We start from the raw sequence: 144,179 nt of genomic DNA on the forward strand, positions 1-144,179 counted from the left end.
TGGGGTAAAGTTCCCTGAAGTCTCGGTCAGGAGGGCTGACGGTTGCAACATTCGGTGAGTTAAAGTTTTTTGCCGGTGACAAACGCTGTTTTTCGGCCAGAAATGTGACGAAGAGTCGGTAGGACAGGCGGGAGAACAGACGCTTCTCCACGTATATCTGCGGTATTTGTTTTCCTCATACAAGTTGCCAAAGGCAGTTACTATGTTACTTTTGTTCGGTCCTGTAACGTTGCTTTGTGGGACATTTCTCTGTATTTAGTTGAGTGAAGGACCTGTGTAGTTATCAGACTGTCAGACCGACAAACCCTCGCTCCGCCCCTCCGGATTATCCGTTTACACTGGGACGGCTCACCAATAATGCGGCCCTGATACTATCTCCAGAGGCGAATCAGTGCCGGAGCGAAATTTCCCCCCTCTCCGCATCTGAAACTTTCACACAGAGGAGGGTGTGGAGAATTCGCGCAGGATCCCCGCATGCATACGGCAGTGTGAATGGGGATACTAACAGCAGGACAATAGCAGTCCTTCCTCTTTGATGATCTTGAAAGTTTGTGACAAGAAAAACTGAAAAAGTAGTTGACCTCAATGACTGACCTATCATCCACCTCAAGATGAGACATTAGGGGAATGGAGATGGTGAGTAAAGAAACAATGACCAGTAGCACCATATAGCTTTCATAGCCTGATATCAAGCTTTCCAGCAGCAGCAGTGTGTGGCAGCTTTTTAACTGGAAGAGGTTATGAGTGAGGAGGGAGCCATATTTAAATGGACTGACTTATGGTGAGCTGTGACTGGTGTGAGATTGACTGGTAACCATAATTCAATCGGCAGGTTGTCAATGGATTACAGCTGGGGCGTATGACTTCCATTTCCTGCATGAACTAATGCTAAGCTTCATTTTAATTTAAAGTCATTACTAGGGCCGGGACTTTAACACATTAATTACGATTAATTAATTACACAAAAAAAAACGCGTTAAAAAAATTAACGCATTTTAATCGCACTAATTTTTGCACCGCGGAACGTTTCTCACTGGATGAGTTTCAGGGGTACCGATTATACTGGAGCACCAACAAACGTTCATGCATAGCGTTCATGCAGTGTTGGGCACTAGTTTAACCAGAGACGTTCTACTATTGGTTTAACTACATTTCTCAGTAGCGTGGTGGTAGCGTCGCTACTTTCTGAATGAAATAGCTTTTCAGTAGCTTCGCTCTTTTATTGACCAAGTAGTGCGGTAGCGTCCACACAAGCTACATTTTTATGAACACCTCTGAAGTTCAGCGCAGCGGAGCTGTCTGTCACGGTCTGAAATGAAAGGATAAGTCGGTGATGCCACCGCCACACATGGCCGTGTATGTGGAGCCGACAGAAGCACTTCCGTATGACGGTGACACCACGGACTAATCCTTGCCTACAACGTGTCTGCTGCACAGACAGGTTAGCTTGAGTGAGTTCGTTACTTGATGGAAAGATGGCAGAGGGTAAGGAGGACGGAGACGATTGGATCCCGAGGGATGCAAAAGACAAACTTGAATAATAAACAAATACAGTAACGTTACATATAGGAGGTAAGAGATGGGGAAATAAGAGAATAGAGAAACATATGAAAAGTTTACATTACTCTGAATTATTACTTTTGTAATTTTTTAACCAGCACAGGGTACAGCAAAAATGCATTTTCTACAAAACCAAAGTATGGTGATTAGTCAAAATGATTAGCTTAAAATGTATGTAGATATAGCTACTACTACAGAGTGGGCTTAATAAAAATACCACTTTTGAAACTGCCAGTTATATGAGACACTGGTTGGTGGATAGAGCACTTTATTAATCTCAAAGGGAAATTAAAGTGTTACAGCCACTTGACATAAATCAAAATCCAAAAACAATGAGGTAGGTAAAAAAAACAAATACAATTAAAGGCTGAATTATATACAATAACTAAATAGACTAACTCAAATATCAAATATAAATTATAAAGCTGAAACTAGAAGACTAGAGTACCTTAACGAAAACTACAACTATAATATACTATTTGCTGTTTAATTATGTTAATATGCTACAGTGTAGGACACTGTCCATTAGTGTAAGTCAGGTGGATATTGCTGTGGTAGCAAGGTGAATGTCTGTCCATGGATGTTAGAATTAAGTGTGCATTGATAGTTGAATAATAAAATATACAAAATAGTAAAAGCACAAATTATTGTTTAATAAACAATTGAACATAACATTTTTGCCTGCTTATCTGCCTGATTTATAATTTTATTGATCACTGAGATAGCTTTGACTTGGAATGAAGTTGTTCCAATATAAAAAAAAAATAGCTTTGATGTAGTTAAGCTACTTTTGCCATTTTGCTGTAGCTTAGCTTGCTACATTTCTCTGGGGAGTAGCTTTGGTGTAGTGAAGCTTAATTTAATGTAGAGTAACTTGTTGCTTAGCTCACTACTTTTTTCGAGTAGCTTGCCCAACACTGCGTTCATGACTTCAGACAACAACAATGAACGAAGAAGCAGATGAGACCGCTCTAGTTGGCCCCGTGGATGGGAAATTTTGTTTTAAAAAGCGGACGGATGGCAGCGTAGATAAGAGCACGGTTGTGTGCAAATTATGCAAGAAGGAGTTTGCGTATCACCGCAGCATATCAAGCCTCAGATATCACCTAAATGCCAAGCAACTATTTATTATGTTGTTGTTGCAACTGGGACTATGTTGAACTTTTTATTGTTTTGGCCAAGGTTATTTACAGAGAGTTGGACTGAAATTGATTTGTTTAGATCAACTGTTGGTAAAGTCTGTTATGGCCTCTGAAGATAGATGTTTTCTAATAGTCAGGGTTTCCAATGTTCTGAATGTACTTGAAAGTATTGTGTTTTACTTAAAAAACAAAGTGTTATAGTTTACAGAAGGTCTACCTACCTATAGGCTACCTGAATCTCTGAAATGTATTCCTAAATAAGCTATTACTACACTTTATGGCAAAAATTGCACTGGTCTGTTGGTCTTGAAAAAAAAAAAACCCAAACAATGTTTTGTTGCTTAAGCTTCTGTATTCAGTCATTATTCAATGGTATACTAAAATCCATGTGAAAAAAATTGCTTCTCACTGTTCTCAGGTCAAATATTTATATGCGATTAAAATGCGATTAATTTCGATTAATTAATTACAAAGCCTCTGATTAATTCGATTAATTTTTTTAATCAAGTCCCGGCCCTAGTCATTACATAATGTTGCAGGCCCTAGTTACCTTGACAAGTACTCTTAAGAAGTTAAAATAGGTTCATAACAGCAATACCAGAGCTAGGGTAACTAGACCACCTACTTCAAATACCATTGTGTGGTTTAGCTGAGGGGTTGCAGCTGAGTAGAACATACAGGAGTGCTCACACATTATGATATGATACGTGATGTTATTTTATTGATATCAACACTACATATATTTGTGTTATAATTATATATAATATAAACAGACCTGTAACCTAGCAGCATGTTTATGAAATCTAGTTTTTCAATGGTGAGTTGACCAAACAAATATTCATACTTTGATGGAGTTTTTTTTTATTTTAATTAAATAAAAATGAACCACAGCAGGAAGCTGAACTGTCTGAATGTGAGGCATCCAGAGCTTGATATCGCACATGAATATATAGCAACCGATTAAATCTGAAGTCCAGATTGATACGAACAACGTAAAAATACAACAAAATAATTTTACAATAGTGTACAGTTTGGATATTACCATGCTTCAACAGGACTGCAGCCCAGAGAAAGACAGGCAGACAGACAGATAACATAGAGTTAGATACTTTATATCCGTGCTACAGTCTCTTTTTCCTTTAGGGGGGCAATGTGATCACAGGCTTCAGTCATTCATTTATTAAAGCACATTTTGCATGTCTGAGGACTGTATCCTCCAGGTGAACTCCCTCTGACAGCTGAAACCTTTTCCCTCCAAATTTGTTAAGGAATTGAGCTGTATTATCTAATCTGCTCAGCTGCTCCACATGTAGTCATTTTAATGTTTCTGTTAGTTTGTGGTCTATATGTATATGGTCCATATTTTTTAATGAATTGGCTGAACATAAAAGCATTACGCTTCAAAGATCATAGAATATCTAGTAATGTTGGAACAACACTTCAAAGTAATGATAATTCAACATATTTAGAAATGTTGACATACTACTACATACTGTACATACTGGCATCAATTCAAATTGACTTGGAGCAGTTTACCACCAGATGGTGCCAAAGCACTTGCATAATGGGAATACTCATTCACACAGTCATTTCCTCAGGACAGACTTCATATAAACTAGTGCAGTGCCAGTTCGAAATGTACATGGTCAGAACTGGCCAATTGATTGATTGATTGATGTGTTTTCAGGGAATGCTCATCCAAATGACTTCTCAATCATAGGATTAATATTAAACTCATATTTGATGTGTTCATATACAAGCATCTTTGTTAGAGGATGAACCCCACCCTCACTCCACATGGATCTTAGTACAATGAAGTCTGGGCTGCTTGTTTTTTTTATTTGTTGAGTGGGAGTAACAACTAATTGATCAGTTATTCTTAAGATAATTTTTGCTGTATTCCAATATTTTATTCAGTCATCTATTTATTTAATCACCGGAGTAATATACTAGTAAAATGATCAGACACATGTATTTTTGCATCAGTGTGCAGGCAGGGAAAATAACTGAAACGATGAACAGATCTGTACTGTTAGGCCGAGACATTTTCTAAAACATACATGGCATTAAAGTACGCATAAATTATAAAACTGCCAAATCACCCCACTAGATAATAGAGATCTAATGTTACATTATTACAACAGCAGCTGTGCAGAACACATTTGTAATATGATGGAGACGATGATTAAACATTTAGAAAATTCATTTGAAGTGCCTTCTACTATTCAGCATATTGATGATCCTGATATATATATAACACTTAGGTGAGGATGAAACAAAAATTGGACGGAAATGTCTTGCTGTCTCTGCCGTCTTAAACAAAGCGCTCTAAGATGTTTCGCTTTGAGTGTTCATGCACAGTAGCTGGCACTGCTGTGATCAGCCACTTCCAGACTGCAGAGCTTAGAGAACCACATTGTTGGTTCTCTGTCTAAAATACTCCAACACTTTACATGATCTTGGATAAGATTGTTTAGCTGCAGTATGTTCTCCAGGAAATCTCTGATTGACCAGAGGCAGTGACATCCCAGATGGATACAAGTGTTGGTCCACTTGATGATAATGACTCTGTGTCACCAGGAAACACACTCCCTCTACAGACTGTTATCAAGAAAATGCAGCCATGGACGTTGGAAGCCTAAATAAAACTTTTGACACTTATCACTGCAATCTCCTAAGTGCAGAAACAAGTTGACCAATTTTTGTTTGACTAATACAAATGGATGGGATTTTCTTTCATGACAAAAACTTAAGGATATATGGATGCAAAACGAGTGCAAAGTGAGGTTGGCCAATGCTAGTTGTTACACTTTCTGGATCATGACTTGGAATTTACCTGTGGAAATAGAAAGAGAAGAAAGCATTTGTTGGTCCAACTTTTATTAAAAAATCAAACCAAACTCATATTTTTCTCTTCCTAAATGTGTTTTTAATGATTGTTCAACCCCACGTTGTCTTTCTTAATACAGCAGTCAACTAGTACATCACTAACTTCAGTCAAAATAATGACCACAATGCTAAACCACTAGTCTGCATGGAGATGCCTGTTTCCAGAAATGACTGTGTAGGTGTGGATTAGGCCTTAATATCAGCACAGGTTTCTTGGAACACTGAACGAGGTGATACAACATAAGTACCAGGTATAATCCACACCTATTGACAATGACATACCAAACAACACCAATTTGTCAATGATGTGGTTGAAAGTATTACAATTTGTTTGTCATTCCAAGATCATGATTAAACTCAGAGAAGGACTGGATACAGATGAGTGATGTGTGTCTTACATGCTGGCATGGTGGACACCTCAGCAGTCACAATACTCTTCACTCCCAGGTTGGTCAGAGCTCCTCTCACCAGACCACATGTGAAGGTCAAATACTGCAGAGAGAAAGTCATTTGTGTCAAATGATGAGTAAAGATATCTTAACACAGTCCACAGGATCAAGCCAGACAGAAGCAGCTAACATCTATGTAAATCCTGATTAATGTGTGTTCGTTCTGCTAACAGAATCACCTGGACACCACCAAGACGGGATAAACTGCAGGGAGCACAAAATACAGCAGCCGGTGGTATCAGTGAATCAGATGAAGTGTAACTCCCTCTGAACCTGTTATTTCATGTTGAAGATGAAGAGACAGGTTGACTTCATCCTCTTTAAACCTTCCAGAAACATGTACTTTACACTGACTGTCGTCTACATTACACCAAATGCTACAGGATAGTGTGCAGTTTTACAGAAAGCTCCACAGATGAGCTGTGATGAAGTCTGTCTTCTTTTAGTATTTAGTATCCTTACTATAAACTGAACATGCTCACTGTGAAGCTGAATGGTGATAGAAAAAAAATACAATCTCCACACTTTATAGTCCCTTTGTGTTGACTTTAGTTTGAAGAAATCACTCTAGTTTTAAGTATAACCTTTGTCTAGACAATTTTAATAACCCATTGGAAATATTGGTCAGGAAATGATGAACCTGCTGATATCCTGCTTATTCATTTGGACTACATTGGACAAAGCTTCTGTCATACACATTAAACTTAATTAAACCTGTTAAACAAACAACTACACATCAAGAACAAGCTGCAGTCTGTGTATACTGTGTACTGTGTCTGCTCAGAGGCACAGGAACCATTTAAACTTGCAGAAAGAGTTTATATATTTATTCATTATTTGCCACTGTATTCAGTGATATTCTGATTGTGAAAGCATTATTTAATAACCCAGAATGTGATTATAGTGTCCTATGAATACTGTAAACTATTTTGAAATGACACTCATGAATGATTAGCCTCATGTGTTTATAATAGATCATGAATAGGAAAATGTTGCTAATAAATAAAGGAAGCTGTTTATGGTCCTTTGTTTACCTACAGTCAGGCTGACACATCTGAACTTAATGTTAAATCAAATCAAATCTAAAAACTGAGGGTGATTCACATGAGTTTAATCTGTTATCTGTTTCCACTCCACATGAGTGATGTCGTAATGTGTCAGATCAGTCACAGCGCCTGATCAATATCAGTTATTGAGAGCCTTCTCAATAACTGATATCCAATAAGGTGGCATCACGGCTACTCTCATGTCTTCGATCCTCACACCTTGGAGCACAAAGAAAACCTTCTGGAAGGCATGCAAGATGGCGGACAAGAACAACTTCTGGTTCAAGCAAGAAATGAGGAGTGAGGAAACGACAAATAAGGTAAATGGGATGTACCCCATGATATTTTTCTGAAATGTTTATTGTCACAAGAAAAAAACACTGCAACCCTAGTTATATCATTTGGATTTCAACAGTCATGGTCAAAAGTTTGCATACATTTGTACACAAAATGTATGTCAGTCTCAAGTCCAGCCATTTTCTATAGCTCTCATTTTTCTGTGATGGAATGAGTGGAACACATGAGTTGTCACAAAATAATAGTGGTGTCAACAATAATCGATTCGGCGATGCATCGCAATGCGGGGCATGCACGATTCAGCATCGATGCGGCAACGTGCCATAATCGATTATGTCACTGTTTATTTTCTGGCCTTGAGTGGACAATAAAGTTGTGAAGTTTCAATTACTTCCAGGGGCATTTCCGGAGCAACGTTGCAATGACATGCGCAGCCTGTAGCTACATGCTAAGCGGCAGCACTAGCTAGCATAACAACAACATCAGGGCCTCATTATTGGTGAGCCGTCCCAGTGTGAACGGATAATCTGGAGGCGTGGAGCGTGGGCATGTCTGTCGTGCAGTCTGATAACTGCACAGGTCCTTCACTCAACCAAATACAGAGAAATGTCCCACAAAGCAACGTTACAGGACTGAACAAAAGTAATGTAGTAACTGTAACTGTCTTTGGCAACTTCTATTAGGAAAACAAAATCCCACAGCTGTACGTGGAGAGGCGTCCGTCCTCCCGACTCTTCCTCACATTTCTGCTCAAAAAACAGCGTCTGTCACCGGCAAAAAACTTTAACTCACCGAGTGTTTGTGATGAAAATAAATCATCGCGACCGTCAGCCCTCCGGACCGAGACTTCAGGGAACTTTCCCCAGAAAACAGCCTCCGTCCCCGCGAGTGACAGAGTCAGACAGCGTCCTGTTTACTGATGGTGATTATGTATAATTATGTAATTTAGCGCGAAAAACTTAACTCTGTCACTTAACAGGATGTTTGGTGGGTCAGGATCTCAATCACTACACATTATACAGCATCCATATAATTATAAACTGTCCACGGGTTTGGATTAACAGAGGAACACCTGGGGAAACAGGAGAGTGATAATACACACATAGCAGCCAATAAAATCTGTTGTTCAATACCTGACTGCTTGTATTGCCTCATGACTGATGAAAAGTTTGCCTTGTTGTGTGCAGTAGAATTTTGATACATCGTAGAATCGAATTGAATCGAATCGTTACCTGGTGAATCGTAATCGAATTGAATTGTGAGGGCAGTGCCAATGCACACCCCTACAAAATAAGCATGGCACAGTTGTGTCACTACCATGATCAGAAAACACAAACTATCACCTGCTGCTGAGAGAAAACTGTTCAGGAGTTGGAGTTAGGGTTAGGGTTAGGGTTAGGGTTACCAACCCCAAAAGCAGGTCTGCAGTGAATTAGAAGCTGGAAGACAGCTGTCAGTGTCCACAGTCAAGTGTGTTTTACATCAACATGAGCTGAGAGGCTGCCGTACAAGAAAGAAGCTCTTGATCCAGACCCAACACCTTAAAGCTCGACTGAAGTTTACTGCTGATCACATGGACAAAGAAAAAACCTTGTGGAGGAAAACTCTGTGGTCAGAGGAAACAAACACTGAGTTGTCTGACCACAATGAGCAGCAGTATGTTTGGAGGAGAGGAGGTGAGGCCTTTAACTCCAAGAACACTAAAGCTACTGTCAGGCGTGGTGATGGTAGTATCACCATATCTGAATTAGTAGCCCTTTTCACACAGAGTCGCCGCATTGTCTGTGCAGCGTTGGTTCGCCAATTCTCCGCCAATGGTGATTCACACAGAGCGAAGCATCTCCACCTTAAAGATGAACCGCTGTGTAATTCACACAGAAAGCCGGCGCTGAGGCTCCTAAAGAGGCGTGATGGGACATGTCATGATGATGACATCTATGTGTGTTCAAGGTGTTTCCCTGGTGTCCTCCTGTTAATCTGAACATGAACATGTTGACTGTTTATAATCAGTGTTGTGGTTGAGATCCTGACCCACCAAACATCCTGGAAAGTAACAAAGTTACATTTTGCACTCTAAATTACAAAAACAGGTCTGTCAGCTGTCTGACTCTATCACTCGCAGGGAGGGAGGCTGGTTTCTGGGGGAAAGTTCACTGAATTCTCGGTCTGAAAGAATGACCCATGGGGCCAGACGCTGTTTTCCGGGCAGAAATGTGACTAAGAGTTGGTAGGACAAACAGGAAGACAGACACTTTAGCCACGTACAACTGCAGTATTTTTTTCCTCATATAAGTTGCCAAAGACAGTTACAGTTACTACATTACTGTTGTTCAGTCCTGTAACGTTGCTTTGTGGGACATTTCTCTTTATCTTGTTGAGTGAGGGACCTGTGTAGTTACAAGACTGTCAGACCGACACACCCTCAATACGTGCAGCCGGCGCCGGCTTTCTGTGTGAATTACACACCGGTTTGTCTTTAAGGTGGAGATGCTCGGCTCTGTGTGAAGAACCAACGGCAGAGAATTTGTGAACTGTCGATGTGGCGTTAATACGTCTCTGTGTGAAAAGGGCTACTGGTTCGGTTCACCAATGCTGCGCCTCTAATTCTACCTCCAGAGGTGGATCAGCGCTGGAGTGAAATTTCACCCCTTGCCGCCTCTGAGACATTCACACAGAGGCGGAGAATTTGCGCAGGATCCCCACATCCAAAAGGCAGTGTGAATGGGGCTACTGAGTGGAAGTCTGGGGTACATTAAAAAGAACACTATGCATACTTCAAAAGAGAGCAAACAGGATAGTACATAACAGAGGTGGGGGACTCGAGTCACATGACTTGACTCGAGTCGGACTCGAGTCGCAAATTTGAGGACTTAAGACTTACTTGACTAACACTGATGAAAGACTCGACTTGACTTTGACTTGGCATTCATAACTTGAGACTTGGCTTAGACTTGACACAGATGACTTGAAAGTCTTGGCTTTTCTTTCTTTTCTTTTTGCGCCACTGTATGACGTGTGCTTGCAAGCCTGGCAGTTGGCGGGCCTGCCAGAGTGGCAGACAGGATCAGAGGAGAGGCAGCATGGAGCGAGCTCCGAAAATCGTCAAATTCGGATTTAAAGATTATTTCATAGAAGAAAAGAGGAGGATGGCAGTATGCAGCTCTAAGATATTTGACACCACAACAACCACATCAAATGTCACCTGTCACTTCAGGACCCACAAAGAGAGTGACTGTGTGTCTTTAGCTAACTTTAGCTAACACTATGATGTTATAGGTGATATTTAACTATGTTAGGCTTGGCTTCAAACTGATTATGCAAAGTGAGAACACATATCGTTAATGTAAAAGACATGGGTGTGGGCTGAATGTGGGCACGTTACTAACGTTACGTTAGCCAAGCTAACAGAGCTTAAGTTAGCTGTGTGCTAATGGCTAAACGCAGGGTATTCCCTGGCTATCTATGGCCAAGGCGGGCTGCCTGAGTGATTTTGGCCGATGTCTTGGTTAAACCTTAAGTGCGTTTACATGCACAGCTTAGTCAGATTACAGCCATAGTTCGACTATGCTACTCAACCAGACAAATGCAATTATCTGAGTATACATGCCGGTAAGAAAATCGGATTACTGGCCCGGAGCATGTCATACCCCGGTACGCTAGGTGGCGCTGTACCCATTTCAACTAGTGTAACAGAGACACCTCCGGCTGACCTCTTTACGTCACCAGCTGCCTCGGCATTCAAGAAAGATGGCGTACGAAGAGCGAGACGAAGCTACATCTTTGTACACTTCGTATATGGTGTACATGATAATTACACAAACCAGATGCACAATGGCACTCTTTCTTGCGGTGATTTCGGAGGAAAGACGCCGCCGCCGCCGTCCGTCTACTTCCGGCTCACGGCCCCGGGGAAAATATCTCGCGCCTGCGCAGAACGCAAAATCCGATCCGATCTGATGGAACGTATACATGCAGGAGTAGTGCGACTATCAATCGAATAATCTGGGTGCTTTAATTCGACTATGAGAAATCCGATCTGGTCCGATTTTAGTCAGACTAAGGTGTATAACATGCATGTTAAAGATCCGTTCATAGTCAGACTAACCAAGTAATTCAGTTTTCTTGAGTGTCATGTAAACGCACTGCTTGTGTGTGTTTCAGATATATCGTCTTCAATGCACACAAAGCCATTATTTTAAAGGTAGGCGCGCAATATACACACACAAAACCCAAAACGTAACCGTTCATTCCGGCCCTGATACACCTCTGGAGGTAGTATCAGGGCCGCATTAGTGTGAAAGGATAAGCTGGCAGCGCGGAGCGGGGGCGTGTCGATCAGGCGGTCAGTTAACTACATGGGTCCTTCACTCAACTTAATACAGAGAAATGTCCCACAAAGCAACTACATGTACAGACAAAATTAACGTAGTAACTGTTATTTTCTTTGGCAACTTATATGGCAACATGGAGAAGCGTCTGTCCTCCCGACTCTTCCTCACATTTCTGCCCGAAAAACAGCGTCTGTCACCGGCAAAAAACTTTAACTCACCGAGTGTTTGTAATGAAAATAAATCACCGCGAAGGTCAGCCCTCCTGACCGAGACTTCAGTGAAATTTCTCTCAGAAAACAGCCTCCATCCCCGCGAGTGAGGGAGTCAGATTGACAGGGGGGACACCGGGGAAACACCTTGAAAACGACCCGACATCATCATCTTGACCCCTCTTTAGGAGCCGCAGCGCTGGCTTTCTGTGTGAATTCACAGTGGTTTATCTTTAAGGCGGAGATGCTTTGCTCTGTGTGAATCACCATCGGCGGAGAATTGGCGAACCACCGCTCGTGTCTCTTCTACTGTTTCTCACGGAGCTCTGCCCCGTTTGAAAGGAGAAGGGGGCCTGTATGTGGTCTACGCCTCCGAGGTGTAGAATGTGTTTTATAGAAGACAAACACACATTTCAAGACGGAACAGACATGTCCTGTGATTTTCAGCCTCTTTTTATAGAGGGGGAGGGGGAACAATACCTAAGAGTAATATTCTCAGCTGTCAGGATCTGCAGTATGTTGCAGTTCCAGGGTTGATATTTATCCAATCTGGTTCTTGTATTCATGGGTTTTTAAAAAATTCTAAAATTGATCAAGTATGCAATTACATCATATTATTGACTAACCACGCTCTTCTGTTTACTGTGTCTACAGATATGAAGAATACATTCATATGAAAGGGACATCTGATCCCAGCTAGCCTCCCATCTCCCAATACATCAAATCAACAAAAGTACAGTTATACGACTGCAACCAACCCCAGCAAAAAGCCATTAAACATCCCATCCTGTCAGACCACATTATGAATTGCAACATGCCACTGTCCATCATTGAAAATCAAAGTTTTCAGCATACCGCAAAAATCAGAGGAGTGATTCAATTCCACTCCCTAACTATTTGGACATTTGTGATGGACAGAGCTGCCTTTAGTTTTGGGCACTGAACCAGCGCACCCTCCCCTCTTTGTTTGAGGTGGCAGTAAGGGCTATGGTAATCCCTGCATCCAGTGCACCTGTTGAACATGTGTTCAGCCATGGCGGGGTTATAATGCGACCCAATTAAGTGACAAAGTACTGTCATTTGATTTTTTGCAAATGCAATGCAATGTAAGTTGTCTGTTTCTAGGCAGCAGGATTGCTACCAGTAATTTTTCTCCATGATTTCTAAAGACAATGATCTAATTAAGCAGTCTTGTCCATATAGATGTATAAAGTGTTTGGTGTTACAGAAAAGTTAGAGATATTTCCATAGAGATTCAAAGACTGAGCACAAAAATTATGTTGTTCCCATGCCATGTGTGGCAAATTATCTTCTACAGCTTGTGTAGATTTACTCTACCTATTGTTAATAGGTTGCAGATTCCAGTCACTCTTTCCACTAAGTGACAGTAATGCAGAGAATTCAGTGTTTTTCAAATGGTATGTTTTTTAATAGTAAGCCATGTTTGAGGAATGCCTTTTAGTGATATACAAAAACTATTTTACTTGAAAAGTTTGACTACATTTTTCAGGCATTGATTTGAGTCATGTTTACACTTTAGGTTATATATTCTTTATTTAACTTTTTTACTTCATACACCATTAAGTGGCATTTAGCTTTGATGCAATACTTTTTGTGCACAAAAACAGTTGATTATGAAAATAACAGATGTAGTGGAGTTGATGATGAAAATAAAATTCAACCTTTTCATGACCACTATGTCTACTTAATGATTTAAATGAGGAAACTGGTAGATCAGAATTTTGTGAGACGTAACTTCTTGTGATGTGCTTGACCTTAGCCATGACTCGACTTGACTTGTTTGAGTAATAGCAATGACTGGACTTGAACCCCTTGACTTGACCTATAATAAATTCATTAATGAACCGAACTTTGTGTTTTGTGTTCCACTTATTTCATCACAGAAAAAGGAGAGTTGTAGAAATCATTGGAACTAAAAACTGCCATTTTATACATTTTCTTTACAATTGTAGGTAAACTCTTGCCCACGACTGAAATAAAGTCTGGAGCCGTGTTTAGCTCCTGCTGGCCGGGGATCAGCTGCCTCATAAAACAGACAGTCTTATAAAACAGATCACTACAGAGTCATCCATCTATTAAAATCAAGACAGGGCACCTTTGGGGCTTGGTCCAGATACTGTTTCCCAGCTGACAGCTGACCCAGTAATCGGAACTTGTTGTCCTGGAGAACATAGATGCCCTGAAACACATGACAATAGCAATGAAAGACATCAACACAGCTCACAGCAGTAAGACTGCTGACAGGAGACAATGCAGGAATAAAAACAAAAATAATATTTACAAACCATAGAAACAAAGTGTTTTATTGCCTTTAAAACAAAATCAAAATTTCAGTTTGTCTGGGCTGAGCCTGTAGAGCACTGCAGGCTCACAGTGCATCCTGATGACATGTTATGTTAATTGGAGCCTGCTGTGTGAATGACAGTCAGTCACTGACAGAGAGCTCAGTGTTACCTGGTGATTGGTTCGAAGGTTGTCAATTTGCTTTTTGAACACACATGTCCAGAAGTCTTTACAGATGAACTTCATGATGTCCAGCTCGTCTTTGAACCGTATTGTGTCCTTTGTCAGTCTAGAGGGAGGAAATACCTGTTCAACACTCATAAGCTTGTCACAGCTGGTCACTATGATTTTATACAAAAGTTCGTCAAACATGAGGAAACAGTGCACCTGCTGAGGACTATTTTCAGGGCTGGACTGATCAACATTTGGTACTCTCGTGAGTATTTTGGCAGTGAGAGGGTTTATGTGGAATTGAGCCAAAATTAACTACAGTGTATAGCATGGTTCGAATTACGGGGGAGCTAAGGGGAGCTCGGCTCCCCTGAAAAGGACCTGAGCTCCCCTGAAAGCCCACTTTGAGACATTTAGGGGGAGCTCTAAAGCACCAAGGCGTTAGGACTAGAGATGCACCGATCAGGATTTTTGGGGCCGATCACTGATCACCGATCACCGAAAGCAGTATCTGCCGATCCCGATATTGCCGATCACAGCGTCAAATCCATAAATTTTTCTATATTGTTGTCTTGTGTAACTTTCATATATTTAATTAATGATTCTTCTTACACAACATTGACATTGTATTATTAAGTATAAAAATTAGGAGATGAGAAAGTATCATGAATTGACCACCGTTTTATTGCAGGCTGAGGCAATGTGCAATATTTCACACTCTAGAGACTCTCAGAGACAACTTGGACTCAGCTTACATAGAGTAACTGTAGCTTACTAGTGGGAATGCACGCAGTCAAGGTGGGAATTTTGTCATTTTAGGGGCAAGTCCATTTGGCCTTCACTTTTTTTTCAGGGGCACCAAGGCCACATGACAGGGCACAAAGGCCACTGAGTAAAATGTGTTGATTTACCTTTCAGACTGATACCATAACATCCTAATTTATAATAAGACATGGATTGTGTATTAAAACATTTTTTTTATACCAAAATCAAGTTAAAGTTACATTAGAAAGTAGTTTTTGTTAAGTAGGGTTAGGGTGAGGTGGGTTTTGTGACACCTCACTGAATATTAGTGTTATTGAATATTTCTCCCAATAGAAATTCCCCCAAATTATGGCAAAGCACATTTTTTCCAAACAAAAAAATTTAGAATAACCAGCAGGAGACCACTGATGTGTGGAGTGATTTTGGTGGCACTACACTCTGAATAATACTGAAGTTATTGAATTTTTTGTAGTTTCTCTTTTCGGTGTTGCACTTTGTAGACGGTCCCTGCGCCCTCGTCTCACAGCTGGCTGACCATACAGACCAGAGTTAATGTCCAGACGCTCGTTTTGATTAATATACGGTTGTAGCTCGTTGTCTTCCTCACTACGGTAGAAAAGAGCTTTGTTTGTGTTTTAACAAGGTTTCACTTATGAGTTATTGATCCGGGAAGTTCGAATCTGTGAATATATTTCCAACTTTACCGGACTAAATCCTACCACATAAGTCAGTTACGTATCATATCAAACCGGCTGCGCTCGCTCGCTGTGCTGTAAGTTTCGTTCTTGTGTTTTGAGACGCTGCTGCTGTTTGAGAGGCTTTCACGTGAGATCATCGTGATGATGAGACTCCACCTGCGCGAACCGCGGACTCACTGAAGTTACTGTGAGTGACTACTGTGCACTCAGGTGGCTGTAATTCAGGGCAAGCTCGCTACGCTGACCGGGCCAGGGGCACAGAGGCCACTGTGGCCGTACGATGAGTTTTTTTTTCACGGGGCATCAAGGCCAAAGTGCGGGGCAACGGCGGCCATGAAATTCCCTCCCGGCATGCAGTTAATGCAGCCGTCTTTATACTTAAACGTCATCTGATCGGCCTGATGTGATCTATTTTGAGAACTCCGATCAAAACCGATAGGGGCATTATCGGCCGATTGCGATCGGTTGCCGATCGATCGGTGCATCTCTAGTTAGGACGTGAAGATAAAAGCCGTTAAAGTCCGGCGGGGAGGATCGGAGCCTCCGCCACTCCTAAGCTGTTGATCCTCGGTGTGACTGCTGCTGCCGTCACCACCGCCACGGCCGGGCTCGGCTGCGCTCTGACCGACCAGGAGCCTGCTATATAAACCTTACAACAGCGATTAATTACCATAGTGTAGAGTTATGATTAGCTGTGCTTTATATGTGACTTTCACCCAGCTGGAAGAAAAAAAGATGAAATGAGATGGCTGGTCCGCTGGGGCTTTACAGGTGATCTACTGAGGAAAGTAGCAGCACGCGCCCAACAGTTGCCTTCCTGCCTTCTGTAACTTGATAGTCTACTCAAAAATAAACGTATAGGCTGAGCAAATTTATGGGGGTTTCTGTAATATCCAAAGATTTTGCATAAATAGCTACCTTTTTCTAAAATACTGCTTGTTCTGTGGTGTTGGCATGTCAGATCTGATCACTGCAGGCATCAGATTTGCCTGCAGTGAAAGCGATAATTGACTCGCGTCTATTATCGCTTTCAGTGTGTTTGAGCCTGTTTTCTTTGCGTGGTTGTAAACAGAACTTTCAGCCCTAATTCCATTTCTCCACCCATTGTACCAATCCACAGAGAGAAAGGAAACAACAGTTCTGATCTCAGTTTTGAGTGAGAAATTGTGCTTCTGCGTGTCCTGTTCGTGTTTTCCAAATACAATTGTTAAAGCTGCACTCATCCCTTTTTGATATCACTAATGGAAATGATAATAATACACGCACAAGAAGTCTCTTTATTTCTAAAGTTTCTTAAGTTTGCTATACGATGTTTGAGAGATGTTCAGCTTTATTGTTTTGCCACATGTGATTCTTGAAGGAGTGTGTATGAGAAGCATAACAACTTTGACTGTGCCCCTGCTGATTTTGTGATTTTGTATTTATTTTTTTTGCTCTGATTAATAAATGTGTTCTTTGATTTTGAAGCAGTAGCTTTATAGTGTTGTTATTTAGCCTCTCTGAAATGCTATTAACAGTATTAACTGTCTGTAGTAGTAACAGTAGAATGTTTTTCGCAGTTACCCTGCAATTGATTGCGTTGCCGTGCATTTCGTATGTGCGTGTGACATGTTTAGTAGCGGTGCACACTGGAAACTAGGGCTCCCCGAAAACCACTGTGTAATTCGAACCCTGGTGTATAGGTAGTAGTGTATAGGTAAGTGTCCAATGCCCAGATCCAGTTGCCTCCGTGAAGTCCATTAATTCCTGATTATGGACACCTCAAAGGGCATTATCCCGCTTATACCATGGTCATTTGCCAAAGGAAAAAAAACATAAAGACAATTTGCATATACTTTTGTGTGTTTTGCGATCAAAATGTAATGTTTTCACAAACAGTAACTCCATTTCCCTGGCAACACCTGAGAGTTTGACTCTGAAACAGTCACAACAATCCAGGATGATTCATATGAAATGGAAACGTTAACTCATCCAGTAAACAGGACGGACCTTAGATATGACTTAGCAACGGGAGATAAACTAGTCTGCTCAGCTCAGTGAACAATTCATCTCAGCTACTAGTCAGATAGATAGCTAATGTGAAAGATACATACCACAAAAATAAATTAATGACCAATTTTGGTAATTTTAGAAAGTTGTGTGAATCAAATGTTCTTTGTAGCACAGCCTCTTAACTTCTTCTGAGGGATTCTGATTAATGGCTGGTGACTTTTCTGGGCCCTTCGGGAGCTTGTTTGATGCAGCCATTAGACTCAGGCACATACTACAGTGTAAAGTCTAAAGATGTAGTGGGGAGTAAAGGCACATAAAGTCGGTTTACCAAGCTTTTTAAAATCAAACAGGGTTACTAACCTTTTCACGAGTTATCTATTACGTTATCTGTTATGGACAGTTCAGCCAGCAGACACTTAGGTTTCTCACCCTTATATACTACAGTGTAAGTTTCTTGTTGCAGTCTGTGTGTTACAAGCACCACCCTGTGGTGTTCAGAGGAAGATGCACTGAGGGACACAACTTTGTGTGGTAAATAGGTTATTGAGATTTTTCTTTTTTAATCATTAGTTTTTTAATTAATTTTTTTCCAAGCGTTAAGGTGTCTGCAGTCAGCTGATGCCGATGCTGCTCATTTTGGTATAGGCGCATTCATTTAGAACAGGCCGTTTGACTGGAACTATTTGAGAAGCTCTGAAGGTGTCCATATCAAAAGTTAATTCACACCTTTCAGCCAAACAGAATCAAGTATTCACCCAGACCATGGTGTGATGATAATGAAGGAACATGTCAGCTAATGCAACAATGTGGCTCACTGATGTGTTTTTGGACAACAGTGGAGCTCGCTGGCACAGGAAGAAGATGCATCAGGCTGTCGCAGCAGAACAAAACAAGTCAAAATTATAGCCTCATCTTTGTAGACTATTACAAATAATACTGTTAGAAATAAGGTCTTATTCTGACATTACTTATGTTGCAATGTGCCTTTCAATGTACCTGTCTAATTGAAAAACTAGAGGAGATTCACAAGGAAAATATTGACATTAGATCAAATAAAGAATCTCTGGTTCTGCTCACCTTTCAAATGTCTATGAAGGTCCAAGGCATTACTAGGCTAGTTCAGGCATATCAAGACAGCAGCTGGCTAAACTCTGAGCAGTGGATGTGATTCATGCGTTTTACAGACAGACTCCAGGCTGAGTTTTACATGTTAGCCGCAGTTAGCTTGTTACCTCTCTATTAGCCCTTGGCCGACTCTGAAACCCATGTTCTCCAGCTTGGTGATATTTCTCCCATTCTCCTGAATGATGACAAACGGCAAACACAGTTAGTGGTAACAAACAGTTTAAGTTAGTGGGCTGCAGAGGAGAAAACTTGGACTGACTGTGTGTTTCTTACCGACTCTCCGTTTTCAGCTGACTTGTAAACGTACTGTACCACTTCGTTATGTAAAAACTGGAAAGAGGCTTCGTCTGCCATTCTTCTTCTCTAACAGCAGTAGCTATTTCACCACGGTCCGTCAGCACCTGGTCCACCGTGTCATTTACACCGGGACCAGCATGATCACATGATCACATAGACACACACACACACATACACACACACTGACAGCTCAAACACACAAGTACACTAACTTTATTCCACAAACACAAACCAAACCAAACGGTACTTCCTTGTCTTGTATACCGGCGAGGGGAGGGGCGCTAACGTTGAGGGCACTACTGCTTCATTACCGCCACCAGGTGGCTTGGAGATCCAACAGTAAAATTAAATTAAATTAAATTAAATTAAATTAAATTAAATTAAATCCCACAACTGGAAAGCCGAAATATTTTATATTCATAATAGAAAGAGCCTTGTTTGCAGTTCTTGATGTCCCGTCTATAGATTTACCTGGAAAATGCTTCTTGGGCCGCTGGGAATTTTTAACTGCAATACTGCGAGTGGCCGCCATCCCAGATTAGAAGCAAGGATGAGCAGCACCTGAACACCAGTTATATGGCTGTGTCCCAGTTCAGGGGCAGCATCCTTGGAGTGTGCATTTGAAGTGCAATTACGTCACAATGCCGCGCGAAGGCTGTCCCAATTCAAACTGTCCTCCAAATGCTCAACACAAATGCTGCCTGCTTTTCCCTCTTCCTGGAGGACACATCATCTATCTATAAATGCACGGAATCTCTGTCTGTGTGTGTGTGTGTGTGTGTGTGTGTGTGTGTCTGTTGGTCAAATATCTCTGCGGATCAGGATCACACTGACCCGAGACTTTCAACATGGCTGCTGCGTGGTTCAGTGGTGTGCATCTAAGCATTTGTTTGGATTGCAATGATACCGTGAATAAATTATTTCATAAATGCTTTACAAATTCTGCCGAGCATTGTCCACCGGAGCCACCACAGTCACGTGCGCACCAGAGCCAATCACTGCAGAGCTCAAGCCCACGACATACCTGAAAAACAAGCGGATTTATATCTGCAACGGCGCGAGCTGGACCGGGATTTTGCCGGCGGTTCGGTCCGTTTTGTTCTGTTCTGTTCTGTGCATCTAAACTGACTGTTGTGGATTAATGAGATTAAACGAGTCCAGACCGAGTCTGTTCGGGTCTGAGGAGATCCGGAGACGCGCGGACAACAAAGTGGAATCGGAATCTGTGGATGTTCATGTGTAGCTAGCCGCTAGCTACACGGCCCACCTCCCGAGGCGACGGACCGGACGCATCGGCATGTCCAAAACCGGACCTAGGGTAAATAATGTCCGACACGCTTTTTCGCGAACATCGCCGTCACGTTTGCTTTGTGTCTGGTGCAGGAAGAAACGGTAAAAACGGGCTTTTGTCACGAAAGTGTCCAAGCAGCAAGTTTGGTTGTTGAGGAACAGGAAGTTGTGGGAGGGACCTAGGCGGATGATTGACAGGCAACGACGGTCGGACAGCGATATTGAGAGTTGAGAGATTTGTTACATTTAGCGTGTTTGGAGTGTATAGTTAGTGTGTTATGTAGTGTTTGGTGTAGTGTGTTTAGTGTGTAGTGGAGTCGGTTTTTTGTTTAATGAGTCAGAACAATGAGAAGATGCTGAATGTGGAGCAGGCAGTCCAGCTCTTAAGGAGCACAGGCAGACCTGAGCATTGCCTGCATTTAAATGTAAATAGTTACATGTAACTTTGTAAATTTTTTTAATGTATGCACAAATTGAGCAAACAACAATTTATATTTGCATTATAAGTTAAAAAAAAAATGGTTAAACATATTTGTGGTTTTCACGGTAAGCAAATCTAACTTTCTACTCGGATTTTATGTTTTTTTTTGTGTTAATACAGTATGTCAAAATAAAAAAATAACTGTACAGTCACACATGTGAGGTTGTGCTGAAAATAATGACACCAAGTAAATAGTTTTTAAGGTGAAATATAATGGCAAAATCAAAAATAGTCAAAAACAGCCAATTATACCCTGGACGTCCCACCTTCAAACACAGCCTCATTTGGCCATCCGTGAAAAAGCTGCTTAACCTCTCACTTTTTTATAGGAATACATATTTCCTACAGGCACTGCACTAGTAGACATATAAAGAGTAGACGCCGCATCGACTGCTACTGCCTATTGGCGCTGACGAGCCGCGGGGCCGCCATCTTGGACCGGTCACCCGCTCCACTCCGTGTATCTTTTTGGCAGCTCAAAGCGCACTTAATCAATCATAACTCTGAATTCTAAAGTGATTTTCACGCGGGGCTTTTTTTGCTGCAAACGTCATACATGTAGCTATGATACAGATAACACGGTTCGGCATATTTTAATAGTCATAGTGGAATTAACAGTAATAGAATATTCAGATATATGATATATGTGATATATGATAGGTATTTTGCAAACACTATAAATATAAACACAATACAAATCATAGAGTAATCTATATCTAGATCGATATATATAGCCTATATAGCAGGGGCGTTGCCAGACACTTTTTACCGGGGCACATGCCCTGGTAAACATGCGCTGTGCCCCCCTGTAAAATTCCAGATGAAATTTCACATTGAGTCTATTTTTCATCACAGACAGTTTATGATCACAGAATGGAGTAGTTGACAGCTCCTGTGACAGGTGAAAGCAGAAGAAGATGCAGGTGGCACAGTCAAGTCAGAGTGAGGAAGTGGAGGAGAGGGACAGACGAGAGAGAGAGGGAAAAGACATGAGGGACCATCACTTCATCACACTGAGGGAACAGATTCCATAGAAACAGATATATCTGTTGAGGAGGACACTGGTCAGACGCAAGACTATTCAGATTCATAGTGCATTTGTCTGTTTGGCACTAATATAATGAGGATGTGTTTGTGTGTGTGTGTGGGAGGGGATGGGGGGCTGTGCCCCTGTAAAGCTGCAGGGTTATCAACGCCCCTGCTATATAGATATATAGATAGATCTATCTATCTATATATATATGTATATATATATACACACACACATATATATGTATACACACATATATATATATATACATATATATATCGATCTATAGATAGATATAGATTACTCTATGATTTGTATTGTGTTTATATTTATTGTGTTTGCAAAATACCTAACATACATCACATATATCATATATCTGAATATTCTATTACTGTAAATTCCACTATGACTATTAAAATACGCTACCAAATCTACCAAACATTTTAAATAGGAATAACGCCTTTAAAATTAAAATAAAACCATATGTGGCGATCAACAGTTTATATGTCAGCATTAACGTAATGTATCGGTATGTTAATGTCCCCAAACTGTTAGCTAGCTAATAATGATAATATTGATAACATTACTGTGGGATCAATAACAGGTTTACCTCTCCACGGTCCTCTCAGTCGGAGATAAACCAGAGCCGCTTCTCCTCTTCCTCCACATGGAGGAGGATTAAAAAGGAAATCAGGAATTCCTGAAGCTCAAACAGATCTGACAGTCAAACTTTACTCTTCTTGTCACTTTCACTGACCTGGGCTGCAGAAATAGTGACGTACGAGTAGGGGCGGGAACATCTGATGACGCAACCAGGATATGCTCCGAAGGCTACACTGTAAACCCAAACATTCAAAGTAATTAAATAGATTAAGTACTGTATACTCATAGTTTTAGAAAAAGTTCTACTTACTTAATTATGTCAAGTTGGTGTAACATGTTGTTCCTTTTTGAGTAATTTTGACTAATCATTTTTGATTTAATTGAACTATTTTGTATTTAAGTGAGCATAACTTAAAAACATCACTTAAGCACAACTTAACAGAATTAAGTTATTACATGCTAAGAATGATAAAGTCCTGTTATTTCTATGGTTTTAAATAGGGATGATTTAAAAATAAACTTTATTTATATAGCACATGCTAAAATACAATAAAATCTCAAAGTGCTTCTCCAAATAAAATCAGTAAAAAAAAAACAGTAACAATTCGATTGGAACAAATGGTCTACAATGCATTTGACATTAGTGGAGGACAAAATGTATTTAATTAAGCATCAGTTTAATGTATTCTATATGTTTTTTTGTTTTTACTTAAGTGTTGAGCAGCTGCAGGGATAATGTTTTATTTCGAGTTAATCTCTGATTCACCCTCCGAAGCAGAAGGCGGCGCTAATGTGCATACTACACTGATTCCTTACCGCTCTTTGAAAAAACACAGAAGAAGAAAAGTTTAAACTGCAGAGATGGTTGGCAGCTGGAAGCAACAGAAGGCAGAAAGTTCGACCTATGCGGCAGCAGTCAGGACTTACTGTATGTTTTGAAGCTGAATATTTATTCACTTTTACTTATTTAACGCCATGGATTGTAATAAACTAAGTTTACAGCAGAGGCAAAACTCTGCTGGCCACCATGGTGCTAACTAGCTAACCAATTACAACAAATGTAATGGTCAGCTGCTAGAACTAGCGAGCTAACATTAGCTAACCTAGGTTACAACCTAATCTTTCAGAGGATCCAAGCTCACAAACAGTATATTTTGATATGTGATGAATGTATTTCCCATCATTGCATCTCTCTCTTCCAGTTTCAAGAAGTTAAGACTTAAGAGTTGAGGAAGATATAACTGGAGATGTGATAAAGATAAATGATATGTCATCTGTTCTGTTCCATGTGTTAGTTTGTGATTAGTGTCTCTTTTTCATCCATTCAGGACGAGTTTGATGAGCTAGAGCTTGATGGTGTTGCCGTGGGCCTCCTTACTGTCATCAGTGACCATGATACAAGCAGTGTTGGGAAGATTACTTTGGAAATGTAGTTGGTTACAATTACAAGTTACCCTGTTGAAAATGTAATAGTAGTGTAACTATTTCAATTACTTTCTCAAAGTAATGTAACTAATTACATTTGATTACATTATGATTACTTTTCTTTATTTTGAATGAAATCTCTCAACTGCTAACCATTTTCACATTTTAAGACCTATAGTGTGATAAACCTTTCAGTTCAAAGGTTTAACCATATGAGTCTGACCTTAGGCCTGTACTGCGAAGGAGGCTCACTTCCTCACTAAATAGAGCGACAACGGGCTGATTTCAGACAAGAGGAGCAGGTTGTTTTAATGGAGAGAGTATGAGCAATACAAAAAAGCCTGATCACAGCCTGAAGCAACAGGTTTGCTGCAAATATGACAAGAGGAGGCTGATTTTAATTTCTGACAGCTCTACATTGAGCTGCTTTTAAATATGAAGCTTTAGAGGAACAACAACTGTTGTTTTAAACTGTGTTAAATATTGTTTTCATATATTTCACTGATCGCAATTATAAAATGCCAGTGTGTGTTTTATTGAAAGCGAGGCATGTAATTCGTTACTCCCGAACACTGGATACAAGTCCAGTTCACTACCACCCTGTGAGAATCTGTCATCACTGAAAGGAATTAGCCAGGTCGCCAAAAGCACTTTTATAGCTGATAATGAAAGCTAATTTCATTTGTGTATTATTTGTTATTATTTATTATTGTTTTTGATTACTCCAATTATTTTCCTGACTATCTGATTAGTTGTTTGGTCAATATCAGAAATTTGTGAAAAATATCTATTTCCTAGGGCCTTAAGTGACCAGGAACACATTTGGAAGGCTAGAATCAGAGAATTTTGAGTAATATGAGAGAGATATTAAGTTTGTTAAACTCAGTGTAATTGAGGCAATCAATTGCCTCAAAAATGTTAAGTTTTTAATCACATGTTTTTTAAGTAAACAAACTCAACATATGTGACTAATGTGTACTTAAAACAATGATAGCACAAACTAATAAACATTGAGTTTGCTTAACATAAAATGGTGTGGTTGTGTACTTATTTTTTAAAGTTCTGTGAAGTTATTCCAGTGGTTTTGAAAACTGGAAACTAAGTCATATTAACTGAAAATAATTGAGTTGCCTTAACAGAAAACTTTAAGTCATATTAACCACAAATTTTTGAGTTGAGCTAAATGAGCACTTTAACGGTTATCAAAAGGTACAAGTAGCAAGTCATCCAACCTTTTAAGTTCTGGAAAATGTTGACTTTTGAGTTCATCAACTCCAAAAAATTGAGGCAATCGATTGCCTCAGACATTTTAAGTTTGGAGTCACATGTTTTTAAGTAAACAAACTCAATATATGTGACTAATGTGTACTTAAAAACAATGACAACACACACTAATAAATATTGAGTTTGGTTAACATAAAATGGTGTGGTTGTGTACTTATTTTTTAAAGCTCCGTGAACTTATTCCAGTGGTTTTGAAAACTGGAAACTTTAAGTCATATTAACTGAAAATAATTGAGCTGAGCTAAATCAGCACTTTAATTTAACTGTTATCAAAAGGTACAAGTACAAGTCATCCAACCTTTAAGTTCTGGAGAATTTTGACTTTTGAGTTCATCAACTCAAAAAAATTGAGGCAATCGATTGCCTCAATTCTTTTGAGTTCTGGTAACTTATTCGGGTTTACAGTGTAGACCATCCCATTTAACAACAATTGACGCGGCCTGCGGGTCTCTCCGAAGGACCCATCCTTTGGGGGCGATGAAGGCTGGGTCCTTGAAGGATGCTGCCCCTGAATTGGGACACAGCTACTGTGTATGGAGGGGACCCCCCCTTTCCGGTGGGCTACAAAGGACCTTATTTTGAAAAACGTGTGTATGGTAGTGAGAGGAGAGAGACAGATGTATTCTGTGATCCCGTTGGAATTATGCCATGATGCTTGTCAATACAAAAGATACATTTTCGTCTTGGGAAAGTTGAAGTTTGTCATAAAACTAATAATATATAAGACTGTATAACATAATAACAAAGCCTACACAACAGTCATGTTAGTGACGTTGTCTCCTTGAACAGTGAACAAAACTCTTCAAAATTGTAGAGTTGGTGCTTTGATTAGCCTGCTGACGAACAGAGGAAGTATACCCTTTTACATAACTGCAGTTGGCCAGTTTTATTGAAATTTTCATATTTGTCATAACTTTTTCTGTGGTAGCGGCCATGTTTTTGTTGATGTAGCATGTTGATTGAGAAGTCCTCTCCATCCTCCTATCATCTAATGATACATCAGAATACCTGTCTGACTGAAGAGTAGAAAATACCCCTAATAAAGACAGTGTAGAAGTTATGTATTTCCTCACTGCACTTTAGTGTGAGTTTCACAGAATTTGACATGAACTGAGATGAAGCAATGTTTAAAAAATGTAAGTGTGCTTAATGCCTCTTTATCACAAACACTGATTGCAGCTTGTTAATGTGTGCCATTATTCTAATGTAAAATAGCTACAAACTGTCAAAAGGTTGAACCGCCAGAAAGGCAAAATGTTACTTTTGACCAGATTTACAGCAATGTTTGTGAACTTTGTGATATTTGCTTCTCTTGTAAAAAATATAATGTCAATGTTAAATCTAATTAAAAGATCTAAATCTAAATGTTAAATTTTAAATCGAAATGTTAAATCGAAATCAAAACTTTAGATCTAAATCTAAATTTTAATTAAAAAAAATAAATATACATGTTAAATCTAAATCTAAATGTTAAATGTTAAGTCTAAATGTCAGGGATGAAACTAAATATTTGCTAATATGCAAATTCACACTGCCTGTCACCGGAAGTACCAAAATAAAAGCTTACCGAGCGCAGTGGTGGCTCTGTGGTGGAAGCTGTTACTGTCGCTGTCGTAGCAGACGCCTTGCTGAAACTCTGTATTGACGTCAAAACAGTCCTACCAATGTTTTCAGCTAAGTCGCTGGACATGCTGGCAGGCAACGCGAGAGCAGGTGAGGAGACATGACTAACAGTGCAGCGCAATCACTCTGTCTGAATACCAGAAGCAGACCAGGGATAGCGCTCGTACGTGTCAGTGAGCTTTTATTTTGGCGCCTTCGGTTACAGGCAGTGTGAATTTTACATTTAGATTTAAATCTAACATTTTTATTTAACATTTAGATTTAACATTTAATATTCAGATTTAGATTTAACAGTTATATTCAATATTTAGATTTAGACTTAACATTTAGATGTAACATTTAACATTTAGATTTAGATTCAACATTTTGATTTAAATTTAGAATTTTGATATTGATTTAACATTTAGATTAAGATTTTTTATTTCGATTTAAACATTGACCTTGTATTTTTATAAGAGAAGTAAATATCACAAAGTTTACACAATTATTGCTGTAAATCTGGTCAAAAGTAACATTAAAAGATTCACATACGTTTTTTAAATGTGATTTGTTGCTAAATGTGGTGAACAGTTGCAACTTCGCAACTTTACAATCAGTGCCCCATATTAAAGCGCCCATGTAATATGTATCCTTTTGGCAAAACAAAACATGAGCCAAAACCAGAATCTGCAAACTTAAGTGTTATATTCGTAATTTAAATGTTAAATAATTATTTGCTAGGCACTTTAATAGACAAACCTTATTTTGAATTAACTACATGATATGGGCATTGAGGCAGTGAGGATGCCTCACAGAGGTGGTAACAGGGAACACGATTCTTCCCCAGAGAGAAGTGTATTGGATACACTCTGATACTTTGTTGTGATATTTTGCTTGTGTGAGAGACCTGTTGTGCAGATTGTGACCTATACTTAACACACCTGTGTAGATCTATTGTGAATTTACATATGCTTAAGAGGGCCGTCTTGCCCATATGTCAGTGTGGCAAAATTAAACAGCTTAATTGGATTACTGTCCCTGATTTTTCTTGTCCATTTACTACAAGATTCAGCAGCCCACACTCAACTTATCAACTTATTACATGAGTTCAGCGCATTGTGTCTTATTTGAACAATATTAAGGTCGAATATAAAAACTGTTGGATAAAATATAAATACAAATAAAGAAAAACAGTCAACATGAAATAAATGATTAAATTAAACAGAATTAAATACAGAAATGAAGAACTGAAATGCAGACTAAGACTTTTTTTTCTGACAATACAAGAATACAGAATATCACCAGACTGATACTTTAAAGACATTTTGTATAATTGTTTGTTGTGTTACTCAATTAACTACATTACTAATTCCATCAGTGTTATGTTTCAGTATAACTAATCATGTTCTAGAGTACTGCATGGTAATTATACACAGTTTCCAGAAGGAAACTAGCAGTTCATAAATGAGTCAATTCAGACTGAAGACAAAACACGCACTAATGACGTTGTCATTTATTTAGCAAAACTTCTTTGACAATTAGAAATCAGTAAGTATAAAAACTGTTATATGTACGGTATGTGTACAAAATATCTTTACGTAACAAACTTTAAAACCATGTTTAACATGTTATATGAAAATAATACAAAATACAAACTGACATTTCCAAAGATTCTTTAGTTCTTCATGCAGTTCTGGACGAAGGGAGCAGCTCAGTGCTGCTATCTGCAGGTGTTCATGAATCCTCTGGGCAGTAATGAGAGTAGGACTTGAGCCACTTCACAGGACAGTCCCTGAAAACACACACAGTTAGTGTGACACACACACACACACGCTGCACTGACTAAATATGCTCTCATTACAGCCACCCTTCCTATTTTAAATACATATGGGCAGACAATTGATTAATTAGATTCTCCTAATTCTGAATTATTTCCCTACCTCCTCCTTATCTTCCCTACATGTTAACACAAATATCTGCCCACAGACAGCACTGAAATTGAGGCTGAATCCTAAATAGAGAGTAAAGAGAAGTTTCCGTGTGTATTTGTTCTGAGTGTTGGGATTGTTTGTACCTGTGATACTTCTGTCCTTTCCTCCTCTGGTACTCTGTTTCATCCACTGTCCACACAGCTCCCTTTCCTCTGTCCACTCGCACAAAGCATTTGTGTAGGCTGAGGTTGTGCCGCACTGCATTCTGGTTGGAACAGAAACATTCTATTGTCATAGAAGCAAGGCTTCTCTGAAATATAACTAGAACTTGAACGCATCACTCAAACCATTTGGCTACAATGCTATGGCTTCTAATCGTCCTAAGTGTAGCAAAATTAAGACCACATTTCCCCTGAAACCCCACTGCTTCCTTTGAATGTATAAGTCATATGGGAGTTACTATTATTACCAGTGTTTAACAACTACATAAGCTGATGGTTAGTTGATTTGTAACACAGAACCATCTGGAAAGGGGTTGCTAGAAACCGGCACTTTCAAAAAGGTACTCTGCAGCTGATTGGACTAACCATCTGTCCATCACCGTCTATCATTGGCTAAATTCAACCAATCGGATTAGTGCTCGCCCTAAAAAAAAGCCTTCAGTACCTTTCTTTGATCTTCTTTCAATATACATATCTCAAGACACTCTTTAGTTCTGATTAGGGATGGATTTTGTTAGGATTTTATCAATACTGATGGGGGTATAACCCATGGGGGTTACTGTTACCGGATGGCATTGCAAAACCGGATCGGAGCCGTAACGCAGCAGACAGTATCCAATGGAAATTCGGGGTAAGCATCATCACCAGGGCTGGGACAACGCGTCGACGTAGTCGACGTAATCGACGACATAAATTCGTCGACATGAATAATTTGCGTCGGCGCGTCGTCCCAAACAGGAAGTGGTAGTACCTGCGGAGGCTGAGAATAGCTCCCCTCACACAGAGAAGCTGCATTAACGCCGCAGCGGCGGTTCGTCAATTCTCCGCCGTTGGTCATTCACACAGTGCGAAGCACCGGCTGGAATAAAGACGAACCGCCATGTAATTCACACAGAAAGCTGCGCTGCGGCTCCTAAAGAGACGTGACGGTACACGTCATGATGATGACGTCGGGGTGTTTCCCAGGTGTCTCCCCTGTCACTCCAAACCCACGGACCGTGTATAATGTGTAGTGATTGAGAACCCGGCCCCCTAAACATCCTGGAAGGTGAACGAGTTACGTTGTTTGCGCTAAATTACATTATTACATAATCGCCATCAGTAAACAGGTCGCTGCGTGAATCACTTGCGGGGACGGAGGCTGTTTTCTTGGGGAAAGTTCACTTAAGTCTCGGTCGGGAGGGCTGACCATCGCAGTGATTTATATCAACACAACCACTTGAGTGAGTTAAGGGTTTTTGCCGGTGACAGACGCCGTTTTTCGGGTAGAAATGTGATGAAGAGTTGGTAGGACAGGCGGGAGGACAGACACTGCTCCGCCTACAACTGCGTTTTTTTTCCCTCATATTAGTTACCAAGGACAGTTACAGTTACTACGTTACTTTTGTTTGGTAATGTAACGTTAAATTAATCGTTAGATTAGTCGACTAATCGAAAAAATAATCGCTAGATTAATCGTTTGAAAAATAATCGTTTTGGACAGCTCTAATCATCACCAAACACTTGGAGCGCGCGCATAGTATGAAGCTAAAGGAGGACGGCGTGTTTGATTGCCATAACAAAGTAAAGTTTGCAGCCTGGCTAACGCTAAAGACTGCAGCGCCGTGGCAGCAGCACCCGGTTTTGTTTCTGCGACGTCAAGTCACGGAGTTTGTTGTCAAGTTTATAGTCATTACAGTTGGGTAGATTCAAAAACCATCCATGTCAAAAGCCGATAAAAAATCATTTACAAAAAGTAAAAAAAAAAAAAAAAAGTACAGATAACGGTACGGTTTGTCCAGAATCTTAACAGTACACTGGTACCACCCAATTAGGAGCCGGTACCAAAAAGTACCGGTCCTCGGTATACATCCCTAGTTCTGATATGCTAAAGCAGCATCTAGGCTAACCTCGTGTTCGAGCAAACAGCGGCTTCTCTGGCTAGTTGTCACATCTAGGGATGTATACCGGCCAAACGGTACTGTTATCCGTACTTTTTTTTTTTAACTTTTTTATTTTATTAACCTTATTATTTTTTATTGGCTTTTGACATGGATGGTTTTTGAATGTCCACCCAACTGTACCCAGAGGAAACGAAAACTAGAAAAGAGATCTCAGTAATGTCTCATTCATTTCTCCTAGACAACTATGAGATCTATGTGAGACCAAAGTGAGACTGTGGTTGATTTCTCCTGTTTCTCAATTGTTTCTCCTGAGAAACAGGTGCAGAAAATCTAAACTTGGGCTCCCTGTAAGTTTCAAAGGAGATCTCATCAAGCTCTCAATGAAGTTTCAGAATGTCTCCCCAGTGCTGGAAAGGAGCAAGGTTTACGTCGCAGAAACGAAACCGGGTGCTGCTGCCACGGCGCTGCAGTCTTTAGCGTTAGCCGGGCTGCTAACTTTACTTTGTTATAGCAATCAAACACGCCGCCCTCCTTTAGCTTCATACTATGCGCACGCTCCAAGTGTTTGGTGATGATGCTTACCCTGAATTTCCACTGGATACTGTCAGCTGCGTTAGGGGTCTGATCCGGTTTTGCTCCGCCGTCCGGTAACGATAACCCCCACGGGTTTCATTTTGAGTCCGCCATGGCGCAGTACAGTAGACAGCTGGCGTCACGAGGCCGAGGAGTTTCTGCGATGATCACATAATCACTCGCGACCGCAGTTAAAGGTCTGTGTTATAACAACAACAACAGGAAGTGTTCCCGACGAATGTTTAGCAGAAGAACTTGTGTTTGTCTCTATTTGAGATTTGTGTGCAGGTGTCAACACGGAGTGTTTTATTTTGAAAAGTAACCGGATGTTATATTGTTATTTCTGTGCTTGATTTCCTGTCAGCTCATTGCTAAATTCAGCTGAATTGCTGCATCGTGCTAGTATTTGTTATTGTATAGCTTCTGTTCTGTTGAAGCTTTATTATTACCATGTGGTAATAAAAAGAAGGTTGAATCTTTTAACATCTTCTAAAGTCTGTATTTTTTTACACAAAATTACATGTTGTAGTATCGATAAGAGTATCGATAAGTATCGGTATCGATAAGGAGTATCGGTATCGATTCAATCCTAACGATATCCATCCCTAGTCACATCTAAAGCACGACTGGAGCTGTTGGTCGTCCCTCATAGGAAGCTGATCTCTTGCTGATTGTGTTAATGTTGTAAACATTAACACAATCATGCATGTCATAAACATGTCATAAACATGAACATTTTTACCAGCCCTCCCATCCATCACGATGATCCATCCATCCATCATAATGATCCATCCATCAACATGGTCATTTTTACCAGCCCTCCCATCCATCATGATTATCCATCCATCCATTATGATGTGGTCGCAGTGTAGCCCTAACAAACCCTGCATCCCAAACCACCTTCTCAGCCCTCATCCTTCTGTAGTGACTGATAATGACCATAAGCTGTCATTTATTTTGACATTGTTGATGCAGTCTGTCACCATATAATGTTTGATGATATGTGTTCAAGTGTGGGCTCGTTTGTTTTGCCTTAATCAATCAATAGAGAATGATGAATCAGCCGTTAGCAGGGATCAAAGAAATACATGAATTTAAGAGTTATTTCTGTAAATGGACATCCTGTACAGTTACACCTCATCTCATCTGCTCTTGTCACCATTGTTCTATTTTTAATGGATGTACCTACACTGAACAAAAACATAAACGCAACACTTTTGTTTTGCTCCCATTTTTCATGAGCTGAACTCAAAGATCTAAAACTTTTTCTATGTACACAATAGATCCATATCTCTCAAATATTGTTCACAAATCTGTCTAAATCTGTGTTAGTGAGCACTTCTTTGCCGAGATAATCCATCCCAGCTCACAGGTGTGGCATATGAAGATGCTGATTAGACAGCATGAATATTGCACAGGTGTGCCTCAGGCTGGTCACAATAAAAGGCCACTCTGAAATGTGCAGTTTTGCTTTATTGGGGGGGTCTGGGGGGGTCAAAAAACCAGTCAGTATCTGGTGTGACCACCATTTCCCTCACATCTCCTTCGCATAGAGTTGATCAGGTTGTTGATTGTGGCCTGTGGAATGTTGGTCCACTCCTCTTCAATGGCTGTGCGAAGATGCTGGATATTGGCAGGAACTGGAACATGCTGTCGTATACGTATCATATACGTGTCGTATCCAGAGCATCCCAAACATGCTCAATGGGTGACATGTCCAGTGAGTATGCTGGCCGTGCAAGAACTGGGATGTGTTCAGCTTCCAGGTTTTGTGTACAGATCCTAGCAACATGGGGCCATGCATTATCATGCTGCAACATGAGGTGATGGTCGTGGATGAATGGCCCAACAATGGGCCTCAGGATCTCGTCATGGTATCTCTGCATTCAAAATGCCATCAATAAAATGCACCTGTGTTCGTTGTCCATAACATACGCCTGCCCATACCATAACCCCAACGCCACCATGGGCCGCTTGATCCACACACTGACATCAGCAAACTGCTCACCCACACGACGCCACACACGCTGTCTGCCATCTGCCCTGAACAGTGAAAACTGGGATTCATCTGTGAAGAGAACACCTCTCCAACGTGCCAGACTCCACGGAATGTCAGCATTTGCCCGCTCGAGACGGTTACGACGACGAACTGCAGTCAGGTCAAGATCCGGTGAGGACGACGAGCATGCAGATGAGCTTCCCATAGACAGTTTCTGACAGTTTGTGCAGAAATTTTTGGGTTATGCAAACCGATTGTTGCAGCAGCTGTCCGGGTGGCTGGTCTCAGACGATCATGGAGGATCCACATGCTGGATGTCGAGGTCCTGGGCTGGTGTGGTTACATGTGGTCTGCGGTTGTGAGGCCGGTCGGATGTACTGCAAAATTGTCTGAAACACCTTTTGAGACAGCTTATGGTAGAGAAGTGAACATTCAATTCACGGGCAACAGCTCTGGTGGACATTCCAGCAGTCAGCATGTCAACTGCATGCTCCTTCAAAACTTGTGACATCTGTGGCATTGTGCTGTGTGATAAAACTGAACATTTTAGAGTGGCCTTTTATTGTGGCCAGTTCTTGCATGACCAGCATACTCACTGGACATGTCACCCATTGAGCATGTTTGGGATGCTCTGGATACGACACGTATACGATACGTATAGGACAGCGTGTTCCAGTTCCTGCCAATATCCAGCAACTTCGCTCAGCCATTGAAGAGTAGTGGAAAAACATTCCACAGGCCACAATCAACAACCTGATCAACTCTATGTGAAGGAGATGTGAGGCAAATTGTGGTCACACCAGATACTGACTGGTTTTCTGACCCCCCCAGACCCCCCAATAAAGCAAAACTGCACATTTCAGAGTGGCCTTTTATTGTGACCAGCCTAAAGCACACCTGTGAGGTGGGATGGATTATCTTGGCAAAGGAGAAGTGCTCACTAACACAGATTTAGACAGATTTGTGAATAATATTTGAGAGAAATGGATCTTTTGTGTATATAGAAAAAGTTTTAGATCTTTGAGTTCAGCTCATGAAAAATGGGAACAAAAACAAAAGTGTTGCGTTTATATTTTTGTTCAGTGTCGGTACCTCGCTGTCCACGTAGCAATATGATGACTCTACTCTTGATCCCACCTACAAAGCTCTGCTTAAACAAACTGTTTCTCTAACTGGGGTAACGGCAATCAATAACACACTTATAGTTCTTTTCTTGATGAAAATCTATGCTGACATCAGTAATGGGTTGTTGCAGCATTTGTGCACTTCTTGACTTTACTCAATGTTATTCTCTAAGTGAGGAAGACAAAAAAGTAGTACATCCAGTCCAACAGCCCTTCAGAGGTCAACAAAGTATTGGCAACTATGCTGTTGTTTGACAGTCTTTATGTTACCAAATTTTAATGTGACACACTAGAAATTTGTTATACATGCAAAGGAAATTAGATTAAAATAGTGTGAAATATCAGCTAGGATTAGCTCCAGTTTAAAAGAATTAATCGATGTAGCTAATGAAGATGGATGGATGGATGGACAGATTATCCAAATGTGAAGAGGTCCTAAGAACAAACAGTGCAGCTGCGTTTCAGTATAAATCAGAAGAGAGGGACTGGAGAAATGCGACTACACTCAGACTTGAGTGGCAAATGTTAGGACTTGAGACTTGCTTGAGAAACATTGATAAAAGACTTGGCTTTGACTTGAACCAGATGACTCGAAAGGACTTGACTTTTAGATATTGAGAAGTGATGTTTTGTTTTAGATAAAAAACCTCTGGATCATTTCTAGTGTAAACTTTGCAGCATGCTAGGGCAAGGCATAACAGCAGAGGCCACTGCAGCAGCATATAAAAATAATAATATTTCAATTAAAGCATTGTTTTGTAACTGACAGTAATAAGAAAAGAAAATCATTATGACTACATAATACAGTACAATAACTTGCTGCATTGCATAATGCATATCATTTCAGTACATATCAGGGAGAATGTCTAATGTGAGTAGTTCAAACCTTCCAGGTTGCGGTGTTGTGTCTGAAGAAGAAGAACATGGTAGTGAACCAGTTGTAAATCTCATTCAGAGTGCGCTGTTTGTCTGGAGACTCTAGAATAGACTGCAAACAGCAAGACACAGTGAGAAACATGCAGGGATAGTTAGGACAAAAACATCAGTCATTCAGTGTACTGACAAATGAACCAACATGTCCAGCTGCAGTTACAGCAGCTCTCACTCAATACTGAGTATTTCTTGTAAATTATTTGTGTGATTGCTGTAGTACAGGTTCTGCTGGTTCAGCATTGAAACTAGTGTTCTTCTCAGCAGTGGCGGTTCTAGACCCGTTTTCATAGGGGGGCCAGGTTGGGGCCGGCTTTTTTGTTAGGGGGCACATACAACCCGGAAAAAAGGATAAATCCCTCATTCAGACAAAGCAGTGTTTACAATTTCAACAATTTTGATTGGGTAGTAAACTGCTGAGACACTTTATTTCTGCCTTTCCCTTCAGAACAAAATCATTGCAAGAAATCTGTCATTGTATTATTGATGCAGACTCCCTGTCAGGGGGTCACAGGGGGGTCCAGACTCAGAGTTACGGGGGCACTGGCCCCTGTTGCCCCCCCCCCCCCTTAGAACCGCCCCTGCTTCTCAGCTTTTCCTGTAAGTTTTCAGCTTTTTTTTTTTTCCAATAATTATTTGTACTGAAATTGGGATACAGTTCTCACACACTAATATTATCTTAGCTCTTTATTATTATTCTCTTTAACTTTATTTTACGTTTGCATGCTTTTCCGTCACTAACTCCTTACATACTTACATACTTACAGCAGATACAGAACGATTCATTGATCAAAAGGTTCTGTACTTTTTAAGATATTGAGCTTTTTTCAACATATTTTGACAATGTAAATGACAGCATGACAAACATTACAGACACATAATGCACATAAGCACAGTACATGTATACTATGCCAACTGTTCATAGGTACATACCAAAATATGTCTTCATATTGTTAGCTTATTCAAAAATGAGTACAAATTGCTTCAATAAAGATATTATTTTACCTTGATTCTCGGCTTTTAGTCCAAATCGTGATTAACCTAGTCAAATTTTAGAGCTAACTAAACAAATTTTGGCAAGGTTGACCAAGCCGTGAGTCTGAATTAGGGTTGCAGTGTTATAAGATGCTGTCAGTATGATGACCATCCCTGAAAATATCATGGTTTCATGGTATACCTTTAAAGATAATGAAAATACTTTCATATTTTACTATAATTTCACACAATATAATGACCTGATGGACATGAACCTCATACAAACTTGAAATAGACATTTCATTTTATGGTAAAACACCATATCAAGTGGTCACCAACACTTTTATGGTCGAATTTGGATCAGATAATATATATAATATATGATACCTTTAAATGTTCATACAATACCACCATACACCCTGAACCCAGTGAACTTCTGCAACCCTAGTCTGATAATATATTTGAAGATGTTGCAATGTGTACTCTCTAGTGAAATCAGTCAAAGCACATCAATCATAACAAAGACTCACTTTATATTAGCCTTGAAAGAAACTCACCCATCTTATCAAGTAGGCATAGGTGTACGGGGGCCTGATGTTGTTGTGTTTGTAACATTCAATACTGGGGACCAAATCTTTACAACAAAAGTAATGATATGTCATCAGTTCATCTCTTCAAAAACATATTTTATAATTATTCATCAAAAATTGCCTTTAAATATCTGCAATACCACACTACATGTGTGTTGGTTAGAAACATTAGCGACAAATTCTGAAGCATAAAACCGGTTTTGAGAGCATGAAAAGACAGAATGGTGATAGTGATCAAATAAACAATAAATACAATTCTTAATGATGTGCCCTCACACATTCCACAACTCAGAATGTGCCAAAAAATCTATTAGAGCTATTATTAATTTTGTTCCTGCTAGACTATTTTGTAATTACTATACTTCCACAGAATCTGTGTTACCTGGCAGAAGGTGTGCAGAACCAGCAGCTCTGTAGCCATACCGAGGCAGCTCCTCCAGATTTTTAATTCTCCATTGTTGTACTCCATCTCCTTCTGTTACCGAAGGCTGTGGCAGGATTGGAGGAAGGCCGCATTGCCACTCAGAAGCTGCCTTCTATATGAAGTAGTTGGAAATGAACAGATCCTTCAAACAACACTGAGCAAATGCATGTCAAATTTTTATTCAAGCTGAAAGAAACCAAAAGTTGGAACCAACATACCAAATCAGAGTATTTGTGCTCTGACAGGTGCAGATGAAGCTGCATGGCAATGAGTTTCTGTTTTTCCAGGATAAGCTGAGAAAGAAAATGCTCATGGTTGAAATACTTCAAACTTTGCTTCAATAGAATATGATTTCACAGCAGAAGGCCAGCAGAGAATTTGTTAGCCATTAGTGAAAATCAAGTTTCTTTTTTGCATCAGCAACATATCTTTTTATCAGTTGAAACTAATGCTGCCCAGATTGTCTTCAACAGTTGGAGCTTTTTCCATACAAATGTCCTGGCTCGGCTTGACCCAGTTTCACTCAGCATGTCAGCCCAGCACGGCAGGGATTTGCATTTCAATTACATCATGGCTACCTGCTTGAAGGTGTGTCTTTAACTGTGTTGGTGTTGTGTAGTGAAGCGGCTGTTAATACGCTTCCTTCCAGACGTATTGAGAATAGTCGCAAACAAAGTTCTGCTGATTCAGTGACACATTTTATTTCTTCACAACAGAAGTCATTCTTTATTTTGTTATCTTAATTTCAAAATTCAGGAAATGTTGGGTTTTCACCACCTGAAAGTAAACATGATGAAGTAGTAAAATACAGCAAGTATCTGAATGTAAAAACAGGGACACAGGAGAGAAATCAAACTTTAAACCACAGAGTTTCAATAATTTTTAGAAGCTACACAATTACTGTTATTGCTGAACACACAAGGATTTTTTTACTTTTCTCTCAGATTTCTGCACAAACATAAGTTGTGTCTTATGAAAATCAGCGTGTTATGCTTTGACTCGGTACGGCTAAAAGTGCCACCGGAAAAGCCCCAATGACAGTTCAATGTTTTGGTAAATGTGTTTATTTGCTTTCTTTCTGAGAGTGAGATGTTCCAATGGATGTTGAGCTCATGTCTGTGTGTTCAGTACAGTTTGGATATCCTAGCTTAGCATTAAGACAGGAAGAAGGGGCAAAAAGTTAGCCTGGCTCTGTCCAAGTTAAAAAAATACTAACAAAACCTTTCAGGCTAAATATTGTTGAAGCATTCCTTTAATGTGGAAAAATATTCAGTGTCAGTTCATAATTGTCTGCATGCAACATTTCTGTGTGGCCTCTTTCCCAAAAGCGTTCTTGTTTGAGGCCCTGGTAATGACATGAAACAGCTATCTTTTCCCCGAATTACTGACATACACTAAGATGCACGTAGCTGGCCTGACTATAAAAACAAAGAATAGAGAAACATGGATTATAACACACATAGAAGTGTGACTTCATTCTCTGCTCAGGATGCCATCACTCCAGTATAACTTTAAATAGCAAATTCTTGTTTGCTGTTATGTTAATGTTCAAAATCATATATTTCACCTTTTAAGTCAGGCAAGTAAGTCCTATAATGAGACAGGATGTGCGTATCCTCAGGATGTTAAATTGCAGTTCTTTTGCTGTGGCAAAAGTTGAGCCATGCTCAACGTGGGCACCCCCTCCGTATCAGCACACCAGCCACATTCAGATGTATGAGAGGGCTGAGCTTTTAATCAGACCGAAAATCAGCCTAAACACAGGCTTCAGTGGCTCAGCCCATTTGGACTTGGCTTAGGGACTGCAGGGTGTTCAATTTAGGCCCCTCTTGAACCAGTCCACTGTCAAGGTGCCCTTGATCCCACCGACAACCACTTGGGTTGCTACATTGCATCCTGACATTTCTCCTTGCATACATCTGTCTGTGAGTGTGTAAAATGAGTTCCCACCTGAGTCTCCATGCACTGAACAATGTCTTTCTGAACTTTCCACTGAGCAATGCTTCTGTCACCATGACTGTGTTCAGAATGGAGATGCCTAAGAGACAAAATATGACAATTGATTACATCAAAGCTGCTGAACAGCACTGAGTCAGGGCCTGCCATGTTGGGGAGGAAGAAGAGGGTGGAAGTAGACAAATGAGAAATACAAGAGGGTCCATCAGTAGATCTGTCCAGACTGAAATGATTATTATAAATCAGATGTAAAATCATTATTATGTGTGTGTGTTATTACAACTTGGCTCAGAGGGTTGCAACAAGAAGGGAGAACACACAAAGGTAAACATTTTCGGAAAAGAAAGACCAAATCTAAAACAAATGTATATCAACACAACCAAGCTAAAACCCTGCTGGTTGGGAGCTACCACTTTGCAACTTTCACATTGTATATATATAGGAAGGTGAAAAAATGTCATGGCACTTCAATAATGAGTCAATTGATGTAATAACTTAGGAGTTTACTTACTTCAAGAAACTGGGGAAATCTTCAGACAGTGCATCACAGCCAGGCCAGCGGCAGAGGCCACTCACAAACAGAGCACTGGTCCTTTCAGAGAGTCTTAAGGGATAGAAATGTCTCAGGATCAGTATCAATATCTTTGTTAAGTCACTAAAAGTACTTTCAGACTTGGAATGTGGTACCAGAGAAGACATTTGGAGAAAGAGCCGAGCCAAAGGTTGAAAAATAATTTTATGTCAGAGAGCCTCTTATATCATAGCTTCCATGCATTTCACCCTCTGCAGAAAGAAATAGTGCAATTGTTGTGGAAGTTGACTGTTGAGAATTAGCAGTTGTATTCTGAAAAAGTAACTGATAAAAACTTTGCACAGACTTGTTTGGTGATTTATCAACCAAATTCATAAACTAAAAGGCCATGGCACTGGAAAATGGTGCGTTGTCTGTGACTACAGCTGAAGAATCTCCTCGTCCTCTTCTTGTATTCAGCTGCGGAGGAGCTTATCTCTCTATCTGTGTTCAACCACCACACCAATTGTAAAGCATTAGGTCATAAGTGAAACATTAAATTCTTTATATAACTAGCCCAAAATTGTCTCCACCACAGGGTGTCTTGGCTAAACTAAAGAATTTCTAGCATTGGTTGTTAAAAAAAAAAAAAAAAAAACCTAGGTAAAAATTTTCCTCATAAGCAACCTCTTGCCATGAGAATAGTAAGGAGCTTATTTAATTCAGTGTACTTAGTTGTCTGCATTAGTATGTATTTTTGTATCATCGTCATCATGTATCACAATCAGACTCCATGTGTCTTCCTACTCCATGTGTTCTCCTACATTGGACCTATTTGATGGACATATTCTTTCCTAGAACTTAGTAATTACTTTGGTTAGTACAGTGTAACTGAAGTACACTGTACTTAATCACATCACAGAGGTGGCAGAGCAGACAATTATCCTTTTTGTGATTGCCTGTGATAATTTTAGAAAGCATGAGAAAACAATGTTCTACTGTGAGGAAGAAAATACACATTTGGAGCCCTTTGACCTTCAGACCTAAATGGTGATTCATATTTGCGTAACACCAGTTAATCAACGGACATCTAGACCTGGTTTGATCACGATGTTAAATGCGTGCCCCAATACCTCCTCCCACCCCCTGCTGTTCACACTCTCCAAAGAGCAGACCCCCTCCCTTTGCATGCCTTTTGTTTACCTATTGTTAGAACCTGCCATTCCTTGTTCTTTGTTCTTACTGTATAAAATGCCACTGTTTCATTTGCTCTGGGTCCACTCACCGGCTCAGATTCGCTCCGTGCCTGTCAGTCTACCAGTTTACCGGTATTCTTTGAATAAACACATCACCACAGTAAACTACTCAAAAGGCCTTGAATGATTTGTTCAACAACTGCCAATAGGGGTGCCAGAAAACAGAAGTGCCCAAATGGATAATTTTGCATGACACTGACAATTGACCAAATTCCGAGTCTGTGACTCAACTGAGTACAGTTCTAGCCTTGGTTATTGTTGGCTGGTTGTAGTTGTTGTTGTTGGTTTACGCCGTTGCCCTGGGTATACCTGGGGCTTTGACTAGTAGTTGGAACAATCATTGCAATCCTACAAGGTTCTTATGCAATGGAAATATACTTTACATACAAACCTAAGAAACAACTTATTAATAAGAGGTAAACTAGTTCACTGCTAGTGAGATTCAAAGTCAGACACTTTGCATTGACAGACAGTAACTATAATCTGATGGTTTAATAACAAGCAATCTCATTGTCCCCAAATCAAATTGTTTTTCATTTTTTTTATTTCTAACTTAAAGGTGTGTGGAGCCACCTGATGCCAATGCCACTCGTTTTAGATACAGGCAATGGCCTGTTTAAGGCAGTGAACAGACAGTTTCAGTGTAACTACTTGATTAGCTCTGTAGGCATCTGTATATCACACATTAATTGACACCCTGCAGCCAACCAAAATTGACTATTCACCCAGACCATTGTATAACCAAAGCTCAGGAACACAGATGGAAGTTGGAATATAGATTGACTCGTATATCGAGAACAACATACAGAGACCCCTAGATACTTGAACTGCTTCATTTGGGGAAATGACAGTATGCCACTTTCCTGAGTACAGTCACTGGCACTTATCACCGCCATAGTGCCACAGAACCACCTCAGTCCTGAGGTCACCAAACTGGACACTCGTGTCTCAGATGACGCTGCCATTTTTTTTTGCATCCTTATGTAGCTCCATTCAAGATGTTTACACACAGCTTAGACATACAAAGCACAACCATGGTGGGCCCAGTGCCCACTGAGGCTGCATCCTCCAGACTTGCAGACTGAACCCTGGCAGACTTCAGTCGTATGTACTATGACATGTTCACTTTCATCACATCAAGTCTGCGAGAGTGCAAGGCTGTATGAGCCACTGACGGACAGGCCTAAAGACTACATTAATAAATGCATTTTGACTGTGTCTACAGCCTGTACTACTATATAGTGGAATTTTATTTCTAGCCTACATGATTCAAGTAGTGTTTTGATAAAGTACTTGTTTTACATATTCATAATATTTCAACAAATAATAATAAGAACAATTGATTTTGTGTTGTAACGAATTGTTGGCAATTAAGTCAGTGAAGTCCAGTGAAGTCTTTACCAGAAACAGACTCTCTGGCAGTCTGCAGAAAGTCTGCTTAATTAGAAATGACTGAATGCTTTCACAATACAAGATATCCCAGAACACAAGGTCACAAGCCTTTCTCAAGTCCACGATAGACATGTAGACTGGATGAGATGGAAAGACACTAATGACCCCTCCAGACGGTCATTTTTTCCATGACCACAATGGAATCTGCATTTGTTTAACCTTGCCAACTGAGGGAACCTTTATTACAGTATGCATATATATTATTGTTTTTAAAAGCAGCATGTTTTTAAACTATCAATTAGACAGCAAAACATCTCGCCATCTTTGATGTAGTCCTTTGCATATTTTTGTGCAAATATAAGAAAGTCACCCTTCATGAAGCCTGGTGGAGCTCTGCAATGGACTGTCTCTCCTCAAGGGGAAGAAGTAGCGATGGCTTTGCCTGGGAGAGGAGCCCATGTGTGGTGAAGAGGACTGGGGAAGATGGCCTGCATCCACCTCTTCCTTGCAAATGGAAATGGCTGCATTATTTTCTGGATGCACTAGGGGAAGAAAGCATTGATGTAGGCCTTTGATCGCTTGCAAATACATGCAACAAAATATACTGTCACAGTGGATACTCACAGAAAATAGAAATAATATCAAGCAGCAGTGCGGAAATGACTGTGTCTCCAAAGAACAGTTGCATACTTTATATTAAAAGGTTTAGCTTGTAAAATACTGCCAGAATTCAAAGGTTGCGCAACACACCAGTGTAAACTGACATGAAAAACTAGGAGAGCGTGTGAAGAATAGAATACTAAAAATGTAAACACATATAAAATGATTGTATGGTGATGTAGAGCTAAAGATACTGAAGTGTGTACCATGTTGTCGTATGGAAGCAGTTTGGGCAACTTGCCGCAGCACTGACGGCCTCTGCTGCTTCTGCCTGATGCCTTCCATGTTGCTCCAACTCTGACAAGAAAAAACACCAATGTTAACCACAGCATGGAGATCTTTTGATAAAGTCAAACATAAAATTTGCTCGTTGGGCATCATTCAATAATATTTTTTGTATTTGTATCCTTAACGTCTTTTACTGTTTTCTGTGCGAGTGTTGATTGATAACTCAAGAAGGGAGTCTGAAACATGATTCATGTCACTTACCATCTACATGAAGATAAGCCTGCATTTTTGTGGCTGTGTAATATAAGTTAGTGTAAGTAAGTAAGTAGCTAGTTCTTGAAAGCTGTAGCTACAGAGCTGATGTGGGATGTTAAGGTTGAGGATTTAAAAACCTTAGTGTCATTTAATATACATTAGATCGTATGAATTTAATGTGTACATCTAAATGTTGTTTTGGTGTGTTGGAACAGACCCTTGCTAGCATTGTTTCTTATTGTAAGTCAGTCTGTCATTCATCTTCTTAGAATCTTTCAAGACCAGTGTGTTTCTCCATTACATCAGCCAACGGGGGCTGTACTCACTTTGACTCCATGTGGAAGCCGGGAGTGGCAGGGATTTGCATTTCTGCCACAACTGGGCTACCTGCTTGAAGGTGTGTCTTAAACCACCTGTTCATCCTGATCCCTGCAGTTCTATAGAAGTGTCACTGCTGACAACGTGGCCCACTTATTCAGTTACAAACATGTTTAACTTCCTATAAATTCTTCACAATAAACCCCCCCCTATCATTTAGTCATTTAAAAGCTTTTATTATGAAGCAGCATCACCGAAAATGTGTTTTCACTAACCATAACAATACATGACACCCAGAACAGCTGAAAGCACATAGGATGAAACAGTAGATTTTTTATAGTACAAACAAACTTCAGTTAGAAGCTACAAAAGAACAGAGCTGAACACACTCTGACTTGTAGAAAACATCTTTCTCCCAGGTTTCCTGCACAAACACAAGCTGAGTATCAATTTGCAACACACACTTGTTTGAGCAGAGACAGGTTCTTGTTACGGGTTGGCCTCAGTTGCGAGATGTCACCTCAGCCCGTAGTTCTACAAACACTTAAAACTGTCTGTCACGTTTCATACAGGCTAAATAACAACAACATAAAATAAACAGTTTAAAAATCAAGGAATAAATATAATTATCAAGGCAATGAAAAAACACACTCACAAAAGCAGGGACATGCGGGTAACGTTGCTTCACACACCCTTCAAGAACAATACATTACATGGAGAAAAATACTGTAAATTTGTTAATCATTTTTAGGCTAACTTAAGTTTCTTACAGATATTTATCTTACAGGGATATAAAACAGCTGTACCTCTTTTAGGCTGTCGGTACCTTTTAGCATTACAATGCCCTGTCAGTACTAGGCACTGCTTCTCCACACGAGGAGACATGACGGCTACAGCATCTACAGCAGGTAATACACTGACTAGGGATAAGGACCTCATACAGTTCAACCACATATCAAAAGACCCCAACCATCACTTTGAATTATACAAACCAACTACTGATTTGAGAGCCTAAATTAAACTCTGTATATGATTTTTTAATTTATTTTTATATTAAAAAAGTATTAAATAGTTCTATATTCCAACAGTAGTAAAGTATTTGTCGGTAATCCATGTCTCTCCTCCCCATGCACATGCAGCAAAAGAGAAAAGAGATGTTCTGGTATACCTGCCCACTTTATTTAATCAGGACAGAGAACTCCATAAAGAGGCGGTCTTATTTGCTTGTGCATGAGCAGAGTGCATGATCCTCCTGTTTGCTGCTGTGTCTTGCCATGCTGCAGCAGTTTTATGTGTGACGTAGAGAGGAGGGAGGGGACTTACTACAAAACAGACAGGAAGGCTAAAACAGCGAGAGTGATTACAGCAACTTTAAGTAAGTTGAGAGCACAAATCAATCATTTGTGGACACAATTTATTGATGAATTACTTATTATAATATTGAACATGGATAAACAAATCCATATTTACAAATTATGATTTATTTATTATTGTATTTTTTGTGTATGATTTACCTTTTGTTATGTCAATATAAGACAACACAACCATGTTAAGTTCACTTTACTGCTCCTATTTATATGTCGCTGTAGGTGTGCAGATATGCAAAATAAGTTAGAACATGACATCAATGCTGTGGCATTATCTGAAAAGAATGCACGCACTCCAGTCAATCAGCATCCAGCTTTCAACCAAGTAGTTCAAAACATTTCCTGTACCAGACTTTCTGACTGAGAGGCTGGGTTCACAGGTGCACACACACACACACAACACACACACACACACACACACACACACACACACACACACACACACACACACACAATGATAGCTTCACCACAACAGTCTCTAGAATGAGGGGGAGATGAAGCTGCTCTACTTTTGTGCAACATGATGATATGTCACCTGCAAAAACTGGCAATTGTGCTGTCGAAGATGTCTGGATGGAGGACTGCTTCATTACATAATACTCAGCTTTATCAGCTGCACACAGCTGTCAAACACTGCAGAGATGCATCAATTATGCTCCACAATTTGAGAATGAGGCACCCTCAAATTTTTAGTCTAAAACTGTGTGGTCCTTCATAAGCAAAGGCCGTGCTCAGCTCAACTTAATGTTAGTCACATTTGATTCCAATGACATCAATAATTATGATGGAATAAAAGTACCGATGCATTCATAGAAACCTCTATAACAACTCCAATATGTACAGTATGTTGCAAACATACTGTACAAACACAACTGTGACTCAATGACTCCAAGTCCCAATGGAAACGTTGTATTCAGCTGCATGTTGCTGAAAGGAAAGCTATTTGGAATGCATTCTTTTGAAAGAAGAAGTTTTCACATCCTTTACTTCAGTAATAGTAGCAATACCACACAGTGAAATCTACATTTTCATGTTAAAGACCTGCATTTAACGTTTCACTATTAATTCATATATATATATATATATATATATATATATATATATATATATATATATATATATATATATATATATATATATATACTATTATATCAAGTATTACATATAATACTAATCAGGCCCAATCTCAACACACTCTTGATAGAGGAGTAGGGTGAAGAGTTGGGCCTACATGGCCCTCCAAACTGCAATTTTTCAGAGGCACACTTCAAACCGTGTTATGACATTTCTCTATCATTCTGATGTCTTATGGCCCTTGTCTTTATAACAAGGATATAAGAAACAAAATTAGTGGGCTGATTTCTCTGTAGCTAACTAGTCAGCCAGCTAACATTATATTTTTATCGCTGATTTGTGCATGAAAGTCCTGAAATTTGACATTTCAGTGTTGTGCTCCTCCTTCAATAGAAAGTTATCTGAAATCCAGCAGTAAAGTTGCTTAACCTACGTATTGCTCCTCTAGTATCACTGCAGACTAGCAGGGTAGGAGCACTGGTTGCTAATGTTAGCCTTTAAAGCCCCGCTAGCTAATGAAGCAGCATTCTTTTCTGTTTGATGACTTGGTTGATAACATCACATTGTGAATGTATTGTGAGAATCTATGACTTTTGGTCTCCATCAGATAAATGAAAAGTGGCACTGTGATAATACCTGGATTGTCACGGCAGCACAAGAGAAATCTCCATACTGACGGCATCAACAATAACCAGTTCAAGATGGCGCCGCGTGAGTGGCAGACTGTTACAGCAGCTCTCGCTCACTTTTGAGCTTTTTCCTCTTTTTACCTGTAATATTCTGTCGCTGCTGTGACAAACAAATCTCCCCGTCTGTGGGACATTAAAAGATTTCTGATTCTGATTCTGATTACATATGAGGGTCTTCAAAGGTTCTCCCAACTGTGTGTGATGATACGAATGCATGTGGCATTTATGTATTTAATTGTCTGTGTAACAGTTTATGTATTTACCTATGAAATGTTTGCAACTAACAATCAGTTGGATTTGAAAGAAAATTGATTCATATGTGCATAAGCTTAGGTACTGTTATGCTTTCAGACAGTCTGAGCAAATACATTGGTCTGAAATACAAGTTTAATATAACTGGACACCATTGATATGACATTAATTGAAGTAAAAAGTAACTGTGAGTTAATATTCCTCGTTCCCCGTCCAGTCAAACATGTAGTATGAAAACCAATCCTGGTCCAATATTTAGCAAACATGAGTGTGGTCTGAACTTAACAGTGAAGTAGGAGACATCTTGTGTCCAGCAGTTAAACTTGTGAAATGAAAAATATTTGCATAATCATTCAGGAATTTCTGATGAGGGAGAAGAAGCTGGTGCCATTACAAGGATTTTAATCTTGATAAAAGAAAAACAAGTTCGACACATTATTATTATTAATAGTATGAATTATCTTAATCTTTAATTTTGCACCTTTAATAAAATTCATTACATCCTGCATGAAGTTAGACATGAAATCATCCTGTGTCATGCATCTGTTAATCATTACATATCTGTTTGGTACAACTCTGTTTGGTACAAATTGAATTCAATTACTATTACTATACTATACTATACTATACTTTACTATATGCTATATACTAACCCCTAACCCTAACCCTTAGAATGGTCAAGTTAACCTAATCCTAATCCTGGAAGTTTATGTCAAATTATCCTAAAAAGCCTACTGTATCCCTGTCTAACCCAAAATAAATTCAAAAAGTCAAGTAAAGTCAAAGCTGTTGTTAAAGCAGTGCTTCATTTTGATGATGAAAAATAAACAAAATCAATGTGATACAGCAGACAGAAATGTTTGTGTTGTCTTGGCTTCAGTGGCACTTGAGGAGCTACTCAACTCAAAAATGTTGGTGCAGATTTTGCAATCATCATACATTTTCAGAAAACTGCCCAGAGTATGCATAAAGTATTCTCCAAATTGAAGTAAGAGATGAAACAGCATACAAAACTTAATACTTCAGTGTGGCGCTGCTGTCAGTGCTGCGGAGACACACTGCATGTTTGGGGCACCTGGTTATTTGTGGCAAGCTAGCACCAGATACTCTGAAATTCTTCCCATGTACGGAAAACTGTGCAGCTGAAACACACTACATACACAATTTGATACCATCGTTAGTACTAATAGTACGTTAGTATGTGATTAGGAGCACATGTGAAATTACCTATAGCTCCATTACGTCATAAGAGAGCTGTGTTGAGGGATCAGGCGTGAAATTTTCCTCTTTTTTTGCCACTTTCTCCCCATTCAATCATGAAATACTGTGTTTTGGAGTAAATATTTTCCTGAAATTTGGGAGTTTGATAAACTACTGAAACACCCAGACACTTTGTAGTTTGTTAGCTTGCTTGTTCGTTTGTTGATTTATAGCTCCCTGATGTGATTTTATCTTGAAATGGTTTGCATGAATAAAATCACGAGAATCTAGGCTTTCTAATGATGTATGGCATGACTTTATATCTGAATTGATGTGTTAGTCTAGTCACTTAGTGGTGCTAGTACTGTTGGGCAGACTTGCAGGAAGACTATGTTAGCATTGAGATAGGTAGCCTAGATCAATGTCTAATAACTTCAGCAAGATGACAAATCACTTTATCACTTTATAAACCATTTATTTCAGCACTGTAAAGGTTTATGAACTCTAGTCAAAACTTCATAACATTGATAACATTGAAATGAACATTAACTAAAGTTTTACTGTTTACTGTTTCTTACCTTTTATTAATTCTATTCTATTCTATTATAAAGAACTTCCATTTTAATCATTCTCACTGTGAGTGACAGTCCTAGTATGTAACTAGCCTCTGGATTATTTCAAATTTTCAAGACAACATATTGACTCTCATTTTTCATTCTTCATCTGGTGTCATATTTTAGGCATGCAGCCATGATGATTTATTTTGTTACAGAGCCTCAAATGAAAGCTTATGACATAACACATCAGTCTAACAAGCTAGTAATATTGATTGCCATCATGTAAATAACACTATGTAAAGTGTTAGAGTAGGCTCTTTCCTTTCAGCTATCTCACTATAACATCAGAGATCTCTTTCAGGCTGGATGAAAGCACCTATACATAAACCGCCGAGACAGTATGTTCCATGCAAATGCACTCACAGAAACAGAAACAGGAATTCAGTAGAATGTGAGAGCGCTCAAAATGTTTGTGGCTTCTCACTGTCATCTCTCTTTCTGGCTTTCCTTCTCAGCGTTAACTCCGCCAGAAGAAACCCATCAAAGTCTCTCTGTCTGTTTTGTCGAAGGTAGGAGAGCTTTAGTCACGACACTACGAACTCAAAGTGACTGATGTAATGGTTGATATTTTGTTGGTTTACTGTGAGTCACCATCTATCTATTGGTATAAATGGCTTTCAAGTATTTCCTGTTCGGATTTTGTCCTCAGCCACATTACAGTGCGGAAAGTTGCAGATGCCTCATACTGGTACTACTATCAATATGCAGGTTTATTACTCAGCCTACTCCCATATCTCAAATCACACTTCCTAATCACACTGCTACTTGAGTAAATTCAGATCAAACATCTGAAAACAAGAGTTTCCTACACATTTATTTGCTGTCAGCTCAGTGAAGAAAATTCTGAAAAACCACATTGAAGTGAGAAGAATTCAATATTAAATCTTATTTATCGTGATCAGTGTTGGACAAGTTAATTTTAAAATGTAATATATATTACTAATTACAATCATTTTAAAGTAATATATTAAGTAACAACATTACTGTCTGCATAGAGTAATATATTACTAATTACACTATTTTTAGTAAGTTCAAAATATCTTTTTAAATAAAGGAGTGTCCTTGGACATAGGGATGAGCAAGCAGACAAAGGAACAAAGTCTGATATATTATGAGATAGGAATAAATATTTTAATTGTAGGCTCAGTCATATGAAACACAACAGATCTATACCTTCTATAATGTAGCCTACAATGACATGATGAGACAGAAAACTCTTTTTCTATGTCTTCTTATTTTAGTCCACAGAACGAGGAATTCGTGGACAAATATGATTAAAGAATGTAAATTCAAGCTTGGAGGATTAGGCTTCATTATTAGGCTCATTTCAGTCACAAAGAGACTGAACAAAGAACTATCGGTATCTGTTCGGAAATACTTCATATTAAACACACGGAGCATATATTAATATGGTCATGTTGGTGTGGATGGGTTCGTAAAAACAACAATAACCGGTTCACTGCGGTCAGTAAGGTGGATTGTGAGATAACTGTAGTAATATATTACTGAAATATCATAAGTTACGTGTTATATTACTCCGTGACGGTGAAAAGAAATGTATTACTGTGACGCATTAACTCTATCACTGATTGTAGCACTACGATCTTGATGTACACAAACATGCACATTAAGATTTAGAATGGAGCTTGATCTAAATTGATTTGAATAATCTCTCTATAAAAGCAAGGAATCTGTGTGTGTGTGTGTGTGTGTGTGTGTGTGTGTGTGTGTGTGTGTGTGTGTGTTCCTCAAATATCTCTGCAGATCAGGATCAGACTGACCTGAGAGTTTCAACATGGCTGCTGCTTGGTTCAAGGGTGTGCGATGTCGGATTTGTTTGGACTGCAATGATACTGTTAATAAATTATTTCATAAATGCTTTACAAATTCCGCGAGCGTTGTCCATCGGAGCCACCACAGTCACATGCGCACCAGAGCCAATCACTGCAGAGCTCAAGCCCACGACATACCTTAAGAAACAAGCAGATTTATACCTGCAGCGGCGCGAGCTGGACCGGGATTTTGCCGGCGGTTCGGTCCTGTTCTGTTCTGTGCATCTAAACTGACTGTTGTGGATTAATGAGACTGAACTAGTCCGGACCGAGTCTTTTCGGGTCTGAGGAGATCCGGAGCGTATAGTTAGTGTGTTATGTAGTGTTTGGTGTTGTGTATTTAGTGTGTAGTGGAGTCGGTTTTTTGTTTAATGAGTCAGAACAATGAGGAGATGCTGAATGTGGAGCAGGCAGTGCAGCTCTTCATTCAGCTGGAAGGAGCTCAGGCAGACCTGAGCATTGCCTGCATTTAAATGTAAATAGTTACATATAACTTTGTAAATTTTTTAAATGTATGCACATATTTAGCAAACAACAATTTATATTTGCATTATAAGTAATAAAAAATGGTTTGTTAAACATATTTGCGGTTTTCACAGTAAAAAAATCTAACTTTTTCTACTCGGATTTTATGTTTTTTTGTGATTTTAGGTCCATTGTGTTAATACAGTATGTCAAAATAAAAAAATAACTGTACAGTCACACATGTGAGGTTGTGCTGAAAATAATGACACCAGGTAAATAGTTTTTAAGGTGAAATATAATGGCAAAATCAAAAATAGTCAAAAACAGCCAATTATACCCTGGAATATCGGATTTCACAACAAACCTAAATATCCCTGACGTCCCACCTTCAAACACAGCCTCATTTGGACATCCATGAAGAAGCTACTTAACCTCCCACTTTTCTATAGGAATACATATTTCCTACAGGCACTGCACTAGTAATGATAATAATAATAATAATGATAATAATAATAATGATAATAATAATAATAACAATAATAACAATAATAATAATAATAATAATAATGTGCAATTCAGTAGATGAAAGTGAATGAGCAATACATGCTTTATAACTAAATTATATTGAATTAAAATGTATTTATCAAAATTAACAAATGTCCCCTTTTGAAAATTTGAAAAAAAAAATCAACTTAATGATTTCCTTATTGTGGTCTAACAGGTTTCAATAGAGTTTCATCTGCAGATAAACATATTTCAAATAACAGGAAGAAAAGGAAGTTGGCCTACACGGAATGTTATTATCATACACCTTTAGTTTTATCTAAAGAGATCATCAGATATCCTGATGTCCTCACACGAGCATTAGATAATTTCTATGTGACAGTCTTCATACCTTTAGAGAGACATGAATGCCTCGACAACATGAGTGGTTATCTGCAGAAAATGAGATTTATGTTGTGCTCTTGAGGTAATATTAGCATCATTTGATTCTCCTTTACTGTTTGAGTTCCCCAGTAGAAGAAGACAAAAAGTTTGAATTACGTGAGCCAATATGAAACTTTAAAAATAAATATATATTTTCTGTTTACAAGGCAGAGATTTATGGTAGTATTCAGGGGCTTGCAACCTACTGTTTTAGTGAATAAAAAAAGTGAATAATTTTGTTCCCAGGAGATTAAATGAGCTGGAAAACAAACTCAGCACAAAATTGCAATAATATATGTAATAATGTAATAAATAGGGTTAGGGGTTGGGGTTAGACTCACCCACATTTCCTTTGATATCGATATAGCTATTTGATATCTATTTCCATTTTCAAGATATTGAACTTCACAAAAAGTGGGGTTCAGCAGGAAAATTAACTTAACTCATTAACAAGTAGTTCAATCATCATAAATCTATGGTAAGCAGTCGTGGTGAAAAGTTTACATTCGCTTGTAAAGAACATGTGTATCATGGCCGTCTTCAGTTCCAATGATTTCTACAGCTCTTATGTTTCTGTGATGGAATGAGTGCAACACAAACTACTTTGTCACGAAGACATTCATGAAGTTTGGTTCAGTAATGAATTCTTTATAGGATATATGATCAATTCTGGTGATTACAGAATGTTGTGTGAATCAAATGTTCTTTGTAGCATGGCCACTTCACTTCTTCTGAGTGATGCTGAATGATAACAGCTGGTGACTTTTCTGGGCCCATTTTAATAGGACCTGTTTGATACAGCCATTAGAGCTCATTGTTCATTTGAACGAGTCAGGATAGTCACTTGGAGCCATTTCAAAGCAGTTACAGATCCCAAGATCAATTGTACCAAACAACTGTTCGTAAGTATAAAGTGCATGGCACAGTTGTGTCACTGCCACCATCAGAAAACACAAACTATCACCTGCTGCTGGGAGAAAACTGTTCAGGATGTCAAGAGTCAACCAAAAACCACCAAAAAGCAGGTCTGCAGTGAATTAGAAGCTGGAAGACAGCTGTCAGTGTCCACACTCAAGTGTGTTTCACATCAACATGAGCTGAGAGGCTGCCGTACAAAAAAGAAGTTCTTGATCCAGACGCAACACCTTAAAGCTCGACTGAAGTTTACGGCTGATCACATGGACAAAGAAAAAACCTTGTGGAGGAAAACTCTGTGGTCAGAGGAAACAAACACTGAGTTGTCTGACCACAATGAGCAGCAGTATGTTTGGAGGAGAGGAGGTGAGGCCTTTAACTCCAAGAACACCAAAGCTACTGTCATGTTAGCCCCTTTCAAGGCAGAAATCTTGCACCGATATTCCACCTCTATTAGAAAGGGACAGTTTTGTTATCCCTCTGATCTGTCAGCAGAGGTAGTAACAGAGCTGCACAGAGGTGCAATGATGTTTTTGTGTAAGGATAAGCCGGCAGTGCAGGACAGGGGTGTGATGTTTTGATGGTGTTCACAGTCTGACAATTAAACAGATCCTTCACTCATCAAGTAAAAGACCGAACAACAGTAATCAGGTAAAATGAGTACTTATATGTGGAAAAGTCGCTGTTCTACTGTTTGTCCTACCAACTTTTGATCAATCTTCTGCCTGAAAAAGAGTGTCTGTCCCCAGCAGCAGAGCCAGGCAGTTCCTGCAATTTTCTGACGATGATTACACAACGTGATCTAGAGCAAAAAACTTCAACTCACAATGCCTTCATTGCCTTCCACTATTGTGTTGTTGTAGTTACTGTCTTCACCAACTTGTATAGAAAAAACAATTATGAGCAAAAAATGTATCTTTTTGTCATTTTCCACAAGGCATAGTGGGTCAGGATCTCAATCCCAACACTTCATAACAACATCCATATGAATATAAACAGTCGACAGATACACTTTTAGATTTACAGGTGAATACCACATGTATCCCAACGTTATAATGTATACCATCACGTTTGGATGTGCAATGCTGGCATGCTGTATGAAATGACACACTCTATCCTTGCACTGCTTGGTTTAGTGTGAACAAACAAGGTGGTGTAAAAGCCCTGTTTCAGAAACTCTATGAAAAGGGCTAGTGAAAATGTTATTAATAGTGTAACCAAGTCTGTGAAATGGAAGCACATCAATATATGACTTTCTTAGCAAATTATATGGTCTAGCAATAGAGAGCATCCTTGAAACCTCACAAACTGACATGGTTCATGCACGGCCCAGACCAGCAAGGCTCTGTAGTAATGAATAATAAAAGTTTGTCATCTTAGTTCAGACTATGTAGCTTCATATTGGTGCTGCGGCTGCAGCTAGGTATACTTAAAAGTTATTAAAATTCACCCTGAGAGGAACATATTCATTACAGTCTATCAAATAGTTGTTGAAATATTTCAATCAGGACCGAAGTGGTGGACCAGCAGAATGACAATATGATCAGTAAGGCAGTCATGTGGATTCATGCAGTTAGTGTGATGATTTTTTTTTATATATCATTTTAGCCATTCAGAAGATAGTATATATACTCTAAATCCAATATGACATCAAACTGACATTATATAACTTCATATATATCATATGTTTTAGACTGAATTTGCGTGAGGCATGATTGCAGTTTGGTGAAACATATCGGACTTTTGAAGACTTTTTTGAAAGCCTATGTTCTACCAGATTTACAGTATTCCAATTGTGTCCCCTAAATGTTAGTGAAGGCCTACATGTACGGAATTAGAAGAACACAGACTCGTCTTGCAGTGCTCTTAATACTTTTATATTTGCCAGTTTATCTTCCCTTTTCATCTAGTTGCCATTCAGCTTGTGGTTTCACATGAGAGAAGTGAATAATACTGAACTTGTAATAGAACACACTAACAAAGGAAAACAGCAAAAAAGTCTCATTTTCACTTGTTGTTTAGGAAATTCTTGAAGTGTTCTGTTAGAGGTTTTCACCAATATAGCAGAGCTAGATGGTTGAATGTCACAGTGTTGATAGATTTCTCTTCATCTCTGCAGCCCCATTTCCTGATCTCTGCACAGAATACAGCTGCAGGGTTTAGAAAAGCTTCCTGAGGTGATAAACAGTATGCACAGGAATACCCACTTCTGTGCTTGGCTCTTATTCCAATAAACAGCTGTGCCAAGTGCCATCACTGCATCTGTCCAACAAGCTCTGCAGTAACAGATTTCTTTATCTACGTGACACATCCTGATCAAAGCTTCTCTGCTCTTGATTTTAGGGAGCAAGTTAATAAATGATGACATGTGTGTGTGTGTGTGTGTGTGTGTGTGTGTGTGTGCGCGCACTTTAAGTATGAAAGGTGTGCTTACTTTTGCATTCTTCTTTACAAAGATAGCACCTTGCAATTGATATTCAGTTAGCAAAGTAAAAAATACATTTACACATGCATTTTTTAAGTCGACAACCAGAAAGGAAAAGAGAAACAAAAACCATATCCACTGTCAATAGCCAGCTGCGCTGCACCAACAACACTGCTGTTGGCTGTGAATAATGAGGTATACATGACCAAAAGGGGCACTGTGCTCAAGGTCAGTCTCAATGAGGCATTCCACTTGTTTTACTGATACCGCAAACTACAGTGCATCAGCAAATATATTGAAGTGTCCCCAAACTCAGCTGAAGGAAATATCATCTTCAGGCTGGCACCATACTTACAGTATTGTTGATAAGCGCGGCTAAACCTGTCTTTGTGCTGGATACACATGAAACGAGTTAACTCAACAGGTTTGTAATATAAAATGTAGGCTTTTAAAGAGTTAAATGTATGTTGAGCACCTACGACAAGCATGTCTTATCATTCACTTTCAGTTGTACACATGCTTTGACTATGATGGAAGCAAACTTTTGTGGAAAATATTACTAAGGTTTATTTTTCATATGAATGTTAAAGCTGATATAGACAGTAAAAAATAATCAGTACAAAGTCCATTTGCTATCTTCATATTTCAGCTTTTCTGATCCCAAAATAAAAGTAGATCTACCTGTGACACCTCATTACCAGTTGAGACCAGATTAATCAAACAGTGTGTTTTTCATTATTTCATTATCAATAATTAGGATGCATTATCCAGTAATTAACAAGAAAAAATCAGGTCATAATAAAACACACATCATTTTCTTCTCCCTTTTCCTCTCAGCACCAGGTTCAGAATTATTGCTTAAAATCTGAGCCAGCAGAGAGAAATTAGTCTTATATTCTTATATTTGACGGTGCTGCTACTACAACAGTCACATGTGATGTTGTTAATGTGAAATATGTTTTATGTCTCTAAACATATTAAAAATAAACATCCTCAGATTTATAAGATATGATATTATTTGATCTTCACAGAAAGAAGAAACTTATATAGGAATATTAATATGAGTATATTTTTGAATAAACCCAGCCAAAATAAATCCCACATGTCACTGTTAACTACATTCACTACGATAGACAGCTTTTCACATATTTGACAAGTCAAAAAGTATTATGCAGATGAATCAAGTGCATCTTAAATTTCCCCGAACCAAGCAAGGCCAATATCATGACATTTGAGAAGTGCTATATGTGATCACTTCGGGGGAATGTGTGAAAGGAATGCATCAAGTTTCGCAAAAATCTTGCTTTTGAAATGTTCAGCTAGTCCTTTAATGATCAGAATCTTAACTGTAATCAAAAAGAAGATTTTGATTCCGTCCACCAAACATGACCTGTTGTGTTTTTACTCTGAAAGCTTCTATGCGCTTTGCTAATATAATCATGATTTGATATATTTGGACATGACTCAACTGCACACAGACCACATTCACAAGGCATGACCATTACCACTCTCCCAGCGCACAAACTACAATCCTTTCTGTCTTCTTGTTTCAATATTCTTTTTCCTTTTCTGAACTTTCGGTGTAAAACATTATGATATGTGCCTACCGTGTCTCCTCTGTGCAGAACCTCCTGCTTGCCTCCGTCTTCCTTTGACATGAATCAGAGGGGGAGTTATTCCACAGGAAATATGGTTTTGGTTATAATATGGTTGGCAACTAGTACAGTAGTAGTAGTAATAGTAGTAGTAGTAGTGCTTTAAGTAAAAGTAAATCTTCTATCTTCTTCTAGTTATCTATCTATCTAAAAGAAATACAAACTTAAGAAGAAAAGGAGCTAAGTTAACTAAAAGACGTAGTTAGAACTAAATATTAAACTTAATCATTTTACTAACTTGTCTAAAAATTGTTCCCAATACTTGGTGTTAGTATTGACACAAGGTTGAGGGTTTACAGTAACACTCACCTGACGACAGTCTCAGAGGAAGCGAGCGCATTAAAGCTGTGAGATATCTCAGTATTTATACCCATAGAGGGGACTGGAAAGTCACAGCCCATGTCAGCAAATCAAAACACAACAACAAACTACATTGAACATTTTGACACTTTCCAAACACTGCTCTGACAAGCCCAGAAATATGTTTGTTGGAAAATAAGCTGTTTTATACCTGAGCAAAAATAAAGACAGGTCGACAAGTCAGTGCAGCCCAGGAAAATAACAACTTTTTCCACTTTAGCACACATTTAACTTACTTCAGTCCAAATCTTCTTTCATCAGCAACAATGTCGAGAACTCAGTACGCAGGTTGATTCTTTGTGATGTTATTAGGCCTGTGTACCTGCATCAGGGATACAGAAAACTTACATTCTAGATCTTTGATATTTCAACTCAAGTGTTTCACACTGTCGATGTTGCTCTAACAGATCAAACTGGATACCTTTGAAGCATGAAAATGACAGAAAAATGTATTCAATAAAATGTAGTTGCCTGCTAATTTTCAAGGAACAAAGATGTGCTTCCCTTGATTTGAATTAACAAATTGTGATCAATTAATATTCATGTTCATCTTTTTTCATGCCTGTCAGATATCAGTCACAGTCTCATGTTGATTTGTATGAATCTGTATATGACTGGAACAGGTGAATTCCTTTGCAAAATTCACAAATATATTTCTGAGCTTACTTCTAGTTACTACTGTGCTTTACGTTGAATTTAAATTTCTTCTTCGACTGTCATCAGCTCCCCAGTACAGTATAGGTGAATGAGAACAGGTGCTCAAACCCCCAGGTCATTTAAACAGTATTTCTTTTTCAATCCACAGTTTTAATTTGGAATAGGTTTCACTTCACAAGAACACAGGGCTCGATTTACTAAAGCACTTTCAGATTAGAAAGGACAAGGTAAAGATTTCGTGTTAATATATAACTCAGTCAGTAATACAAGTAGTACTTGAGTAAAAGTCTTTGAGCAAAAGTAAATGACATATTTTCAAATGTAAAATATAAGGTAATGAGTGTAAGGCTGCTGTAACAGCCTGGCTGATAATCAAATCTTTTTTTTTTTTTTAAATGTTTATTTGAGATGGACATAGCAATTACATTGGACAAACCATATGCATTGTTTAAGTGTTTTAGCACAAGTGCTAATTCACAACACTTGTCCATAGACAACATTTTTGTAGCACATTTTTTAATCAATTTATTTTGTTCGCATTTGGATTAAAAGAAAACCACTGAAAATGACAATCATTATACAACTATTAAACTACTTGGCTTTCATGCAGCATGCAATCTGCAAATAAATATAGGGAGTAAAAAGTACAATATTTTCCTCCAAATGTAGTCCTATAATTATAAGTACATCAAAATTGTACTTGAGCACAGTGCTTAAACATGTCCTGTAGTGTGTCACTGACTTTTTTTATATTTAACCAAGACCACCATCTTTCCCTAAACTCAACTCAATACATTTCTGTTAAACTGAACGCTGATCAGCAGATTATTTACATGGTGCTATTTTTAAAGTGTAACATAATCAAATAAACCCTAAAATATGTACAAAAAGAATCTGGAGAGGTGAGAAAATTAGATTTGAAATCTTTCTGCTCCAAGTTTTAGTTTAACCATATAGATACACCATAGACAGATCAACTTACACCAAACATTTAGGTTCACATCAAATAAGAGAAGAACTTCAGGTGTTGCAGCAGCAACAATGAGAGAAAATAAGTTCAGATAAATAGAGAAAGTAAATAATAAATAATTAGAAGTAAATGGGCACATGGACATACTACGCTCAACCACTACCATACAGATGTGAGGTACTGTCTCAAGTAAAGTCATTTCATCCTCAGCACTCCATTTTAAAAATAAAGTTTGTTTTTTTAATCAAGAATTATTCATTCAGCCTTTTCTCATTTTTTTCTGTTTTGTTAGAAGCATAAAGGGACAACTTGCAATGTGTTATTCAAAGCTGTTCTATGGAATGATAAATAAATGAATGATGTATGATGTTTTCTACTGAAATACTTCATGTATACTGAAAACATAGGGTCTGACATTCCATTAAGAAATGTTTTACAAATGCTTCTTAAGGACATGGTTGATCTGTTCTCAAAGTTTCCTTTTTGCCAACAGTCCGCATGATTTTTGCCTTATTTAGTTTGTCTATTTGTTGGTGTGAGATCTATAAAGTATCTTATTTCCTGTAAATTCTGGTGTAAACTGTACCATTAAACCAACCTTTCACTGCTATATTACCTCTCATAGCATAACACTAACGATGGCTCTGTGCTATTCAAATGCTACAGTAAGCCATGGCAGTGTCAACTACACCAGCAGCCTGAATGGAATTCAGCCATTGCCTATTTGATTTTTTATACCTGTGGTGAATGACTTCCATATAAAGGTCTTTTCCTGTGTTTTCATCTTGAAATGTGTCTCCTGAAAGTTAATTAAGTGTACTTTAAATTAATGCTGGCATTTTCTTCTTGGTAGAAGTTTACTTTCTATTAGTTTCAAGCTTAATGTGAGGTTATTTTTCCATCTAAAGGGACTGTAGTATATGTGTTTTTCATCCAGACAGATGACAGAAATAGTAGGGCTTATTAACTCAATTTAAAATGTTTGGGTGTTTAACTTCTTTGGCTTTTGATGAAGTCTCAAACACGCAGTAAGTGATGCGGGTGTGTGGTGGAAACAGTGCATCATTTTTGTGCTTACAGCTGACGCTGCAGCTCAGATTGACACAAACTATGTGAATTTATCTTAATGTATCAGTGATGTTCTTTGGTGAATATCAACAGAGTGAAAAAAGCTGTGATGACAGTGCTTTTGATCCCACAAGCATGCCTGAGCACATGATGATGATAATGATGATGAGGTGAGAATTCTGTTTTGATTCTTGCTGACAAGGTTGAGAGAATTGCATGTGTGGTCTACTGTAAATGATGTTGCAGTGGGTGTGATTCAGAGAGAAAATCATATTGTCAATATGCCAATGATTCACTCCTTCCCCTCGCAAAGGTGCTGGATGTGAGGGCTTACTCAGCGGATTCAGTCCAAAGTGAAGGTGACAGTTTGAATTCTCCCAGTGCTGATGACAATTTATAGTGAAAGTCCTGAAGGCATAATTTCAAAGAAATCAGGCTTTTACTCAGCTTACTCATTATATGAGTTTGTTCTTAGTTTAAATGTGGTCAAAAGCTGTAGAGATCCGGTTTTACTTGAACGAGTATTTGCTCAGTACATATATATTCTTTCACCACATTCTCACTGAAGGTTAAATTTGTAAGAAAGTTGATTTTTGAGTCTCATTCCCAACTTGTCAAATACTGACGCTTTGTTATTGTAAGTCAGATTATCAAGAAACCCTGAGGCAATGAACATATCAATTCAGAAATTGTGAGACAACAGTAAATCATGCCAACATGAATGTTATAATGTTCACTGTATCCACATGACTCTTCTTAAACTCAAGTCATATCTAGCAGTCTGCCTAACATTTTTTTAGACATCTATGCAGACTCTAAAGCTTTTACTGAACACTGACCAGCAAAAAAAGTTCTTACATCTTCCTATCATCTATAGACACAGTGACACTGATATTGAAATGTTTCAGTCTTATCTCTTAAACAGTCTTCGAATTTGGAAAGCTGTCCAACAAGTGGCACAGAAACAATCACAGCAAGATAAAATGGGTTTGTTATGTTGGAATAAAGCACGTTTTTACTCTTAAGGGCAAAAAAACTCTGGTGCCACTGAAACCTTAAAACAAACTGACGCAATAGCACTATCATTCCAGGCGATAGATATCATACTCATCACTGTGGCGTATATAGGTGAAAGCAGCAACTAGAAGAGAGCTGCACACTATACTGTACCTGTTATATCTGCCTCAGTGTCATCACATTTCTTCTCAAATGTAAACCCATTGTTGATCAGAGCAGATCCCTGACTGGCCATGTCTTGATTCCCTACCAGTACACTCTGAACCTGGACAGACCGGCATCAAATGAGACCTCTTTGCATCATATAAAGTGAATCACTTACAAAGGACATTAGAACTTGAAAGACTCTGGAATATTTTTAGAGACATGTGTGATCGCTTAAGTGTACTTGCATGTGACTGGCTGTGTGTTGTGTATCTTATTTCTCGTGCTGTAGTCTGCTCTCTCTTGTAAAAGACACCTTGATGTCAATGAGAATACCTGATTTAATAAAGGTTCTAATAAAGATGTGATTCAAGTAAATTGCTTCAAAACCTGTCTTAACATCTGGGGTAAGTTTACCCAAAAATGAAAAACTTTTTTTTTTTAAAGGAAAAAGAAAAGCTCAATACAGCTCAGTGTAATCCAAGTCTCCAGAACCCCAAATATCTGGTTGCTACTTCAGTTGTCTAGGAGAATGCTGCGACACTGTTTTGCTGTGAAGCTCCAGAAATGTTTTGTGTGCTACAAAACCTCACCTGACTTTTATCAGCATGGGGATGAGTTAATGACTTTAGTTAGTCAATTATCCAGTCCAGTGGTTCTCTAACTGCATTAGATTTCAGACTGTGAATGTATGTGCCATCTGTGTGCCATGCATTCGAGATTTCTATGTATCAACGATAGATTTCACTTCACCAGTAGTGATATTTTAGTAACAACACTACCTTTAAAATGAACAACACTGTGCATTTCTATGTTACTTGAAAGCATTTTTTTTGAGCAAGGAACTTTTTTTGGAATACCAGTTTTGAATCTTTCTGTAAAAGTATTTTTTTCTCAGCTTAATACTTTCAATAATACATTTTTGTTCGAAATTATTTCCTGGAGTCAGAATGATTGTTCTGTGTAAACCCGACATCTCAGTCATTTACAGTATCAACATACATTTCTGAAGCGGAAGCATTAACAGCAGTAAGCAGGGGGGAAGCCCAGTAACGTGCTGTGTGACATTCGAACAGGTGTGAACAGCTCATTCTGAGGTTCTTTTTTCTGTTGTCAAAGGTCATCTCACCAAACAGAATGCCACTGAGGCGGAACACAAGACTCAGAAATCTCTATTTCCTTTAGAAATGTTCACCACAATTATTAACCTTATTAGGTAACCTGTGTTGTCAGGACTTTTTCACATGGCCGCTGCTCTTTTTTCATGCACCTGTTTTAGTTCGGTATTTGACATGTTTTGCAAGTATTAAATGTCGAGTCAAGCCAATTTTATTTATACAGCTCCAATTCACAACAAAAGAATCTCTACTATTGTAGATAATCCGATGGAGGTGTGTTTTCCCTAAGGACTTCATAGATATATTTTTAATGCCATTATTTGTTCATGCATTATTTTACAATTGCTTTGACTTCCATTGGTCCATTGTTGAAAATAATATTTTAATTCACTTACCTTACATTATGTACATGCAGAATTTATGTACAGAATGCAGGCCTATTGTAACTGAACTTGCATAAGTCACATATTTATTTTAATGCAAACCAGTAGCTTTAGCGCCTAAACCTAACCAAACTATAAGCATTCGACAAAGGTTTGGTACGCCTGAAACTAGTGTACTGCAATGGTCATGTAGTTTTGGGAACAGTGACACATGTTTTGGGTGTCACTGGTAATCAACCTATTCAGTTTTTGATATGTATGAGAATGTGTTCATCACTGAAGCAATGTCACATTTGTCGTTCAAACATTGCAGAGCAGGATTACAATAGTATTGCCAATTGCTTTTTTTATTCTTCCATTACATGACACAGTACATGAAATCATAACTTCACACATGCATTTAGTTAGTAGTGATAAACATTGAAAATAAGAAAACAATGCAGACAGTCAATGATTTGTATACACATCATGCCAACTGAAATATTCCCTCTTCCATTCAATCAAATAAAACTTGGATATAAGTTGACAGTGATGTTTGTAAAGATTGAGATGAGCTTGGTGTGTCTGTGATGTGATGGAAAGTTCAAAGATTTTACCAGCTTACATTCACATAACTGCTACCTCCTCTGCTGTCTGCGCTTCTAGTTTTTTTCCAGCAAACACAGGGTGCCCATGTGACTTAAGTCAGAGGTTTTGTACATCTGCATGTTTTCACACTGTGCATGAGCAACAGAACTCAGTGTCTACACTTCTGTGAAATGTTTTCCAAAGCCTGTTTTCAATGTGTGAAAAGAAACTGTCAAAGACAACAGATTTCATTCAAGTTTTTTACAACTACTAACTCACATTTCTCAATGCTGAGTTCACTTTATAAAAACATTTCACACAGTCAGAAAGACAGAAGTCAGTGTGATCATGTTTAATGGCTTTCATGATTTTATCTGTCTCTCACTCAAACCCTACCACCACCAGAACTGTATTTGTACTCCATTGTAACATGCTTACTATTGTAAAAATGGTTAAATGTACACTCTGTTCAAAACTAACAACCAAAAATAGTGTACATTTTGCTACATCTACATCCTAAAAGGAAAAAAAATGCATTAACTCCTGTTTGGGACCTAACACTAACTGCCTATTTTTCTTCTATGAAAGACTTGCATAGTGAAGAGATGAGGCAATTCAAAATGTTTTGTGACTGATTGGGATGATGTTATGTGTCACATTGGTCGCAGACTTGTTTACAGCACATCCCACCTCACTCTCCATTCTTTCTCTCCGTGGAGGTATTCTTGTTCCAGTGGAGGTGGGGAGTTTATGACCATATGTCCCTCTGTGACGGGCTGGATATTTGCGCAGAAGACTGCAGGATTAATCGGACATACAAAATTAGCACTGTTGTATTTCTTTATCTGTAGCTCCCCTATATGTTTGTGTAGTTTTTTTATAGCATTACTGGCATTACTTACATTAATTTTTGTACACTTTAAGCGCACATGATTCTTTACAAAATTAATACATTTTAAAATGATAGAAAAATCGTCAGGATAAATTTAACATCATGGTCACAACTGAGTCAGTCCTGAAATGAACCACTCAGAGTACAGGCATGGTTTTGGGCTCTTTGAAAGGTTGTAAGCTGACTTTTTGCTTCTGGCATTAACATATAACACAATGAATTTCTTGCCAAAATGTTTTAATGCAAAAACAAACGTGCAGATGAGGGAGTGACAACTCATCATAGGTCTTTATTTCCATATATTATATTTGCACTAACTATGTGCATTTAAAATAGTCATAACTAGTTTGTGTGGAAAAATAGCCATATTCAAAGAGATAAAAATATTCAACTATATAAAACTGTATAACTGCCAAGTTTAGAGCTTTAAAAACTGTAATTAACTACATATTGCTGAATTTGAAATCTCATTGGCTACATGAACCATGTGGGTTTTGTAAATAATTGGCAAACCATCTGGGGAAAGCCTGGTCCGATTAGAAGAGATGACATTCATCACATTTTGGATGGAGCAGCTCTCTTTACTAGAAATCTGACCAAGTTTGTTTGTCCTCCAAAACATGACAAGTGAAAGATGAGACCAAGATGCAGAGTTGCAGTCCAATACACTCCTCTGAGCTTCTTTTAGAACAGTTACGTCAGTTCTGTCATGTGATGATACTTGCGATTGCATATTTTTGTCATTTTCTTACCATTTACTAATACTGTTTGACTAATTTTATTTGGGAGTTTGATGCACTGCTGAAACACCAAATGAGTTAACTGAGAGTTGTCAACACTTTGTACATGCTAGTTTGTTCGTTGATTGTACCTGGTTGTGGTCTCATCTTCAAACGGCTTGCATGAAACGAAACACAACAATCTAAGCTTTCTATCGATGTATGTGATGACTATAGACTGAAATTAAGGTATTAGCCTACATGCTTAACTGTGTTGGTATTGTTTAGAACAAATGGTATCAGTGTTCTGGTACCAGAGTTGATGCTCACACAAAGAGTTTTGGTCAGGGTTAGTGCATTTGGGATGTTTGTTGTGTGATGTTTGATGTTTTTTGTATTTCAGTAATGTTTTATTAAAGCTAGCTTTTTGATCCCCTTCTCCTGCCTCCCTTATGTGTCAACATTTGGGGCCTCGTCTTGTTAAGCCATAATTCATAACAGAATGAACTGACCATAAGTATGGAGCCAGCAGACAACTAAGCAATGTTTTTGTACTTGCGGGAAGATTTGCGAGTTAAATGGCAGGATGGAGCTGGTGGATATGCTCGAAAGCTGTATGTACCTTCAATGGTAAGCTGTTTTTGAGTTTCTGTCTTCTCCACTGGCCACCAGAGTGTTCTAGCCTTCGGCGTCGGCTGCCAGAGGATTCCAGCCTTTGCCGCCGGCCTCCAGAAGGTTCCAGCCTTCATCTATGACCTCCAGAGGGCTTCCAGAGGGTTCCAGTCTTGGTCTATGGCCTGCAGAGAGCTTCCACCATCGCCTACAGCCTCTAGAGGGCTTCAGTCAAGATTAAATTGCTGGGTCAACAGTTAAAAAAAGAAGCTTTAGAATGGAAGTTGATCGGAGCTGTGTGAGGAACTTACAACCAGACTGTAATTGCCCTTAAGGGGACACTGATTTGACTGGTTTGACTAAAGTATACACTGTTGTGAAAACTTGCATAGGTTGATGAAGTTTCTCAGTCAACCAGGTCATGGTAATTCTAAGTGCTGTATCGTAGGCAAATTGAGTTGTTTCAGTTTCTGGTAGACGTTTCACCTCTCATCCAAGAGGCAAATTCAGTTTGAACTAACTGCCATGGAGTTGCAGGCTTTTTACACCCTGTTGGGTGTGTCCTTACAGAGTCGTTAAGGACATGCGTGAGCTCTGAGTTTCAGATTTGTTAGAGACACTTGTGGGTCATAGTCCTTTATGTGGGTTGCTAGGGCTAGGTGAGCCCAGGTGTGAATGGTTGTGAGACTGTCTGGAGAGTGAACTCACTACTGCATGGTAGGTGGGTCATAAGTTCAATCAGGAGATACTCAAAATATTTTGAGTGAACATGAAGATTTTTTGCCATTTGTACAAAAGAGAATGAGAAAGTATTTGGCAATTAGACTCTATAGTAATGAAGTAGTATTTGGGGAGGTGATGAAGCTGTGTGTAGAACCCCCCCCCCCCCCCCCCCCCCCCCACACACACACACACACACACACACAGAAAAGTGATCTTACTGCAGGGACATATCTCTAGCAGAAAAGCATAACAGTATTAGACATGGCTAATGGCTTGGAGGAATTATGTAATATCATGACCTTCCCCCCTGAATAGATTGCATACAACCTAATGCTTGATCAACATAATTGAAAGGTCGGCGAGCACCCAAACGAATAAATTGTCATAAGACCAAACAAAAATAAGGACAATGACAAACAGAAATTAACCGGAAAAATGTTATGAATGATGTGTGAGATCAGAGGACCATGATATGAGCAAATAGATAAGCGTTCACATAAGGACCAAACAGAAACAAAAGTCATGAGACCAGACAGAAATTAAGGCCAGTGGGCCAACGAAAATAAAATGTAAACAGAAAAGATAGGTCCTGTGACCAAACAGAAATGAAGTCCGAGTGGAAAAACAGAAATTAAGGTCCGATGACCAGCCAGAAATATTATGAAGGATGTGTGAAGTCACAAAGACCATGAATATGAACATTTAACATAGGGTTCAGACAGAAATGAAAGTGACATCACAATGAAAATTAAGGCCAACAAGCAAACAAAATATTGTTCAAACATAAAAGACAGAAACAAACATGTCATGTCAATCATGTTACAAAACGAGCTAAATAAATTATGTCATAAAACCGGGACTGAATGTTATCGGGATGACATCCAAAGGAAATCAAAATATGTTATGTTACTTAGTGATTTAAATATGAGCAATGAATTTAGGTGAAATCCAAGACGAACCACAAGGAACATTTTTAGATGTTTATCCGATGTTAAAATTGAATCCCATTAACTAACCAACAGACGTATTATGGTTTAATGACCTTTAATGATGAAGTTGTGAGTGATTGATGACCATGTGATGCTTCTCATGAGAGTTGTGATATCCTCTGCACTGTCATGAGGGGGATCTATGAGGAGGAAGTCGTCCAGCAGCAGAAGCAAGGAAGGGATCATAACTGTTTTAACAGAATCTAGCAGAGCCTCAAAACTTGGTTGTACGTGCATATACGTCAACGGCTTGCAAGTGGCCCTAATGACTCTGAAACTCAGAGTTTCCACGTGATGTTAACGACTCTGTAAAGACACATCCACACTTGGATGCAAATTCTAAAATATGACATTATGTAACGGGGGGCGAAACCCCGGTCTAAAAACTTCAAGTTCTACTGAGGAGCACTGTCAATCAGCACGCCAGTCCACTTAAGTAAAAATACAATTAGTTAGTAAATAAAACAATGAATAAAAATATGTTAAGAGTCCTTAAAAAAATAGTACAGTCCAAAGATCAGCAGGGCCGCCTCTCTTCTAGTCCATGGAGCAGGCGACAGCCTGGCTAGGGGAGGATGAACAACGCCTAGACATAAGAAGGCCTATGCAAACAGGTACAGGGATCCATAAAACGAACGCAGTCTTTTCTTTATCACTCTCCTCAACTTCAACCTGCCAATGGCCACTGGCTAGGTCTAATGTGGAGTACCACTCCGCTTAGTTCAGGTTAGTCAAAGAGTCCTCGATATGGGGCGGGGGGAAGGTGTCTTTATAGGTGACGTTATCAAGTTTGAGATATCAAACCGTCAGGCCTCACATTTCTTCTGCACCAAGACGATAGGAGCAGCCCAGGGGCTACTACTCTCCTTAATAACCCCACCCTCCATCATGCCCTCAGCAGACTTTGAACTTCCTTATAAAGAGTAGGGGGCACAGTTCTACACCTCTCCTGAATGGGCTCAGTGTTACGTGTTGGGATCCGGTGCTTCACGACATCAGTGCATCTGTAGTCTGCCTTGTGAGTGGAGAAGATATGCTTCCACTTATGGAGCAGATCGTCATAACCAATCACCGCCCTCCTCCCAGAGTGGACAGGTGTTCCTAATCTCCTTGTTATCACAGCATGTGCGGCCACACATTTTAGAAGGATCGAACCAATACCCCCACACACAAATAACACACACACACACACACACCCCCTGTGACAAATAGAATGACTGTCTGGATGAAAATACCCACTGTTCTGTCTGAGTCAGACTACTGAGGGCTCACTTATATACATATTATACTTGTAGGTGCTGTATCGTAAGCAGCTGGACTTGTTTCAGGTTCTAGAAGCCACTACCTCTCATTCAAGGGGCTTCTTCAGTCTGGAGGGGAGGTGCAGGCTTTTCAATTCTGTGTGGGAGTGACCTTACAGAGTTGTCATGCACATGTGTGAGCTCTGGGTTCTAGAGTTGTTAGGGCCCCTTGTGGGTTGTTTATTTAACCAGCATTCATTTGGGTTGCTAGGGCTAGGTGAGCCCAGGTGTTAATGGTTGTTTTTTATCAGTAGTTTTTATTGTTTTGAAACAAGAGAAAAGACAACATATCAGATAGCCATCGACATAAGGCTATACGAAAACAGACAAGATACAAAGAATAGAAAAGGATAAAAAAAAAATTATACAGTTAGACAAGAAAACAAATCTAACACCGCTGACACAGACTGGCTAAAAGAAAATTAACAATGGAAGATAACAGCAATTTATTAAAAATACAAAAATCACACACAAAAAAACATACATTCATATATATTCACACATACATAACTATACTTTGGCAGATGTGTAGGTAGTTAAATGGCACATATCATGATCAAAATTATTTCTTAAGGATTTGAGCCGGTATGTTGCTGTATAGTTATATTAGGGACCTTTGATAAAGGAGAAGAAATTCCCCCACTTTGCACTGTGTTTACCTACCTGATTGGTCAACCTAAAGGAAAGGCGCTCATGTGCAGCCACAACAACAAGCTGAGAAAACCACATCCTGACTGGCGGCAGGGAGATCGCTTTCCATTCTGTTAAAATACGTTTTCTCCCCATCAAGAGGGATATGTGGACCTGGTCTGCCTGTGATACAGGTAAATGTTTCAAAGGGAGAGGGTCACCCAGTACAAACAAGCTTGGGCAGAATGGGATATCTAATTTAAGGAAAATGTTTATATTCTCATGTAAAGCAGTCCAAAATGTTTATACTACAAGGCAGGACCACATTATGCGGAAGAGAGTGCCAGCAGCCATCCCACACCGCCAGCAGACCAGTATACCCTGTTCATGATTTTAATTGAAGCTAATATGGCGAAGTTTCAGGAGCAGGACCACACCTCAACAGCACCAACTTCCGATATTCCTATAAATAACCACCTGACCCTCTCCTCGTCTTCGCTTTCGTATTCTGGGCCCCTCCCCCCCACCCAATTTCTCTCTCCCTGTTTCTTCTTTCTTTCCTCTCCTTCGTAGGACCACGAGGGTCCGTTGCTGCCCGGGTGCGGCGGCGGATTCTCTACAGAGCTTCCCCACAACGCACTCAAAGAGCTCGAAGAACCAAGATCTTCAACGTTTCATTTTCTCTTTCTTTCATAATAAATCGTTTAAACGTATCTTGTTGAAGGTGTGGTCCTTGCTAGTGAAACTGTAGTTTTGAGTCCTGAGATGATCTTTTATAGTTCATCCTGCTCTGTAAAGGATAGGTCTCCCAGATTGATTTCAGATTAGAGCCTGGACCAATAGCACATTTCAGCAGCATGGCGTAATATTTGGGTGCCTCATAGCCAGTACCAAATATTTTAACTACATTAGAGAGAACATCAGAATTTGGCGAGCCAATGAAGTGGAGCCAAATGTTTGAGTTAAGACATGTCTAATTTGAAGATATCTCCAAAACTGCTGCTGATGGAGACCAAATTGTTGCTTCAGTTCTGTGAATGATTTCATTATGTCTTTGTCATATAAATTGCCCAGTACCAAAATACCCCCATCTACCCAGTGCTTCCAAAAAAATGGTTTTATTCTCTATTTTTAAAGTGAAACTCTCGCCAAAAAGCAACCAAGGCTTTATTTGGGCTTGAATATGAGTCAAACCTTCGTGTAAAAGCATAATTATGACGAAAGAGGCACTTTTAAGATTTACCGTAGTTTCGGTTTTGGGCACGTAAATTTTGAACGGGAGAGCTAGGGGCATGACACACTAGCTATTTTTAGAACACTAAGAAGGCTCGACACAACATGAAACTTTGCTCCTAGCATCACCAGGGTTTCTACTCATGAACAAGAGCATTGAGAACATTGTTTGTGCACACACAGTTTATAAAAAAAAGAAGGTTTTTGAACTACTCACGTTAGCTTCTGCATCTCCTGCGCATCGCCGTCATGGCAGGCAAAAAGTGTCGATTCCCGAGTGCGACCTGACAGGCAGGAGAGTAATGGTGAACCGCTCCTCAAACGTGCCTGTCAGGTCGCACTCAGGGATCGACACTTTTTGTCTGGCATGACGCCGATGCGCAGGGGGTGCAGCAGCTAACGTGAGTAGTTCAAAAGCCTTCTTTTTCATAAACTCTGTGTACACAAACAATGTTCTCAATGCTCGTGTTCATGAGTAGAGACCCTGGTGATGCTAGGAGCAAAGTTTCATGTTGTGTCGAGCCTTCTTAGTGTTCTAAAAATAGCGATTTTGATGCTAGTGTGTCATGCCCCTAGCTCTCCCGTTCAAAATGAACGTGCCCAAAACCGAAACTACGGTAAATCTTAAAAGTGCCTCTTTCGTCGTAATTATGCTTTTACATGAAGGTTTGACTCATAATCAATCCAAAATAAAACCTCGGTTGCTTTTTGGCGAGAGTTTCGCTTTAACTTAGGGTTAAGCCAGATGCTTGCTGATAAATTCAGGTGGGGGCTAGATTTAAGCTTAATTGAAATTATTTTCCAGATCAATTGCATGTTCGCAAGTATAGGACGGTTCTGTGCTTCAGCAGACAGTACTGCTGTGATAAATTGGAGGGGAAGGTGTGCATCACAGAGTGCGCTTTTAATGCAGTACCAGGTTGGAGCTTGCTCAGGGGGCAAGCACCAGGTATTTGATGCCATTGCTAGGCCATGAGAAATTGCCTCTCTGGTACAATGACTTGGGACAGTGCAAAGTCAAGGGAAGAACCTCTGATTTCGACCAATTAACTTTGTAACCTAGAAATTGTCTATAATTTTGAATAGTGCAGGAAGTTAGTGCTCAGGCTCAGAGATGAGAAGGAGGATATCGTCCACGTACAACATACGTTTGTGGACTGACTGGCCCGGAATTACCGGTTCCAAGCGAATGGTTGTGGCCAGGGGTTCGAAGGCCAACGCAAAGAGGCCCAGGGGGATACAATCGCCTTGCCTGGTACCTCTGCTAAGCTCAAACCAGGGTGAAATCAGGCTGTTAGTTAACACTGCCGCTCTAGGATGAATATACAACAGCCGAATCCAAGTGATAATTTTGTTGCTGAAACCAAATGACCCCAGAGTGAGAAATAAATAACGCTACTCAACCCTATCAAATGCTTTTTCCACATCCAACGAAATGGTGGTTGCAGGAGAAATCGGTCACTATTACGAGTAACCCACGTAATGTTAATCAGGCATCTCATACACTCCTGATCAAAATTTTAAGACCAGTTGAAAAATTGCAAGAATTTACATTTTGCACTGTTGGATCTTAAAAAGGTTCTAAGTAGAGTTTCAAAATGCAAAAAGAAGAAATGGGAGTGACACAAAAAAAAATTTGAGTAAGCAATTTATTGAAAACAACAATTAAACTGAAAGATTCTGTTCATCAGCTGATCCTCGTCCTAAATTAAGGCCATTACTGGTGCCAACTGCAGCCCAATAACCATCAGACGGCATCTGCGAGAGAAGGGCTTTAAGAACAAAAAACGTCTTCAAAGGCCTCGTCTCCTTCAACACCACAAAATTGCCCGATTGGACTTTGCAAGAGAGCACCAAACATGGGACATTGAAAGGTGAAAGAAAGTTTTATTCTCTGATGAGAAAAAATTTAACCTTGATGGTCCTGATGGCTTCCAACATTACTGGCATGACAAGGAGATCCCACTTGAGATGTTTTCTATGCGGCACAGTAGAGGGGGCGCCATCATGATCTGGGGTGCTTTTTCCTTCAATGGAACAATGGAGCTTCAGGTTGTGCAGGGGCGTCAAGAGGCGGCTGGCTATGTGGAGATGTTGCAGAGGCCATCCCTCATGACTGAGGGCCCTCGTCTGTGTGGTAATGACTGGGTTTTTCAACAGGACAACGCTGCAGTTCACAATGCACACCTGACAAAGGACTTCTTTCAGAGGAATAACGTCACTCTTTTGGACCATCCTGCGTGTTTCCCTGATCTAAATCCAATTGAGAACATTTGGGGATGGATGGCAAGGGAAGTTTACAAAAATGGACATCAGTTCCAGACAGTGGATGCCCTTCCGTGAAGCCACTTGGAGCAACGTTCCCAATAGCCTCCTGGAAATACTCGCATCAAGCATGCCGAAACGAATTTTTGAAGTGATCAACAAGAATGGTGGAGCTGCTCATTACTGAGTCCTTTTTTGAAACTTTTGTTTCTATTTTAGGGGGGTTTCGTTTTTTTTTTTTAGCTATGGTCTTAAACTTTTGATCAGCTGATGAAAAGCCTATTTCAGTTTAATTGTTGTTTTCAATAAATTGCTTACTCAAATTTTATTTGTGTCACTCCCATTTCTTCTTTTTGCATTTTGAAACTCTACTTAGAACCTTTTTAAGATCCAACAGTGCAAAATGTAAATTCTTGCAATATTTCAACTGGTCTTAAAATTTTGATCCTGAGTGTATTATTTGCATAGCTTGGATTGCATTGGATTTTTACTACTCTTTAAGACTACAGTGATAACTGCCTCCACCAGAGTGGGGGGCAAGGAGCCGGTTTCATATGCCTCGTTGTACATATCCAGGAGTAAAGGTGTCACTATCATAACATTTGTAAAATTCAGCTGGGAAGCCATCGAGGCCAGGGGATTTGCCAGACGGAAGGCTGCTAATGACTTCAACCACCTCCTCCACAGTGATGGCTGAATCTAAAATGTCACATTTCTTTTCTGTTAGAGTACGAAGACTTAGATTCATCACTCTTTGCTTGTAATTCTAACACAAATAAATTGGAATAGAATTGTCTAAACTTGTCTAAAATTGTCAGTCCAGAACCGGGTCCCACACCTCATGAAAGTCTCCACACATGATAACTGGGTAATTACCCATCTAAACTCACTTTATGTTCCAGTAGCTCAAAAAAGGGTGGGTCATCTATGTTAGGAGCATAGGCATTGACCAGAACTACTAACTTCTGCCAACATTACCAAAATCCTCTGGTCTCTTGGTGTGAATGGTTGTTAGTATGTCTGGGGAGGGAACTCCATACTGCATTGTGTAGGTGATAAGTTCAATCAGGAGATACTTAAAATATTTTAAGTGAACATATAGTTTATTGCCATGTGTATGTGGCGAGGTTGGGTTAAAGCAACTCTAAGTTAATTGATTTAATAAAAAAATGTGTCGCCGACAATGGCACTTAGGTTTGGGAGCCTAGGACTCCTAAAAAAACACGCAGGTTTTTTGTTAAAATCAGGGTGAGCAGAGTTAAAAACCACGAGTGCAATCTGCAGTGTACACAAAGTTTTTTACAATAAAAAGATAAACCCAGCCCCAGTCTCTCGTGAGGATCCCACAGTTCCTGGATAGTCCTGCTCTCAGCCCAGGCCGAAGTGGCAGACAAACTTTGGCAGATGATAGATGGGGCCGTCAGTCACTCCAGGACACATGCACAGGAGACAGAGAAAGCAGCTGGGATAAGTGGTCAGGCTAAAATCAATCACCATAAAAGAATTCCCTGGGGTCTAAAATCCTGGTTAAAATCCATATTTTCTGTTAAATTATGTAGAAAGGGTACTTAGCTGCAAGAGGGGTGCATCGCGACTACACCCCTCTACAAGCCTACAGTCCTTCGCCTCAACTCCGGCCGGTGATGGAAGTCGCCCTTGTCCCGCTTGCAGTCCATGCTCTGCTCCGCAACTCACCAGCTCACGGGCCCTGCACTTCTCCTCTTGTCTGTCCGGCTGTTTCCTTGCGTTCTCTGTTCTTTGCGTCCACTCCCTGCCGCTCTCTGCATAAAAAGGGTCGCTCCCGTGCCTCCACCTGTGGCTCGTTGCTAATCAGACTGCTGCTGGCGAGTCTGTGTGTAGTTCACAGCCAGTTTATAACAAAAACTACATGCAATTCAACATAAATCCCAACTACAAATCAAATCCTGTAAAAACACAACACAGCATAACATGCAATATGACAAACATCTTTAAATCACAGCAAAGCAAGCAAAATAACGCAACCTACAACACTATAACTGACCCCTTCACATCCCCCCACAGCTAAACGTTAGCAATTGTTGTGGAAATTGTCCTTTGTGTGGTAGAGAGTTGCTAAGTCTCCGAAGAACTTCCGACTTCAGCGTATGAATCAGATCTCTTTAATAACATGCAGCGTGGAGCAGAAGGCAAAAGCGTTTTCTCCCGAACTCTAAATTGTTATCCCTTAGTCAGAATCAGAGAGGTTACCTTAATTTACAACAGTCATAAAACATTTTCTTTACATAATAATGACTCTTTGATACTTGGGTGTATCCTGTTCTTCCCAGGACAGTGACACTTTGATGTAACAGATGGGACAGCAAATGTCATCTTATCCACACTTCTGTATCTTCTCATGTGGGGGATGTGCCCCCACCTGTGGCTCTTCTGACGCCTCAAGCAACATGACATTCTCCCTTCCTCCTCCTGTCCTTACAGCACATTTGATCACTAACAGGAAGACTATGTAATTTCTTACACAGTCTCTGCAATGACTCTTAAAGTCTATAGTGCTCTTGTGGCACTCCCCAATTCGGTCGAGAGGACAGTCGCGGCGGTCCCTCATTGATGTCTGCAGACATGTCAATGGCAGCAATACAATAAAACGTAGGCAATTCTGCATGTCTCTCTCCAGTCAGCTGTGGGGCTGGAGGTTGTGGTTGTGGCAGGGAACCTGTACACAGTTTAAGAGAATTCCTGTGCAAGACTTTCTCCCTTCCCCCCCCACTCTGGCCTCACCCTGTACACCAGTTCTGAGCCTCCCACTGTTTCTAGTACAATGTGTGGTTCGGGGTCCCCGACCTCCATGCAGCTTCCCTTGGCCCTGCCTGTTCCGATTTCGAACCCACACCCGCTCGCCTGTCAACAAAGGGGTAGCATTAGCTTTCTGGTCATAGCAGCGTTTTGTCTGTTCAGCAGTTGTGGTCATCATTTTGCGTGCCTGATCATAAGCTTGTGAAAACCAGCGCATGTCACGGCACAAGCGGTTTACGGCACAAGCTACGTTCTACGTTCAGCAGACACTGCTCCTGACAGAACAGCTATCACGAACTGTCTATTCAGAGATACCCAACATTGGATCTACATTCGCAGCTACAGGAAAATACGAGTTTAGTCATCTGACAATCATTGGACATCTAGATCCTAAAATCAGCAGTGAAAACCTGAGTAATTGGTTTGTTTTTAGCCTGGTAGCTAACTAGCCAACTGCTAACAGCACCGCAACCTCACACGGACTCCACCTGCGCTACCAGCACTACAGTCCGAGAAGTAACCTACCCCACTTAACGAAGGCTGACCCACCTCAGCAGGCCCAGTATTTGGGCCTGTGTCGGTAAGTCCTGTGTCCATGTTGGACCCCTGTATACATCATAACAACTCTCCTTCTCTGCTGTGGGCTCCCGTTGTGGAGCCCTCGCGAGTAAGTCTCGCCCTGTGCTCTCTGCCTGCTGCCTGCTTACTTCAATAAGACAACTATTTTTACTCCTGTTGCGATTTTCTTTTACTGGCCACAATTGTTTCTCTTTTATCACCAAACCCCACTGGTCCAGATAAAGAAATGCCTCCACTCACCTCACCATCCGGATGCGACAGCTGTCTCCGCCTGACCCAGAAGATCTCAGAGCTGGAAGGAAGAATATCCGTCCTGTACCAAATCCAGGATGATGAACAACTCCTCGACTCACTGGTCACCATGGGCCCCGCTGCCGCCTCCTCAACTGCCGATGAAATGGACTCGACTGTCCCCTGCCTGGATCTCTTCGCCGCACAGCCCCCTAACCACTGGCTCAAACTAGGAGTTAAGCCCAAGGCCCTGGCTAGCTCCACACCTAGCCAGAAGGAGCCGTGGACTGCAGCCCGCAGAGGTAAACACAGCGGGAAGCTACTATCTCGCCTCCATCCTCCCCAGGCCCTCCAGCTGACCAACGCATTCTCCATCCTGGAGGAACAGGATTTCCCTCCTCTCACCGGTCATCACTCCTCACAGTCCTCTCCGGAGCATGATGCCCCCTTGTCACCGTCTCCACTCTCCATGGAGCTGCCCAAACCATGCATTTCTTCTGCTGAGAACCGTCCCACACATCGTCTCCCTCCTCTGCGACCGGGCTTCGTGCACCTCACCCCGTACCCTAAAACCGGGTCTCCGGTGCCGGTCTCAGAAACAAAGAGGGCACACTGTCAACAGCACGACCCCTCTCCTCCTCCTGCCTGCACTCAGTCTTCGTCCCCGCGTCCGCTCTTTTCCCCGAGTACACTGATAGTAGGGGACGCCATAATAAGAAATGAACGCAGCAACTCACTGTTTCCCTGGTGCCACAGCCCCCGTCATCCTGGGAAAACTCCAGGAGCTAAAACCATCTCTCCCCTCCTCCATCGTCAGAATTATTGTTCACGTGGGAACAAATGACACTGCCTGTCAACAATCTGAACTGACCAAAGTTGACTTCAACAATCTTTTTAACTTTCTGAAACAATGCGACAGATCGGTCTTCATTACAGGTCCTTTCCCCACTCTTGGACGCGGTACAGGACGCTTTAGCAGAGTTCTCAGCCTTCACAGCTCGCTCCAGTCCGTCTGCAGGGCCAACGGCGTAGGCTTCGTTGACAATTTTAATCTGTTTTGGGAGCGCCCCACTTTCTTCAAAAAAGATGGTCTCCATCCAAATATCCTCAGCTCAAAAATGCTAGCTGCTAACATTCAGCACGCTGTGCATTCCTCGCCATGTGACTGACTGTTTACACTCCATACACACCCCCTCAATCCTTCCTCTCCTCTAACCCCATCTCAGGTCACCCACAGCACTGGCCCCCCCCTTCTCCACCCATTCTTCCTATCAGCACTCTCTTCAATATTCCTGTCCATATTACAAACAGACACCACCTTAGTAGAAACACCACCCGGACTGTTAATCACACTGTATTAGCCAGCCTATCTAGGCTGGCTTTCACTCCCGCCAAACATGATAACACCTCTGTCAACCTCCTTAACATCCGCTCACTTACAAACAAGGGTCAATTCATCCATGATCTCCTGACTGACCACAAGCTCGACTTCCTCTGTTTGACTGAAACCTGGCAACAGCCCAATGACTTTTCCTCACTAAATAATTCCACCCCACCGGACTTTGTTTACCTCTGCCACCCCCGTGGCCACAGCCGTGGTGGAGGTATCGCAGTAGTCCACCGCAAAAAGTGGAAAGCCCTTCCAATGTCTCTGCCTGCTCTCTCCTCATTTGAACATCTTGTATTAAAGCTCCCTGGTCCCACTCCCACCATCATTGCTACTCTATATTGTCCCCCCAAGCCCCATAGTGACTTTTTAAATGATTTTGCAGTCTTACTCACCCATCTATCCACTTTATCACCAAATATAATACTGCTGGGGGACTTCAATATGCACATGGACAACAGTAATCTATCCCTCACCAGAAATCTCTCATCATGCCTGGACAGTTTTGGACTCCATCAATTCATCGACTTCCCGACAAACACAAAAGGTCACACTCTGGACTTAATCTACTGTTCTGGTCTCACCCCACAGCTCCACAGCTGTTGAACTCCATGTAAGTGACCATTTTCTCATCTCTTTTAGCACAGCACTCCATCTCTCTACAATTATGTCATCACGCTCCATTTCGTTCTGGAACTTAAAGAACATTAATATAGATACTCTATGCTCCAACATTAACAATATCCTGCTTCCGGACCATCTTTCCACCCCTGATGAACTGGTAACCCACTACAACAATAGTCTCAACGATATCCTTAACTCTCTTGCTCCAGTCAAAACACAGTCTGTTTCCTTCTCCACAACTGCCCCTTGGTATACCCCTCATCTGCACGCCATGAAAGCTAAAGGACGCCAACTCGAGCGACTATAAAAAAACAGGACTCACTATTCACAAAGAAATGTACATAACCCACATACTCCATTACAAGGACTCAATTACTCAAGCAAAAACAAACAACTACTCCAGTCTAATCATCTCCAATGATGGATGATCAGTTTTTTAATGATAAAATTTCCAACATCCACCAACACTCACACTCAGGTTCACACCCTCTCCCCTCATCTCAACCCCCACAACACTGTCGGCACTTTTCCAGTTTCCAACTCCCGAATGACTCTTTAATATCTGACCTCATCCGCAAATCTAAACCCTCCACCTCTCAGCTTGATTCACTCCCCACCACCCTGGTCAAATCTTGCCTCCCAGCTGTTCTTCCCCTGATTTCTGCCATCATTCACTCTTCACTCACCACTGGAATTGTTCCTCCATCCCTCAAAACTGCAGCCATCACCCCATCCTGAAAAACCCTGGCTCAGATCCCAATAATTACAATAATCTCCGCCCCATCTCCAACTTACCTTTCATATCCAAAATCCTTGAAAAAGTAGTTGCCACTCAATTACATACACATCTAACACAAAATTCCCTTTATGACCCTTTCCAGTCTGGTTTCCGCCCCCACCACAGCACCGAAACTGCCCTCATAAAAATCACTAATGACCTCCTTATTGCAGCTGATTGCGGTTCTCTCTCCATCCTCATCCTCCTTGACCTTAGTGCAGCATTTGACACCATCTCCCACCCTATCCTCCTCAGCAGACTCTGCTCCACCGGCATCACTAGGGCTGAACGATATGGACAAAATTTCATATCTCGATATTCATGCCAGATATCTCGATATCGATACGATACGATATGACTACGGGTTTGGTGAAAACCAAGCATTTTTCAGAAAATAAAGAGATTATTTTAAGCCATATACAAATGGTTGATAGAGAAATCTTTACCAAATAATCACAAACTCACTACAGAGACAAATATATTTGAAGTAACAACAGTAAAGGGAGGGAGAAGATCAAACGAACTATGTGCATTTTTACAAGATGAACGATGACATCCTAATCTGGAGAAAAAGAGTGAGAGTGAAGATCGAGACTCAGCAGCTTCAGGTTATCGCTGGTAAAGTACCAGTGGAATTTAGAAAGACTAAGAAGTCAGAGAATTAACTGATCAAAACAGAGTAGACAGCAGCTATACGGTCTCAAATCCACAGAGCGAGCGGCTGCAGCGTCCGCTCCTGCTGCCCCCGCCAGCCCCCCCACACACACACCTGCCGCCTGCAGCCGTGTGAGAGGACAGAGAGCCGGCGCTGCTGCAGGGGAGCCGCAGACTGTGATGACTCTGAGAAGCAGGAGAATTACAATATAATATATTTCTCGCCTTTCCCCTGATGATCTGATTAAGTCGCTAAATTTGTTGCTAGTCGCTTTTCAGAAATAAAGTCGCTAAGAGGGTCTGAAAAGTCGCTAGCTAGAAAGTCGCCAAGTTGTGTGTGCGTCTCAGTCTCTGTCTCCCTCACGCCCGCCCTCGTATGTTTGTCATTGGTTGGCTTCAGCTGTCGATCCACAGCAAGCATGAAATAAGGTTTGTGGTTGGCTGGCCTTAGCGGTGCATTCAAGGGCAATCGTAAAAAGGATGTTTGTTGTGACTGCCAGAGCTGTACGTGCAGGGCGAGCGAGGTAATCTATATCGTTTATATCGTTGCTTTTTCGATATGAATATCTTGAATGTTCATATCTAGATATAGATACGATAACGATATATCGTTCAGCCCTAACTCACACCCCCCTTCACTGGTTCCACTCCTATCTCTCAGGTCGTACTCAGTTCATCCAGCTCAAATCCTTTAAATCCGACCCCTTCCCAGTCACTACAGGTGTGTCCCAGGGCTCTGTCCTGGGCCCCCTTCTCTTCATCACTTATCTCCTCCCCCTTGCCATTTTCCGTAAATTTAACATTCACTACCACTGCTACGTCGATGACACCCAGCTCTACCTCTCTAGTAAACCAAACTCCACACTCCCGCCCTCTTCCCTTACCGCCTGCTTATCAGAAATCAAATCCTGGTTCACTTCACACTTCCTGAAATTAAACAGTGATAAAACTGAAATTCTTCTAACTGGTACCCAATCTACATTATCCAAAGTTGACCGTTTCCCCCCTTTCATCGACAGCTCCTCAGTTTTCCCCTCCCCTCAGGTTAAGAGTCTGGGTGTCATCCTCGACAGCACTCTATCCTTCAAATCTCACATCAATAACACCACTCGTTCTGCCTACTACCACCTACGAAATATCAACCGACTCCGTCCCTCCCTCACCCCGACCACTGCCTCCATCCTTGTCCACAGTCTTGTCACCTCCCATTTAGATTACTGCAACTCTCTTCTTCTCGGTCTCCCTCACAAGTCCCTCCATAAGCTTCAACTGGTTCAAAACTCTGCTGCACGAATCATCACCAAAACCCCTTCTTCCCACCACATTACCCCCATCCTACAGCAGCTTCACTGGCTCCCGATCAAACAAAGAATTCAATTCAAAATCCTTCTGTACACTTTCAAAGCTATTCACAACCTCGCCCCTCCTTACTTGTCTGATCTCCTTCGCATCTCCACTCCAGCACGCTCCCTCAGATCCTCCTCTTCCCTCCGCCTCACTGTCTCCCCTGTACACCTCCGCACCATGGGGAGCAGAGCTTTCAGCCGCTCTGCTCCCCAGCTCTGGAACTCCTTACCACCCGACATCTGTAATACCAACTCTCTCCCTGTTTTCAAAACCAGACTCAAAACCCACCTGTTTAAAATTGCCTATTCACTCCACCCCTAACTGTAACACCGCCCTACCTATTGTTGTTTTATTAATTGTTGTACACTGTATGTTCATTGATGTTTTGAATGTTGTTTATTGTATGTTTTTTTTCTTTGTATTTGGATGTCTGAATGTTGTTCTATTGAATGTTTTAAATTTATGTTTTTTTTATCCATTGTTTTATTCTGATGTCCCCCTGTAAAGTGTCCTTGAGTGTCTTGAAAGGCGCTTCTTAAATAAAATGTATTATTATTTTTATTATTATAAGCGTATTTCAACTTCTGATGATGGTCTTGAACCCAGCCTCCCAGACCACTGTTTGGTTCTCCCTGTACAACCCCCAACCCAACATCTACCGGGAGTCTGAGATGCTGGCTGAACATCAGGTAAGTTGGAGCAAACCCTGTGGACATTCGGCCACAGGGTTTGCTCCAACTTACCTGAACTTACCTGAACTTACTGTGTTGTTGTAAGCTTGCAACAATTCAGGCAAGTACTCTGGCCACCTACTCTGTTTTTCAACCTCCAGAGTACTGAGCATGGCAAGCAGGGTTTGATTCATCCTTTCTACTCGTCCGATACCTGCAGGGTGATTTGGAGTAGTCCTGCTTTTGGAGACCCCATACAGATCACATAGCTGTTTCATTAAGTCTGATTCAAAATTGGGACCCTGATCAGAATGGAACTGAGCAGGGCAGCCAAAAGTCTGTATTATTTGGGACCAAATGGCACGTACTGTGGTTTTGGCTGTCTGATCGCGAGTGGGCATAGCCCAGGCGTAGTGAGAGAACATGTCTATCATGACCAGAATATTTTAATATGAGTCACTGGGTCTACTGAGAGAGAGAAAGTCAAGGGCTGTTACCTCTAAAGCAGTGGTCCTCAATAGGCCCATTTGTGGCCCCTGAACTATTATTCCTTCACCATTTGTTTTGGTTGGGTCGGCATGTGTATACCGGGACTTGTCTTCATGCCAACGATACACAGAACGTGTTACTGGGTCTCTCACTGCCGCGAGCTCAATTTGTAATGTTTTTGGAGCAGTTGGCTATTAACATTTTGCCGGCTTTAGGAGCCTAGATTGCACGAAAATGGCGTGTTCCAAGTTGACTGCTAAAAGAAAAGTGGACTGTGAAAATCAGCAATTTAAAGAAGAATGGACTGAAAAATTTGCATTCATTCTCCCTCCAACCAGCACAAGACCCATGTGCTTAATGTGTTAGTGAGCACTTCTCCTTTGCTGAGATAATCCATCCCACCTCATAGGTGTGGCATATGAAGATGCTGATTAGACAGCATGAATATTGCACAGGTGTGCCTTAGGCTGGTCACAATAAAAGGCCACTCTGAAATGTGCAGTTTTGCTTTATTGGGGGGGTCTGGGGTGGTCAAAAGAACAGTCAGTATCTGGTGTGACCACAATTTGCCTCACATCTCCTTCGCATAGAGTTGATCAGGTTGTGGACTGTGGCCTGTGGAATGGTGGTCCACTCCTCTTCAATGGCTGTGTGAAGTTGCTGGATATTGGCAGGAACTGGAACAAGCTGTCGTATACGTATCGTATACGTGTCGTATCCAGAGCATCCCAAACATGCTCAATAAATTAATTTTAAAATGTGCTACTTTTGCTTTGATGAAGCTTTTAATCTATCTGCACAGTAGGTAGTACCTAAGTTATGAAATATAGTTGGTTAAATATAGTAGTTAAAATGGAAATACTCCGTACTTGGGTAAGTGTACTTAGTTACATTCCATCAGTAGTAGCCCTGCTAGTGATGAAGATTGATGTATATGAACAACTTGTTTCCCACATAAACCGCAGTATCAGGTTAGGTGTTTTTATAAGTGTCTCATTTGAATGAATGAATCATGGAAAGACAAGATAATATCTGGTAAATTTGCATATTTAGTTTTCGTCATTGAAACCTTCTTAGTCACAATTCTTCTGTTAAATTGAAATTTTTTTGTAATTATTCACACGTATTGTATCTGTATAATGTGTGTTTTTTTTAACTGATTATTTCTCCATGATCGCCTTTGCAATTTCGAATTTTCAGTTAATGTTGACACCCATTTAACATACATGCCAGTTACTATGTAATGAACTATAAATCGATATATACCAAAAACCTGTTATACTTAGATATGTTTGTTTCAAGTAATTTTAACCTAATTAATGATTTTCTTGGAGCTATTTCTGAACCTATAATTATCACTTTGAGAAAAGAACTGAGGAAATGTTAGACCACTGTTTAGAAACGCTAACAAAAGACCTTTAGATTTTTACAGAATGACTAATGTTTTTCTGCTTAATGACAGTAATGACTAAAGCTGTTATGAATGTGCATGTGTCTCAGATCAGTCAGCTGATCTTGGTCTGAATATAGCAACTAGCAACACAGCAAAAGCTGCAACTAAGTTTCAGACAAATCACAAATGTGAAAGAAGGTGAAATTTACAGACTTAAGTTACTTCAACTTGGTGTCAATAAAAGAAGTTAAAAAAAGCAAAGACAAAGACAAGAAGTAAGAAATTAAATCAAGATGTTTACTGCCTGAAATTCACTTTCTCTTTATTGTTACTGCAGCAGCATTATTAACAACACTTGGGTAACAAAGTATACACGAATATCTTCCAAAAGTTTAAAATACTATCATTATATAATTTGTTTTTGTACTACATTATAGACACATCAATGTTTTTTCACAAAAAACCCTGCATCATGCATTAGCTTATGTACAATTAAATTATCTTTTTATCTTTAATATAATTGTGCAATTTCGAAGTGTATACATCTTATATACAGTATTTAGAATGTATGTTTGATACTTTGATACTGACAGCTTAGGTTAACACAAACTAGCAGTTAGCATAAGATTTGTTGCTGTTGCTGTTGATATCAAAGAAACTAGCAAAGCAACCCAGTGCATAAAAAAGCACAGTAGAAACGTCAGATAAATAGTTAACGAAATAGTACATCTTTAAATGTTAGAAGTACGGCTGGAAATAAAAATAGAAATAAACAAGTTTGCAAATTTCACATTTCTCAATCGATGTAAATAAACATCAGTTTTCTACTTTGAAGTGACAGTTTCTGTTTGCATGAAGTCTTGGATGCCAAGGTAAAATTTTGCATTCAGGTTATACGTGCAGCATTACAGTAATAACAATGAAGACCTTGCTCATGTGTTCAGAAAAGCTCAAAATGGACCCCAGGCTACGAGAACAAGGTTTTCTACTAGTATAGTGACACCGCAAGCTCACACAGCAAGTCAGTGTGTCTATGCAAGAAAGCATTGTTACTACATAGAAACTGTTCTAGGTTACATGGTTGTGTCATCACACACCTGACATGTGACTGATCCATTTTATTTAACAGTAATTTGTGTCAATTTTTATAGGAGACATGAGAACTAGTTGATGACAGCAGCTGTAGCTTAAAAAACTTTCAAAGGATGTTTGATTACAGTGCTCAACAGCATCTTCTCTTACTACTTACTAAACTTAGTGACATTCATCTGATTATTTATCCATGATCGCTTATGCAGTCTGTGAGTCAGGAGGAAAGTATTTGTGTTTCATTTGCTCCAAGTGTGAAAGGTCACCAGCCAACAATTATTCATTTAAACTTGCAACCTAACTTCCTTCAAATGGAAACCAAGGCTGGATGAATAAAGATTGAGCGAGTGCACACTAGCTCCTAAACCTGGTTTAAACTTCAGTGACAAGCAGAAGGGAACGTCTGGTGTAGTGCCTGGCTAACTTGAACAGGGATAAAAATACTTTTAGATGTCATACTTTATTGTGAGGCTCTTCTAGACTTTTTAAGGGTTATTGGACCGATTGTGACAGTGACATTATTTATTTTGTGGTGCTGGTGGTGTTTAAAAATGTATCCACTGTTTTACTGACGCTTCTTTCATAATGTCAGTTATGAAGATGTAATTACATGTTTTGGCCACCTCGAAAACTTGCTATAACAGTCCTTATTGCATGGCTCTTCTTAATGCTGTAGAATGCTCCATTCACTTGAATGAGCCTTCCCAACATTCAGCGGTCAATTATTTTTTAATAATTGACTGCTGCTAAGACCATCGTCAAAGAAAGTGGCCTTTTTGCCTCTGATTCACATATTTCGTAGCACTCCGCGCTCTAAAATCTTTGCTCCGCAAGTAGTCCGGTCACTTATCACCCCAGCGTTTTCGGTCGCTAAGCGACATCAGCTGATCTGTAGCCTGCTTCATATCGGAAAAAATTTACTCCTAGGCCACTAGTATGGATGAGTTTCACATTAACTTTAATATTTTTGGAAAATACGGTGATTTCAACTCTTGGCAAAAGGCTGAGTTGTTGTCACCGGTCAAGAAAAGAAAAAGAGAGGAAAGCAGCAAAGAGGGAGAAGCAAAACAGCGTCGGTTTGGCGAAATATATTTCTCTGCTGAAAAACATTATGAACGGTAACAAATAAATTGTAAAAAGACACACTGTGTAAATTGTTTTTTCGTGTTGCAAGTAACCGTGTAATAAGCGGGATAATGTATAGAACGGCGGTCTACGGCTTCATGTCGGGGTCCGGTTCTTCCTGGTGGGACTTATTTTCCCGATAATAACCACCGTTCTATACATTATCCCTTACATAAAGTTCAAACAGTTCATAAGAGGCTCTGTGATCTAGAATGTTGACACTGAGTCACAACTGGGCAGTTTATTTCTGACTATGTCTAGTTACACCCTACTACAGTCATGAGCACCCATGAATATTTGTACATTATTTTGCTGCTTTAAAAACATCAATAAAAACAATGAAATCTCAATGGCATGAAACTAGTGAAACATGAGAAGTTATCAACTTTCTGAATTTTCTGTGGGAAATTTTGGGCTGTGTCCCACAAGGCCTTGTGGGCCATATTCATTTAACAATAAAAACATTCTTCATTCTCGACCTTGTGGATAAAAAAGGCTTTTCACCCACGTTATTCATCAGTGAATGGAGTTGCCTGGTGTCATGTGACATACGGGTAGTATGGGATTTCAGTTACATATTGACGGATGGTTGTTGTGGAGAAACAGGGATGATGATAACTCCTGTCTAGATGTCTCTATTGTCAGATGTAAATGTACTCCTCGCTCTTTCACTGGTAGTCCACTGACTCCTGATCAATGACCTTTAACCTCTTTTCAGTGGATGCTTGTCTAGCATTCACCAATAGCTGTTGTTTCACTAGTAATAAATCAATACAATATTCCTCCATATAGCTCATCCAAAATACACATTGTTTTTTTAAATTCTTCATGGTCTTCTCTGCTAAGTATCTATATTCCAGACAATTATGTAAACATAAATTGTACACTACCTTTGCTTTATTCAAGGAGACGAGTTGTGAAGCAAGGTCCAGCTTCCAGCAAAGCACACAGCTGTTGATACTGCCACGAGGCGGGCAGTGATCCAGGCCATACTGTGTAGCTTTTCATGCAAGCACAACTGACATGTGTTCAAATGACCTCCAGCCCAGTGGGTTGCAGAGCACCCTGCATGACTGCTATTAAAACACATGGAGTACCACTGCAGCTGCCTCATTAGTGAACACAACACTCATTATCACATCAGCACTACAGTAACATTCTCATGCTTAAGGTGGGAATATATGAACACATTGCTTGTTTTCTAATGTTTTCTTTAAGAATGATAAATGTACTGTAGTTTCTGGGCTTTCCTCCTCCAATGAGTCGGCGTGTAGTTTGAGGATAAAAGAATTCTGCGGAGGCAAGGCTGGGTGGAATGATAGAGCAATCTTTACTGAAACAAAATCTAGAGCCTTGAGTCCGGATCCGAAGTGGCCGCTTTCTGATATAATCAAATCTGTGGACAAAGCAATGCCAAAACGCTTTGCCCTCTGCTCTATCAGAACTCCTATCAGCCTTTGATCTAAGGAGATTTTCCAAGTGCCACCCCCCTCTTCCCTCTCTGCAAAGGCCTTTAGAGACCCTTTTCCAGTACACACCCACTTCTTCTAATTGGTCATTTTGGTATATTATCCAATAGACTAAAAGAGGAGTTGACCTGTCTCCCTGCTCTTCTCCCATAACTCATCTGACCTGGCTTGACCCAAATGGGTTCTCTATCCTTCTACGAGAACATAAACGTTTGGTCATCTCCCACCATTTGGCGTGGGGGCCAACCTCAGGTTTAGTTCTTTATGATGGCCTGCCGTCTGCTAACCTTTGGCACTCACCAGTTGAAAAACTACTCTAGGACCCCTGGAGCTGTGAGCCTCCCTCTGTCCGCCTTCCTTAACTCACATAAGGAGAAACAATCAGTCATCATTCAATCTAAACTAAGTAAACTCAAAAATCAGAATGTGTTGCCGTCCAGATACCTCAGTACTGAATGCACTTTTCTGGTCTGGCCACCCCTCAAAGTGCTATTCAACAATTGCCACATTTACCCATTCACACACACATAATCACACACTGAAGGAAGAGGCTGCTAGCAAGCTGCCAACTTAATCACCAAGAGCTTTCTAACTGAAGCACTCCTTGATATTTCTATGCTCAGCCATTCATAAACACACACACACACACACACACACACACACACACACACACAAACACTAGCCCCATTTACACTGCTGTTTGAGTGCGGGGATCCTGCGCCAATTCTCCGCATCATCCTCTGTGTGAAAGGTGTGAGAGAGGAAATTTCGCTCCAGTACTGATATGTCTCTAGAGGTTGTATCCACCTTGGCAATAACACACCCTTGTTGACATGACATTTGTGCTTCTTACAATCGCCAACATTCTTCCTCACTACAGTATAACACTTTTCCAAGGATGCGGGTAGCCTGGTGCTGGGCTCCTGGAACCGGAAAACCACTGCATCACCAGCAGGGGGCAACCTGAGACATCAGCTGAGACAGAAAACAATTAATCACGGGTAGCATGGGTCTGCCTAGGAGACTGCGATCGAGTCAGCGTCTTAGCCACAAATGCTCCTGGATGATGTTTATCCCAGCTGTCATACTCAGAATGAAGAATGGGACTGACAATCTCCAGCACAGGAAAGACTTTACCAGCCACGTCATTCGGCATAATAAAAGGAACACCATCCTTGGGGAAACAAGCACATATCACTACCAGTGTTGCCAGATTGGGCGGTTTTCCGCCCAATTGGGCTACTTTTGTTGACGCCATGCGGGAAAAAAATACATTGGGCGGGTGAATAAAATTTGGGCTGCTTTTGTCCACATTTGGCGAGTTTTTAATATTGTGAAAACAGCACTCTGAACTGCGGGAGCCCATCAGGAGCGCCGGAGGAGCTGAACACTACTGGGAAGAAACCAGTTATTAATCCACTCCAGGGGTGAGGGTATCAACCTCATTTCAATGCCTTGCACTACCGCACTCACATGACAGGCTGGATCCTCATCCAAAGGGAGAACACCGGCTAGGGTGAGGGACTGTGAGCAAGCCGTGTCTTGCAGCACTGTGCCTCTCTCTCTCCCTCTCTCTCTCTCTCCTCCCTCACTCTCACCCCCCCCCCCCCCCCCCACACCCCCCCCCCCCCCCCCCCCCCAACAGCGAAGAGAAGCGGCTGTATCTCTGTCCTTCTCCTTGTGAACATAAATGTTTAGACATCGTTCCACCATCTGGCATGAGGGTCAAACTCAGTTTTAGTACTTTATAGTGGCCTGGTTTTCTCACTAAACTTTAACACACACACACAGCTGAATAATGACTCCGAGGACCACTGGACCTTTAAACCCCACACCAGCCACATTTCTTAACTCAGCATAAGGAAAAGCAACTGGTTATAGTTAAATCTAAACTAAGTTAAATCATAGATTGGAATGTGTCGTGGTCCAGATACCTCAGCCGCCTCTAAGCTGACACTTGCTGCTTGCTGCATGCACTTTAGAGCTTCACAATCAGCCACTAGTGTGTACTTTCTTTCCGCTGTGTACTTTTTGTGTGAAGTACACAGCGGTTCGTCTTTAAGGCAGAGATGCTTCGCTCCTCTGTGTGAATGACCAACGGTGGAGAATTGGCGAACCTCATCAACATCATCATCATCATGACGTGGACCGTCACGCCTCTTTAGGATCTGTGGCGCCGGCTTTCTGTGTGAATTACACACTGGTTCCGCTTCACGCTGGAGCTGCTTGGCTCTGTGTGAACAAAAGACGGTGGAAAATTGGCGAACTGCCGCTGCGAACAACTTCTCTACCCTACCATCCAACGGTGGTACAGAAACCTCGGTAACTGGCACATCAGTTGGTGGTTCCAGAATATCATGAGTAAATGAATCATCTTTAATGAACACATTTATGTGTGAGGGCAAACTCATCAGCCAAATACTCGGCCTGCTGCAGATTGGCTACCTTTTGTTCATGTAGATAAATGACAACACGTTCTGGCAAGCAGTTCTTGTATTCCTCTAGCAGTATTAGCTCACACACAGATGTTAAGCCCTGTCAGCCCTACAGGCAGAACACCAGCGGTCAAACAGCATCCCTTTCTCCCTCACAAAGTCAGTGTGTGTTTGGCTGGATGTTTTCCTGAGATTGCGAAACCGCTGCCGGTACTCCTCAAGCACAAGCTCATACACACAGAGAATAGCGCTCTTCACCTTATCGTAACTCAGGCTGTCCACCAGTTAGCTTACACTGTAGTAAAATGGCCCACACATCCCTCAGCCAGTGTAAAGCAACCGCAAGAAATTCAAATGCACTAAATTAGGACTCAACCTCACTCTCTCAAAACGGGGGAACTAAAGAAATATTCCTACTCAACATCAAAGGTGTTATCAGAAGACCGGACACTGCCCAGAGAGCTGACCGTTTCCCTCTGAAGCTCCAGCTGGCACATCTTAGTAGCAGTCTCTGCCTCCAAACTTTTGAGTTCTTTTGATAAAGAAAAATCACACACCTAGCTGACAGCTAGTTTAGAGCAGCACACTACTCTGACCAAACAAATGACAGCTGGTCGATAAAACTAAACTCTCAGATCCTACCTATCATAACTTTTACTTGGTTATCTTCTGAGTGTGCCGGGCTCGAGGTGACTTGAAAGGCTACCATCAATGGCCGAGGCCCTGAAACGCCTGCCTCCAACAGGGAAAGTTATCCCCACCCAGGATTACCTAAAAAATAAAAAACGCAAAACAACAAAAGAGTGCCCAATGGAAAGGCTGACTAACAAACCAAGCTGGACACTCACCTATTCTCACCTGAGGAATAGTTACTCGCACAGTAGCGTGGCCCAACAATGGCAAACCGGACGACCAGTACTCACCACAGCTGCTACTGTAGATGAAAACTTTCACTTAAGTTTCACCAGCTCCTATGATGATGGACGAGCCCCCAAATATGTTGTGTCCCCGTATGGCCAGGGGATGAAGGGATTAACATAGTTAAAATAAAACCGGTTAAAAAGGAAACAGTAAGTAGTGGTAAGTCAAGAACTAATTTTTGCGCCATTGAAAAACACCAGTTAACCAAGGTAGCTATTGTCTTATGGGAAAACTGCAGGCTGTAGCTCAGTCTCTCAGGCTCTCTGGCGCCTGCATATCATGGCCACCCCACTGGCATCAGCAGCCCTACTTTGTGCCACACAGCCTAAGTTGCAAGTAGCCTCAGGTGTAGCGATTCACACACACGGGCAAGGAGGAGGGGGAGTACAAGGGTGGCACCTGAATAGGAAAAACAAAACACAACACAAAACACATCCACAGCACTGGGGCTGTAAGAAAGTGTTTGTGTTGAAAAAAAATCACCAAAACAGTCAGCCCTCCAGACCAAGATTTTCCCCCAGAAAACAGCCTCCTTCCCCGCGAGTGACAGAGTCAGGCGGCATCCAGTTTACTGGTGGTGATTATGTAATCATGTAATTTAGAGCGAAAAACATAACTTTGTCACTTTCCAGGATGATTGGTGGGTCAGGAGCTCAATCACTACACATTATAACAGCATCCATATGATTATAAACTGTCTGCGGGTTTAGATTGACATGAGATTGACATAAAGAAATAAATGAGGACACCGGGGAAACACCTTGAAAAAACACAGGCGTCATCCTCATGATGCTTAATGTCAGACCCGGCTGCAGAAAAAAATTTAAGGGGGGGCATTACATTTTTTCAGGGGGGCAAACTTTTTCAACCTACATTTTATTTGCTTCAGGCTGAACAATGGCTCTGTGACCACTCCTACAGTGCGGAGAAATAATTTTCCTCTTACTAAAAAGGGGCATCCCAAAAAAGTTCATCCAAAAATCTAAAAAACAAACAAACAGAATAGTGTAGTGCTGTGTCCATTTATTCAACTCAAGCATTTATTCAAGAAGACCAGCAACAAGGGTTGTGGCATGCAGATAGCACCATACAGCTTCACTTCTACTGGAAACAGAAGCACTGATGTCAACCTGAACACTGAAGTAAACATTCATACTGGGAGAGGTAGCTACAGCAGCTAGGGAGCACAAGGAGCTGAACAAAGCAGTGTTACCCTTCTGCCTACAAGTAACCTAAGTTTGTGTATCTGTGTGTGTGTGTGTGTGTGTGTGTGTAAGAGAGAGGGAGAGAGAGAGAGACAAAGGTTTAACCACTTTTAGTAGAGTGGCAGGCGGCGTCTGTGGACTGTGTGAAACCTTCTTAAAACAATGTCCTTCCACTCATTCCTAAATTTTCGAGTCAAGTCCTTCTCAAATGCCAACTGGATCAGGTTGGCCTTGCGTTGATGAAGCATGGTTTGGCGATGCTCTGTGAAGACATTTTTAAGAGTGGAAAATGAATTTTCACAGGAAGCGGTGCTTGTTCCGAAAGTCAGGCCATGTTTAAATGCTGTCAAGACGGTCGGCATTGCTTCCAGCGGCCTCTGGAATTGTTTCAAAATCTGTGAGGATGGAGAAATAAGGTTGAAATCAATATCATTACAATCATAATGATTCCCCAGATAACAATATAATGCAACATCATGTTGAACAATGGTAACACTTTGCAATAAGGTACACAAAATTACAGTAGTTTGAACAATCAAATAAATTCTCATCTCATTGAACCAAATCATGTTAGGTGTGATGTGTGATCTGTTCGACTGCTTGATGAAGCCCTGATGCTGAAAAATATCAGTTTGTTTTAAAGGTCACCAAATGATCATGCCATGACAATATAGGCTATCTAATAATTCTAAAGGAGCCTTGTAGCTTTTTAAGATACAATAAAAACAATACTGAACTTTTGCCTAGCCTTAATCACCTGTTTCATTGTCCACTTCTCCCCCTCCCAGAAGACTCTTGCATTTGTGTCCTGAGGAAGTTGCGCGCCACCTCGAATTCAGAGTCCAGAGCAGGTGTCTTGGTGAGGTCAAGTAAAGGCTTCACCTTGCTGACATCCAAGAATGTGGCTCGCACAGGATCCAGGGCATTTAGTGCCTCCATCAGTTCACAGTTATTTTTCCCGAAGCAATTTTTCATTTCCCCACATACTAAGTCAATGCAACTATAATAAATCCTGCGTAGTTCTGTTTCATCATTACAATCTACATGTGTGCTGATTTCCTCAACAACGTAGTCAGCAAAGGCAGTGTTTTGTGAGCGTATTCTTTATGATGGCCTTTTTGTGACACTGTCACAAATGCGCTAGGATTGCCTGGAATTCAGTCTCAGTGCGGATATTCTCAAGACAGGTGCATGCACTGCGGATGAGCTGCAAACCTAGAAGAAAATAAAAAAAAACCTTATTGTTACTGTACAGAATATAACATAACTTAAAGTGCAGCATTGCATGAAAAGACAGGGAAATGAAACAAAACAAACAAATCCAGCTATAAGTTCTAAAATATTGTGTAACATACATACCAAAACAATTGTTCCTGTGGGGATGCCCACAACAATTTAAAGTGATTATTTTTTTTAGAAGATACTATAAGTGATCAATTAACAGAATTAACTGAGTGATTTTAAAGATTATTTAAAGTTGATTGAATTTTAAGAGACCTCTAAAATGGAGTTTATTGCAAATCCTTTAAAAATGGGTTAATGAGTTTATCTCAAACTGCTTCTACTGAACCAGAAATAGAGCTGAAGCTATGTGTTTTATTTTTACTCTTTTTTGTTATTTTCATTGATCTCTTTTTAACATGTTTTATGTTCATTGTGAAGCACCTAGTGCATGTAAGTCTTTGTTCTAAAGAGCTGCATTTCTGCATGGAAGGATCTATGCAAATAGTTTATTATTATTATTATTTTGCTCAGAAGTAGGTATACCTTTTTCACCATCTATATTAATAATTTCACCTGTAAGCAGATCCATGTCTTTGGACTGCAACATCTTGTTTGGGGGATCAAGATATGCAAGGATCTTCTGCACCATCTCAGCAATGGACTTAAAGCTGGGCTCAGACATGCTCTGCCACAATCCTGTTGCTTCAATGCGCAGATCTGCTCCAAATGCCCGGTTGCAGGTGATCTCTCTGAGCAGTGTGGATAGGTCATCAAATGATTTCAGAATGACTGAGACTGTAGAATAGAGAAAAGAAATCTTAATATCTTCAGGTGGGGGAGTCATTCACACAATATAGCATTATCATTATCAGCTTAATCAGTCCAAATTAACACACCTGTAGCAGAATGTCCAGTCCAGTGTTGGTCCAATAGGCGCTTGAGTGTCGCTCCTTTGTAGAGAATGGCAACAGTTGGTTTTCTGCAGAACTTGTACAGCATGTTACACACACTGAAGAAGTCCATCACGGCCTTTTCAACTGCCAGGGCATGGATGACCACCAAATGCAGCTGATGATTATAACAGTGGACATATGGTATCTCTCTGTCCAGTTTTTGCTGCAGCAGTTTCTGTACCCCTCCATGTTTACCCGACATAAGCGAGGCCCCATCATACACCTGACTGATGATTTTCTCAGGGCTCAGGACCGCTGTGGTCAGTTTTCCTAAGATGGTGTCAGTCAATGTAACTGCATCTCCCTGGTCAGCAGTGGCTATTGTTAGGAGGCGCTCAGTTGGTTCGCACAGTTCGTTCAGAAAGCGGAGAACTATGGATATATTCTCTCTCCCAGTTGGGTCTCTGGTTCTGTCCACTTTTAACGTGTAGAATGATTCACCAACTTCTTTCACAATGTGCTCTCTTACTAAAGCAATTTGTCGGCTTACATCAAAGTGACCAGGAGAACCGTGAGGGAAAGGCATACTCACAGGAGTTGACGTGGGTGGGGGAGACGGGCGGTCCAGCTCCATTGCCCTGATGCGGAGATGCATCAGCTCAACCTCGCGGGTTTTCGTTTGGAGCTCCACCTCTCTGAGGCGGAGGGCAATCCTCAGATCCTCCGTCTCCACCCCAGCCTGAAGTAGAGCCATGGGATCCACACTGTGATCCAGGTGCAGACCCGGAGTGGAGACAGGAGCCGCCACCCCTTCCTCCACCGGGTCGCTGAGGGCGTGTGGGGCCTCAGGAGCCTCCGCTCCCACCTCCCCGTCTAAACCCTCAGAAGCACCATCTGACTGCGGCTGCGTCTCCACTGCGACTATACCACTCTCCACCAGCCTCTCTGACAACACTTTTTTTACCTCTGACTTAAGGGCATTCATAGGAACGGCAACATCAAAGAAAGCAGCAATCACCAACAAATCCTCTTTAGTACATCTGTCCAACTTCTCAAGAGTAGGGGCCCGTGTAAACCCATCCATGTCGAACGTCATCCTATGCCTCCACACATATAGAAAAACTGCCAACCAACAGTACAAACAAACTTACCTCCCCCACGCTATCCCGGACGAGCCCCCAATTTATGTTATGCCCCACGCTAGGGGAACAGGGGCACAATATAAATGAAGCAGAGAATGATGTTTTGCAACCAGAAAAGTTATAATTTATTGTTCACAGCTCATGTGACACAAAGGGCGCTGTACCAGAATGGTGGACACAGTAAAAACAAAATCACCAGAAAACAAGGTGAAGCGTTTCTTCGGGGTGAACCAAGGCCAAAATAATAAAAAAATGTCTGTCTTCTCGACCAGACTAACTTGCCCTGTGAGGGAAAAACAAAAGAACAAATAAAAGTACAAGGGCTAAACCTAACTCTCTAACTAACAAAAAAACAGGAGAAAAAGGGATCAAAATAATTGGCAGTTGCACCCTTACTGCTTCCTAATAAAAATATATATTATATACAAAAAGTGCTATATACAAAGTGAGTATTTAAGACTAGTGTTGAAACACAGCAAAAATAGTTAGCACCATTCAGTACTAACACACTCACACACAGGATAACACAAAAACTAGACAATTCGAAAAAACACTCAGATACACAGCTCACACAAGGAGGAAAGTCACACCACACAGTGACAGCCCTCGAACGCGGTCTGAAGAGCACTGCTATTTCAAACGAACAGCTCCTTGACAGTTCGTCATGCTCATTGGCTGCAGCTGCTGATGACCAATGGCTGGCGGCAGGAGGCGGGACCTGTAGATTAAGCAAAGATGGTATGGTGGAAAACAGGAGCGCTCACTCAGGCATAAATAACAAAGACTATCGGCTGGGGGCCGCAACAACTCATCACATCTATTAAGTTATTTTGAATGTCATGACTTGTGTATGTTGCATTGCGAGGAATAGTTTTTGCTATCTTTGCTAATTCAACATCTTTCCTTAGTGCAAACTCAAATAGAGACAAAAATAGCCCACATCCATCCTCATTCATAGCACTGTATGCGTCATGGTCACCTCTAAAGGGCAGTTGGTTCACAGCAAGGAACTCCATAACATCAATAATTGCAGACAGATAATATCTGTTGCGCTGCAGTTGATCAGTGTTAATTAGTGTTGAGATTTCCTTACTTGTGTGAATCTGTCTTTCCTTGTCCCTCCACATGGCCTCACAAGTCAGGTGCTCTTTGGATGCAGCATGCCTGTTTATGCCTGACGTGACTGCGGGGCCTGTTCGCTGGCTTCATCGTGGCAGTTTATACTAAAGCCTCCTCTGTGGTGACTGCAGCTCTACCGTCTAAAGGTACAGAACGTGTGTGTGTGCATACCTCGCCCCTGCGAGCATTGTGTGTCGCTGTCAGGGAGCATGGTTACCTCCTCGCTCATCGCTGAAATCAAGGATGAATTGGCCTCCTTTGAGCGGCTCATCTCGGTGCTCCTCCAGCGGCAGACAGACCTCGGCTCCCTCGTAGCTTCACTAGAGCTACCTGATACCACCGGTATACCTTTGGAGTTCGAAAAACATGGTGCTACTGATCCATCTCCTGGCTGCTCCACCTGGGCCACAGTAATCAAAGGGGGCAGGAACAGACGCTCGCTTCCTCTACGACTCCCAGGATGATGCCAACGAAGCTGAACTTTTTACCTTTTTTACTCCTTTAGCGACTCTTCCGACATCGCCCTCGCAGCTGCTGCAGCCGGGCGATGACCGTACCAGTGCTAACCGCAGGATTAAAAGGTGCAGATCACAGCACAGCTCCTCCAGCTCCTGAGACGTCTCACCGTCAGTGTAACACACGTGGACAAACGGGACTGCAACAGTACAGCATGAAACATGTGTTGCTCGTTTAACATTATCAAACTATGCCTGACCTGATTTAAGCCTCCCGCTTGCTCCTGTGGTTATCTCTCTCTCAGGTGTATGTACAGAACGTGAGTTTGTGTACCTGTCTAGGTGTGTGTAACTAACTGAGCATGGGAGTTGCTTCACTTACCCGCTCCTTCCGTACCGCTTCTGGACCCGGTACGACCCGGCACGACCGGACTCGGCGAGGCCGTAGCTTAGGGCGTCCCCGTCGCTATATGGCCACAGCAGCTCCACAGCCGGCCAGCTCGCTCAATTCGGCACTTGGTTCTTAGTTCATTTGGTGTGTGACTCCGGTGCGGTGCGTGGGTGTGTGTGTCGCCGGCCCGGTCTCTCTCTCTCTTCTTCTTGAAACCCCGGAAGTTGTCTTCAACCTCCGCCTCCCCCCCCAGACCAGGTGATACTGATTCCTCAACTCCACCCACTCACGGGGTTCAGTGAGCGACCTCCAATCTCGTGACATGTTTCTGTGTTGTGTATTTGTGGATCAGTCTACCTTGACCTCACCCAACCCTCACACTTCACCTGCTTCACATCTCCCAGGGGAGTTCATAACAGTCAGACAAGTGCCCTCGGGTGTGTACTGCATCACCTGAGGATAGCAATGGAGCTCCTGCTACAACATCCCGAGCACCAGTGGCTCTGGCTGGCCATGGAAGTGCACAGGGTTCTCCGAGCATGACTGCCAGTGATGGTAAACCAGCTAGCCTGGCTAGTGAGGTACGACAGCTTCCACCGAAGCTAGACACCTACAGCAGCTGTGGGGTAAGCAGCAACCCAGAACTTTTGATAGTAGGTGATTCTATCGTTAGGTACTTAACTCTTCCCGGTGCTATCACCTATTGTCTCTCTGGTGGCAAGGTTGTCTACATAGTTGAACTAATCCCAACTCTCATTGACCTACATCCCTCTGTCAAGTTTGTTTTGGCTCACGTGGGAACGAATGACGTCATGGCTAGAAATTCCAGCAAACTACATGCTGACCTCGAGTCCCTGTGCTACACAGTTGAGAGTCTGGGAAGACGCTGTCTCATGTCAGGTCCCATTCCAACTTTCTCAAAAAACTCTGAACGTTTTAGTCGACTCTTCAGTCTACACATCTGGTTGAAAAACTTCTGTTCTGCTGCAGGCTATGATTTTATCTCAAATTTTGATTACTTTTGGACTAATTCTAGTCTGTACAGATCGGATGGTCTGCACCCTAATAGAAAGGGAACAAAACAGCTGACTGACAACTTTATACAGTTCATCGCTTTTAGCTCCTGACATGCACCACGGCAGTGGCGTGCACAGACTTTTTGAAGGGCAGGGGCGAAAAGAAGGGCACTTTAGCGCGCGTTTTGGTTCCCAAGAGGGCACTTAAGCGCGCGTTTTGGCTCCCATGAGGGCACTTTTGCGCGTGTTCTGGCTCCCAAGAGGGCAGTTTATCATGTTTTAACCAGCCAAGGGCACAGTTTAGTGTGTTTTGCCAACCAAGAGGGCACTTTGACACGCTTTTTTGGCTCCCAGGAGGGCACTTTAGCATGCGTTTTTCAACAATTGAGCCACGAGGGGGGGTTAGGGTTAGGGTAATCTGATAAAGTGGACATTCCTTACGGAGTCCCTCATGGGTCAATTCTCGGTCCACTACTGTTTAATTTGTACATGCTCCCGCTTGGTTCTATCATTCAACAATACAAAATTTCATATCATTCCTATGCTGATGACACACAGTTATACATATCTGTCCCTTCAAACGACCATAGCCCGTTTGAACTCATCCAATGCAGTACTGATATTAAACAATGGATGGCTGAAAACTTTTTACAACTAAATGAAAACAAAACAGAGATCCTTTTAGTGGGTCCCAAGGCTTTGAGGCACCAGATTCACCCTTTATTAATCCCCCTGGCCGTAAAATCTAGTGAACATGTAAATAACTTAGGTATGATTCTAGATGCTGATCTTAGCTTTCATAAGCACATATCTAATATCACCAAGACTGCCTTTTATCATCTAAGGATTATTTCTAAAGTTAGCCCCTTCCTGTCACAATCAGATGCTGAAAAACTGGTTCATGCTTTTATTTCTAATAGACTTGACTACTGTAATGCACTTTTTGCTGGACTGTCAAAACAGTTCTTAAAGAAACTACAGCTTATTCAGAATGCTGAAGCAAGAATATTGACAAAAACCAAAAGGTTTGAGCACATCACTCCTATTTTAGCTTCTCTTCACTGGCTCCCAGTTAAACAAAGAATTGATTTTAAAATACTTCTAATTGTTTTTAAATCCATTAATGGTCTAGCTCCCCCGTACATTGCTGACATGCTCACTGAATACACAACAGACAGATCCCTTAGGTCATCAAATAAAGGTCTCCTTAATATACCTAGGATAAATTCTAAATCAGCTTATGGTGCCTTCAGTCATTGTGGTTCCCACTCTCTGGAACTCTCTACCACATGAACTAAGGTCTGCTACTACTGTGTCATCTTTGAACAAGTAATCTCAAGACATATCTCTTTTCACAAGCTTTTAGCTAGTGTTAAAGAATGTATTTATTGTTTTAATGTTCATACATGTTTTTGTTCTTGACTGATCTTTCAAATTGTTATGCTTTTATCTTGAAGCACATTGAGTCTACGCATGCCGTATGAAATGTGCTATATAAATAAAGTTGACCTGACTTGTTTAGTCCCTTTCCGTTTTCCATTGCATGCTTCCAGTCGTGGAAACCAGTTACACTGAAAGTTTGATCACTGTGTCTGGGTCCCTAAAACATTCTGCATGGGTAGCAGTATACAGCATCTGCTTGAACTGAGTACTCCAGCCAGGGAAAGCTTCCAAACCAGGAACTGCAGAATGACGTTTTTTTCCCTGAGAAAAGGCGCGAAGGAAAGCTCTGCATAAGTGGTCTTTGGGGCTCTTCCGTGCCCAGGTCAGTAGGCTGCAATGGCCTGTTGCTGTTCCTCACAGCTGTAATGTTACTGTGAACCTCTGTGTTGTTGTTGTTGTTGACGTCGTAACTCACGTTTCTTCCATGCAGATGAGTTACACTGCTCGGTGCTGCTCCTTGTGCTCCCTAGCTGCTGTAGCTACCTCTCCTAGCATGAATGTTTACTCCAGTGATACTGTTGACTTCAGTGCTTACGTTTCCAGTAGAAGTGAATATTGCTGCTTCCTGGAGCTGCTTGGCTCTGTGTGAACAAAAGACGGTGGAAAATTGGCGAACTGCCGCTGCGGCGATAATGCGGCGTCTCTGTTTGAAAATTTGGGTCAGTATCTTGCTCAAGGACATTTCGACGTGAAGACAGGAGGAGCCAGGGATTCAAGTACAGGCATGCTCAACCTCCTGAGCCTCCCTGCATCTTAATAAACGTAATCCTTATTGTGGTGGCCAGTTAGGAGGTTGACCAGCGAGCTGGTATAATTAAGGAGGAGCTAACAATGCCACCCCGGGAATTTCACCCAAGGAATAATATTTTACCTCAGACCAAGACTGATCACTCAAAGGTATACATGTTCATAAAACTATGAGGCAAGAGAAACGGTTCCATCAAACAATAATTCTTTATTTTAAACAATCACAATACTAATAAAATGGCTAGTAAACACAATATGCCCCCTCCTGTTGGCCGCTTCGTTCCCGCCAGTGATGCATCATATCACTGCTGTGTCGTCTGCGAACTTTAGGATGGTTTTGTCTTTGTGATAGGCGACACAGTCATAGGTGAACTGGATGTAGAGAATGGGCTGAGATTAATTCCTGTTGCGTGCCAATATTTTCAATAATGCTTGATGAAGTCCTTTTACCAGTCCTGACAAACCTCGGCCTGCTAGTCAAAAAGTCTAGGATGGTGGGATGCAAACCAGGAGTAGACAGTAAGTTTATGAAGGCGGAGCTGTAGTCCACAAAGAGCGTCCTGAGGTAGGAGTCTACACACACACACACACACACACACACCAGGCCTAGACAACACAGCACACAGGAAGTAGACACCACCATCGGACCACACCAACCTCCACCACCTTAGGCTCTCAGCTGGTGAAACAGAAAAGAAACTAAATACAAGTAGAGGGGCATCTTTATTTAACTAAACAAAACACTATTGCAGGTGCTGCAACACTAAGGTTGGTTAGCACTTGTAACAGAAAACTGGGCCTCCTGCCCATGGTAATTGACTGACGGCTTAAAGTTTCAATGAACAGCAAAACAACAAAAGAAATATCATACAGAATACAGAACAGAATAAACACTAAACAATATCATTGGTGTGACTAAGCAGCCAGGTGTTATTATGAGAAATCAGCAAAACAAAAGAACTAAGATAAAGAAAATAAACAGAATCAACAACACCAAACAATATTAATGGTGTTAGAGCCAGCAAGGCACTTCTAAATCAAACAACAAAATGAGGAGTTAAGCCCAGCTCACAACTCACTATGCTAAAATGGCCCAAGCTAAAACATTTGGGGACTAATGACAGTGTTTGCGCTGAAAAAAGGCTGACAATCATGGCCAGCTCTAGGGAAAACCTACGGTAGAGCAAAGCAGAGGTAAGCAAACCAGAGGTAGGCAAAGCAGAATCATAGTTAAACGAGTAGCTGTCACATTACCCAGTAAGGATGCTGAACGCCAACCTGCAGTCCAGAAATATGACTGGTACGGCTTGTGTTGGTTTGGACCCAAGTGCAGACACAAAGAGGAGGGTGGTAAATTGGTTTTAATGAATAACGGGGCAGAAAGGGATTAAAGGAAGAGGGTGGGCAATGGTGAGGGGAAGGCAGGCTGTAGAGCAGGTGAATGTAGAAGTCTGGCAGGTGGGTAAAACTGAGAGCTTTAGATAGTGTGAAGTCAGTTGGCGTCGCTGGAGATCTAGGCACAAGGAAAAAAATGTTTGGGAAGTGTCACGATCTCTGGCAGCAGTGTCTGTGTTTTTGTGCTTGTGCTTTGTTTCACTCGCAGAGGTGCTACAGCGGGCTGGGCGGAGTTTATGGCAGCAGGGGGATAATCAGCGCAGCCTTTAAAGACCTGAATCATCGTGCTACCTGCTGCCAGATGATTACCTTTACCTCTCACGGTACATGGCTCAGTCAATAGTGAGTGCTTAGACTAACGAAACCCTAGTGTATATGCTTCTAGTGTTAACCCTTATGTTGTCTTCCTGTGTCCTCAGTAACCTCCTGATTCCTGCGCCTGGATCTGCTCGCCATCTCGCTTCAGCTTGCCGGCACCTCAGCAGCCCACCACCTGCCTTGCACTCCTCTGAGCGCCGGCGCACGCCTCAGCGCCTCGCCACCTCCGTAGCTCGCCACCTGTCCTTCGCTTCCCCGAGCTACCAGGCGCTGTGCCACTCCCCTCTGCCCCGGTGTGCTCCCGCACCTTCGTTCTCCATCTCGAAGGCTCAGTACAAGCTTTCCCCAGTGTTGACCCCGACCACGGTGACTCTGCCTGCGCCTAAATAAAGAGACTTCTCATCCATCTCAGCGTTGTGAGGAAAAGACAAAGGAAAAACAACTCCAGTATGCAAGATACTGAGTGGCCTACCACTGAGCAGGCTGAATAATCTGGCCATGAGGCGTTCCAAGTCAATACTAAACATAATGCTAGATTGGCTGGAAGGATTCATCACTAGCTTGACACAGAACATCCTGCACAAACCCAGAATTTTTGTATTTTTTTATATAACTTTATTTTTCAATTTAACAACATTTTAGAAATACATGACGGACATGACAGTTGCGCATTGCATCCAACAACACCAACAGTATCACATCTGGCAGTTATATTAATTGTTACATGATTATGACAAAGGAAAAGAAACGGAATGGATCAAGCGGTCAAACTGAAAAACGTCAAAAATATATAAACTAGACAAATTTAAAAAGACAGAGAGGGGGGTGGGGGTTGGTGTCTCTGGAATGCCATTTATCCAGCTGAAGAGTTAAGAGGCCAATGTTGAATGGGTGTGATTCTTGCAGCAGTAGCTGTTTTTATACAGGGCAGCAAGCTGCCAATTTGCCCGTCCTTTTGGCTGCTAGGTCCACAGTTTTAGACAGAGGCCAGTAAATTGGGGGTCTGTTTTGGTCCACCGATTTGCCGCCCCGGAGGGTACACTTATTTCCGCCTCACCTGCTATCTAAATCTGATGTGCCAGCTATTGTGTGAGATGGGCGGAGGTGTCAATGACCTGCACTGTTGGGCGACCCACAGCTGGGGAGTTTTAAAACCAAAAAACATCTGATTGAGATGATGAGCAGCGGACAGCCGCTGAGATCCAGGAGATGCTAGCGTCTCCTCTGTCTCTGTAGCTGTTTGGTTGTGTTCGCTTGTTGTTGTAGCGGCAAGCTAGGAACGGTCGCTACTTTCAAATTAAAAGCCCCCCGCTAAGAACCCAGTTCTAAACTCCAATGGGGTGCAATATAAAGCTCTTATCTAGCCCCGGTGGTGGCTTTTGGAAAAGGAGGAATATTACGCCTCCGTTTTAGAAAGACAGGCACAATGGCACATTGCGGCCCTTACCTTGGAGCAAATGTGCTGCCTTTTCTATCTAAACAGGGCTAGAGATAGAGGAGAAATCCGAAATGAATGGTCTCCAGATCAACAGGAATTTCTTTTCCTTGCCATCCCTCGAATATGTCATCTTTTCAAGATGGATTCAGCTCATCAAATCACGCACCCAGTTAAAATGGGTAGGTGGCTGATTGGACTTCTAATTTCACAGAATTTGACGTCTAGCTATCAGATTAGACAAGGCAGGGGCACCTGTATGAAGCTTTGAAAGTTTTGTGCTCTTTGGGGAAAGGCCAAAGACAGCAACAAGCAGGCAGGGACTGATTACTGAGCCCAGTGCTAGTGACAGAGAGTTGAATATATTTTCCCAGAAAGTAAGCAGTCTTGGACAGTGCCAGAAAATATATAGCAGTGAAGCTGGTGCCTGTCTACATCTATCACATATAGGGTCTATATCTGGCTTAATCCAAGCTAATCTGACTTTGGTCCAATAGATGTGTGTCATAACCCGGCTTCTAGGCCATGACAAATAGGGGTAATGAATGTAAAGTATTTATCATGATAAAGTAAACAACTGATGAAATAACTGCAAATGTGAGGTGTGTCAGTCAGTAACGTCAGCGATGTAACTGTGGATGTGTGAACAATAAGGTGTAAGGTGTTGTGATGCAAAACAAAACAGAAATCAAACAAAAGACAAAAGCCTGCAGGAGCTGGCTGAAATGAGTCCAGGTGAGAGAGAGCGCACGGCGCTGGTAGTTGGCCTTTTATCCTATGGGAGCGTTAGGCCCTGGTGCTCTGATTCTGGCTGGCTGCCGCAATCACACTCCTCTGGCTCCCTTGTGGACAAATAGGAAAGCACATTTGTTCATAACCACACCAGCATCAGACTGGTTATGTTAGGCACCACCACCCCCCCCCCCCCCCCCTGAAATCGATGTCTCAACCCACCCCACAGTTGCGCAATTTGCAATTAATCAAAACATACAAAAATAAACCAAAAATAATACACAACCCTTCTCTTGGATACTCTGCTTGTAACTTGCCCCACCCATCCTCAGCAACCCCAGTACCTGAGAAGCAAATTAAGAAGAAAGGAACAAGCAAGAACAGGTGAATAAGACAGTAACACAGGGCATATATTAAGCTCAGGTCACACTAGTGACTTGCCACTTCAGAGGAGCGCGTGACAACTTATCTGCAATAAATTTGTCTGTTCCTTTAATATGCCTAATATCGAGGTCATAGGCCTGAAGAAACAATGACCATCTCATCAGCCTCTGGTTTGGACACCTAAAGGAATGCAGAAAGGTCAGGATTGTTGTCCGTGTAAATCAAAGTTGGTCCTCCTGCTCCTACATATACGTTGAAATGTTGTAAAGCCCAAATAAGTGACAAAGCCTCCTTCTCAATAACAGAGTAGTTACACTGGTAATTATTAAACTTCTTTGAGAAGAAACTGACTGGCCTCACCATCCCTTGGTCATCACTCTGAAGCAAGACGGCACCTGCTCCCATCTGGCTGGCATCTACTTGGAGCATAAATGCTCAATCAAAACAAGGAGCAGCTAGTACAGGAGAAGAACACAAGACAGATTTCACATTATCAAAAGCTTGCTGGCATTCCGACGACCAGACAAATTTCACTTTGACCTTGAGCTCTTCAGTGAGGGGAAACACAACACTGGAAAAGTTCTTACAAAAACTCCTATAGTAACCCACTAAACCCAAGAATCTTTGCAGTTCCTGTTTTGTTGTAGGCTGTGGTAAAAGTAAACAGAGCAACCTTTAAGACCAGACACTACATGGTTCATCAAACGCTGAAATGTCGCAGGGGCGTTCTTCAATCCAAATAGCATCACCCTATAACAATAAAGGCCCAATAGCATGATAAACGCAGAGACTTCTTGTGCACACTTGGAAAAAGGTACCTGCCAATATCCTTTCAGCAAATCAAATTTACTAACAAACTTGACAGACCCCGCTCGATCTATACAATCACCCATATGTGGCAATGGAAATTAGTCAGATTTTTCGTGACAGCATTTACTCTCCGGAAATCAGTGCAGAATCTAGGCGTTTCATCCTGCTTTGGCACCAAAATACACGGAGAAGCCCAACTTGATGACGATGGTATGGCGATATTGTTTTGGAGCATGTATGCTACCTCCGCATCCAAATAATCACGTTTACATGGCGCCACGCAGTAAAATCCAATCAGTCTGTGAAGGAATGTCACTGAACAAACAAGGATACTTGCATACCAACTCCAACAGCTCATTACGTTTTGCCTCCAACAGATGGCCTAGCAACTTGTCCATGTTGCAAAGCGATTCTGAATTTTTTCAACATCCATACAGCAACTTTCATCAGGCTTCGGCACTCCATCTCCCTGCTGCGCCAAAACCTCCGAAGTCACAGCAAGAGCTGGGTGCACATCATCCTTCACATCCTGATTCAAATCAGTCTCAACTAGAGCTGATAAATACAGTTCCTTTTAAGGATTCAAATCATTATGAATCACTCACTAAATTGAACCGGGTTGTGCAAGTCACTTGAGTCACTTGAGTCAGTATTGTCTAATCACCATGGAAACTAGCCCATTGTCTCTTAACCACTAAAATGGTAAAAAAAAAAAAACAATGGTGTACGGACCTGCATACTTAGCCTGAAATGGCGAACCAACAAGAGGCATAAGTGCAAGAACCTGCTCCCCTGGATTGAACTAATGTCGCTCTGTACGACGGCCATACAATTTTTTCATTTTACTCTGGGACACTCACAGCTTTTCCCGAGCCATACACCCAGCTAGAAACTATGGCGTTATATTTGTGTCAAAAGTCGCGTAAGCGAAAACACATCTGCACGAGCGCAGATCTCTCTCTCGTGTAAACTATTCCGTGTCAAGCGCGCAGATTTCAACTTCCGCGCGCACTAGTTTGATCTTCACGCACATATTCAGTAACAGAGTGAAGCAGAGGCAGGTGCGTGCGAGTAAAAAGCTACAACCACACGCACAACAAGGCTGTGCAGCTGCTTGTGCGCGCTCTCCCTCTCCTCTGTGCTCGTTCGCGGTGGAGTTCTGCTCGCTTGAAGCAAAGACTTTTGACATTTTGGGGGCGGAGACCAAGGCTGACCCCGGCCCTCTTATGATTGGTCATTTTCCAGCCCCCCCACTTGGGTAGAGAGCCTCAAGAGAGAGCGTGGCGCCACCTTCGTTCAATCAAAGTCCTTCTAGGCAAGTCATGCCACTCGGCGGCCATCTTGGCGACGCCTTGAAAAGCCCAAAGAGACCAGACCCCTATCTAAATGAATGGAAGCATGGTCAAATCCACCCTTTAACGTGATAGCAGGACGGAAAAAACATACAGACATGCTCGCCAGTGAAATAAGATACACATAAAAACCAAAAAACACCGACTTTACCATAGAAATTATGTTTAAAACGCTCTTTTCCTACAGGGAGAACTCCACTGCGCATGCGCGCGGATTTACGACACCGACGTCAATCGTACGGCTGAATCTGTGCCGGCTGCTGTGCTCTGGGGCTGCGTCCGAAATCACCCACTCATTCCCTACTCCCTAGTTACTACATAGTGAGTCCAACATAGTGCACTATATAGTGAGCTCAACGGCAGAAAGAAAAACGGACTTTCGGACACTACTCCGGTGCCGTTAATGACTCTACCAGAGACGTTCTTGCTGTCGTAAAAACTACTTGTGCGCATGCGCTGGTGAAACAACATGATTGGGCTATAATTTTCCCGGTTCGGCTGTGACAACGCTGGTGATTGGCTGTTGGTGTAAGGGGCGGGATATGTGCCATCTTTGGTGTCGCAGATTTCCCCATTCAAAATGATCAGAGTGATCTGTCTCTACAATAGTAGAACGTCTCTGGTTCAATGCATTGAGTTTTTTCACAGCAATGGTGGATCATGGAGCCCCTCTAAAGTCCCGGAAGTTAGCACAAGCTAACCGCCGCTCAATGTAATTCCTATGGAGCACACGGCCGGACTTGTTCAAGGTAAAATGTTTAAAGAATGACAATTTCATGTCAGTAGTGCATCGGAATTAAATTGACATGAGTAATTAAGTATGTTGGCGGATTCTTCCCGTCTAGATTAGAAGATTTAGAGAATATTAACAGCTAAAAGTTTAGGCTAGCACACTGGATAACGATAGCAACACATGCAACAGGCTGATAAATGTCAATTCTGTTCTCTAAATACAACTTAATCCAATGCTGTCAATTTATACTAGTAGCGAGGTTAATGTACAGGCAGTGTGATTCTAGTTAAACATCAATTTAATATCATTGAGGCTGCGAAATGATGGGTGAAGCTTATGAAATGAGGATACACTGATTACACTGATTATGAACTGCGAACTCATAATGTCTCTCACCGACGCATTGCACTGACTTTTTATATATTGCTAGCTAGAAAGAGAGCTATTTTGTGAAATATTGCAGCCCATACACTTATACAATAGCCAACTATATTAGGGCTGTCAGTTTTTATTTGATATTCGAATAAAGGTGCAGTGATGCCACTTCACAACTTTATCTTGCATGATGCAGGCCAGGAGTGCTGAGAAGACAATAGGGAGACTAAAAACATAATGAATGTGATGTTTTTCAAGCAGTCATACTAAACAAATGTCCCTAACAGGTGATATCATCTTGCGTATATTTGCTACAGTAGGAGCACTTTGTTGTGGAGCATAAGTGATGCTGCAGGCCAGGAGTACTGAGTGGACAACAGTGAGACTGGAAACATAGTAAGGTGGGTCAGGCATAATAAATCCTGCTAAATGGGTATTACCTTGCAATATAATTAAAGGAATAATACTACACATAACCATTGCTATTAGTCATATTATTTAATACACCTGTGTAACATCATACAGTGCAGTACAAAGGCTGTGCCATAAATTCAACTTTTTTAAATCTTATACATGTTTAGTTTTTTTGACATTATCAGAAAGCTGTTCATTCTACTTTGTTATTTGTTGAGGTCATAGTGGGTGGTGGTGCTGTGCTGGACTGCATTATCTCAACAATTGTTGCTTATATTTTGCCTTCAAGTATTGTAATGAAGAGGGCAAAATATCAGGAACACTGATGAATATAATGCAGCGCAGCACAGCAGCATCCACTATGGCTCCTGCAATAAAAAGCAACCAGAATGATCACCTTTTTGACAATGTCAGCTAAAAATAGAAATGTACAAGTTTTATAAATGTAACAATGTATGGCAGAGCAGTTAAACTGGATTATCTTAGATTGCACAAGTGCGCCTAATGACATAGGTGATGAGTCTATGTATATTAGTAACTGTAATGAATATATGGTTATTTAATAATTTAAGTTATCATACAGCATTGATGCTGCATGCTGCACATCAGGAGACATGAAGAGTAAGGACCAAAGATCTTATAGCTCAGGAGTGATGATGACGAGATGTTACATGTCTCTTGTTAATGGTTGTAGTCTTCTGGTAGTTGGTGGAGGGGCAGTGATGCTGACTTTATCCTGGCACACTTTCAGCTGTTCTGGGATTGCTTGATGTTGAACCTAGGCCACTGTTCTTTTTCACCTTCTTGGATTGACTCATGCTTCCAAGATGGCCATCTTTTTAAGTTTTGTTTTTTTCCTCATTTTGTATTTTTCTTGCTTCAATCTGCAACCTCAGCCTAATAAATCTCCTGATGATCTTTTCTTTTACTCCACAGCATGATGGAAACCTGCTGGAGAGTGCCAGAGCTTCACCCTCTGTGTTTGGAAGCTCCATGAGGGAGGAACCAGTCTTTGTCCGAAACAGTTCCTCGATGTGGTGAATGATATCAGAGGCTTCTTGGGAGGGGTGGCAAATTGCAACTTCCCTTGCTTTTTGCATTGTTTTTCCTGTTCTGTGTTCTATTTTTAATTAAAGAAATCTTAAAGTTCCAATTGGTGTGGTATTTAAGTGTGCAAAATTACAAATGCATTGTTTGAATATTACCTCCAATATTTTTTTAATAAAATCTTTGTAGGTGGGTAAATTGCTCCTTCTGACTTCAGCCAGCCATGCTTTTCTCCTGTCTCTGTCTTGTCTACATGTGCATGCCTTTCTCTGAGCGATCAGAGCATCCCCATGCAGCACAGCACACCTGGTGAAGACTGTATTCAAGGACAGCATACCAGAAAGAACACAAACAGCTTGACCTGCTGATCTGTTTGACTTCTTTAGATACTGTGTTTAAGGAATTAATTGTGGTATTAAATGCATTGGGAAAAACAAGACAGTGTGTGATTTATTATGCATCAATGAGTAAGTTTAGGATAAGTAAGAATAGTTAACAAATAGTGATAGTATTCCATTTACTTGCAATGAATTCAAATCCAAATTAAATTTTTCTTGGCATGGATTTCCTATTAGAACACAGTTATCAACATCTGATATCATTATCATCATCATAATGCTGTTGTGAGTCAAGACTTATTGTGCAGTCAACTGGCAAATCATTGTCAGTCACCTGTTAGTCTGCCTCCCTCAAGTCTGAAAGTTAAAAAAGAATGACTGTACAGGTTTAGTAAAGTTCAGAGTTCAAAGCAATTAACACAAGTGCATATATATTGATAAGAATAGTTAACAAATGGTGATAGAATTCCATTTATTTGCAATGAATTCAAATCAAAATTTAATTTATTTGCCATGGCTTTCTAATTAGAACACAGTTGTCATTATAATGCTGCTGGGAGTCCAGATTTGTCAGTCACCTGTTAATCTGCCACTGAGCTTCCTGTCTGTGACGGAAGCTGTCATTAGCAGGAAACTGAAAAGGCACCCACGTGGGGGGGCTGGATAATGACCAATCATAAGAGGGCCGGTACGGGGTCAGTCTTGGTCGCCGCCCCCAAAATGTCAAAAGTCTTTGCTTCAAGCGAGCAGAACTCCCCCGCGAGCGAGCACAGAGGAGAGAGAGAGCGCGCACAAAGCAGCTGCACAGCCTTGTTGTGCATGTGGTTGTTGCTTTTTACTCGCGCGCACCTGCCTCTGCTTCACTCTGTTACTGAATATGTACGTGAAGATCAAACTAGTGCGCGTGGCAGTTGAAATCTGCGTGCGTGACACGGAATAGTTTACGCGCGAGAGAGATCTGCGCGCCTGCAGATGTGTTTTCGCTCGCGCGAAACGCCATAAGAAACAAACAATGTCTTCAAATACTCCCTCAGGTTGCTTGGTGGCTCAGTATCAACACAGTTTTCCTTCAGAACTGCCAAGAGACCACGAACGTTATGTCCACAGACCAACTCATTTAGGCTAAAGCATGCACTTTCTTGTACCGCCTCCCAACATCAGCCATGGAAGTCCCTCTTCCCAGTCTGTATCTAATTCGGTACAGTACACATGCAAGAGAGACTTAAGAGTCTGATGGAGGCACTCAAAAGCACCCTGGCTTTGCACATGATAAGCTGATGATCAGTTCTGTTTAATGCACAACAGCTTCAACACTTGGCCAAACATGTGAGATGAAAAATTCGATCCTTGGTCAATCTGAACTACTTTAGGAATCCCAAATATAGAAATGAACTGTGATAACGCCTTCACCACACTTTGTTGTAATCGACCTAAAAGGGTATGCAGCCGGATAGCTGGTGCCCTGACACATCACTGTAAGCAGATACTTGCAATCCGACTTGGAACCCAGCAACGGACCCACACAGTCCACAATGAGATGTGTAAATGGTTCACTCACAACTGGGATAGGCTGCAGTGGCGCCGGCTTGACATCCTGATTTGGCTTTCCTGTTAGCTGACACACATGACAGGTTTTAATATATGCGGACACATCCTTTTTTAGACGTGGCCAAAAGAAATGTTTAAGGATGTTAAAGACTGTGTAAAGCAGAAATAAATTTGTGTTATGAGTTTGTCACACCACAGAAACATGCGTCACTGACCACTGAGCCAAATTTGAAAGATTAAAAAAACTGCCAAGTATATAAAATTAGGTCTCAAAATCATGGAAAAACAAGCACTTCTCTCTGCTGTGAAACGCTGGGGGCGTGTCAGTTAGAGGCACTGGAACCACGCCCACGTGCGGGAGGGGAGCCTCCTCCGTGTACTGTACAAGGACGTTACCTACAGTAACAATGGAAGCTAGCAGCATCATCGGACGGACCCAGCCCGACCTGTTTGAGCCATCAGAGCCAGAAACTGACTCTGAGTCAGACACTGATAGTGCTCAGCCTCGTTCCTCACGGTCCATGTTTTACATTACACACAAACGTAAAACCCCAGTCTACATATAATTCCTTGTCATAGCTATATTGGTGCACATAAAATATTACCTGTAGATTATCATTATGCTGTCAGATGGACTCCGCTCAGGGAGTGAGGCCAAATCATGTTATGATAAATGCAATAACATTTGCTAACATTACATGGGCATGACAGGATGCATGATGTAAAATCACTTTCAGGATTTGCACCTTCAGCAAAATGCATTTATTTGCCCAAATGTACAATACTTAATACATACATAAGCACACACTTACACTTTGAGCTTAGATCTGGCCCAAAAAAAATCAAGCCCGACCCGAGCCGAGCCCGTGCAGTGATGCCGGTAACGCGTTACTCTAATCTGACCACTTCTTTCAGTGAGGAGTAATCTAACGCGGTAATATTTCCAAACCACTAATCAGATTAAAGTTACTTATTCAAATCACTGTGCGTTACTATTATTTTTGTCATTTTCCTTAGTAAAAATATATATTTTTGCTTTCTTCTTGCGTCTCGGGGAGTGACGTCACGTGCGCGAGAAGTCACGTTTTCAGCACGAGGACACTCACTCACATGTAAAACCACGCAGCAGCACAAACAACATGGAGGGAGGAGAGAGATGCGCCTTTTGTAGCTGGAAATACAGTCATTATTTTGAGTTATTAAAAAAAACAACAACAACACACACACACAAATGCTTGATCAAGGGCCGGCATGACCCAGCCCGAGGATATTGACGGGAAATATCGGCCCGACACGGCCCGCGGTCCCAGTCGGGTCAGGGTCGGGTTTGGGCAGAGAATCTAAACTCTACTTACACTCTCTGGCGGGCACGTAATGCCAGATGAGAGACCTGTTGTCGGTGGGACGGTCGCAGGCGGGGACGGAGAGGGTCAGTTCGGCCCCACTGACCAGCATCAACGGACTCTGCAGATATTCAGACTTTACCTGGTGACAGTTACTGTAACTATCGGGGGTAAAGTGGACACTGCAGAGACAGGTGATGGTGGTGATTTTTAACTCTCCACAGTAGCACAGTAGTCCTCTTGACAAAATCGATCCACCGTTTCCTTACGTTGTCATCCTTAGGAAACTTAAACAAGCTAACAGCTGTTACTCTGCACACTGTGGCATCCAGGAAAGATGCACGAGCGATGTAGAGGAGACATGACTGTTTAGCTGACTGGTTGACTGGTTAGCTAGCTGCAAACAAGACTCGAGAGCAAGCGGAAAAACCGCCGAAGCTAATGCACTGAATGTATTTATATACCACTTCTGCAACATGGCCGGGTTTATGCAAATCATGGCCGCGTTACGTAACGCGGCCATGATTTCTGACCCGCCCATTAAATCCTGAACACAGAAATTTTTAAACACAGTTTGTGAGCCTAGCTCCAAAATTTTATTCTAAATGGTTGAATGGCTTCTTACATGTTTTAAGGAAATACATTCATGACCTTTGTAATATGTTCAGAGGAAAATGGCTGAATTTGCTTTACACAGACTTTAAGGTACGTTTTCTGAACACCAAAGTTTCCACCCTCGTCATGTACCACTTTTTCAAGACAAGGGGGCGAAACTAAATTGGCACCACCATCTGGAAAACATCACTCTTGACACAATCTTCACCAACAGGAAACCACTTTCTGAACAACAAGTCATTATGCAAAAAGTAGCCGTTTGCAGCATTACTTATCTCAGCAAAACACGCTTAAATGTTTCTTTCAAATAAGAATCGCTATGTTGCTCCTGCACTACCTCACTACGTGACAATGACAAAGGTAGCTTAGACAGAGAGGGGACCTCCCAAACCTCATCAACATTGTCAGGTGACACATCAGGATCTGACTTACTCATAGAGCATGTAACCACACCCAATGAAGAAACCTCTGGCAAAGCAACAGAGCTCTCACAGGACACAAAATCAGATAGACAAAATGTGTCCACAGGTGAGGGAGGAGTGTCGGCCCACACCCTGCTACCTGCCAGACCGTTGCCCAAAACAAAGTATACGCCTTCAATAGGCAATGCCGGCCGCACACCAACAGCTACCTTGCAGTTAACCAGTTCACAGTTAAGAATCATCTAATTTAAAGGAACAGGGAGAAATTTCAACCCCATCCCACAACTGAGAACACAGTCACCAGTATCCGTCTCTCCAGACAAATGTAGTAGCTGAGGACTGTGGCTTACTACTATAAACCCCCCTGTTAGCCCCGTAGCAATGAGGACGACTGTTGGAGAGTAAATATTTTCCATTTTTAATTTATAATAGAGGTAGTATTAGGAGACGACAGAACATGGATCAAATAGACTTAGCTAGACATAATGACAATAAAAACACTGGATGCAAGGTGACATATACAAAAGTAACACAAAACACACTCCATGCAATTAAAACACTTTGTCAATATTAAAATAAAGCCATGCAAATAAAAGTCTATATCACAATGCCCAGCCTCTGTCTCACCGTAATCAAACCACTGTTACAAGATGAAAAGTGCTTCGGTTCAGGTTTACAAACAACTAAAAAATAAAATTCATAAAACCAAAATAAAACAATACTAAAACAATGGCTGACTCAAATGCACCATGCACTGGGCTCTGAAATGACAGATAAAAGTTACTCTCCAGCAATATACCTCAACAATGCTAAAAACAAAAGCACATTACCCCAATCGTTTGTGGCCAACCTCTAGCTGGTTACACCCCGCCTTTCCGAACCCCCGCTGTTCCGAACATAGACTTCAATTCATCGTAATGGCGGGGTTTCCCTTTTTTCAAAGACCCCACTATTCCGAAAAGTCTATTGGGGAAACCCCTCCATTCCGAAACCCCCCCACTCCGAACGGACTCAATCAGAAAGGAAACGGAGGCTGCGCATTTATCCTTTTTTTCTTTGTGGGTTCAAACGGATCATGTGGCGGATTAACCGCAAAACAAGCCTACTTCATATTAATGACATAACTCATTATGTTTCAGCTGGACAAATGGCTATGTTGAATTGAAATTACTTTATCATGCTAAATATCCGAAATTGTATGAAAATTGCTCCAATGCGATATACCGATCTTTGTGCATATTCAGACACAGCCTGATATGGGTTCTGAGCAAAGGAATGTCTGTTTTCTCCCCCGGTCTGTTGTCAGCAGGAGCGGGGGCTGCAGGCCCGCGCCTGGGTGAAGGGGGCTCAGGCCAGAGTTCAGCCGGGCTCGAGCCGAGCGGGGAGAGAAAAAATGTGTATTACTTTTGCTCTGTGGGAGATCTCCCACAACAGAGTGGATGAGAAAGCAAGGGGGACAGATCTGCCCAGCAAACATCAGAACGCAGAGTGCAGCTTTGTCTGTCACCTGGTTCAGCACCCTGGACAGCTGCCTGCGTAACTGGATGTGGGAATTTGATGCATTTGAAGCCGCGACATTTGGTCAGAAACGTCATATATAATAACATTGTTTCGAGTCGTAAACAGTTCTGTAAGTGGAAGAAATAACAATCAATTAGGCTATTAGTGTTAGTCCTTCTTCATATAAAGTTGTGTTACAGTCGCACAGCTGGAGACCGCTAACAAAGTTAGACACAAGAGAGACAATGTATGAAATCCCGCGAAATGATGTGCGGTCAATATGACCGCTTATGGCTGAAATAGGTAAAACAAATCACATTCTCTTTTCCTTTTGTGTAATTTATATAAAAACTATTCTCAATTAAAATACAGACACTTTTGGAAAAATGGTTAGAAGTCTGTAATGTTTGCATTTTGTTTACATCGCAGATTGATAACCTAATTGTGATAATGTTCAAAGTTATCATTGTTATTATTATTACTATTATTACTATTATTATTATTATTATTTACTGTGCTAGGTATTCTTTTCGTGGTTCTTGGAGCAATATTGTTGTTGTGGCATTCATGCCAATAAAGCGAATTTGAAATGAATTGCATTAATAAACCTTTAGATTCTTGCCTATAGACTGACAAGTGTTGTGTTTACAAATGAGCAATACATCCAGATTTCTTGAGATTTGTACTTTAAATGGGAATTTAAATTTAAATGTCAGGCGATGTTTTCTTCATGGAAATTATTTTCGGGCAAGAGAGAGGGAGCGCGGACGGGGGATCCGTTGTGTGACAGCGGAGCGGAGGGTCAGCAGTTGAATTTTGCACGCACGGTCAGTATTATTAGTAGGTGTTTGAGGTTTATTACGTTTGCGGACATTATTACATTCAATTTAATTATGTAACAGCCTTTGCGTGCGCACAGTTTGCGTGTGTAGGCCCGTGGTCATGATAGTCTATGGCTATAAGAGATGGATACACAATCAATTTCATGTAATGTTTATTGAATGCTTTTTTGAATTGCTTTTTTTTTTTCAAAGACAAACTGAGCAGCAGTGCTAAATCCACTCATACATTGTTAACCTTCCACAAAGGCAAGTTATGTTAAAACGGACGAGCAGAGGGGTCATTCCCCGGCACATCGCACCCATGGGCCACAGTTTATTTCAGAGTTGTGAGGGTGCAGCTGGAAGTGGGGATTCCAGCACCACGGATAGTGCGTGTAAAAAGATTAGACAAACGTTTAAATGTGTTTGCTGCAAGCGAAAATATACTATATAATAAATGAAGATAGTGACATAGGCCTATTAGCAATAAAAAGCACTGCGTTGTGTGAATGCGGCCGGTGAGCGGACGGCAGTGTTTGATGTAGGAAGTAATGTAAACTTGAAAATCAATTTCGGAACAGCGGTGTTTAATTTCGGAACGGCGGTGTTTAATTTCGGAATGGCGGTGTTTTGAGGGGAGGGTCGGAACAGTGGTGTTTCGGAGTGGGGGTGTTTCGGAAGGGTGGTGTTTCGCAATGGAGGGTTGTCGGAATGTCACGCCGCCCCCCCTCTTTTTCTTTTGAGCTGTAGCATCTGCCTGACGGTGCGATATGCTTTCGTCGCTGCAGCTATTTCTGGTTAGGTCCCAGGGTAATAAGTTACTTTAAAGAAACAATTTAAGAATCCTGTTGTACATACCCGGGCTCGTAGCCTTTCTGTCGGCCAGACACAAAGGACACCAACACAGCTCCTGTCTATGCAGCACCTGCATCTAGATAGTGTGTGAGCTGGGAATTAAACACAGCTGGCCCTGATTACCCAGTACCCCGGTCACACAAAGGCAAAACAGAGTCAACAATATAGGAATCATAAGCCCCTGCATAGGCGTCGATTTATGTTTTTGCCCGTGGGTGCTCAAATTAAATGAATACCACCAAGGTAATGATTGTCACAAACTGACTTTTATTTAGAGCTGTCCCAAACGATTATTTTTGAAACGATTAATCTAGCGATTATTTTTTCGATCAGTCGACTAATCTAACGATTAATTTAACGTTACATGACCAAACAAAAGTAATGTAGTAACTGTAACTGTCGTTGGTAACCTATATGAGGAAAAAAATACCGCAGTTGTAGGTGGAGCAGCGTCTGTCCTCCCGCCTGTCCTACCAACTTTTCGTCACATTTCTGCCCAAAAAACAGCGTCTGTCACCGGCAAAAACCTTTAACTCACTCAAGTGGTTGTGTTGATAGAAATCACCAAACGATGGTCAGCCCTCCCGACCGAGACTTCAGTGAACTTTCCCCCAGAAAACAGCCTCCGTCCCCGCAAGTGACAGAGTTACGCAGCGACCTGTTTACTGATGGCGATTATGTAATAATGTCATTTAGCGGGTTCTCAATCACTACACATTATAAACGGTCCACGGGTTTAGATTGACAGGGACACCTGGGAAACACCCCGTCGTCATCATCATGACGTGTACCGTCACGTCTCTTTAGGAGCAGCAGCGCAGCTTTCTGTGTGAATTACATGGCGGTTCGTCTTTATTCCAGCGGTGCATCGCTCTGTGTGAATGACCAATGGCGGAGAATTGACGAACCGCCGCTGCGGCGCTAATGCAGTTTCGCTGTGTGAGAGGGGCTATTCTCAGCCTCCGCAGGTACTTTTTTTTGATCGGCCATCCCGATTGGCCGGTGGGTGCTAAACGTTGTCAGTGGGTGCTCGAGCACCGGAGCACCCACGGGATCGGCGCCTATGAGCCCCTGTATCCCTCAGGATTTTTACCGGGACTTTTTACACTTCCTACAAGTGACACAAAGCCATCGTGAATAAAAGGGGCATAAGCTGCCAAAACATCCAGATCACAGGAGTTAGAAGTAGGTATGTTTGAAACACAGCCGTACTTAACGCAGCAGGCTTCACATTAGATCTCACCCCCTTGTTTTTAGCTCTTAAGGACAGGACAGTCTACCTTCCAATGTCCTTTTTCATGACAGTAGTCACATATGTTACCAGTGTCAAAGTTGCCACCTGCTTTAAAGTCAGCTTTCAAACCAACTTTCTTTGAACACTGCATTTCAAATGAAACATCAGAACCATTTCCTCGCCAACCAAAATCACGAGCCACAGGGTGCTCTCTGGAATTGCTCTTATGGAGCAGCACATACTCATCAGCTGTCACTGCAGCATCAGCAGCAGTGGTAACTCCCCGTTCTGTGATGTATGTTGCAATGCATTCAGGTAGACAATTTTTAAACTGCTCCACAATCACCAAGTCACACAGACCATTAAAAGTAGTGACATCAAGCGCCATTAACCACCATGTATGTTTGGCTATTTTTCCTCCCCCATGACCGAAACGCTGACTATATGCCTCCGGCACAAGCTCGTATGCAGATTTTATTTTATCGTAGCTAGAGCTATCCTCAACACTCTATCCTCAATACCCAAATACATTGTCCTTTCCCTCAAACCACAAGCAGAAAACAACTTACCGCCAACAAAGGAACAAAGTGATAAAGACTCCGAAATAACCCGGCTCCTAGGCCATGACAAATACGGGAATAGAAGCAGTGGATGGTAATGAATGTAAAGTATTTATTATAATAAATTATTACACGGCTCTTCTTAATGCTGTAGAATGCTCCATTCACTTGAATGGGCCTTCCCAACATTTGGCGTTCAATTATTTTCGTATAATTGACCGCTGCTAAGCAAAAAGTGGCCTTTTTGCCTCTGATTCACGTATTTCGTATCGCTCTGCACTCTAAAATCTTTGCTCCGCAAGTAGTCCGGTCACTTTTCACCCCAGCGTCTTTGGTCGCTAAGCGACATCAGCTGATCTGTTGTTTCACATTAACTTTAATATTTTTGGAAAATACAGTGATTTCAACTCTTTGCAAAAGGCTGAGTTGTCGTCACCGGTCAAGAAAAGAAAAAGAGAGGAAAGCAGCGAACAGGGAGAAGCGAAACGGCGTTGGTTTGGAAAACTATATTTCTCTGCTGAAATGTACTATGAACAGTAACAAATAAATTGTAAAAAGACACACTGTGTCAAGTTTTCTTTCATGTTGGCAAGTAACCGTGTAATAAGCGGGATAATGTATAGAACGGCGGTCACTATCGAATCGCGTCGGGGTCAAGTTCGTCCTGTCGGGACTTATTTTCCCGATAGTGATCGCCGTTCTATACATTATCCCTTACGTAAACAACTGATGAAATAACTGCAAATGTGAGGTGTGTGAGTCAGTAACGTCAGCGGTGTAACTGTGGATGTGTGAACAATGGTGTAAGGTGTTGATGATGCAAAACAAAACAGAAATCAAACAAAAGACAAAAGCCTGCAGGAGCTGGCTAAAATGAGTCCAGGCGAGAGAGAGCGCACAGCGCTGGTAGTTGGCTTTTTATCCTACTAAGTGCATTGCCTGTAGGAAGTATGTATTCCAATAGAAAAGTGGGACGTTAAGTAGCTTTTACATGGATGGCCAAATGAGGCTGTGTTTGAAGGTGAGACTTCGGGGATATTTAGGTTTGTTGTGAAATTCGATGTTCCAATGTATAATTGGCCGTTTTTTACTTTTTTTGATTTTGCCATTATATTTCACCTTAAAAACTATTTACCTTGCCTTGCTTGGTGTCATTACTTTCAGTGCAACCTCACATGTGTGACTATACAGTTATTTTTTTCATTTTGACATACTGTATTAACACAATGGACTTAAAATCCCCAAAATAACATAAAATCAGAGTAGGAAAAAGTTGGAGTTTTTACTGTGAAAACCACAAATATGTTTAATGTACCATTTTTATTACTTATAATGCAAATAGAAATTATTGTTTGCCAAATTTGTGCATAAGAGTTTGAAATTTACAAAGTTATATGTAACTATTTACATTTAAATGCAGGCAATGCCTCAGGCTCAGGGCTTCTTGAACTCCCTCCAGCTCAATGAAGAGCTGCACTGCCTGCTCCACATTCAGCAGTCTGTTCATTGTTTTGACTCAATAAACATAAAAACAACTCCACTACACACTAAACACACTACACAAAACGCTGCATAACACACCAACTATACACGCGCTAAATGTCACAAAACTCTCAACTCTCAAAATTTGCTATCTCTATTGCGGTCTGTATTACCGCCATTCCTGCTGTCACTCTTCCGCCGGCGTCCCTCCCACGACTTCCCCCTGTTCCTCAGCAACCAAATCTCGTGGTTTGCCATATAATTATGTGATTGGTTGGTGTTCTTGCCTTTTTCCACCAATAGGAATGTGTTTTTTTGCTTGCAAACGCTTCCTGCTTGCGGACACTTTTGTGACAAAAGCTCGTTTTTACCGTTTCTTCCTGCACCAGACACAAAGCAAATGTGACGGCAATGTTTGTGAAAAAACATGGCGGACATTATTTACCGTAAATCCGGTTTTGGACGCGCTGGAGCATCCGTTGACTCAGCAGGTGGGGCGTGGGGGTGGGCTAGCAGCTAGCTACACACGAAATTCAAACAGATTCCGATTCCTGTTTGTTGTCCTCGCATATCCGGATCTCCTCAGACCGGAACATACTTGGTTCGGACTCGTTTAGTCTCATTAATTCACAACAGTCAGTGAGATGCACAGAACGGGACCGAACCGCAGGCAAAATCCCGGTCCAGCTCACGCGCTGCAGGTATAAATCCACTTGTTTGAGGCTCTGCAGTGATTGGCTCTGGTGTGCACGTGGCTATGGTGGCTATGGTTGACAATGCTAGTGGAATTCGTAAAGCATTTCTGAAATAATTTATTAACGGTATCATTGTAGTCCCAACAAATGCGACGTCACACACTCTTAAACCACGCAGCAGCCATGTTGAAAGTCTCAGGTCAGTCTGATCCTGATCTGCAGAGATATTTGAGGCACACACACACAGACAGACACACACACACACAGACAGAGATTCCATGCTTTTATAGAGAGATGGGAGCGTTAGGCCCAGGTGCTGTGAATCTGGCTGGCTGCTGCAATCACACTCCTCTGGTTCCCTTGTGGACAAATGGGAAAACACAGTAGTCCATAACCACACCCACTGTTGGGGAGACGTAAACTACATGTAGTTGAACTACATAGCTTAACTACAATTTGCTGTAACTTGCTGGTAGTTAAACTACATTCATATTTTGTGCTGCGTCAAGTAATTCAACTACTTTTTGGGTCATTTTTTGTAGTTTAACTACTCAATTTACAAACTACAATTTTGACCAATAACATGAAATATTTTTTATTTAAAAAAACTTATATAATATAAATTTTATTTAATTTTTCTTTGAAAATTGGCATGAAACTTGTTGTGACATGCCAAGCCAACACTGCCTCTGAATGGCTTGCCCTGGCAGCACTCAAATGCTTCACACAGAGTGGGTTGGTCTTCGTGCCAAAGAGGCAGTGTTCATATGGCACAAGCACGTCATGGACAACCCTCCCGCTATCACCAATGCGCCCCCGAATGCGCCAGCCCAACCATGGCCACATTTGAGCATGTACATGTTGAGTATAGATGCATCTACAGACACAACCTACGTGTTCACATGTGAGCCCTGCAAGCCAAAAACTACAATAATTTTGACTTTTTTCGACTTTTTCCTCTCGAGTTTAGAGGCATTGATGTGTCCTGTTAAGGACAGAGGAAGAGAGGAACAGCATGTGAAATCTGAATAATCATGACCCAGCGCTAGTGTAAAGTTCTTATTGAAAAAGTGAGCATATATCCATGAGACAGCGGGTTTCAAGATAAAAAGTACATCGGCATGAAGAGAAATCTTCTGTTTGGGACCTCCCCAGTTAACACCAGAGATCATGTTGTCGGACTCACAAGACATCAAACACGGTACACTCGTTCACATCGATGCCATGCTGCCTCAAATATTCCGTCAGTTATGACCTGCCGACTTGCAACTAATGAAGGTCCCATATGCATTGTGCTTTGCCATTTTTGACTGTTTTCCATAGTCCATCTTCCACACTGCGACTGTTGCCATGAAATGCTAGTCATGCACAATAGCTCTGTAGTCCGCTGTCACGTTGATACGTGACGTAGCAGGTCCTAACTCCTCGTAGATAAAAGAAAATGTCCTGGAAGGCAGCCAGACCAGCCACGACCTTGCAGATATATGTAGCCTTCGTTTGCTGTATTATTTTTTTTTGTCCTGTTTAGAAACCGAAAAAGCAGAACCAAATAATTTAGTTTTTTTCACAGGTACCCAGTAATTGGCATTAAGTACTCTGTTCTATTTTCAGTTCTCAACCCTAGTGCAGAGAGGCTAATGTGGGAGTAATATGTTGTCTATTATGAGTTTTTATCAGTAGGCCTACACATGCAGCAGCAAGGACGAAATTTTGATTTCAGAGGTGGATTTCAGATACACAAGTATTTTTAATGAAACTCCAACTCTTTCAGTTCACTGTGTTTTCTAGTAGTAACTTCTAGTTTACTGTTCCCTTTTTTGGTTTGACTGGTTGTGAAGCATGTAGCAAAACATTATCATCCAATTCTGTGTTTCACCTTGTTAGTCAACTTCACTCCAACTCAGTACCACCAATTTTACACTTATTTTTGGAATATATGGTAAACAGACCTCATTTTATAGAGGAAAAAGCTTAGTTTCACAATTCTCATGAGTTTGGATGTATAAAATCACATTTGTAATCCAAAGTTTTATTGTATTTTTCCCTAAATCTTTCATTGTTGGTGTTTTTTTAAAACAGTTGTTGCCTTTCAACATAAAAATAATACATGAAAATAAGTGTATCTCTTCGGCATTAAATATAAGCTTTTTTTAAATCGTTGCATTGTTGAGGCTCTACAGTTATAATAATAATAATATAATAATAATAATAATAATAATACATTTTATTTATCAGCACTTTCAATAAAACTCAAAGACACTACAAAATTATTGAGAGCTTTGTAATTGATGAGGAGGATCTTGAAATGGATATGCTGCTTTATTGGGAGCCAGTGAAGGTGTTGCAGGATGGCTGTAACGCATTTCTGTCATGGCCAAGAAAGCTGGCCGTGCTTAGGTGGCTTGTGTATTGTTTTATGGTTTCCTGCCTTATTTTGAAACTTCTTCTCTCCTCTCTTTTCAGGTAACTTGCCACTTCCCCTTGTGTCTTTCCCACCAGCCTGATTGCCTTCCCCACCCTGATTGTCTCCACCTGTTCCCTGTTACCGTGTCTATATCTGGTCTTCGTCTCCCTTTGTCTGTGCCAGTTCGTCTTGTCTTGCGTGTCAGAGAACCAGCTCCAAGCCCTCATCTTGCCAAGGATTGCCAAGCCTTTTGTTTCATGCCCCTGTCTTGCCAGGTTTTGTATTTTCTTTGTTACTTTGTCTAGCCCTTGCATTTGTTTGTAGGTTTTCTCCCTCTTTAGAGTGGTTTTTGGTTATTAGCTGTCGTAGTGTTTTTTCCCTCCGAGTGAGTGATTTTCTGTTGTACTTTTCTAATAAAGATTTGTTTATTTGTTCACTTTGTCTCCTGAGTTGTACGTTTGGGTTCAAGTTTTAGTTCAGTCGTAACAGTACGAACTGGCCAGTATGAACCCAGCTGACTTCAGCCATTTGATCCCAAGGCGCCCGCCTGAACCAGCAGGGGGAGCAGATGTCTTCCCTGCATCGTGGCGTGAAGGAGCTTGCAAACCGTCAGGAGGAATTCAAGGCGGCCATGACCACCCATGTGAACCTCCTATCAGCCCAGGTCCAGGAAATCCATTCCCTCCTCACAAAGGATTCCTCCCCCCCTGCCACAGAAGCCACACCGTCCCCAGTGGTTGCTGGAGCATTGGCAGTCCCGGTTTCTCCTGCCACAGCCCTCCCCCTGTCTGCACCAGAGAAGTTTTCTGGTGAGTCAGGAAAATGCCGTGCTTTCATTGTTGACTGTGAAATGTATTATGAGCTCCGGCCAACGATCCAAGGTGGCATTCATGGTTTCCCATCTCACTGGGAGAGCGAAGGCATGGGCTACGGCAGAGTGGTCTTGTGAGTCATCAATCTGTAACTCTCTCGATGAATTCATAGAGGCCCTGAGGGGGGCGTTTGATCCGACCACGTCCGACCGAGAGAAAGCTCGCGCACTGAGTAACATCAGACAAGGTACGGATCCAGTGTGTGATTATGCCATCCGCTTTGGGACCCTAGCCACCGACAGTGGATGGAATTCTACGGCCCTCTATGATGTATTTCTTAAAGGACCCTCTGACCAGATTCAGGATCTGTTGGTGCCTCTTGATCTTCCATCCTCCCTTGACTCTATAATAACTCTAGCTATAAGAACTGACAACCGTTTACAGGAGCATAGACGGGACTGCAACCAAGCATCATCTTCAGTCGATCGCTGTCGGCCCCATGCTGCATCGTCTCCAGCCACTTGGCAGCGTCCGCCGCACCTTCCCCCACCGGCTCCTGGGCAGAAGACATCCTCTGAGAAGGAGGAACCCATGCAGCTGGGACGAGCCAAACTGTCCACAGAGGAGCGTCGTCGTCGCCTGCAGGAAGGACGGTGCTTCTATTGTGGGCAGCAAGTTCACCTCCTCGCCATGTGCCCAGCAAAAGGGCAGGCTCACCAGTAGACAGGAGGGTACTGGTGAGCCGTTTCTCTTCCCCTGAATTCCCTCCTCGAGCCTCAACGGATATAAAGGTAAAACATCACAACATCACAATTTCTCTTGGGGTACTAATTGACTCAGGGGCTGATGAGAGCCTCATGGACTGGGCTTTTGCCCGAAAACTTTATTTAAATCTTTTTATTGAGTTTTCAAATGCAGACAGTGCAACATATATTCATTTAATGACATTGCAGAACACCTCAGAAAACATCAGAAAACATAGGACATGAAAGTAAAAAAAACCCAAAACAAATTACAACACAAAGAAAACAACAATATAAACGATAACAAAGTGTGTGTGTGTGTGCATGTGTGTGTGTGGTGGGGGGGGGGACACCTACAATTGCTGTCTAGAAGCGAATTTTTCTTTGTAATAACGTAGAAATGCGCACCAAACCTTATCAAACCTCTTGGATGAGCCTCTTAATGAATATTTCAGCTTTTCTAACTTCAGAAACGACATAACATTGTGTACCCATTGGGAATGTGATGGTGGTTTGGCGGATTTCCACTTTAGCAATAACAGTCTCCGTGCTAGTAATGACGAAAAGGCCACTGCGTCGCCCTGTGCCACTGACAATGAGATTTCCATAGGGGCAACCCCAAATATGGCGATTGCTGGATCTAGTGGTATCTTTTTCTCACAAATATATGTAAAAGTCTCAAAAATGGCAGTCCAGAATGGAACCAAGGCAGGGCAGGACCAAAACATGTGACAAAGGGTGGCTTCATCCTGATGGCACATCTTAGCAAGTTTACTTTTTGAGAAATGGAGCCTGTGGATGACCTTGAATTGTAATAGACCATGCCTCACACACACAGACGTTGAATGGATACGTTCGACCGCATACTGCCATACTGTGTCTGAAACATCTGCCCCAAAATCTTCACTCCACTGTTCCCTGAGATGGTTCAAAGAAGGGGAAGCCACCCTTTGAATGGTACTATATAGTCTAGATATGAGGCCACATTCCAGAGGATCCCATTCTAAAAGTTCCTCAATCCAGCCACCTACTGGGGGAGATGAGAAGGAGGTAAAGTGTTTTTGGACTAGACTGCGTACTTGCAGGTATCTAAAGAAGTGAGATCTAGGTATATCATGTTCCCTCACAATGTGCTCAAAAGACACAAAAGTGTTTTAATGAAAAAGGTCCCTAACACACCGTAGTCCCCTCCTAAACCACAACTTGAAAGCAGAGTCCATCATTGAAGGTGGAAATAGCCCATTTGACACAATAGGTAGCAAATAAAGCGTCTGTTTGTGTTTAAAACTGGACCTGAACTGGGACCATATCTTCAGTGAACTATTTACAATGGGGTTGACTGTCCGGCTTTTTTTGCTACGAGGTAGTGGTACGCAGAGCATCGCTGGCAATGACTCTGGGTTACATGTAAACTGTTCCATGTCCGCCCATACAGGGCCAGTACCCTGATAGAAATGTGGTATCCAATGTATAACTTTGTGAATGTTGGAGGCCCAATAATAATACTGAAAATTTGGAAGTGCCAGTCCCCCCTCATTCTTCTGTCTCTCTAAAAAGGCTTTTCTAATTCTTGGAACTGTTTTATTCCAAATAAAGGATGATATACATTTATCTAGGCTCTTGAAAAAAGACTTTGGAATAAACACAGGGACCATCTGAAACAAGAACAAGAATCGAGGCAGAATGGTCATTTTGACAGAATTAATTTTGCCCGCTAGCGAAATAGGAAGCACTGACCATCGGTTTAAGTCTTGTTTGGCTTTCTCCAATGCTGGCAACATGTTGTATTTGAACAGGTCTGAATTTACGTGTCACTGAGACACCTAAATATGGGAATCTGTCTCTGGCTACTTTAAATGGGAATAAATTGAAGTCCAATTGTTGTGCAGGGCCGTTTATTGGGAATATGATACTTTTAGAAAGGTTAATCTTATATCCTGATATTTTCCCGAATTTTGATATAATATCCAAGGCTTTGGGAACAGAAGAATCTGGCTCCGAAAAAGGTAAAGAATAAGATCATCAGCATATAATGATACTTTATGGGCGTGACCGCCCCTGTTAATACCCATCAGGCCTGCCTCTTTTCTTATTGCGATGGCTAATGGCTCTATAGCTATGTCAAACAGGAGTGGGGAGGGCGGACAGCCCTGTCTCGTACCCCTGTGTAGGGGAAAGTAGTCTGATATAACCTTGTTAGTTCAAATACATGCCTTCGGAGAAGTATATAGGACCCTGATCTAGGAGCAGAAATTGGGACCGAAACCGAACCTGTCCAAAATTGAAAATAAATATTCGTATTCAATGCGATCGAAGGCTTTATGGGCATCAAGGGAAATTAGCACTTCTGACACAGGAGGGCCATCTAGTGAATATAAAATATTAAATAGCCTACGCAAATTGCCAGAGAGTTTCCGCCCAGAGATAAACCCTGATTGGTCAGGATGGATTATAGTATGTACAGCAGAGTCCAGTCTCGATACAAGAATTCTAGTTAAGATCTTGTAATCATTTGAAAGTAAGCTTATAGGTCAATAGGAGTCACATTTCAAATGGTCCTTATCCTTTTTGTGCAAAACTGAGATTATGGCTTGTGTCATGGTGGGTGGCAATGTCCCTTTTTCAAGCGTTTCTGCAAAAATCGTCCCTTAAGATAGGGATCAATTTAATTGAGAATTTTTTATAGAACTCGATGGGAAACCCATCGGGTCCAGGGGCCTTCCCACTCTTCATTCCCTTAAGTGCTTGATCAATTTCTCCGACTACAATCAGCTGTTCAAGTTTCCCCCTAGCCGCTTCGCTAATAGTAGGCAAGTCTAGATTCATAAGGACGCTATCTATCTCCGGTCCATCACCAGCCCCTGATGAATATAGATCCTCATAGAATTTCTTAAACTGATTATTAATATCTACTTGATCTGTGGTTATACCATGAGGGGATTCAATTTCTGCTATATATCCAGCTTCAGTAGCCTGGCGTAACCGCTGACAGAGTAGCTTACTGGCCCTCTCTTAAAATTCATATACCTTCTGCCTGGACCTCAGATACAGCTCCTCTGACGAATCTTTATTTAAAGTATCCAATTCTGTTTGTAACGCCACTCGCTCCGTGGCGAGATTGGCACGAGGGTTCTGAGAATGTTCCTGATCTATAGCATTTATCCTGGAAATAAGCTGATTGGTTCTCTCCATTCTCTTTTTATTTACACTGGCACTGTATGAAATTATCTGGCCTCGTAGAAAGGCCTTCATAGCCTCCCACAGGGTATGCTTACATACGTCGGGTGTCTGGTTGGTTTCAAGGTAGAAATCTATTTGATTAGACATGTAGGCCACAAACTCCTCATCTGCCAGTAGCCTAGAATTGAACCTCCATACCCGCCTTGGTAATATGTTATCTGGAAACGTGAGAGTCATAGAGACAGGACTGTGGTCCGAAATGACAATACCTGTATAATCACAAGAGCTCAGTAAGGGCAGTATCCTCTTGTCTATAAAAACAAAATCAATCCTTGTGTAAGACTGGTGAGGTGGGGAAAAAAGTTAGTATTTCCTAGTTGTTGAGTACATGTATCTCCAAGCATCTACCATTCCATACGCATGCATGAAATTATTTACACAGTTAGCTGATTTGCTAAGTGCCCTAGGTAAAGAGCTAGATCGATCTAAAACTGGGTGAAGCACACAGTTAAAATCTCCACCCAGTATAAGCTGATGGGTATTAGGGTCTGGAAGACGTGCAAATAGGTCACTGAAGAATTTCACATCATCCCAGTTGGGAGCATATAGGCTAACCAACACTACTGGAACATTGAACAGTCTCCATTGCACAATCACAAATCTCCCATCTTTATCTGCAATCACTTTAGTTTCTTCAAAGAAAACATCTCTGTGTATCAGTATGGCTGTACCTCGGCTCTTGTTGGAAGCAAATTTTGAGTGATAAATCCTGGAGAAGCCACCCCTTCCCAACCTGCAATGGTCCTTAGGAAGGAGATGCGTTTCTTGAAGGTAAACTATATCCACTTTCTGTTTGGAAATGTGGGAAAAAACCTTACTTCGATTAACCACCTCCCATTCCCTGTTCCCTCTAAGTATATGGCATTGTAGGTTCCCTGGGGGGGGGGGGGGGGCTAACAGCCAACAGGCTGTGTTTCAACCAAACCTAACACTGGAAAATAATCTTTAAAGTTAAACTTCTCAACCAATTCTGAATCTTATCAGAGTTCCCAAGTCAATGTAACAGATACCATTCAAGTGAAATAATTGTAAAAGTTCTCACATATGTGCGCATATAAAGGCAGCTCAAAAAATAAAAATAAAAAAACGAAATTAGAATTACAGCCTTCCCACATCCAAAATAGTGAGTAATATTCCTCCTTCCAAAATGTAAAATCTAGATCACAAAATGAATTTCACCAAGGGGCGAAAACAGAAAAAAAAAACGGGTCAAACAAGCATGAATGGAATGAGTACAGTCTACTTCATGGAACCCTATGTTTAGACAACCATGACGGAATAGAATGGGTACAGGCTACTTCCTAGAACATTATATCAAACAGGTAGTATAAAAGGATGAAGCGGGTGCAGGCTAATTCCTGGATTGCTAAAGTAAACAAGCATAACAGGATATAACGGGTACAGGCTAACTCCTGGAAAACTATAGTAAACACACATGATTGAGCAGACTGGTGGATAGCCTACCTGAATTCGTGGTGGCGCACTGGACAGAATAATGGAGTAATTAAGGCAAATGTTCACGTTACCGTCCGTGTTGTCTGTCCGCTCGTCAGTTAGCCATCCCGTTCAATGTCCTATAGTATCAGCGCATAAATCCCTGTTGTAGCCATAGCCTGCTGGCCCAAGTTCAACGTAATAGACCAATGTCCCTTCATTTTAGGATTTTAGTGTCCTCTTCACAAAGTCCATGGCCAACTTAGCGTCATTGAAATTCCGTCTGGTCCCATCCTTCGCTGTGATTCTCAGCTCTGCGGGGTAGAACAGACCATAGCGAACTCCCTCGACTTGACGCAGTTCCCCACAGACCTCATTGAAAGCAGCCCGCTGTTTGGCGACCTTCTGGGTGTAGTTGGGTTGAATGCGTATTCTGTCCCCATCTGGCGTGATGATCTCCTTCTTCTGGATGGCCTTTTTGATCAGCATTTCACGCTCCTGAATGAAATGACACCGCACCACAAACACTCTTGCTGGCTGGTCCTCACCCGGTCTCTCCGTTAGCGTACGGTGTGCGCAGTCGAGCAGCGGAGCCTTTTCCAGCCCAAGAGTATCCTTGAGTAGTTGTGAAACGAATTCTGGGGCATGTTTCCCATCCTCTCGTCTCTCCTTCACACCGATTATGTACAGGTTGCAGCAGGTTGTCTTGGTGCCCGCCTGGTCCATCGCGGTCTTGAACTCTTCTCTTAGCTCGTCACATTGGGTTCTGATCTCGATGGCTTGTTTTTCCGCTTTCTCGTCGATTTCCTTGAGTAGCTCAGTTTTCAGTCCTCTTATCTCGTGGAGAATCGTCTCCTCTTGGTCACCACCAGTCATTTTGTCACTGTTCTCATCCTTCTCCACTACAATGCTAGCTGTAGCAGCCATGCTAGCCTTGCGCCCACCTGGCTTTGACTTCGATGCAGTACTAGGATTCATGACTAAGTCGCTTAGTTTTGTGCTAGCCTGCTTTCTCTTATCCTTATAAAAATGTGAGAACACTTAAAACTGGCAGAGAACGTATTTTTGGTCGAATTAGTTAGGCTTAGTTAAGCGCTCAGCCTAGACGTGTCTTCACATGGCGTTGCTCAAACCGGAAGCCCTTGCCCGAAAACTTTATTTGCACACTGAACAATTACCCCAGCCATTAGAGGCCAGTGCTCTTGATGGGAGCTTGATATTCAAAGTGACTCACAAGACTGAACCCCTCGAGGTCGTTGTAGGTGACCACCGCGAATTCATGTGTTTTCACTTGTTCCATTCTAACCAGCAGCCTCTCATTTTGGGTTTCCCGTGGTTAAAGGAGCACAACCCACACATCGACTGGAGTACTGGGAAAGTTTTGAACTGGGCTGGGGATTGTACTAAGTGTTTGAAGTCATGTCATGATTTAAACATGAAACCTGTATTTAACACTGTTGTTGTTCATCCTGACACAGACCCAGAGCTCCCTGACCTGAAGTCAGTTCCAGGGTGTTACCATGATCTAGGAGAAGTTTTCAGCAAAAGTAAGGCTACTTCTCTCCCCCCGCACAGACCCTATGATTGCCCCATTGAGTTGATCCCAGGGGCCCCTATTCCCAGGGGGAGACTGTATTCTATCTCTGGCCCTGAAAGGGAGGCCATGACAGAATATATTGAGTCCTCATTAAAGGCTGGTCTTATTCGCCCCTCTTCATCTCCAGCAGGGGCAGGGTTCTTTTTTGTGGGGAAAAAAGATGGGTCTCTCAGACCTTGCATTGACTATGGGCCACTTAACGACATCACTATTAAAAATCAATATTCTCTGCCACTCATGTCATCTGCTTTTGATCAGCTCCAACAAGCAAAGATTTTTACCAAATTGGACTTGAGAAATGCATATCACCTGGTTCGTATCCGAGAGGGGGATGAATGGAAAACAGGCTTTAACACACCCAGTGGTCATTACGAGTATCTAGTCATGCCGTTTGGTTTGACCAACGCTCCTGCGGTGTTCCAGGCCATGATCAATGACATTCTTAGAGTTTTCCTGAATCACTTTGTCTACTTGGATGACATCTTGATTTACTCCCCAGACTCTGCCTCTCATGTTAGCCATGTACGTCAGGTTCTCCAAAGGTTGCTGAAGAATCAGCTGTATGTTAAAGCCGAAAAGAGTGAGTTTCATGCTGACACTGTATCTTTTCTTGGCTTCATCATAGCCCCTGGAAAGATGCAAATGGATCCGGCTAAAGTTAGCGCTGTGGCTCAGTGGCCTACACCTGATAGCCGCAAAAAGGTTCAGCAGTTCTTGGGATTTGCTAACTTTGACAGGCGGTTTATCAGACACTTCAGCGCCATAGCTGCACCTCTCCATGCCCTCACTTCTCCACAGACTCCATTCCAGTGGTCCCCTCAAGCTGAGGAGGCCTTCCTGCAGCTCCAGACACGCTTCACCACCGCCCCTATCCTCACAGTTCCAGATCCCAGTCAACAGTTCGTGGTGGAGGTGGACGCCTCCAATGATGGGGCAGGAGCCGTTCTTTCCCAACGTTCCGAGAAGGACAACAAGTTTCACCCTTGCGCCTTCCTCTCTTGGAAGCTTTCGCCGGCTGAAAGGAACTACGATGTCGGGAATCGTGAGCTGCTGGCGGTCAAAATGGCACTGGAGGAGTGGAGGCATTGGCTAGAGGGGGCGCAGAATCCCTTTGTTGTTTGGACAGACCACAACAACTTAGAATACATTCGCAAAGCCAAAAGACTGAACTCCCGTCAAGCCAGGTGGACATTGTTTTTTAATCATTTTAACTTTGTGCTGTCTTATAGGCCGGGGTCCCAGAACACGAAGCCCAATGCCTTGTCACGTCTGTTTGACCCTGAGCCTGCTGCCAAGGAACCTGAGTCCATCCTACCACTGAACCGTGTGGTGGGAGCGATGACTTGGCAAATAGAATCTAAGGTGAAGCAAGCTAATGGTGAGAACCCAACACCTAGCGGTTGCCCAGTAAATTGCTTGGTTGTCCCTGTCACTATGCGTCCGCAGGTAATCCATTGGGCTCACACCTCGCTACTCACCTGCCACTCGGGGGTCAAAAGGGACCATCCATACCATTTCCCAGAGGTTTTGGTGGCCTTCCATGGAGCGGGAGGTTCGGGAGTATGTGGAGGCATGCCCCGTCTGTGCTCGCAACAAGACCTCTTCAAGAGCGCGGATGGGTTTGCTGCAGCCACTACTCGTCCTTGGGCTGAGATCTCCCTGGACACTGGGACACTGGGCTCCCGGTCTCCGAAGGTAACACCACTGTTCTTAGTGGTGGATAGATTTTCCAAAATGACTCATTTCATTCCTCTACCTAAGTTGCCCTCTGCCAAAGAGACAGCCGAAGTTATGATGACTCATGTATTTCGTGTCCATGGATTTCCTAAGGATATCGTGTCAGACCGGGGGCCCCAGTTCATCTCCAGATTCTGGAAGGAGTTCTGCAAACTCATTGGGGCCACCGTCAGCCTCACCTCTGGGTACCACCCAGAATCTAATGGCCAGACAGAACGCCTCAACCAAGAGCTGGAGACAGGCCTTCGATGTCTGGTGTCGCAGAACCCAGCTTCTTGGAGTAAGAACCTGGTGTGGGTGGAATACGCCCACAACACCCTCCCCACCTCAGCCACCGGCATGTCACCATTCCAGTGCGTCTTTGGTTACCAGCCTCCTGTTTTTTCTGAGGCAGAGAAGGAGATCACTGTGCCGTCAGCTCACGCCATGGTCCGGCGTTGCCACCACATCTGGGCAGCCGCCCGCAAGGTCCTACTACACAACGGGGACCGCATGAAGAGGACTGCTGATCGGAGGCGTCGACCTGCCCCGCTGTACCAACCTGGCCAGAAGGTCTGGCTCTCTACACGGGACTTGCCTCTCCATGTGGTCTCCAGGAAACTGCCCCTTGGTTAAGAAACTTCTTGCTGTGCGCAACAGTGGCCGGGGTAGGCAATTCCTGGTGGACTGGGAGGGTTATGGCCCTGAGGAACGTTCCTGGGCCCCCGCAAGCTTCATTGTGGATCCTGACCTCATTTCTGAGTTCCACAACAGTCACCCTCAGATGCCTGGTCCGTCAGGAGCCGTCCCTAGAGGGAGGGGTACTGTCATGGCCAAGAAAGCTGGCCGTGCTTAGGTGGCTTGTGTATTGTTTTATGGTTTCCTGCCTTATTTTGAAACTTCTTCTCTCCTCTCTTTTCAGGTAACTTGCCACTTCCCCTTGTGTCTTTCCCACCAGCCTGATTGCCTTCCCCATCCTGATTGTCTCCACCTGTTCCCTGTTACCGTGTCTATATCTGGTCTGCGTCTCCCTTTGTCTGTGCCAGTTCGTCTTGTCTTGCGTGTCAGAGAACCAGCTCCAAGCCCTCATCTTGCCAAGGATTGCCAAGCCTTTTGTTTCATGCCCCTGTCTTGCCAGGTTTTGTATTTTCTTTGTTACTTTGTCTAGCCCTTGCGTTTGTTTGTAGGTTTCTCCCTCTTTAGAGTGGTTTTTGGTTATTAGCTGTCATAGTGTTTTTTCCCTCAGAGTGAGTGATTTTCTGTTGTACTTTTCTAATAAAGATTTGTTTATTTGTTCACTTTGTCTCCTGAGTTGTGCGTTTGGGTTCAAGTTTTAGTTCAGTCGTAACAGTTTCTTTGAGTACCATAAATTACCAAATAATAGCCGGGTTTCAATTAACCGGAGGGTCCCCTTTAAACGCCGGGTGCAGGTGTATATTTTGATAAATAACCGCCGGTTCCAAATAAATGCCGAATCTAATTTATTTATTTATTTTAATCAAGGAAGAAGACGTGACCACTGACAGTGCACGTTTTTCTTCTTCCTCTTCTCCTTTTTCATGTATTGTGCTGCTTTCTGTTAGTCTGTATCACTTGATGATCGCCATGGCTCCGGTGCAGCAAAAAAATAAGAAGTACGACTTGAAATTCAAACTTTCTGTCGTAAAATATGCAGAGGAAAACTCGGAAGAAGTAGCCGATAGACATTTCTCTGTCAACCCCAAGAGAGTGAGAGAAACTGAGCATCAGCGTCTGTCCGAGGAGGACAGCAACAGGGCCAGGCTGCCTGGTGGAGGAAGGAAGAAGGTTAGCGAGGAGCTTGAGATAAACATGCGGGGATGGGTTATCAGCAAACGGGCACGCCAAGAGAGAGTGTGTCGCAAAATGATCAGGGCAATGGAGAAACAAATGTACGCCACCGTGAGTGACAGCAGAGATGAGGAGTTTGCAGCGAGTGCTGGTTGGCTGGATCATTTCCTCCGCCGCAACAACTTCACTTGCAGAAGACGCACAACTATTGAATTAAACGCCTAGTCCCAAATAAACACCTGGTATATTAAGTGATTGAAACAAATAAACTCCCCGGCTATTTTTTTGTAATTTACATCCTAGCTGCACCTAATTACCAAACACACATACACACACATGCAATCACGTACGCACATACGCACATGGACACCGATTCAAACGTTAATGTAAATGAAACCTCTGATATTACGGGATCATCCCTATGTTCCCCGGGTCCTATGTTCCCCGCTGTTCACCCAAAGGGTTAGGGTTAGGGTTTGTTGGTCTTAAAACATGAAAAGGGGAACATAGGACCCGGGGAACATAGGTACGCTCCCGATATTACAATCCTTCTAGCGGACGTGACCCAGGCAGAGCAAACGCCCAACTGACAGTGGCAGATAAGGACTGAGCAACTAGCAGACCGGTGTGCAAGCAAGATGGAGTGACAGCAGGGATGGCTAATCACGCAAGAAATGGCACAGCCAATCGAGGAGCTTGTGGGCGGGTCTAAACTAAGGGAAACAGGCTCCGGCTTGAGCGGCCGTTTTCCGCTTGGTCCTAGTGCTTGACGTGTCTCTGTGAAATATAGCGTAACATGGTTTTTGGACAGTAAAACCTGCAGGGGACATAAACGGCGTTTTGAAAAAGTGCAGGGGACATGTCCCCTGTGTCACCCCAAAATTACGTCAGTGTGCAGCAGCATTCTTGATCTGCTGGAGAGTCTTCAGAGACGTATTATTGCAGCCTGGTAATAGGGAATTGCAGTAACCCAGCCTTGAAGTAACAAAAGTGTGGACTCATTTTTCTGCATCTTTTTGTGACAGGCTGTTCCGGAGGAGAGTAAAGGTGAAAAGCTCCTAAAGCTTGCTGCTGGGGTGGGTCCCCGCTTCCAGTTGATTTTGGGGACATGGAAAAAAGTTTGTAGTACTGTCCGATTTATAAGGGAGGTGAAATCTTCAATCCTCCTTCCTGTTAAGTCGCATTCGGAGATCGACACTTCTCAACTGGCGAGATGGCGGCGAGCGGAAAAAACAATTGGTAAAGTGAGTTGTTCAAAAACATTCTTTTTAGTAAACTCTGTGTACACAAATAATTTTCTCAATGCTCGTGTTCATGTATAGAGACCCTGGTGATACTACGAGCAAGGATTCTTGTTGTGTCGAGATTCTTAGTGTTTTAAGAATAGCGATTTTGATGCTATCGCTTATTTGCCCCAACTACTCCCATTGAAAATAAGTTTGATTTGAAAACAAAAATACGGTCGATCTTAAAAGTGGCGCTTTCGTCACAATAATGCTTTTAAACTAAAGTTTGACATGGGTACATTCACAAAAACACCCTAGGTTGCATTTTGGCGAGAGTTTTGCTTTAACCACAGCTCTTAATAGAGGCATCTAACAGTGAAACCATTCAAAATCCCATTGACTTTGAGAAGAGGGAACTGGAAGTATGACAAGGAAAAAAAAGACAAATCAGTGCTTCATGTGAGCTGGAAGCAGGGCTTGGTGGTAGAGATGGTCTAAAAGGCAGTATATGTGAGCACTCGCGATGTGGCTCTTGAAACATACATTGGTTAACCTTTTTGGGACGCTATGCTTGTGCATGCTCAAAAATCCAGTCAGACCTTTGGACACTGCGACCTGCACCTTTAATGAGTTTTAGATAGAACAGTCAGGCATTTTAAGATATTGTATTCCTTGGTGTCACAATAGTTAGGTAGTGCCTTTGAGCAAACCATTTTACATTTGTGCATTTAGGATAGATTCACCAAAAAATGAGAACTTGGTCATTATGTACTCACCCACATGCTGATGGAAACTAAACAAACAATGCAAACTAGTGAATATGGAATTTTAAGCAATAAAAAACAACCAAAAGAAACAACAACAAAAATCTTTACTGCAGCTGCTAAGCTTAAAGCACCCCATTTGAAGTGAGTGCACAGACTCCACTGCACATGTGGGTGTGCAAAATATCTTTTCAAATCACTTTGGGATCTCAGGGCCTCCAGAGACCAGAAAGATTGTGCTGGATGAGCTGCATGGAGCAATTTTTTAAAATTGTTTTTACATTTGTCAAAAGACCCCATCTACTCTCTTCAGTTGTTTAGCAGAAGGTTGCTGTAATACTCCAGAATTGTTTTGTGGTTTATGAATCTTCATAAATCCCCATCGCATGGGGGTGAGGAGATAATGACTGAATTTACATTCCTGCTTTAACATTTAATCTGTCGGGCCTGAGATACAACATACAACATCCCAACAGCGGGAGCCACAACTTTCCTGGCACAGAGTCTCAAGAAGATACCAAAACATGAGGAAAAAACACACCACAAATTATATTCATTTCATTCAAACAAGCAAATTACACACTTATTTAATACCCTCATTCTCAATGGGATGAATGGGGTGATTTAATTTTCCTATGTCTTTTGAAGCGAATAGAAACTTGTATAACAGAAGGACTGACAAAAATTCTTACTAGTTAGTAAGATGTGTGCCTTTTGTATTGGTTACTGACTGCACTTCAATTCATGGCTCATCATCTGAAAGAACACATGCATCACTAACTGTTCGGTTCACCCAGCTCAATTTCAACTGACTGTTTACTCAGTCTCATGATGATCTGACTAACAGAAGCCACCAAGCATGCACCCCTGATTTTGCAGCCTACCAAATCCAGGACATCCTACATGGTCACTTCAAATACTGAGACTGCTCTTCAAATCAGGAGGGCTCATCTTTTCAGTGGGGTTAATCTCAGACCCATATTGGAGCTAGATGACCTGCCATGTTTCAGCAGAGTGATGTAAGTAAATGTGTAGGTTTGCATGCGCATGTGCTACTGAGTCCCTAAATGGTGGTAATTAGCACTCAGATCCTTTACTTAAGAAAAGTTCTGATACCACAGTGACAACACACAACTCAACAAGTCCTGCCATCAAAACTGCAATTTGATTAGATTAACGTGACATACTTTAGTGAATTTGCAACTATTATCAGCAAACAGACAACTCAAAAATATCAAAAGTAAATGTGCTCATGGTGTCAGCTGCTGGTTTTCAAGTGTGTGACAGTGTATTTTCCAGATAATCCAAGGAACATGCAATCATTTAGTTTATCACAGACATTTAATCAGGAGATACGTGATTTTCACTGGCCAGCAGGGTCATGAAAAAAAAATCATTAAGGAAACTAGTTACTGAGGCTGTCAGACAGATGTTGTGGAAGGAGAAGTACAATATTTGCCTGGGGGATGAAGTATAAAGTTGCACAGAATGAAAATGCCACTGTAAACAAGTAACACATGGCTGTATTTTTTTGTTTGTTAATGCTATGTGTCAGGTTAACGAGTTCTTGCACATAACAATTAATATGTATTAAAAGAGGTGTGAGTCCATCCTGAGAAGCCTTGTCATCTTCCTGAATGAAGATCAAGACTAATTCTTTGAAGGATACAAAGATTTTCATAATTTTTTTGCATATAGTTTTGAACAGGGTTACCCACACTGATCTCTCCCATGGCACACTTTTATTGAATCTGATGAGTCTTAATATTAATGAATGTGCACACAAAGGGTTATAGATATATTTTGTGGTTTATGTACATACAAATATTTTCAATGTACAATAAATATGTATCATTTTATATCACTGTGAAAGAAATCCAAGGTTCACAAATGTTTTGCACTTGATGACATGTCTTATATTTTTTCTGTTTGCGGTGTTCAGCATTTTATTTAACATGAGTGTTCTCTATTTGTGTTGTACAGGCCTCTGTAACTAAGAATGCAAAGAGGGACACCAGAGTCATAGTCACAGGGATTAACTTTGAGGAGATGTGGATGACAGAGAATATGGTGATGTGGATTATCGTGGGCAATTAAGAGTGTAGGACCATGGGCTTGGACAAGCTTAAACGTGGACAGTTTGTCACTTCACCTTCCCATTCTATCTCTCCTGGAGTATGACTTTACCTTCCACCCTTCTAAAGCAGCCATTACTGTTGTCAACTGACATGTCCATGTTTCCCCTCCCTGTCACCTAATTAAAATCTCAACTCAGGTTGAAATGGACCTAAACATGATTCAGCACGCTGTGTGATTTCCTTTCATTGTGAATGGCCAGAACTCTCTTCATGCTGTAAATATTTACAGACTCAGTTATATTTAAATAGCAATGGGTATCTTTGTTAATCAGACTTTTGGACTGTAACATTTTGTGATTTAATTTTATTTCAATTATTTGTAAGTCCAAAAGTGGTTCACAGTACCTACAACAAGCTTGGGATTTTGTAATGACTAGAGAGATGCAGGCGCCTCCCTGTGGCAAATAAGGGTAAATCAAGGTTACAGGTAGGACTATGCTTATTGACCAAGACAGCTTTTTCAGGTCACTAAGGTGTGGATATTCCCAAGTGTTTTTATCCTGATCTGTGAAAAACATATTTTGCATTTACTCATATACCTAAATACAGATATATATCTACACAAAGCTACATGTACCTCATAAATAAAAATGTATGTACACTCCCTTGCATAGTTATTTGTTCAACTTTTGCAGAAACATTCATGCAATGTTTACAAATGAGTTGTATTTGAATTAAACCTATTCTCTCATACCAGTATTCTTGTATTTTGTTGTGATACATTCGATGAGCAAGTAAATGTACTTTGCAACAAGATACTTTTTGATGTATTTGTGCCCATCATAGTGAACATCAGCTTTGCTTTGACTAGGTTGGACAACAGTTTTCATAAGTACCAGGTGCTCCACGTTGTTAATTACACTACTCAAAATCAGTCAGGGATATTGAGATATGGGTGCATGTGATAAAAATCAAATTAAAGGTGTTGCATTCACAGACAGAGCAAAAATAAGGATTCAGATAAGTCAAGGTATAAACAAACAAACAGTGGGCAAAACTCTTTACAACCACATATGCACCGACTGTAGTGGGCTAGTGGGGAAAAAAATCAACCCCCCCCGGTGGCCGCCCCTGTCAACAGAGCAGTCAGACGCGATTACATTCAGTGCTGATAACAGCAGCAGTAGCTGTTCTGGATGCTGCGTTCATTCCCGACACATGCCTTTCTGCTCCGGATCAAGCCGCGCGTCCATCTGCCCGTGTCACCGTCGGAGCAGGCATCTCAATTAGGATATCTGCATCCACAGTGTTCTCCCCCGTACCCGCCTGTTTGCCAGACGCCTGGCCGTTGACGGACTGCGGGACAGAATGAGGATTGGCCGCGGTGTCATCCCGCAGCCTGAACCCGTCTGCTTGGGGCTTTCTGGCCTCGGTACGCCCTTGGATTGTTTCGGCATGCGAAAGGATTTCATGAACAACAAACATGAGGTGTCGGCTTGACTGGAACAATGCGAAAGGAAGTGCGGCGGCGGTTCGACAGGGTTTCCGAAAACTGCGAGCTTGAGATGCTCCACAGGGCGTCTGCTGGGGTCTGTCAGCTCTACGAAGAGACGAGGTTACACATGTTACTGTAGGATACTACCGATACTACAATACCAAGACTGGAGATAGCGTTGACACCAGACGCACCACAGAGCCCTCTCTGGATGGTGATGCTGCCGCCGGGACTGAGGTCTACTGGCAACCGGCGCGAGCCTCAGTGGAAAACAGGGAGACATGACATGCACAAGAAAAAAGAGGAAACGCAGCTTTGGCTTCCTTAAATCATTTGTTTTGTAAAGGGAGTCTGCAACAGGCTTGGCCAAACACCTTTGACGAAGATTTGAACCAGTGACACAGCTGTCCGTACGCCGCAGGTGCTGCTGTCTGTCTTTTTACCAGCTGTTTCCAGCTAGTCATTTCCCCTGGAAACAGCCAGGTGGATCGCTGTAGCCCGCATTTCATGTAGACTGGAACAAACGGCCTGCCTGCCATAGTGGGGAGGACAAGCAGCCCACAGCAGGTAAGCAGCACAACATGACTACCATTTTGTATTGCCTACAGGTCCCTTGTGTGCTAAATGTCATGCTGCCTGCCTCTGCGTTCCTGCATGTCAGTTATTGTGTGTAATAAGGCTTGCTGCCGTCTTTCTGGCTGCCTGATGTAGGCCCAGACTATGGCAGCTCACTGGGACTGTTCTTTGTCTGTCTCAGGCTCCACGGGTGATCATCTGATGTGGGGTAGCAGTATGCAGAGCACATCCCAATATTTGATGCATGCATCACAGCAGCATACACTGGTCAGTGTGACGCTGTGTTGTGTTGATGATTAATTATACAGGTTTTCTAGCAGCTGGAGGGCCTCTCTCAGCACTGGGACAGCCAAGGGATTTAATATCATTTGTTGTAATGTGCCCCTTAGAGAACATAGCGCCACCTCCTGAAGGAATACAGACTGTGTGTGATTTTAATCCACCTAGACTCCTTCATGCTGCAACAGCTAGTGGCTCTCCAGTCCTCATCAGACCTTTAGGCTCCATGTGAGGAGGCCTGATGCTGGGCCCCACCGTCAGACACCAACTCTGTCTACATCTCATCCAGTGAGCTTTGTCGCCTCCTCCCACATCAAGCCAGAGGTATCGGGCTGCTGTTGCTACCCAGTTCCTGACAATGACTCTGCCCTCCGCCGCCAACCAACTTCCAGCTTCGTAAAGCCCCTCCTTCAAGACACACAGCCTCCCTCACAGTTCCACAGCAAGTGGAACTTCCAAAATGACCTGATAAAAACAGGTGATGAGAGTGTCACTGAGTTAGCATAATACATTGATCTTGATTTGTTAAACATCTTTATTGTTTTCCAGACATCATTCAGCATTTTGCACATTTTTATTCTAAAGAGCACCAAGTGATTTCATCAAATTTGCTTTTTTCAAATAACATTTCCTCAAAAGGCTCACCTTCGTCTTCCATAACAGCCGATGTAACACCATTCTCAGACTGTAATGACACATATCAGCTGAATGATTAATTAAATTATTATTGCAGGTGTTTGTCATCATACATTTAGAGGTTTTTACCATGAGAAGGCTATACACCTCCTCTTATTTGTAGACAAACATGTTTCTGCCTCTCCTGTCATTTAAAATGTCTGGTTCACCCAAGTTAGAGAAGTCTACATCCACGCTAACAGATGCGTTTTGGCTTCTCTCCACTTCATGTTTTTTTCTGCATTCCAGTGTCTTTTTTTCAGTTGTTCGCAATGAGGATTGATGCGTATGCAGCAGCATGCATCCGCCTTGAGAAAAAGTCGTTTTTTTCATAGTGATGAGCCTTTTCTTGTGTTGCCGCTCCGAGTACTTAAAAAATGAAAATCTGAACAATGTAGGAAGGCACTGGGGTCTTCACCGTGTCTTTTTTTTTTTTTAGGTAACAAATCATATATAAGTTCAGGCAGGACTTGTCTCATGTCCATCTGAGACAAAAAGAAAATGGAGGAGAAGCTTGTTCTGGCTGTGTCTGTCTATCCTGAGCTTCATCAGACAGACACTCTCATAACAGAGACAGAAAAATCTGATTGTCTGAACACTTAATTCTGCTGGTGAGCGTTGTACTTTAATCACCCCACACACTGTAAGCTTTTTATTTGTTAGCTGTGTGGTCATCCCTCTGTTACCATAGTGTTAGCTAATGTCACTCAAAACCAATGTGCAGTTTTTTTTCTCTCACCGCTCAAGTGCTTTAACCCTGCGCTCCCTAATGCACTGCCAGCACTTTTCTGCCAAAAAGAAAAATTATGTGGACACGGGCTCTTTTTTCCCCTACACACCAAACTGACATCAAATAACTAGCTGTGAGAAAAGCTAACTGTTGCGTTGTGTCATGTTGCCTCTCTGGGGGCCAAAACGCTGCACTTGAACTCACTGTAAAGACCAGAACAGGTGATCAAGCTTGTACATTTTGCGCCTGCGTGAGAGGAAATACCTCTCAAGGATACTACAGCAACAGAGACAAGGGGATTTCCCATTCTGTTTCTGTCTCTTTTTTCTGCACTCATCCACTTATCTGAACAGCCAATCAGAGTCATTTCTTTCACTGACGAGCTGCCACTTCTACATGCTGAATTGGCCAAATAAACTTCCATCGTCCTGGTATAAGGGCCTTAAGGCTGTACCATTGCTCTTAGCTATACTAACATCAGCATGCTGACATCAGCATAATGACAATGTTAACATGTTGATGTTTTGCAGGTAGGCTAATACTATGGTCACCATGCTCACATTCAGTAAAAATGAATACAATATAGGGGTGTTCCAACAAGGGTACCTCACGATTCGATTCGATTTCGATTATGGGAGCTTCGATTCTTCGATTATAACGATTGTCAATTCGATTCAATTATTGGTGCCACGATTCTTCGACTATGCGATTTTTAATGCTTTTTTCCATACAAGATTGATTTTGTCAATCAGGGCTTGTCAGTCGTCTTGTTTGCTCTCTCATAAAATCCAAAGTGCTTCCACACGGTTGCAGTGAACCCCGATGGCGAGAGAATCGGCCGCTCTTCAGGGGCTGCTAAAGCTGTTGCCATTTTGCAAAGAAACTAACGTTACTGCTCCGTTTGTTGTGGTCCCACTTACTAAACAGTCCGGGCGGACTCGCGCGCTACGGTTCCGGTTACGTGTTTTTTGTTCCAGTCTTGTGGCAAAGCATCGATGTTAATTAATCGATGCCAAATCGTTACATCGATGAATTGCACCCACCTCTAGTACAATATGTTAGACCTGGCCACTTCTCGAATTCATACTGCACCCAAATAAGGGGCAGCATATCACCAGAGTAACTGTTAACTGTAGCTGCTGTTAGGTAGTTGTCCCAATTAGCCTTGCAGCTAGTGGTCCAGACCGGGAGCTGGGAATCAGAATCAGAATTCCTTTATTTGTCCCACAAACGGGGAAATGTTTTTGTCTCAGCAATATTGCAATAAACAATAATAGTAAAAAATAAACAATAAAATAGTATAAGAACA

General features: G+C 41.6%; 3 protein-coding genes and 1 long non-coding RNA gene across 6 annotated transcripts in view; 2 read left to right on the forward strand and 2 right to left on the reverse strand.

Annotated features, from left to right (window-relative positions):
• Positions 1-3,395: 3,395 nt before the first annotated feature.
• trappc6b (trafficking protein particle complex subunit 6B) lies at positions 3,396-19,557 on the reverse strand. The gene is made up of 6 exons (XM_030423735.1): positions 19,252-19,557; positions 19,086-19,153; positions 14,399-14,516; positions 14,040-14,123; positions 5,990-6,083; positions 3,396-5,538 (listed from the first exon to the last, which is right to left on the reverse strand). Exons 1-6 carry the CDS (start codon positions 19,330-19,332, stop codon positions 5,507-5,509), a joined length of 477 nt encoding a protein of 158 aa, XP_030279595.1. The 5' UTR covers positions 19,333-19,557; the 3' UTR covers positions 3,396-5,506.
• An 8,913-nt stretch (positions 19,558-28,470) lies between these two features.
• LOC115584553 (forkhead box protein P1-like) lies at positions 28,471-57,955 on the reverse strand. The gene is made up of 12 exons (XM_030422044.1): positions 57,944-57,955; positions 57,587-57,628; positions 43,622-43,712; positions 43,126-43,255; positions 40,108-40,200; positions 39,591-39,678; positions 37,859-37,933; positions 37,599-37,752; positions 37,184-37,260; positions 35,608-35,709; positions 29,065-29,186; positions 28,471-28,782 (listed from the first exon to the last, which is right to left on the reverse strand). The coding sequence occupies exons 3-12, from the start codon at positions 43,698-43,700 to the stop codon at positions 28,725-28,727; spliced, it is 978 nt and encodes a 325-aa protein (XP_030277904.1). The 5' UTR covers positions 43,701-43,712; positions 57,587-57,628; positions 57,944-57,955; the 3' UTR covers positions 28,471-28,724.
• A 50,776-nt stretch (positions 57,956-108,731) lies between these two features.
• LOC115585418 (uncharacterized) lies at positions 108,732-109,985 on the forward strand. Its single transcript, XR_003984703.1, has 2 exons — positions 108,732-108,819; positions 109,769-109,985. It is a non-coding gene; the product is annotated as an uncharacterized LOC115585418 (long non-coding RNA).
• Positions 109,986-140,216: 30,231 nt separating this feature from the next.
• The window catches only part of gpr173 (G protein-coupled receptor 173), a 24,660-nt gene continuing 20,697 nt past the window's right edge, over positions 140,217-144,179 (forward strand). Inside the window, exons 1-2 of one of the 3 annotated variants that reach the window (XM_030423357.1) lie at positions 140,217-141,177; positions 141,368-141,453. The gene's annotated coding sequence lies outside the window, so the exon portion shown is untranslated. Of the gene's footprint in view, positions 141,178-141,367; positions 141,454-141,481; positions 141,944-144,179 lie in introns of those variants that run through there. The other 2 variants (XM_030423355.1, XM_030423356.1) reach the window with 2 other exon arrangements.

The sequence above is a fragment of the Sparus aurata genome, chromosome 7 (assembly GCF_900880675.1).
Source record: "Sparus aurata chromosome 7, fSpaAur1.1, whole genome shotgun sequence".
Taxonomy (NCBI): Eukaryota; Metazoa; Chordata; class Actinopteri; order Spariformes; family Sparidae; genus Sparus; species Sparus aurata.

What these genes read in the sequence shown, in the direction of transcription:
- trappc6b (XM_030423735.1), bottom strand. Translation starts at nt 19,332, where the DNA reads ATGGCAGACGAAGCCTCTTTCCAGTTTTTACATAACGAAGTGGTACAG. An exon ending in CAGCTGAAAACGGAGAGTCG is followed by an intron (nt 19,154 to 19,251) that starts GTAAGAAACACA and finishes GTCATCATTCAG; the next exon opens with GAGAATGGGAGAAATATCAC. An exon ending in ATCTGGACCAAGCCCCAAAG is followed by an intron (nt 6,084 to 14,039) that starts GTGCCCTGTCTT and finishes TTCTCTCTGCAG; the next exon opens with TATTTGACCTTCACATGTGG.
- LOC115584553 (XM_030422044.1), bottom strand. Translation starts at nt 43,700, where the DNA reads ATGGAAGGCATCAGGCAGAAGCAGCAGAGGCCGTCAGTGCTGCGGCAA. An exon ending in TGCTTCCATACGACAACATG is followed by an intron (nt 43,256 to 43,621) that starts GTACACACTTCA and finishes TTTGCAAGGAAG; the next exon opens with AGGTGGATGCAGGCCATCTT. An exon ending in ACAACACCGCAACCTGGAAG is followed by an intron (nt 29,187 to 35,607) that starts GTTTGAACTACT and finishes TGTTCCAACCAG; the next exon opens with AATGCAGTGCGGCACAACCT.